Source organism: Melospiza melodia, chromosome 10, assembly GCF_035770615.1.
Source record: "Melospiza melodia melodia isolate bMelMel2 chromosome 10, bMelMel2.pri, whole genome shotgun sequence".
Classification (NCBI taxonomy): domain Eukaryota; kingdom Metazoa; phylum Chordata; class Aves; order Passeriformes; family Passerellidae; genus Melospiza; species Melospiza melodia.
Window position 1 is genome coordinate 8,814,817 of NC_086203.1, and position 142,864 is coordinate 8,957,680.

A 142,864-nucleotide genomic window follows, 5' to 3' on the forward strand; every position below is an offset into this window, starting at 1 on the left:
GCATGATAGGGGATATGGTACACCCACTCAATGCCATGTTCCCTAGCCCAGGTGTTGATAAGGCTGTTCTTGAAATGAGTCCTGTTGTCGGACTTGATCCTCTCAGGGGTGCCATGTCTCCACAGGACTTGCTTTTCAAGGCCCAGGATGGTGTTCCGGGCTGTAGCATGAGACACAGGGTAGGTTTCCAGCCATCCAGTGGTGGCCTCCACCATGGTCAGCACGTAGCGTTTGCCCTGGCGTGTCTGGGGCAGTGCGATGGGATCAATCTGCCAGGCCTCCCCATACTTGTACTTGGACCACCGCCCACCGTACCAGAGAGGCTTCACTCGCTTGGCCTGCTTGATGGCAGCACACGTCTCACAGTCATGGATACCCTGAGAAATACTGTCCATGGTTAGATCCACCCCTCGGTCTCGTGCCCACTTATAGGTGGCATCTCTGCCCTGGTGGCCTGAGGCATCATGGGCCCATCTAGCTAGGAATAACTCTCCCTTATGTTCCCAATATAGGTCTATTTTGGACACCCTATCTTTGCAGCTTGGTCTACCTGCTCATTGTTCTGGTGCTCCTCATTGGCCCTACTCTTGGGTACATGGGCATCTACATGGTGGACTTTCACAGGTAGCCTCCCTACGCTGGTAGCAATGTCTTTCCACTCATCAGCAGCCCAAATTGGTTTCCCTCTATGTTGCCAGTTAGCCTTTTTCCACCTCTCCAGCCATCCCCACGGAGCATTGGCTACCATCCATGAATCAGTGTAGAGGTAGAGCTTTGGCCACTTCTCTCTCTCAGCAATGTCTAGGGCCAGTTGAACAGCTTTGAGTTCAGCAAGTTGGCTTGATCCACCTTCTCCTTCGGTAGCTTGTGCAACCTGTCGTGTGGGGCTCCATACGGCTGCTTTCCACTTCCGGTTCATCCCTACGATGCGACAGGAACCGTCAGTGAAAAGAGCGTAGCGTGTTTCCTCTGGGGGCACTTGGTTATAGGGAGGGGCCTCTTCAGCACGTGTCACTGGTTCTTGCTCCTCTTCATCTGTGACACCAAAATTCTCACCTTCGGGCCAGTTTGTAATTACCTCCAAAATCCCAGGGCAATTCAGTTTACCTCTACGGGCGTGCTGAGTGATAAGAGCAATCCACTTGCTCCATGTAGCACTGGTGGCATGATGAGTGGAAGGAACCTTGCCTTTGAGCATCCACCCCAGCACCGGTAGTCAGGGTGCCAGGAGGAGTTGTGCTTCAGTGTCTATTACTTCTGAGGCAGCCTGAACTCCTTCATAGGCAGCCAAGATTTCTTTCTCTGTGGGAGTGTAGTTGGCTTCAGACCCTCTGTAGCTTTGACTCCAAAATCTCAGTGGTTGACCCCGAGTCTCCTCAGGCACCTTCTGCCAAAGGCTCCAGGACAAGCCATGGTTCCCGGCTGCAGAGTAGAGCATGTTCTTTACCTCTGGTCCTGTTCCGACGGGGCCAAGGGCTACTGCATGGGCAATCTCCTGTTTGATCTGGACAAAGGCTTGTTGCTGCTCAGGGCCCCACTGGAAATTGTTCTTCTTGCGGGTGACCAGGTAAAGAGGGCTCACGATCTGACTGTACTCAGGAATATGCATCCTCCAAAAAGCTATTGCACCCAGGAAAGCTTGTGTCTCTTTCTTATTAGTGGGTGAAGACATTGCTGTGATCTTGTTGATGACATCTGCAGGAATCTGACACCGTCCATCTTGCCACTTAACTCCCAGGAATTGAATCTCACAAGCTGGTCCCTTTACTTTGCTCTTTTTAATGGTGAAACCAGCTCCCAGGAGGATCTGGATGATTTCCTTCCCTTTCTCAAACACTTCTGCAGCTGTGTTCCCCCACACAATGATGTCATCAATATATTGCAGATGTTCTGGAGCCTCTCCCCTTTCTACTGCAGTCTGGATCAGTCCATGGCAGATGGTGGGGCTGTGCTTCCATCCCTGGGGCAGTCGGTTCCAGGTGTACTGCAGGCCCCTCCAGGTGAAGGCAAACTGAGGCCTGCATTCTGCTGCCAGAGGAATGGAGAAAAATGCATTGGCAATGTCTATAGTGGTGTACCACCTTGCTGCCTGGGACTCCAGCTCATACTGGAGCTCTAATATGTCTGGCACGGCAGCACTCAGTGGTGGAGTCACTTCATTCAATGCATGGTAGTCCACAGTCAATCTTCATTCTCCTTCAGATTTTCGCACAAGCCAAATGGAGCTGTTGAAGGGTGAGTGGGTCTTGCTGACCACCCCTTGGCTCTCCAGCTCTCGGATCATCCTATGGATGGGGATCACAGCATCTCGAGTGGTCCTATACTGTCGTCGATGCACTATGGAAGTGGCAATTGAAACTCGTTGCTCTTCTCTCGTCAGGCATCCTAGTGCAGATGGATTCTCAGACAACCCAGGCAAGGTGTTCAATTGCTGGATGCCCTCTGTCTCTACAGCAGCTATTCCAAATGCCCATCTGAGTCCCTCTGGGTCTTTGAAGTACCCACTTCGAAGGTAGTCTATGCCCAAAATACATGGGGCCTCTGGGCCAGGCACAATAGGATGCTTCTTCCACTCATTTCCCGTGAGGCTCACATCAGCCTCCACCAAAGTGAAATCCTGGGATCCCCCTGTCACACCAGCAATAGAAATAGACTCTGTCCCCACATGTCTTGATGGGATTAATGTGCATGGTGCACCAGTATCAACCAAAGCTTTGTACTCCTGTGGTTCCGATGTGCCAGGCCAACGAATCCACACAGACCAGAAAACACGATTTTCTCTGGCCTCTACCTGGCTAGAGGCAGGGCCCCTCTAAGCCTGGTTATCCTTCTTTCCCTGCGCATATGTTTTGGATGTTCCTTTGAGGGGATCAGACATGTCATCATCATCATACCTGGCCGTTCGGCTACGGGCAACTGGAGCTGCTTTCCTTCTGGTGGCTTCCTTCAGTTCACACACCCGTCGTGCCAGAACAGCGGTAGGTTTCCTATGCCACCTTCTCATGTTTTCCCCACAATCACGCAGGTAAAACCACAGCTCAGCTTGTGGGGTGTACCTTCTCTCACCATCTGGGAAACGTCTGCCTTGGATACCAGAACCTCGGATCTGTACTGCTGAAATTTGGAGAAGGTCTTCTTTAATCTCCTCTCTAAGCTTCTTATGATTCTCCTCTATCATATCCTCTAAATTCTGCAGACGTGTTCCTACTGCTGCGATTCTGGCATGTGTCAGGCCATGTAGAGCATCTGCATATGCTCGGAGCTTCCTTGCCATGTCAAGCACAGTCTCATCCCTCTCATCCCTCTTCATGATGGCTAAGGCAGAAGCATATTCATGTGGCCCAAGTCGTACAAGTTTTCGCCACATAGCAGATGTGCATGGTACTAAGTCTGGGTTCCTAGTTGTTACATCATCTGAGAAGATAATCTCTGCCACTGCCATTTCTCTCAGGCGTTGGATCCCTTGCTCTATTGTCTTCCACTGAGTTTGTTGCATATAGAGATCATCTGCACACAGGTATCTTCGTGCAACACTGTCCAAGACCCGTGCCCAGAGGCTGTGTGGATTAGCCCCCCTCATAATTTCTTGGTTGATGACAGGATCCTGTGACAGGGATCCCAAATGCCTGGCTTCAGTGCCAGTGCCCAGAATTGTAGCCTCACCTGCAGCATCCCAGAGACAGACCAGCCAACTAATTATGGATTCATCGGGTCATCGTGTGTAGTCCTTCCGTAAGCCATGAAGGTCCTTCAGGGAATAAGACTCAATATTTGTATCTGATCTTGCACCTGCTGCTTTGACTCCTGATTTTATGTCAGGAGGCATTGAGGTTCCTTCTCCTTCATCATCATCATCATCATCCACTGGTCGATTGGTCTTGTCCATGCATTTCCCACTTCTAGTGCTGGTAGCAACAGCCATGGGTTTAGATGCTGGCTTTGAGCCTGGAGTGTTAGCTGCAGCCTGAGTCACCGGGATAGTTGCTGATTTATCTCCCTGCCCCCTGCCTCTGTCTGCTGCCCGACAGTATCTAGCAGAGTGCGATAAGCATATGCCAGGGCCCAGCTCACTGCAATGACCTTCCTCTCCTTAGGCTCATCCTGGTACTTCTCTTTCAAATATTTGCCCACCTCAGCTGGGTTCTGAATTTGTTCATGGGGAAAATCCCAGACTATAGGGTCAGAGAATTCCTTCAGGATTTGGCCCATATCCTCCCATTTCCCACACCACTTAGGATTTTCCACACGGGGGTTTTATCCTGAGTCAGGGGTCTCATCAGCCTGTCTAGAAATCTCAGCTCTCATTCTAGAGAAGCAGCAGGCTGTATAAAGGAAGGTTACCAGACTGAATACTAGAAAGATGGTTTCTTTAACATTGAGGGGAAACTGAACATCCTTCACTAGTGATGCAACAGATTCATAAGAGAAGAAGGAAAGCAGAGGCTGAAAAACCTCATTCCCTGCTGCTCCTCCTGCAACAAACTGGATGCATAACCATAGCCATGAACCATTCATACCTGGAGCAGAGCCTAGCATGTTTATAAACTTATTGCACATCATTGCCACCAAGCCCAGCAGGATAGCTACTCTGGTCACTGCCCCTCTGATGTAGAAACTACGTATTAGGGACAATACTAAAGCTATTTTTGGGTAAGAAAATAAACCTAGGGACCAGAGAGGTATTAAAATCTCAAAAAACCCTAGGGACGAGAAATGCATGCAAACCTTCATCCCAATAGACATTATGAATTCAAAAAACATGGCTATTAGCTGATTTAAACGAACACAAAGTAATAGCAACCAAAATGCAGTCAAAACAAGGTTTTTCCACTCTCTCTCGAACCCCACATTGGGCGCCAATATTTTGTCCTGGTTTAGGGCAAATTTGTTAAAGAATCTGCAAAGGAAGGCCACTCCAGAAAGCAAAACCCACACGGCCCCTCCCGCCAACCGGTTCGGGAAAAACTTCCTTGGAGAGAAGTGGAAAGAACTTGTTTATTTACCAGACAAAGCACCCCCCAGCACACAAAATGAACAAAACCAGATGACACCGCTGTGAGAAAGATGACAAAATCAGAAAGTCTCTTTTGGGGGTGGTTGCTCGGTTCTCAGTCCCTCTAGCGCTGGGGCAGCTGCTGCAGCCAAATGGTGCAAATCCTCGGTGTTCTCAGATCCCAGTCTGGACCAGGTTCGAGATAGTTCACAGAAACAGGAGAGGAGAAACAGTCCAGGAAGGAATTTGGACTGTTTAGCTAAACTAGCTAATAAGCAGAAGCAAAAGCGAGAGCAGAAGCAAGAGCAGAAAAGAGAGCAAGCAAAGCAACAGGCTGAAAGCAAGAAGCCAAAACAGCCCTAAGTACTGCCCGTCTCTGTGTCCCTGATAAGAGAAACCCAAACAAAACTTCCACTCTTCAGAGCCGGTCTTAAAGGCACAGAACAGATGAATGGGGATACAAGCATCATAACGTCACACCAGGACAGTTTGCTTCTTCAAGAACTGCCTCAGTTCTAGTGCAGAGGCTTCTCTCAGCTTCCTGCCACCCCGCTCCACCCCAAGCCTGTCCTGAGCCCTCTCCTGCAGCTGCTGCGCTGCCATGGAGCTGCTGTAAAACACAGCAGCTCTGCCACACCTGCTCAGCAGGACTGGAGAAGCTTTCTGGCCTTGCTTACATTAGCCTGGTGGCTTCTCTAAACACGGCTTTTGCCTTTGAATGCTTGGTTTTTCCCTGGCACACAAACTGATGCTGCCTTTCTCATGGAGTCTAAACTCCAATGGGCTTTCAGAGCTTTCTGGCCAGCATACGGCCTGGGAAACCACTTAATGCAGCCATTTCATCTTGAAAATGGCCCAGTCTGTGTATCAAAGAAGCTTGTTTAAATGCTGGAGCCCACCAGAGCATCTTTCCAGGGCATATCTTTCTGCCGCGCACCTCTCCCTAGATGACTGCCAAACAGCACCTTTGACAGCTCTTTTCTCCTGAAGCTTAGTGGCACCATTTTATTTGGGGGACAAAAAAAGGGAAATATTCTATGATATCATCATCACCCTCCTCATAAAGACAATGAGCTGCAAATTAATTACATGACATCAACACCTCTCGCTGTGGACTTATTCCTCAGAGTACAGCAGTGGCTTTGCTATTCCTTGAAATTGCAGGTGTGCTACAGTCCTTAAAATCAGGTGGATGCAGATGTGATTTGAAGTCAAGCATGGCTCTGAGAGAGCTTTGGGGATTGGGCCTACACTGGCACTGTTATGTGTCTGGAGTACCCTGTCCCAAGCTATGTGAGAATTAAATAATTTCTCTTGCACACCCTGACCAGAACAACATCATGGCCACAATAAATGCCTTGATTCTCTCACACCAAAATGTTTACATAGGGCTTTTGTTTTCCTCACATTTTCAGTGACACCTGGACAGGCCGTGTCCACACAGTGGCAAGGGATCCATGGCAGCCTCACTGCCCTGCTGCTGCTTTCCTAGGGGAAGGAATGGCAACCTGGCAGCTACTGCTGCAGGAAGGAAGGCAATGCCATACACTGACACAGGCACAGGAGAGAATTGCTGTGCCAGGCTCAGCCCTTGGCAAGGCTGTGTGGCAGCAGCTCTGCCCCAGGACCTGCCCTTGCACAGGCCCAGCAGCAGCCAAAGCTGGAGGCGCCTCTGGAGGCCTTGAGGCCTCTGGAGCTCATTCATGGCCCCGGGAAAAGGGGACTCGTGCACCAATGTCCCTCCTGCTGCAGCTGCTCCGGAGCTGGCCCTGAGTGCCCAGAGGCCCAAGGCACAGGAGCAGCCCCGAGCGGGAGCCCTGGAACGAGCCCAGGGCCAGAGCCAGCCTTGGCTCCCAACTGGTCAGGGGCTCCAGGGTATTCTTGAGGGATGAATGTTCCCAGTGAGGCTGCGGAGTAGGTGTGGCCAGTCCATGGCTGTCCAAAGAACTCTACTGAGAGTTTTGCTGCTGCCCAGAGCTTTCATTGGCCTCCTCATTGCTGGGCCTTGTCCTGGGGGGCCCGCTGGGGCTGCAGCCAGTGCTGGCTCCCACTGAGGCTGCCTGGCCAAGGGAAACCCCAGGGGCACAGGGCAGAGGTAAAGCATGGTGGGGAGGAGAAACAGCAGGCACGAGATTGCCCTTGAAAGGCAGAGGTGCTCTGGGGCCCGCTCCTGGCTAGGGAGCCTGCCCAGAGCCTTGCCCTGCTCGCCGGGGCCTTGAGGGGCAGCTGTGCAGCTGGGCCAAGCTGTGCCAGCAGCTCCAGCCATGCTGGGGACCCTTGCCAGCTCTGGGCCCGGCTGTGTAGGAGGCTCCCTGTGTGCCACTGGCAGCCGGGGCCTCAGCCACCTCCTCTCTTCACAAGAGCGCCTCTGCAGCTTCACAAGACCAGCCAAATAACTCAGCAAGGGAGAACTGGACCTCTCATCTCTCATTTCCGTGCCAGTGTCTGTTGTCCCTGCCATGGCTGCAATACCAGTTTGTTGCTGGGGTCATGCTATTGCCACCACCACCCAGAAAATGACCCTCTGTCCCCCGTGGGGCTGGCTCTGCTCTACAGCCACGCCAGGATGTGCAGCTCTCCAGACAGGGAAGGGCCTGAGTACAGCAATGTCTTTGGGCTTCAGCTCATGTGTCTGTGAGCTACCACCAGCACAGGCTGAGCTGCTTGTCTAGGCACAGCCATGGGTGGGCAGGCAGTGGCCGAGCATGGGGCTCCTGAGACACCATATTTTGGCTTAGTTCTTCATTTTATTAATTAGAAACTTTTAGAAATAGGTAGGGTTTATTTTTTTCCGAATAAAGAAATTGCCAAAATTTTGTCCCCTTTTTCCATAGCAGTTAAGGATTTTTCAAAGTAGTTTTAGAATTCAGAATAGCTTTTAACATTTTTACACTTCTAGAATCAACTGGACTTGTCATCTTGCATCTCTGTGCCATTGTCCACTGTCCCTTCCCCACAGCTGCATTACTAGCTTATTGCTGCGGACATTCTGTTGCCTCCACCACTCAGAACAGGATCCTCTGTCCCCAAAGGTGTTGGCCCTGGTGTCCAGCCAGGCCAGGAGGTGCAGCCCTCCTGCCAGGGAAGGGCCTGAGTCCACCAGCATCTTTGTGCTTCAGCTCAGGTGTCTGTGTGCTACCACCAGCGCTGGCGGAGCTGCTTGTCTGGGCACAGCCAGGGCTGGGCAGACAGCAGCTGGGCACGGGGCTCCTGAGAAAAAGCAACCCCATTTTGTCTTCATTTTACATTTTTACTTAGCAGAAATTGTTCAAAATATTCAGAAGCAGTTTTTGTAGACAAAAATCCCCATATATTTCTTCCCTTTTCCCCACAGGAGTTCAGGATTTTTCAAAATAGTTGTAGAATTCTGAAAAACGTAGAACACTTAAATACTTGCAGAATAAAAAATAAAACTGCATTTAATTGGTAATCTTTACTCTAAGAAGAACTAAGTCATCACAAGGCACCCAGCATACTGGAGAGCCTCTTTTCCCACTGGACATTCTTACCGAGCGACAACAACCAACCTTAAAACCTTTTCCCTGATATTTTCTGGGATTTCTAAGAAGCTCACTTCTCAGGCTTCAGAGGCAAACTTTGAGCACACTGGCAATCTCCTACTGTGCAGGAGGGTCTCTGTGTGCCAGCTGCAACTGGGACCTCAGCATCGTCCTGTCTCAACAGGCGTCCCTCAGCAGCTTCACAGGAGCGGCCAAACGCCTCAGTCTGGGACACCTGTACCAGACATTCCCCATCGCCATGCCCATGCCCGATGCCCCTGTCACAGTTGCTTTCCCGACATGTTGCTGTGCAGATCCTGCCAGCACCCAAACAAGATCCTCTCCCCCTGAAGGCACTGGCCGTGATCTCTGGCCCGTACTGAAGGTGGGCAGAGCTTGGCCCAGCATTTCTGTTGCAATAAAGAGATGGAGCTGCCACCCCAATGTCTGGGTGGCAGCAGCAGCAAAGCCCACGTGGCAGCCGCACTGGCTCAGCTCTGGGCCCAGGAGCAGCCATGGATGCCCGCGGTGTGGGCAGGCAGGAGCCAGGCAGGGGCTGCTGTGACCAGTGGCGGGGTCCCGAGGGCTGGGGGAGCCCATGCTGAGCGTCCCTGGGCTGAGGGCACATTTCCTTCCCCGGCATCATCTGGGCCTAGACTTCCACCAGTGGCAAGCCCAGGAAAAGAGGGAAGCCATCAAGAGCATCTCCATGGACACAGTCTACCCCACAATGTCAGCAGGTGACAAATAAGGTTTTGCTGAGCAGTGGACCTGGGATACAGGAAAACAATCAAGGCATTTTGTTTCTACAGATGGGGGCACACCCTAGGGGTACAGCTGAGGCCATGAGGTCACAGCAGGCTCAGGGGTCAACAGCAGGCTGAGGTCACAGCAGGCTCAGGGGTCACAGCAGGCTGAGGTCACAGCAGGCTCTGAGGTCACAGATGTCCCAGACCCGGTGGTTGCACAGCAGCACAAGGAGCGAGCAGTCAGTCCTTGAGCACAACTGTTGCGGCAGCAGCAGCGGCGGTGGCAGCAGTGGTGCTGACATTGGGACAGCGGCGTCAGGACAGCGGTGGCAGCAAGAGCTGCGGGACTGGCAGAGGGCAAGGCAGCATGGCCCTTGCTCTGCGCCTCTTCCTCCTGCTCCTCCTGGCCGTGGCCCTGCCTGCCAGGGCTGCCCAGGCTGCTCCACTGCAAGCGTGGCAAGCAGGCGAGCCGGCAGCCTGGCTCCCCTTTCCCGGGACAGCGCTCCCTGCTCCCCGGGAAGCGCTGGGGATGGTTTTCCCCAGGCCTTCAGGGAGGGTTTCCTCTAGGAAAGGTAGAGAGCCCCCAGGGCTCTGGGCAGCCCCAGTTTCCTCTCCAGGGATGTGTCCCAGGGCCTGCAAAGAGGGTGCAGAGTAACCAGGAGCCTGCCCAGAGATCCCCAGGCCCCTGTGCAGTTTGGCCTTGTCCATTCACACCTTGATCCCATAGCCTTAACCAACCCCCTTGCAGTGCGCTGCTCCCAAAGGCAGAAGTGGATCCCAGCACACAAAGGAAATGGCTCATGTCTTTGCTCCATTCTAGATTTGGATCACAACTTTGAGGATTTGGAAATCCGAGTGAATGACATTTTGAATGTCTTGGAGAATGCCAGAGGCAAGTTCTGAATTTCCCTTTTTACTGGCAAAATAATCAGTGTCCATGTGGCAAGAGCTCACCCATTGGCTATTTTCGTTAACGTTAAGTCAGGGCTGAAGAATTCTGTAAACCTTGCCCAGGTCCTTTCTAGTGCACTGAAGGATCCCACAGGATCCCTGTCAGTGGGAGGAAGGAGCATTTAGCAGTCCATCCTCCTCCCATGTGCAATGCCGTTGTGTCCTTCCGTGTGCTCTGTGCAGTCACAGAGAAGAGGAGAACGGGCAGGGGCCATGCCCAGGGCTGTGCCCCGGGGCTGAGCCTTGCCTGCAGCCTGAGGATCTCCTACAGTGCCACGGGTGCTGTTCTGTCCTGCCTTTGCAGCTGAACCTGTTGCTGAAGGTGATCTGGCTTCCCAACCCACGTCCAGGACTGAGCCTCTGGGAGATGGTGAGGGTAGGTTAAGGCCTCTCCCCTGGGAGAGCTGCCAGCTCAGAGCCCAAAGCTCGGCCAGGGGGGCATCGCTGCAGGTGCCAGGACAGAGCCATGCATGTGTGTGCCCTCGCCCTGCGCGATCCCCTCACCGCTCCTGCGGCTCAGTGGTGCCCGTGCAGCTGAGCAGAGATGGCAGAAATTTCAGTGGCTGATGTGTTACAGATGTTTCTGCAGGGAGGGCTTTTCCTGTCCCTGTGATGATTCCTACAGAGAAGCCTGGCTCCCATCGCAGGGGTGAGTAGTGTGTCCCTGCTGCCCCCGCAGGCTGAGCCCGGCTTTTGTGGCATCCATTCATGGGAAATGGAATCGTGTTGCTCTAAGGTCCTCCAAGGGGAAAGAACAAAGCTACAGGACAGAAGAAACCGCATGAGCCATCTGAAAACATGAGGGAAATTCTGAAGGAAATGCAGCAGGCAGGACAAGGTGGGTGCATTTCCCTCAGCCTTGTCCTGGGGCTCAGCAGCCGGGGGCTTTGGCTGCACATCTGGACACGCCGTGCCCGGCACAGCAGGAAGGGATCCATGGCAGCCTCGCTGCCCCGCTGCTGCTTCCACGCCCTGCAGGGCTGTTTGCCAGCCTGGCCTGGCTGCAGCTTCTCCCCAGCCTCTGCAGGAAGGCATTGGGCATCAGCTGACAGGCAGACCAAACCGCACCACAGGCATGAGATGCCCTGCAATTTCCCATCTCCAGGCAAATCAGAACGGCCACCTATATGGAGAAGGGAGAGCCCTGTCGTACCCAAAATGTTGAAAGGGATTTCCTGAATCTTAACCATGTCTTTGAGAGGCATTGCCTTCTGAAGATGCCACCTCTCCAGAGGTGAACAGCCCAGTCTGATGCAGCTCTCTCTTTTCTTTTCTCCAGAAGCAGATGGAGAGGCTGTGCGAAAGGAAGCATTTCCTGGAGGAAGCAGTCGCTCATTGGCAGCTCCTTCTGCAGGAAGGGAGGCCATGCCAGGCACAGCCACAGGAGGTAATTGCTGTGCCTCTGGGCCTGAGGCGCTGCTGAGGCTTGAGCTGCCCTCTCTGCTGCTTGGCACTGCGGGCACAGCCTGGACAAGACGGGCACAGCCCAGAGGAATTGTCCCGAGCAGGCTCAGGGCACTCGGGTACTGAGCTGTCCTGCTGGGCTCCCTCCGTGGGAGACACGTCCCGAAACCTGGGAGCGGCTGCACGGGGTGCCCATGGTGGGGAAAGGGCAGAGGGGGAGAGCAAGGCTCCACTGGGTCCTGATAGGGCCTGGCCACGTGCCCCTGTGCTGGGGGATTTGTCCCAGGGGACAGAGGCACGCAGAGATAGAAGAAGGTAGGAAGGGAGGGAGAAGGGGCAGGAGGGTCGGAGGAGGAGAGTGGGATACCTGTGGCACTGCCTGCTGCAATTTTCCCTGGGGATTTAGCAAGAGTTGCAGCTGTGGAAGTGATAGCACTCAGGGCCCTGGGTTGCTTCGGGCACCCCACCATGGATGTTGCACAGGGCATGGAAAGAGGGTGCAGAGTGACCAGGAGCCTGCCCAGAGCTCCCCAGGCCCCTGCGCAGCTTTGGCCATGTCCATTCACGTCTGCCTCCCACAGCCTTACCCGAGCCCCTTGCAGTGCCCAGTTCCCTGGGGCAGAAGGGGATGCCAACACACCCTGAAAAATGTTCTCATCTGTGCTCCCTTCGAGATGACGTTCCTGCAAAGGCTTCTCCATTGGATTGGCTTAATAAAGTTTTGAAGCCTTTGGAGCCTCCTTCAGGTATGTTCTCACTGTCCTACACAGTAATAATTGTTGACAACTTTGCAGCAACCAGGTAAGACAAGCAACTGTGGCTGTTGTGTTACAGATGTGTCTGCAGGGAGGACCTTTCCTGTCCCTTTGCTGATACCTAGACAGAAGTCTGGCTCCCATCACAGGGGTGAGTAGTGTTGTCCCTGCTGACCCCACAGGCTGAGCCCTGCTTCTGTGGCATCCATTCCTAGGAAATGGAACCATTTTCTGTTAAGGTCCTTTGAGAGGGAAGAACAAAGCCCCAGGACACAAGAAACCTTATGAGCCAAACAACATCCTGAAACGAATGGTGACAGAACTGCTCAAAGGAAATGGTGAGAGCATTTCCCTCAGCCTTGTCCTGGGGCTCAGCAGCCAGGGACTTTGGCTGCACATCTGGACACGCCCTGCCCGGAACAGCGGGAAGGCATCCATGGCAGCCTCGCTGCCCCGCTGCTGCTTCCATGCCCTGCAGGGCTGTTTGCCAGCCTGGCCTGGCTGCAGCTTCTCCCCAGCCTCTGCAGGAAGGCATTGGGCATCAGCTGACAGGCAGCCCAAACTCACCAATGATCCCCTGCATTTTCCTGGTCCCCAGGCACATCCTCAGGTGTGGCTGCTTGGGGGAGGGAGGGCCATAGCCAGCCCCATATGCCTGGGGGGATCAGGATTTTCCTGATCCTTATCCATGTCTTGGACAAGTATTGCTTCCTGAAGAGGCCACCACCTGGAGGTGCAATGATTCCATCTGATCCAGCTGTGTCTCTTCCTTTCTCAAGTGATGGATCGAGGGGCTCTGTGGAAGGCGGCATTTCCTGCAGGAAGGGAGGTGATGCCAGGCACAGCCACAGGAGGTAATTGCTGTGCCTCTGGGCCTGAGCCCTGCTGAGGCTTGAGCTGCCCTCTCTGCTGCTTGGCACTGTGGGCACAGCCCGGACAAGACGGGCACAGCCCAGAGGAATTGTCCCGAGCAGGCTCAGGGCACTCGGGTACTGAGCTGTCCTGCTGGGCTCCCTCCGTGGGAGACACGTCCCGAAACCTGGGAGCGGCTGCCCGGGGTGCCCATGGTGGGGAAAGGGCAGAGGGGGAGATCAAGGCTCCGGTGGATTCTGAGAGGCACTGGCCACGTGCCCGTGGGCTTTGTGAGCTGTTCCATGGCCCGGTGGGCTAGCAGGAGGGAGGAATGTAGGTTGAGAGCAACGGCTGTGGCACTGCAGATTTCCCCAAGCATTTAGTGTGGATTTCCCGTGTGGGAGTGAGAGAGCCCCAGGGCCCTGGGCTGCTCCAGCTGCCCCTCCAGGCATGTTGCACAGGACTTGCAAAGAGGGTGGAGAGTGACCAGGAGCCACAGGCTCCCGCAGCCTTACCCACCCCCTTGCAGCGCTCAATTCCCGAAGGGGGAAGGCGATCCCAGCACACCATGGAAATAGTTCTGGAGGATCTGTGCTCCCTTCTCAACTGGCACATGACTTGGATTATTTGGAAATGCTGGTGAATGGTACTTTGAAGACATTGCCAGATCTTGATGGCAAGTTCTCAATGTACCTTTCCTGACAGAATAATCTGTGGCAGTGTGGCAAGATCTCACTCGTGCCATTTCCCTTAAATTTCACTGAAGGTTGATCAGTTCTGAAAACCTTGCCCTGCTCCCTTCTGGAGCCCTGAGTGATCCCACAGGATCACTGTCAGTGCGAGGAAGGGCCATTTATCTGTCCATCTGCCTCCCATGTGCAACGCCAGTGTTTCTTTCTTGGCAGTGTGCAGCCACAGAGGAGAGCAGAGAGGGAACGGGCTGGGCCCAGGGCTGTGCCCCGGGGCTGAGCCTTTCTCAGCTCCTTTGCTGGCCCCAGGGAGCCTGAACTGCTCCTGCTGCCACTGCCAAGCCCTGGCCCTGCCTGGGGCTGTGTTTGGAGCTGCTGGCAGCTCCAGGGAGTCCTTTCTGCCCAGACTGCCCCACAGGGGGCTCCTTCCATCCCAGTGTGGGGCCACTGCAGGCACGAGGTGCCCCTGGCCCTGCTCCTGAGTGGAAGGCAGAGCTGAGGGAGTGCCTGGGAGGGCACCAATCACCCAGGTGCCCTCACTGCCACTCAGGCCTGAAGAAGAATCCTCAGCAGTGCCATTGGAGCTGTTCTGTCCTGCCTTTCTTTGCAGCTGAGCCGGTTGGTAAAGGTGATCTGGCTTCCCAACCCACATTCAGGATTGAGCCTCTGGGAGATGGTGAGGGTAGGTCAAGGCCTTTCCCCTGGGAGAGCTGCCAGCTCAGAGCCCAAAGCTCGGCCAGGGGGGCATTGCTGCAGGTGCCAGGACAGAGGCATGCATGTGTGTGCCCTCGCCCTGCACGGTCCACTCACAACTTGTGCTCAGCACTGGTAGCTGTTTGGAGGAGGGTGGGCCCTGGCCCAGCTGAAAAAGACCAGATGATTTGTTGATTACACCCGATTTTGCATAAGCATGACGTCGTGAACATGCTACCAAAGTAATGGAGAATTGTTCCATCTGATAAGGTGTACTTTTGTGTTTCTCAAGTGATGGGCCAAATGGCAGCACAGAAGGAGGCGATTCCCCAAGGAAGCAGAGGCCGATCGGCAGCCCCTACTGCAGGAAGGAAGGCCAGTCCACACACAGGCAAAGGCACAGGCACAGGAGGTAATTGCTGTGCCAGGCTCAGCCCTTGGAAGGGCTGTGTGGCAGCAGCTCCTCCCCCAGGGCATGCGCTTGCCCGGCCAGGCAGCAGCCAAAGCTGGAGGCGCCTCTGGAGGCCTTGAGGCCTCTGGAACTCGTTCACAGCCCCAGCGAAAGGGGACTCGTGCACCAACATCCCTCCTGCTGCAGCTGCTCCGGAGCTGGCCCTGAGTGCCCAGAGGCCCAAGGCACAGGAGCAGCCCCGAGCGGGAGCCCTGCCGCGAGCCCAGGGCCAGAGCCAGCCTCGGCTCCCGACTGGGCAGGGGCTGCACTGGGTCCTGACAGGGCCTGACTCTGTGCCCTGGCGCTGGGGGAGCTGTCACGGGGCAGGGAGGGCCAGGGCTGGCAGTGGCTGCTCAGGGATGGCTTTGGCCTGTGTCCCTCCAAGCAGCCACTGCCCAAGCAGCTGCGCTGGCCTTGGGCTCTCCTCCCGGCCTGCTGGGCTTTGTTGGGTGGCACAGCCTGTGCCAAGGGGCAGCAAGGTGCCTGCAGGCCCCAGCTCTGGGGGAAACGGAGAACGTCCTGCCCGCATCCACCGTGCTGCCAGCTCAGCAGCGCAGCACAGCACGGGCTGACGCTCCCCATTGCTTCCACAGGTGCAGCTGGAACCACAGCACAAGTTCCAGATTCTCAGCAGGGCATGAGAAAGGCTAGCTTTGAGGAAGCAACCTACTGGATAGTGTTAATAGGATCCCTGCTTTGTTTGGAGCTTTTTGTTTTGTTTTGTTGCATTGGAATCTGCTATGCCTGGATGAGAAAATGGTGAGTGTTTTGTAGCTCTTACCCTCAAACAACTTCTTCTGAAAGTCTACTGCAGACAGGAAACATTCCCAGTGAGGCTGCAGGGGAGGTGTGGCCAGTCCATGATAGTCAAGAGAACTCTGCTGAGGGTTTAGCTGCTGCCCAGAGCTTTCATTGGCCTCCTCATTGCTGGGCCTTGTCCTGGGGGGCCAGCTGGGGCTGCAGCCAGGGCTGGCTCCCACTGAGGCTGCCTGGCCAAGGGAAACCCCAGGGGCACAGGGCAGAGGCAAAGCACGGTGGGGAGGAGAAAGAGCAGGGACGAGATTGCCCTTGAAAGGCAGAGGCGCTCTGGGGCCCGCTCCTGGCCAGGGAGCCTGCCCAGAGCCGTGCCCTGCTCGCCGGGGCCTTGAGGGGCAGCTGTGCAGCTGGGCCAAGCTCTGCCAGCAGCTCCAGCCGTGCTGGGGAGCCTTGCCAGCTCTGGGCCCTGCTGTGCAGGAGGCTCCCTGTGTGCCACTGGCAGCTGGGGCCTCAGCCACCTCCTCTTTCCACGGTTCCACCTCTGAACAAGAATTGTAAGACGGTGGCTGCACGTCACATCCAAAAAGCTGCAGCAGCTCCTCCAACAGTAAGAAGGGCCTGGGCAGCCCTCTCAAGAGTTCTGAGAAGAAGGCTCCAGAACAGTCATCTACAAGGAAACCTCTTATTCTCCTGTAGATCCCACTGCCATATCCTCTCCCCATGTGTATACCCAAGCTACTTTCACGTTTTATTGATCCTCCTCTCTTCTGTCCCAACTTCTTCTATAGACCCCAGGAGCAGCCCAGCACCCTCCAGCCCCTCCTGAAACCAACATGTCCCTTCCTCTGCCCCTGTGCCTCCTGGCCCTGCCCTCTAAACAACACTGAAGTTAACCCTCCTCTCTGCCAGGCTAGGTGATGGCCCATTCTCCTGTTGCACTAAAGGGAAGGTGCCATCATGCCAGTGTTTGGGTGGCAGCAGGAGCAAAGCCCAGCCGGCAGCAGCCCTGGCTGATCTCCATGGCCAGGAGCAGCCATGGATGCACACGGTGTGGGCAGGCAGGAGCCAGGCAGGGGCTGCTGTGACCAGCGGCGGGGTCCCAAGGGCTGGGGGACCCCAGGGGGCAGGCAGCAGCATGGATCTCCTGAGAAAAAGCAACCTCATTTTCTTAGTTTTTCAGTTGTAAAAAATTAGAAATTTGTAGAAATATGTAGAAATGTTTTTTCTGTAGAGAGACATCCCCAAATATTTCTTCCCAGTTTCTATAGTGGTTAAAGATATTTTAAAGTAGTTTTAGAATCCAGAAAAAGTCACCTCATTTTGTCTTCACTTTTCATTTTTGAAAATATTTAGAAATATCTTTTGTAGAGAGAAATCCCCAAATATTTCATTCTTGTTTCCAAAACACATCTGTATTTTTGAAACTAGTTTTAGGGTTCTGGAAAATATATTTTCCCGTTATACAATAAAAAATAAAATTGCATTTCAGTGGTAATCTTGATTCTAGGAAGAAGTAAGTTCCCCTCAGCCAGCCTGCTGCAGAGGTTCATTCCTGCAGGAGCTTTCTACCTCGTCACAACCAACATACATAAAACCTTTTCCCAGATATTTCCTGGGATTTTTGACAAGTTCATGTCTTAGTCTTCCCAGATAAACTTTGAGCAGAGTGGGAAGCTCTTCAAGTTGACATCTTTGTTTGCTTCTGGTGGAACTCCCTCAGTTCTAGAGCAGGGCCTTCTCTCAGCTTCCTGCTGCCCCCGGGCTCTCCTCCCGGCCTGCTGGGCTTTGTTGGGTGGCACAGCCTGTGAGGTTGCTCCCACATGTGACTGAGGGCACTCCTTAAGCAGAAGCTATCCATCCTCTCTGCAAAAACATTCATCACTGAAAGACACTAGGTTCCTTAAAAAATTTGGGGAAAATCTTGGTCATGAAGCTTCTCCACCAAAAGTGGGGCTTTCCAGGTGATATCAGCACACTTTTCAGGGTGGGCTGATGCCTTTCTGTGCAGAGAACTGTCTCCCAACCCACTGGGCCTGAAGGGCATTTACTCTACAACAATGCCAAGATTTTGGCTGCAGCAGGAGGAGAAGCTGTGCTGAGTAAGAAGCTGAATCAGAAGCTTCAGAGTGCTCAGAAATTCCTCACAAATAGGTACCTGTCAGTGGGGATGTGGATCATTCCTCTTGGGTTCTGGTGCAAACTGGGCATTTTGAGTAACATTTGCAGCCTGTACTGGCTCCCTCAGGCCTTACACAGCCCAAGGCAGCAAAAGTAGACTTGGAAAAAAGACTTAATTCCATAAAAGCGGTGTTGGGAAAGCAGGAGATAGCAAAGCACTGCTGAAAGCACGCAGTGTATATGATGTGAAATTATTGTTTAATTGATATACTGCAACATATTGTTCTAATGGTAGGAGGGAAAAGAAATAATGACCAGTTATCTCATTAATAATGTTCATTTTCTCTTCCAGTATTGTCAGCGGGTTGAGTTAATTATTAAGCATGACAGTTGGGCTTTAATATATCAGCTGTAGATTCCAGTCCCAGCAGTCTAGTTTAATAATTGGGTTTCTTTCTCCCTCATTTTGACTAATAGCATACTTATAGCAATTATTAAAATTCATCATAGCACAAAAATAAACCATTTGAAACCTCACCAAAAATGGCAGCACAACTGAGCTCTGCTTAGCATTTAGTGGAGAATTCAGAACAGTTTCTTGGAAAGCAAGGAACAGCTTCTCTGGTAATTCAACAGCCACAGTGTGAACGTGGACACTCCGTGAAAGCCAAGAGTGCGGCAGGTGAGCCAAGGCAGTGTTGAATAGGCTGCTGTCACTAAAGCAGCACATTCAAACTTCACGGGAAATTCCCTCTGAAAATGCAAATTCATTTGTGGTTCTTTAGCTATAGGTAGTTCAGCAAAGCCATGGCAGATTACCAGCACTTGCAGAAAGTTGTTTTAACACTGCATCATCAAACTGTTCTGGAGGCTTCACAGTCTGCCTTGGAATGGCTGTAGGTGCCAAGTGGACACAGCTTCTGCTGTGAGGAACTTAAAATCCTCCTTACTGCTCTTCCAGACTCTTTAAAGACAAGGTTTAACTTCCAGCATGAGCACAGCTCTGCATAAGCTCATTGACTCCAAAACCTATAGGCATCAAGGCACCCAGAAGAAATCCTGCACATTCCCACCATGCCAGAGAGAAATGGGGCTTATTCAAGGACTGACAAATAGGCAAGATTTTGAGGGGTGAGAGTGGAATGAAAATAGAAGACTTGAGAAAAGCCTGGTGTTTATAGTTTCGGGAGAAAGGGCAGCAGGACTGTAAGCTGCGTGCTCACCATCTCCTCCTCCAGGTGCACACAGGGATGGAGCAGCCCCAGTGAGTGGTTTCAGGCATTGAAACCACTGCAGACTTGGAATCAATTCACAAGTGAAAATAAAGACAGAATAACCATAGAATCCCAGACTGGTTTGGGTAGGAAGGGACCTCAAAGTCCCTCCAGTGCCACCCGTGCCATGGCAGGGACACCTCCCACTGTCCCAGGCTGCTCCAAGCCCCAGTGTCCAGCCTGGCCTTGGGCACCGCCAGGGATCCAGGGGCAGCCACAGCTGCTCTGCCCACCCTCACAGGGAGGAATTTCTTCTTAACATCTGACCAAGTACCTGGTTACACAGACACCAGGAACTGTCTCACTCTGCAGCAGGCTGCAGTGAATGTCTGCTGAAATATGACGCACAGAATGCACCACAGGTTCCTCCTGCACGCATTGCCTGCACTCCTCTCAGGACACAGCTCTCAAAACCAGTCCCAGAGTGCTCCTGCTGCCCAGGAGGAGATGAGAAAGGGCTGTGCCCTGGCTACAGCCTTGGCAAGAGCTCAGCAAGAGCCATCGGTGTCACCGCAGCCAGAGAGACAGGACAGGGAGAGAATTTCTATTTGCCCTTTGAAGCTGAGAAGGGACCAGTTTGTGTCTGAACAGCATTCCTTCACACCTCCCCATATTATCTAAAAGTAGGAGACTTAGCAATTAAGCAACCCTCAGATGAATAATTGAGAAAAATTAAAGACTGGAAAGATACCAAAGGCTTCCCTCACCGGACTGCAGAGTGATGCATTGCTTTGGAACTGCAGATAAACCAGGCCACAACCAACCTCATCCTCTGGCCACTATTTAAGAGCCAGGAGGAAAAGACTGGAAGCAAGAAAACACCAGCTTACTACAAGTTTTGCCCTGAAACTCCATTGGCACAGGAGCCCCTGGCTTTCCTGCATGATGCTTCGTGACTCCACGATGCTGTTACAGCCACGCTCAGCTGCTGCACAGCCCATCCATCGTTCACTTGAGCAGCCTGAGCCTGGGAACACCAGAGAGTATTATCAGAGCACAGGGAATGCTGCTCTAACTGTTGGTTTGCAAAGTTATGTGGATAAATGATCATCTGGGGAAAGAAACGTGGTGTATGTATAGTTAATCTACGTAGAATTTGTTGTAAATTAATCATATTGAATATTAAAACTATTCCCTATTCTCACGTTAAAATAACTCCTCAGTATTTTCATCTGATCTTACCAGAAATGATGAAAAGCTGGACTTTGCTGTCCACCTCTCCCATTCTTACCTCTTGCACTGCCAGGAAAGTGCTAAATAGATGAATTGCCAGCTCCCTGCAGCAGAGAGCTGATCTTCTGGGCCCTGTGACACACAGATGAGGCAGTCAACCCACAGAGGTCTTTGGAGGCTAAAATCCTGTGTCTCTGTGGTGCTCACAGCAGCTGGTGCCAGGCAAGAGGTGAGCAGCTGCACAGGTGACCCGAGGGCTGTGGGCAGTTTGAAATCCCACGTATTTTGTTCATGTGCCAAATCTGGGCTCTGTTTCCTGTGCTCACCCCATAAACTCCATAGGTGAACTGACTAAAAATGGCATCACAGAGATCCCTGCAGATCAGCTAAGTGCAGATATCAGGTCAAAGACTGGACTCACTTCCCTTGGAGATCCTTTCCAGCTTTTGTGATGCCTGACTCTATAAACTGAAGCTGGCGTTTTGCTCACACTGCATTTTTGTCACAGCTTCGGAATCAATCCCTTCAGAACATCCGCTGAACAAGTATTGCTCTCCAGGCAGCTTCTCACACAGTAGAGGGATGGGCAATAGAAACCAGAAATTTTTTTTTACAAAGGTGTATTTGTTCTTTTCTAGGACAATTTTGGAATTAAGTGCTGTAGCACAAACATGTTTTTTCAGGGTTACAATAGCCTCTCACCTTTACTGGTTCCACAAAGCAAATTGGGTGCTGAATACCACTCACGCATGAATTAGTGGCCAATTGGCCAAAACTTCTCTTTCTTGTCTCCAGCCCAGCTTTAGCCATGACTCTGCACACTCAGAAATCACAGGGCAATGGAAGATTTGTCCTCTTAACAGCAGTAATGCAAGATGACTGCAGATGAAATTTTACATTCTAATTAATACTTGGTCCCCAGTGAAGCTCCTGAGTGTCCTGGCTGTTCAGAGGTGTCCCAGCTCCCTCAAACACAACTGCACCAGCCAGGACATCTCATTTCATGGCCCACGGCAGCAGAAACGCACTGCTACAAGGCTCTGAGCCAGTGGGCCGCACTACAGAGCAGATAATCTCCAGCAGGGGTTGGAGGAAGAGTTCTGCTTTGAGCTCACCTGAAGATGATCAATAGCTGCACCCACCAAATTTGTTTTGTTGCTGCCCATCAGAACTAAGGAGAAGAATTTCTCAGCACCCTCTGCCAACCATTGCCGTCAGCTATTTGAACTCATGTCCTTGTCCCCTTCCCAGGTCTGCTGTGTGAGGAGCCACCTCCACAGTGCTGCCAGACACCCTGGGGCCACCAGCCCCTCGCTGGAAGGGTTCCAGCCAGGTACTGCCAGCTCTGCACGTGCTGGGGATGTCACCTCCTGCACACACACCTAAATTATTTCAGTGGGTTGTAAGTCAGGTATAAAACTCTCTTTGGGCTAAAACTTGGAATGTCCACATATGCAAACACACTCACACAGCCTGATTTCTGGGAAGGGGAGAGACTGTGCATTACTCCTGAATTCTGCACAGAGGCAGAGGGTATTCTCACGGGGAGAAGCTGCAGAGCACCCACGAGGCCAGTGGGGGAAGGCAGAGATGGCTGGAAATGGGACGGCCACAAACCCACCCATCACTGCCATTCCAGTCTCCTTTCCATCCCCCAGCTCCGGGCAAAGGGGACGGCATCTTGTCTGCTCTTGGGGATGGTTAGCGGAGGGTTACATGTTTTCCCAGCTCTGTCTGAAACTCGGAGGGTACAGGGACACTTCAGAGCCCCCTGCATAGGCTGCTTCAAAGGAAGAGTCCTTGGAAGCTCACCGGCACTAAACCCATCCTTTAAACAAGCTTTGCTTTGCAAGAGTTTGGATGCTCCTTGACTGTTCCTGCAAACTGCAGAGGGAAAACATGTTTGCAGTGCCAGGACTGTCCTGGGATGTTGTGTTGTTTCTGTAGAAGTTGGACTTTTCTGTTCCCCCCATCATGTAATGGCTCTGCCCTGGTTATCTTCTCCTCCCCTTGTGCTGCCAGTTATCCCAACTCATTCCCAGTTGCCTTGGAGACTAATGTACCCTTTCTCAAAGCCCTCCCCGGTGCCCTGTCCGTCACTCGGCGCTCCCACCCTTCTCTCTAGAAACTTCCAGCGAGAGCGTTGAGTGATTGGTTCAGGGACCAGGGCCCCACCCTCAAGTTATCCCCATTGGGGTTCTCCCTAAGTCAATCTTTTGTATCCCCCTCCCCTCTAAAACTCCATTCGCCAGAGGGTCGACTCCTCCCCTGTCTCCCTCCCTGCTTGGAAGCTGTCGCAAGTGTCTCCCTCGTTCCCTGTCCGGCTGTCGGGTGCCCGCAGCTGGACAGCGCTCTCTGCTTTCTGCTGGCTGCAGCCATAAGCCGTGCCACGTCCTAGCGCAAGGTGGGGCTGCTGTCCCAGCACAGGGCGTTTGCCTCAGGCGCTGTCCCGAGCCCCGGAGACCGGGACAGTGCTGCCCTGCTGCTGGCGCTGCTGGATCGCTGGCGGGCCCGTCCGAGAAGGACAGTCCTTGCCCAGCTTGACCGCTTGACTGGGACATGGCCGCTGTTAAAGAGTGTAAATCGCACTGCTCACAGAGGTCCCTCGTGCGGGGCCCTGCGAGCTTGGCACTATCACAGGAAGAAGAAATGTGCCTCTGGAAGCTGCATCCAACAGTGCTTGCAGAGTTAGTGGGAAGAGAGGAGGGATTTTTAGGAAGCATAAAGAAAAGGGGAGCATAGAGACAAAGGGAGCCTCCTGCTGTCTCTTGAAATCTCCCCCAGCCTGAACAAGCTCTTTTTGGGACTGGAGGCTCCCAGAAGCAGAATGGGGCAGTGCCTGCTGTAAACACAGCGTCCTTGTGATGTCTGCAGCTGCAGGTGTTTGTAGACTTGACCTTTTGTGATAAAGAGTAAGGACATTTCCTTCATACTTAGTTTGCAAGTCTTCTAGGAAACACACCAAACTCCAGGCAGTCATTTGCTGCAATGTTTTGTTCCCTGAATAACACAAAACTCCACCTTTATGTCAGCGTTGCTCTGGTTTGCTGGGTCAAAACCCACGTCTGGCCTGAGGGAGATGAGTCATTTGCCCGGGTGCTTCCACTCCTGCTGCAGCCCTGAGACGGTCAAGGTATAGAAAGAAGAGATGTAGGGAAAGAATGATAACAACATCTTATCATGTAATCAGGTGGTAAAAAAGGGGAGTGTGATTGAAAGTAAGGGTATTGTTATTTAATTTCATGCAACTGTATTTAGTGATATTAGTGGTTTGAGCATTGCTGTACATCCTCCCTACTAGAAATTACCTGCTTCCGCCATGTGGCCTCAGAAGAATGTAACAGCTCCATCTTTTCAGGGAGGAGGCAGCACTAGGACCACAGTGATTGTTTCACACAGTAGACCCGAGCACACAGTTTGCTCCAGCTCGGAGCATGGGCTCATCCCAGCCTAAGAAATCCTGAAGCTAAATTATTAGAAATAACATTACCACAGGATATATGATGGCTATCATGAGATAATCATCACACATCTGGATTTTTGAGACACAGAGCATAGTCTGGTGCTTTCCAGTCCCTGATGACATGACCTAATAGCAACACATCCCTGGAGCTGCACTAGTGCAGCACTCTGTGCTGCACGAAGGAGGCACTGCTGGGCTGGGAGAGCACACAATTGGCAGCCCATGGCTGTGATTTACACAAAGCTGTTTGTGTCTTGTAAATAGATTTCTTTTCCTTCAGTGGTAGGGAGCCAGGAGATGCATTGGTCAGCAGCAGAACAGGGAACATCTTGGTGCAGAGGCAGGAGCAGGGGAAGGACAAGCCTTCCAGCACAGGGTACTCACATGGCTTTTGGAATGAAGAGCCGCAGCAAATGTGGAAGGGTAAATAAGGCCAGGAAATCCTTTGCTGTATGAATGAACTCCCTGGTATTTATGATGCAGAGTTTCCAGGGATGTTGCTGTGGAGCTGGGCTCCTGCTGGGCAAATGATTCTTCCCAAACTGAGGTGGGTGCCATGTTACCATTCCCTGGCTCTACCTGTCCCTATCTGGCTGCTCCTCAAAGCTCTGGCCTTAGCCCAATCTTGTGCCTTCTGAGCAGCAAGATTTAAATGGTCCCTATCATTCAAATGACTTGACTTCAAATTGAAATGATTTGCTTATTTTAACAAGGGGTTAAATCAGCTCCCTCTGATCTAATGGTGTTGGTGTCTGGGAACAGTGCAGCCAGGACTGAGATGCTCAGTACAGGCTGCAAAACCTGCTGGGAATGCACGACAGTATTTAGGTTGTTTATGACACTCACCTCCCATTTCCTCATGCGGTTCCTGCACCTGTACTGGGTGGGCAAGGCTGTGCATGCCCTTTGAGCAGAGATGAACTTTTGGGGTCAGCTGCCTGATGGCCAGGAGGTGCCAAACTGCTGGGGTCACTGGTGTCCTCTGCCTGCCCTGCAATTCATGGCCACCATTTCTCTCACCTCTTATTTCTTCTCCCTGGTACCTCTGCCACTACTTCAGCTTCTCAAACCTTTTTTTCTGTTTCTCCTTCCCTCTGGAAGTTGCCAGATTTTCTCTTCTCCTCCCAAGGAAGTGATGTGGGCTCATTTTCCTTCTCCAGTCTTCACACCTGGTTTGTTCCTTGCATGTGCTGGAAGATGCATTGGCAGATGGATGTGGAGAAAACATCAGAGAGTGAACCAAGTCATTTACACCAAGAGAGATTGGATTATGTTATCCCTGGGTTGTTCAGAATCATGGAATCAGAGAATCCTTAAAGTTGGGAAAGACCTTCACAATAATCAATTCCAACCATCAAGCACCACCATCACAATGTTCACCACTAAACCACATGCCAAGTCCTGCATCAACATGTCTTCTGAGCTCTTCCAAGGATGGTGATTCTACCAGTGCCCTGGGTAACGTGTTCCAATGCTTTACAACCTTTTCCAAGAAGAAATGTTCCCTGATTTCCAATCTAAACCTCTCCTGGTGCAAGTTGAGACCTTTTCCTCTTGTCCTGTCCCTGTTCCCATGGGAGCAGAGCCCCACCTGGCTCCACCCTCGTGTCAGGGACTTGTGGAGAGCCACGAGGCTCCCCCTCAGCCTCCTTTCCTCTGGGCTGAAACCTGGAGGAACTCCAACCCACAGTTTGAGTTGATTCAGAGGAACCAACAAATCTGTTTTAGGAACTGTTAAATGATGCTGGCTGCTCTTAGAAGTAAAAAACCAGAAAACAAACGAGATATGCCCAGCAGCTCAGTGTGGTGAGTTGTGCTAGCAAAGAGCCCACTCCAGACTCCAATGGCACAAGCATCAGCACCAGATTCTGCCTGGGATAACCTCTGTGAATCTCTCTCAACTTATGCAGCTGAAATAATACCTGATCCACATGAACCAAATCTTCACAGTGGGTACATTTTTTCCCTGGTGTTTCCAAACAAAAATCAAACATAAACAGTGCGAAATTATTTCATCTTTACTAATGAGTGGCAGCATGAGAACTCAGCAATATGTTAAGAGAAAATCTCACTGGTACACTGAATTACACTTTTCCTGGAGTGAAGCAAGAGCTCTTGTGATTGAAAAACTCCCTTTCCAGACTCAGAGATTGTTTTTATAAAGTATTAAAAAAAAAAAGTATAATGTTCCAAATCTTAGCCAGGAAAGCAGCGGTAATAATTCTACCCTAATGCCTCTGAAACTAAGCTAGACTTAGCCTGAACTTTTTCAATTTGGAGTGTATGTATACACAAGATTGCTAACATATTGCTGCAGTAGATGTGTGCAGTGTGTGCTGCACTGCCCAGCTGCTGGCTCTGTCCCAGCAGAAACTGCAGCTCCATCCCCACGGGCTGCAGGCCCCCACGGGCAGGGCTGGGGCGTGGGGGCTGCTCCCCTGCACGGCCTCCCCTTCACATCCCTGCCAGAGCCATGGGCAGCTGCCTGTGGCCCCCGAGCGCGCTCAGGAACTGACCACTGCTGCTGGAGGCCTGGGTGCTGAGCCCCTGAATCATCTCTCACTCGGACATGCTGACAAACAAAGGAGGAACAGGGCCTCAGTGGCCCAAAGAGCTGCCCACAGAACCAGGAGGACCTGGACGAGTGGGATTGCAGAAGCGGCGCGGGGAGAACATCCAGGCAGGCTGCCAGGGGCTGAGGCTGGGGCAATGGAAAATCTGCAGTAGGAAGGAAACAACACAGCATCTGGTATTTTGAAACACAGCTAGAGTTTTCCTGTGCATTCTGACTAGGAGTCAGCAATGGTAGGCTGTGAAATTCCTAATGCCTATCTGGCCCTTAGGGCTGAGCGGTGGGATGAAGCTCTGGAAGGAGACATGGGAGATATCCTAGAGTGAGCCAGGGTTCCCCATATCAGAGCAGAGCAGTTCATGCCTCAGCAGGGCTCAGGCACAGAGGCACAGCAAATACCTCCTGTGGCTGTTCCTGGCATGGCCTCCCTTCCTGCAGAAGAGGCTGCCAATGAGGCACTGCTTCCTCTGGGAAATGCTTCCTAATGGACAGCCTCTCCATCTGCTTCTGGAGAAAAGAAAAGAGAGAGCTGGATCAGACTGGGCTGTTCCCCAGAAACGCATGCCACAAAAGCAGGGCTTAGCCTGTGGGGTCAGCCGGGACACACTACTCACCCCTGTGATGGGAGCCAGGCTTCTCTGTAGGAATCAGCACAGGGTCGGGAAGAGTCTTCCATGCAGGCACATCTGTAAGACAACAGCCACAGAAACTTCTTTTGCCAGGTTTCTGGCAGGTTGTCAACAATTATTACTGTGTAGGACAGTGAGAACATACCTGCAGGAGGCTCCAGTGGCTTCAAAACTTTATCCAACCAATCTAATGGAGAAGCCTTTGCAGCAACCTCATCTCGAAGGGAGCACAGATGAGAACATTTTTCAGGATGTGTTGGGATCCCCGTCTGCCCCTGGGAAATGGGCACTGCAAGGGGCTCGGGTAAGGCTGTGGGAGGCAGACGTGAATGGACATGGCCAAAGCTGCACAGGGGCCTGGGGAGCTCTGGGCAGGCTCCTGGTCACTCTGCACCCTCTTTCCATGCCCTGTGCAACATCCCTGGTGGGGCGGCTGAAGCAGCTCAGGCCCCTGAGTGCTCTCGCTCCCACAGCTGAAACTCTTGCTAAATCCCTGGGCAAAACTGCAGCAGGCAGTGCCACAGCTATCCCCCTGTCCCCCTCGGCCCCTCCTGCCCTTCCTCCCTCCCTTCCTACCTCCTTCTGTTTCAGCGTGCCTCTGTCCCCTGGGACAAATCCCCCAGCACAGGGGCACGTGGCCAGGCCCTGTCAGGACCCAGTGGAGCCTTGCTCTCCCCCTCTGCCCTTTCCCCACCATGGGCACCCTGTGCAGCCGCTCCCAGGTTTGGGGACGTGTCTCTCACGGAGGGAGCCCAGCAGGACAGCTCAGTACCCGAGTGCCCTGAGCCTGCTCGGGACAATTCCTCTGGGCTGTGCCCGTCTTGTCCGGGCTGTGCCCGCAGTGCCAAGCAGCAGAGAGGGCAGCTCAAGCCTCAGCAGGGCTCAGGCCCAGAGGCACAGCAATTACCTCCTGTGACTGTGCCTGGCATGGCCTCCCTTCCTGCAGAAGAGGCTGCCAATGAGCCACTGCTTCCTCTGGGAAATGCTTCCTTCTGCACAGCCTCTCCATCTGCTTCTGGAGAAAAGAGAGAGCTGGATCAGAGTGGTGTTTTCCCTATTAGAGAGGTGGCATCTTCAGGAGGCATTGCCTTTCAAAGACATGGTTAAGATTCAGTAAATCCCTCTCAACTTGGGTACGGCAGGGCTCTCCCTTCTCTATATAGGTGCCCCTTTTGCCTGGAGATGAGATGGGAAATTGCAGGGCATCTCATGCCTGTGGTGCGGTTTGGTCTGCCTGTCAGCTGATGCCCAATGCCTTCCTGCAGAGGCTGGGGAGAAGCTGCAGCCAGGCCAGGCTGGCAAACAGCCCTGCAGGGCGTGGAAGCAGCAGCGGGGCAGCGAGGCTGCCATGGATCCCTTCCTGATGTTCCGGGCACGGCGTGTCCAGATGTGCAGCCAAAGCCCTCGGCTGCTGAGCCCCAGGACAAGGCTGAGGGAAATGCACCCACCATTCCCTTTGAGCAGTTCTCTCACCATGTGGTTCAGGATGTTGTTTGGCTCATGGGTTTTCTGGTGTCCTGTGGCTTTGTTTTTTCCGCTCAGAGAACCTTAAGAGAAAGTGGTTCCATTTCCGAGGAATGGATGCCACAAAAGCCGGGCTCAGCCTGTGGGTTCAGCCGGGACACACTACTCACCCCAGTGATGGGAGCCAGGCTTCGGTGTAGGAATCAGCACAGGGTCGGGAAAAGTCTTCCATGCAGGCACATCTGTAAGACAACAGCCACAGAAACTTCTTTTACCAGGTTTCTGGCAGGTTGTCAACAATTATTACTGTGTAGGATAGTGAGAACATACCAGAAGGAGGTTCCAAAAGCTTCAAAACTTTATTGAACCAGTCCAATGGAGAAGCCTTTGCAGCAACCTCATCTCGAAGGGAGCACAGATGAGAACATTTTTCAGGATGTGTTGGGATCCCCGTCTGCCCCTGGGAAATGGGCACTGCAAGGGGCTCGGGTAAGGCTGTGGGAGGCAGACGTGAATGGACATGGCCAAAGCTGCACAGGGGCCTGGGGAGCTCTGGGCAGGCTCCTGGTCACTCTGCACCCTCTTTCCATGCCCTGTGCAACATCCCTGGTGGGGCGGCTGAAGCAGCTCAGGCCCCTGGGTGCTCTCGCTCCCACAGCTGAAACTCTTGCTAAATCCCTGGGCAAAACTGCAGCAGGCAGTGCCACAGCTATGCCCCTGTCCCCCTCCGTCCCTGTTGCCCTTCCTAACTCCCTTCCTACCTCCTTCTGTTTCTGCGTGCCTCTGTCCCCTGGGACAAATCCCCCAGCACAGGGGCACGTGGCCAGGCCCTGTCAGGACCCAGTGGAGCCTTGCTCTCCCCCTCTGCCCTTTCCCCACCATGGGCACCCCGTGCAGCCGCTCCCAGGTTTCGGGACGTGTCACCCACGGAGGGAGCCCAGCAGGACAGCTCAGTACCCGAGTGCCCTGAGCCTGCTCGGGACAATTCCTCTGGGCTGTGCCCGTCTTGTCCGGGCTGTGCCCGCAGTGCCAAGCAGCAGAGAGGGCAGCTCAAGCCTCAGCAGGGCTCAGGCCCAGAGGCACAGCAATTACCTCCTGTGGCTGTGCCTGGCGTGGCCTCCCTTCCTGCAGAAGAGGCTGCCAATGAGCCACTGCTTCCTCTGGGAAATGCTTCCTTCTGCACAGCCTCTCCATCTGCTTCTGGAGAAAAGAAAAGAGAGAGCTGGATCAGACTGGGCTTTTCCCCATTAGAGAGGTGGCATCTTCAGGAGGCAATGCCTTTCAAACCCATGGTTAAGATTCAGTAAATCCCTCTCAACTTTTTGGGTACGGCAGAGCTCTCCCATCTCTATATAGATGCCCCTTTTGCCTGGAGATGAGATGGGAAATTGCAGGGCAGCTCATGCCTGTGGTGCGGTTTGGTCTGCCTGTCAGCTGATGCCCAATGCCTTCCTGCAGAGGCTGGGGAGAAGCTGCAGCCAGGCCAGGCTGGCAAACAGCCCTGCAGGGCGTGGAAGCAGCAGCGGGGCAGCGAGGCTGCCATGGATCCCTTCCCGCTGTTCCGGGCACGGCGTGTCCAGATGTGCAGCCAAAGCCCCCGGCTGCTGAGCCCCAGGACAAGGCTGAGGGAAATGCACCCACCATTCCCTTTGAGCAGTTCTCTCACCATGTGGTTCAGGATGTTGTTTGGCTCATGGGTTTTCGGGTGTCCTGTGGCTTTGTTTTTTCCACTCAGAGAACCTTAAGAGAAAGTGGTTCCATTTCCGAGGAATGGATGCCACAAATGCCGGGCTCAGCCTGTGGGTTCAGCCGGGACACACTACTCACCCCAGTGATGGGAGCCAGGCTTCTGTGTAGGAATCATCACAGGGTCGGGAAGAGTCTTCCATGCAGGCACATCTGTAAGACAACAGCCACAGAAACTTCTTTTGCCAGGTTTCTGGCAGGTTGTCAACAATTATTACTGTGTAGGACAGTGAGAACAAACCTGCAGGAGGCTCCAGTGGCTTCAAAACTTTATCCAACCAATCTAATGGAGAAGCCTTTGCAGCAACCTCATCTCGAAGGGAGCACAGATGAGAACATTTTTCAGGATGTGTTGGGATCCCCGTCTGCCCCTGGGAAATGGGCACTGCAAGGGGCTCGGGTAAGGCTGTGGGAGGCAGACGTGAATGGACATGGCCAAAGCTGCACAGGGGCCTGGGGAGCTCTGGGCAGGCTCCTGGTCACTCTGCACCCTCTTTCCATGCCCTGTGCAACATCCCTGGTGGGGCGGCTGAAGCAGCTCAGGCCCCTGGGTGCTCTCACTCCCACAGCTGAAACTCTTGCTAAATCCCTGGGCAAAACTGCAGCAGGCAGTGCCACAGCTATGCCCCTGTCCCCCTCGGTCCCTCCTGCCCTTCCTCCCTCCCTTCCTACCTCCTTCTGTTTCTGCGTGCCTCTGTCCCCTGGGACAAATCCCCCAGCACAGGGGCACGTGGCCAGGCCCTGTCAGGACCCAGTGGAGCCTTGATCTCCCCCTCTGCCCTTTCCCCACCATGGGCACCCCGTGCAGCCGCTCCCAGGTTTGGGGACGTGTCTCCCACGGAGGGAGCCCAGCAGGACAGCTCAGTACCCGAGTGCCCTGAGCCTGCTCAGGACAATTCCTCTGGGCTGTGCCCGTCTTGTCCGGGCTGAGCCCGCAGTGCCAAGCAGCAGAGAGGGCAGCTCAAGCCTCAGCAGGGCCTCAGGCCCAGAGGCACAGCAATTACCTCCTGTGACTGTGCCTGGCATGGCCTCCCTTCCTGCAGAAGATGCTGCCAATGAGCCACTGCTTCCTCTGGGAAATGCTTCCTTCTGCACAGCCTCTCCATCTGCTTCTGGAGAAAAGAGAGAGCTGGATCAGAGTGGACTTTTCCCCATTAGAGATGTGGCATCTTCAGGAGGCAATGCCTTTGAAAGACATGGTTAAGATTCAGTAAATCCCTCTCGACTTGTTGGGTCCGGCAGGGCTCTCCCTTCTCTATATAGGTGCCCCTTTTGCCTGGAGATGAGATGGGAAATTGCAGGGCATCTCATGCCTGTGGTGCGGTTTGGTCTGCCTGTCAGCTGATGCCCAATGCCTTCCTGCAGAGGCTGGGGTGAAGCTGCAGCCAGGCCAGGCTGGCAAACAGCCCTGCAGGGCGTGGAAGCAGCAGCGGGGCAGCGAGGCTGCCATGGATCCCTTCCTGCTGTGCCGGGCACGGCGTGTCCAGATGTGCAGCCAAAGCCCCCGGCTGCTGAGCCCCAGGACAAGGCTGAGGGAATGCACCCACCATTTCCTTTGAGCAGTTCTCTCACCATGCGGTTCAGGATGTTGTTTGGCTCATGAGTTTTCTGGTGTCCTGTGGCTTTGTTTTTTCCGCTCAGAGAACCTTAAGAGAAAGTGGTTCCATTTCCGAGGAATGGATGCCACAAAAGCCGGGCTCAGCCTGTGGGTTCAGCCAGGACACACTACTCACCCCAGTGATGGGAGCCAGGCTTCTGTGTAGGAATCAGCACAGGGTCGGGAAAAGTCTTCCATGCAGGCACATCTGTAAGACAACAGCCACAGAAGGTTCTTTTACCAGGTTTCTGGCAGGTTGTCAACAATTATTACTGTGTAGGACAGTGAGAACAAACCTGCAGGAGGCTCCAGTGGCTTCAAAATTTATCCAACCAATCTAATGGAGAAGCCTTTGCAGCAACCTCATCTCGAAGGGAGCATAGATGAGAACATTTTTCAGGATGTGTTGGGATCCCCGTCTGGCCCTGTGAAATGAGCACTACAGGGGGCTCGGGTAAGGCTGTGGGAGGCAGACGTGAATGGACATGGCCAAAGCTGCACAGGGGCCTGGGGAGCTCTGGGCAGGCTCCTGGTCACTCTGCACCCTCTTTCCATGCCCTGTGCAACATCCCTGGTGGGGCGGCTGAAGCAGCTCAGGCCCCTGGGTTCCCTCGCTCCCACAGCTGAAACTCTTGCTAAATCCCTGGGCAAAACTGCAGCAGGCAGTGCCACAGCTATGCCCCTGCATATCCCTCCCCTCCAATCTATTTTATCCTCACTTGTCGTGAAGATCCCCACTCATTACTGTCTGAGAGAAGAGCCATTAACTCCCTCCAGCCAGGGGTTTTAGTAATACAATAACAACTATTAACAACAAGAACCCGTAATTACCATAACACAGGCAGCAGCCTGGTATTAGGTGTTGATCTTTTTCTCACAGAAAAAAATCAACTGAATTTTTATTTATAACATTCCTCCCTGTTTTTCTTTGATTGAGCTTTAATTTTAAAGCTCGCATCAACTTACAATTTTTTTGTTTTGAATTGACTATAAATTTCTTGTGCACTTTGGTATTCACGATTACCTAACTTTGTTACCTTCCTTGGTTTCTTCAGGTTGGTCTGCACGGGAAATACTATTTTACTGAAACAGATAAATAAGCATATTAAAAAGAGCAATCCTCCAAGTACACACACAGCGAGAAAAACTCCCTTTTCCCATACATCCTTTTTGAAAATCTCCAGGTTTTCCCACCCACTGCGATCAAGTGTAGGAGTTTGTTCTTGATTATTTACCCATGCTAATCTTTTTATTTCGTTTGAAATGTTCCTAATAATTGAATTCTTTGTTTTTAATACTGCCTGGAGCCGGATGACTTTGTTTAACATAGATACTGGGATCTGATCTAGGCTTTTACAATTTTGGATTTTCTCTTTTTCTATTTCACTTTACCTGTTTTGTTTAATTTCTCCTAAATCATTATATATAGGATCTCCCAAACTTGATCCAGTTTCTTTGAGTTATAAGAACTAAATTGGTTTTATCACTCTAGCGATGCAGCTGCCAGACTAGTCTCCTGACAACTTGGTGTGTGCTGTGGTATCAGAGATCAAACCTAGGGGTTTAGGGCTCCCCTGAAATGTGTTCCAAAAGGGGTTTATCTCTTTTTCAGTACACTCATAACATTTATAAAGTTCTTGGTGAGTACACTTGTCTCTTTTTTTTTCAACAGACTCTAATTTGTTTGGATCTCTTGGGATCCACTGGGTAGCTGAATACTCCACTGCTAAATACTTGTTACAAACAATTCTTCTTACCATTTTCACCATTTCCTTTCTTTTTACTAGATCTACTGAGCTTGTTTCAGCAGCATCATATTCAAAACACAACCAGGCTTTCCCTATAGGGCACTCTCCTAAGAGTGGCTGCCTAAAAGTGGCAATATTGTGTACTATCCAATACATTCTCTTATTTTAATGATAAAGGACCAATTAGGAGAGGTTAACACAATTAAGGTTAGAATTGATGTGGACTCTCGACAAGGAGCTCACTTCCTCCTCATAGCGGGGTTGGTAGCACTCACTGCACGGCTCAGCTGGGCTCCCCCAAGCACCACCAGCAATCAGAGCCATCATTACTACCCTTCCCAAGAGTCCGGTATGGGTCATTTTGCACAGCATGCCCACCCGGCCTTGCCTCTTGTGGAATTTTACTGAGAAGAAGCTTCCAAGCTCTTTAGAGTCCCTTCTACCTGCTTTCTCTGTTTAAACCTCTCTTGGTCAGTTCCCTACCAATTTTGGTTTCTCCTAGGTGAGTGCTCTGTAGAGGATTAACCTTGAGTGTTTAGAATTAAATTGGGGAACTTTAACCAGAATTAATAATTCATAGTCTTAAACTCTTTACCAACATAGTTTACATAGAACAGTCTTGAAACATTTTAAGCAACGTTAGAACTCTGATACTAATTTTTTCCCATACAGTTCAGTCTTTTTGACTCTTCCTTCTGAGAGTCAACTTTAAATCACAGTATACTCAGGTCAATTAACTTGGGAAGCAGATGAATCGTTATCCAGTTCCCGGAGGTGAGAGTGGTGTGGACTCTGGCCCAATGCCAGAAGGAAAATGGGGGTGGAGCCCGGTCCAATGCCAGAGGGAGAATGGGGTGGAGTCCGGTCCAATGCCAGAATGCCAGGGGTAAAAAAAACTGGTGTTGAATCCTGGTCCAATGCCACGGGGTGAGAGTGATGTGAGTCCAACCTTTTTCTTTTGGTCTGCACAGTTGAAATACTAATGAAGAGTACCTGAAACAGGCTTTCAAACACAGGCATTAATGGTCTGCAGTGTTATGATTCTATCAAAACTCAGTTTCTCTGTTTAATGTTATTGTTTAATTTCTCTTTTTCCATAGCTTGCATGTTTCTCTCATCAACTTCTGCGTACTCTGTGTTGTGGTGTGCTGTAATGTCCCATTTTGGCCTTCCAGGTAATTTCCCCAAGTGTGCCTATACCTCTCTCCTTTCCCCATTGCCCCCATGCTGAGTGAGTCCTGTCAATCAGGCTTAATATTCCAGCAAGGCGTCCTGGGGTTGGTCAAGTTCAAATGCCCCTCAGGCCTGGGGGTCATTGGCCTATCTGGGTGTCATCTTCCCGAGACCCTGCCCCTCTCACCTGGTTGGTGGCTCACCTGTACCTCCCCTCTCCCTGTCCCTGAGTTTAAAAGGTGAATCAGACCATGCGGCCAGGATTCTGTTGGAGCAGTTGCTCACGTTCAGACCTCTGTAACCATGGAATAAACCTCTGGACATAACCCTCCAGCAGAATCCATCCTTTTTCTCTTCACCATCGCCTGAAGCTCTCCTCCTGAGGTAAACGGGGTTCCTAACAAGCCTGGACTTGTTCAGTGCCCAGCTGCAATCTCCAGCAAGCCAAGGTATCTCTGGGGTGATACACCGCAATTGCTGCCCTTGGCCCAGCAGCGAGGGTCAGACTGGCCCAGGCACAATCTAACGGGTAATATTGGGATCCATATTCCAATACTTGGCACTGCGGGCACAGCCCGGACAAGACGGGCACAGCCCAGAGGAATTGTCCCGAGCAAGCTCAGGGCACTCGGGTACTGAGCTGTCCTGCTGGGCTCCCTCCGTGGGAGACACGTCCCCAAACCTGGGAGCGGCTGCACGGGGTGCCCATGGTGGGGAAAGGGCAGAGGGGGAGAGCAAGGCTCCACTGGGTCCTGACAGGGCCTGGCCATGTGCCATTGAGAGCTGGGCAGTGTCCCAGCAGAAGGAGGGCAGGAGGGACAAATGGAGGCAAGGATAGCTGTGGCTCAGCCTGCTGCAGTTTTCCCAGGGCTTTACTGAGCATTTCCTCTGTGTTGGAGTAAGAGACTCATCTAGCCATGGGCTGTTCCAATCTCCCCTCCAGGGATGTTGCAAAGGGCCTGGAAAGATTGTGGAGAGTGACCAGGAGCCTGCCCAGAGGTCCTCAGGCCCCTGTGAAGTTCGGCCTTGTCCATTCACACTGGCTCCCACGGCCTTACCCCACCCCCTTGCAGTGCCCAATTGCCAGAGGCAGAAGGGGATCCCAGCACAACATGAAAATGGTTCTAATCTGTGCTCCCTTCTAGATTGGGATCATGACTTGCATGATTTGGAAACCCTGCTTGAAAATGGATTGAAATTCCTGGAAGATGCTAGAGGCAAGTTCTCAGTGTGCCTTTCCTGAGAGAATAAGCAGTGTCCATGTGACAAGAGCTCACTGATCTGGGATTTCTCCTTAACATTAACCCGGATTGAAGGATTCTTGTCGTGGGGTGACAGCCTTTATCCCAATACCGTGTGTTGTGTCTGGCAGCTGTGCCTTTTCTCTCTTCCCCCCCCCCCGCCCCCCGGCCGTCTTGCCGCGGCGGGGCGGGGAAGAGAGGTGGGAGTGTGACCGGGCACTTTCGCTTTTGGCTTCTGGCTGCTTGGCTTGGCTTGCCGCCGCTTGCTTGCTCCTTCCTCGGCCCCTAGCTGATAGTTTTTTTGCTGCTTTTGCTTTCTGCACTGTTTTTTTCTTTTCTTTTGTTCCCTCTTTCTTACCCTCCCCTGAAGATACTGGACCGGCTCCGGACCTGACCTGGGACGTCTAGGACGCCCCCTCCCCCGGAGTCAGCGAGAGAAGCTCAGCGCCCTCCACAACACTGCCGGGTTTCTTTTCTTTTCTTGTGTTGGGGAGTGTTCTTTTGTTACTTGTTAATAAATAGGTTTTGTTTTCCACTTTGCTCCTCCGAGGAATTCCTTCCCGAACCCGGTATTTGGGGAGGGGTGGTTGGAGGTTTGTTTTTTGGGGGGCTCCCTTTTGGAGATTTCCCCTAATTTGTCCTAAACCAGGACAGTATATTATTTGGTGCGTTGGCCGGGAAGCGGAAGCCAAAGACAGTGGAAAAAAACCCCTATAACAATAATATTTTGGTTTTGGTTGTTTTGTGGGCATATTGGTAATTCATAATGTCATTTGGGGTGGAAGCTTGCCGGTATTTCTGATCCCTAGGGGTTGTTGAAGTTTTAATACCTTTGTGGTCCCTAGGGTTATTTCCTTACCCAGAAATACTTCTGGTGTTGTCCCTAATAAGTAGCTTTTGTAAGCGGGGGGCACTAACCAGAACAGTCATTGGGCTGGTCTTATGTGTGATGATTTGTCGGAGGTTTATAAAAATGCTGGACTTTGTTTCAGGAACGTATGGATTGTTGTTATGGCTCAGTTTGTGTGGGGAGAAGAAAGGGAAGGGACTTTTCAGCCTTTGTCTTCCTTCTTCTCCTCCAAATTGTTGACATCTCTATTAGAAAATGCTGAATTTCCCCTGAGTTTAAAAGAAACCATCTTTCTGGCATTTAATTTATTAAGCCTTTTCTATACTGTCTGGAGTGTATATAAAATGAAAGCTGAGATTTCTAGAGGGGTTAGAGAGACTCCTGATTTAGGAGTAAAACAAAGCAGGAAAAATCTTGACTGGAATGGGAAATGGGAGGATATGGGCCAGACTTTAAAGGAATTTTCTGATCCTATAGACTGGGACTTTCCATCTGATCAAATTCAGAACCCAGTCGAGGTGGCAAAGTATTTGAGGGAGAAGTGCCATGGTAATACTAAGGAAGAAAGGATTACTGCAGTGAGCTGGGCCTTGGCGTTTGTTTACCGTACTCTGCTAGATACTGTGGAGCAGCAGATAGCAGAAAGGGAACAGGGAGATAAGTTAGTTACTATCCCAGTGACCCAGGCTGCAGCTAACATCCCAGGCTCCAGGCTAGCAGCTGAATCAGACAATAGGCCTCAACCCATGGCTGTTGCAGCTAATACAAGAGGTGGAAAGTGTAAAGGCAAGACCGATCGAAAGGTGGAGGATGATGATGATGATGCGACCGATGGAAAGGTGGAGGATGATGATGATGATGCAGGAGAAGGACCCTCACCAAAATCAGAGGCCACATCAAGGGGCACAGATTCTGGAGCTAATATTGACTCCTTTTCTCTGAAGGACCTCAGAGGCCTAAGAAAGGATTACAGACGACAACCTGACGAATCTATAATTAGTTGGTTAGTCCGCCTTTGGGATGCTGCAGGGGAGGTTACGATTTTGGATGGTACTGAAGCGAGGCATTTGGGATCCCTGTCACATGATCCTGTCATTGATCAAGGTATGATGAGGGGGGCTAACCCTCACAGCCTCTGGGAACGGGTCCTGCATAGTGTAGCACAAAGATACTTATGTGCAGATGATCTCTATATACAACAGACACGGTGGAAGACCACAGAACAGGGGGTCCAATGCCTGAGAGAGATGGCGGGGGCAGAGCTCATTTTCTCAGATGATATAACAACTAGGAATCTGGACCTGGTACCATGCACACCTGTAATGTGGAGGAAACTTGTGCGACTTGGGCCACCTGAATACGCTTCTGCGCTAGCAATAATGAAGCGGGATGATACATATGAGACTGTGCTCGATATGGCAAAGAAGCTTCGAGCGTATGCAGATGCTGTGCATGGCCCAACTCATGCCAGAATTGCAGCAGTGGAAACCCGACTGCAGAAACTGGAGGACAAAATAGAGGAGAATCATAAGAAACTCCGGGAAGAGATTAAGGAGGACCATATTTAAATCTCAGCTGTACAAATTAGAGGCCCTGGTATCCAACGCTGGCGCTCCTTTGATGGGGGGAGAAGGTACATCCCACGGGCTGAGTTATGGGTTTTTCTGCGTGAGTCTGGAGAAGACATGAAGAGATGGGATGGAAAACCCACTGCTGCTTTGGCACAACGGGTGCATGATTTGAAGGCAAGAGGAAGTATCACCAAAAAGAGAGCAGCTCCGGTCACTCGTAGCCAAGATGTTAAGTATGATGATGACGATGACATGTCTGATCCCCTTGAAGGAACTTCTAAGGCATATGCCCAAGGAAAGAAGGACAATCTGGCTTAGAGGGGCCCTGCCTCCAGCCAGGAAGAGGCACGGGAAAACCGGGTTTTTTGGAAGGTGTGGATCAGATGGCCTGGCACATCAGAGCCACAAGACTATGAAGCATTGGTTGACACTGGATCACAGTGTACCTTAATACCATCGGAACACGTGGGGACAGAACCTGTTTCCATTGCTGGAGTGACGGGGGGATCACAACAGTTGACTTTGTTGGAAGCTGAGGTGAGCTTGACTGGGAAGGAGTGGCAGGAACATCCAATTGTGACTGGTCCAGAGGCTCTGTGTATTTTGGGCATAGACTTCCTCCGGAATGGCTATTACAAAGATCCTAAGGGATTCAGGTGGGCCTTTGGAATAGCTGCAGTGGAGATAGAGGGTATTAAACAACTGAATACCTTGTCTGGACTATCAGACAACCCGTCTGCAGTAGGACTCTTGAAGGTAGAGGAGCAACGAGTGCCAATTGCCACCTCAACAGTGCACCGCAGGCAGTACCGGACAAATCGAGATGCCGTGATCCCCATCCACAAGATGATCCGAGAGCTGGAGAGCCAAGGGGTGGTCAGTAAAACCCACTCACCCTTTAACAGCCCTATCTGGCCCGTGCGAAAATCTGACGGAGAATGGAGATTGACTGTGGACTACCGTGCCTTGAATGAAGTGACTCCACCACTGAGTGCGTCTGTACCGGACATACTGGAACTGCAGTACGAGCTGGAGTCCAAGGCAGCCAAGTGGTATGCGACCATCGACATTGCTAACGCGTTTTTCTCCATCCCTCTGGCAGCAGAATGCAGGCCTCAGTTTGCTTTTACATGGAGGGGAGTGCAGTATACCTGGAACCGACTGCCCCAGGGGTGGAAACACAGTCCTACCATCTGTCATGGACTGATCCAGGCTGCACTAGAAGAGGGTGAGGCTCCAGAACATTTACAATATATTGATGATATCATTGTTTGGGGGAACACGGCAATAGAAGTGTTCAAGAAAGGAGAGAAGATCATTCATATTCTCCTGAAAGCCGGATTTGCCATTAAGAAGAGCAAAGTCAAGGGACCTGCTTGAGAAATTCAGTTTTTGGGGGTGAAGTGGCAAGACGGACGGCGTCAGATTCCTGCGGATGTTATTAACAAAATCACTGCTATGTCCCCACCAACTGATAAGAAGGAAACACAAGCTTTCTTAGGTGCTATAGGTTTCTGGAGGATGCACATCCCTGAGTATAGTCAGATTGTGAGACCCCTTTATCTGGTTACCCCCAAGAAGAATGACTTCCATTGGGGCCCTGAGCAGCAGCAATCTTTCGTCCAGATCAAGCAGGGGATCGCTCATGCTGTAGCCCTTGGTCCAGTCAGGACAGGACCAGATGTGAAGAACATGCTCTACTCTGCAGCCGGGAGCCATGGTCTGTCCTGGAGCCTTTGGCAAAAGCTGCCTGGCGAGACCCGAGGCCGACCATTGGGATTTTGGAGTCGGAGCTACAGGGGGTCTGAAGATAACTATACTCCAACAGAAAAGGAAATCTTGGCCGCCTATGAAGGAGTCCAAGCCGCCTCGGAGGTGATTGGTACAGAGGCACAACTCCTTCTGGCACCCCGACTACCGATGCTGGGATGGATGTTCAGAGGAAAGGTTCCCTCTACCCACCATGCCACCAGTGCTGCTTGGAGTAAGTGGATTGCCCTCATTATGCAGCGCGCTCGAATTGGGAAGTTAAATCGCCCTGGGATTCTGGAAATAATTACAAATTGGCCCGAAGGTGAAAGCTTTAGTGTCGCGGATGAGGAACAAAAGCCAGTGACCCGGGTTGAGGAAGTTCCGCCATACCATCAGTTACCAGCAGAAGAAACACCTTATGCTCTATTCACCGATGGTTGTTGTCGCGTCACAGGGATGAAAGGGAGGTGGAAAGCAGCTGTATGGAGTCCCACTCGACGGGTTGCAGAGGCTACTGAAGGAGAGGGTGAATCCAGTCAATTTGCTGAAATCAAAGCTATTTAACTGGCCCTAGGTATTGCAGAGAGAGAGAAGTGGCCAAGGCTCTATTTGTATACCGATTCTTGGATGGTAGCCAACGCTCTATGGGGAAGGCTGAAGAGATGGAAAGAGGCCAGCTGGCAGCGCAGAGGAAAACCAATTTGGGCTGCAGAAGAGTGGAAAGATATCGCTACTCGGTTAGAGAAGTTACCTGTGAAGGTTCGCCATGTAGATGCCCATGTCCCCAGAAGTAGAGCTAATGAAGAGCAGCAAAACAACCAGCAAGTAGATCAGGCTGCAAAGATAGGGGAGTTGAAGATAGATCTTGACTGGGAGCATAAGGGAGAGTTATTCTTAGCACGATGGGCCCATGATGCCTCAGGCCACCAGGGTAGAGATGCCACCTATAAGTGGGCACGAGACCGAGGGGTGGATCTAACCATAGACAGTATCTCTCAGGTTATTCGTGCCTGTGAGACGTGCGCTGCCATTAAGCAGGCCAAGCGGGTGAAGCCCCTCTGGTATGGGGGGCAGTGATCTAAGTACAAATACGGGGAGGCCTGGCAGATTGATTACATCACCCTGCCTCAAACCCGCCAAGGCAAGCGCTATGTACTAACCATGGTAGAAGCCACCACGGGATGGTTGGAAACCTACCCCGTGTCTCATGCTACAGCCCGTAACACTATCTTGGGCCTTGTAAAGCAGGTCCTTTGGAGGCAGGGTACTCCTGAGAGAATTGAGTCGGATAATGGAACTCATTTTAAAAACAATCTTAATAATACTTGGGCTAGGGAACATGGCATCGAGTGGGTATGCCATATCCTCTATCATGCACCCACTGCAGGGAAAGTGGAAAGGTACAATGGATTGTTAAAAACCACCTTAAAAGCATTGGGGGGGGGTCTTTAAAAAACTGGGAGCAGCATTTGGCAAAGGCTACCTGGTTAGTTAACACTCGAGGTTCCACCAACCGAGCGGGTCCTGCTCAGTCTGAGCTCCTTAATATAGTAGATGGGGATAAAGCCCCAGTGGCCCATGTCAGAGGTTTGTTGGGAAAGACAGTATGGTTCAACCCTGCCTCGAGTACAGACAAACCCATCCGTGGGATTGTCTTTGCTCAAGGACCAGGTTATACATGGTGGATAATGCAGAAAGATGGAACAACACGGAGTGTACCTCAGGGAGACCTGATTGTGGGATGAGACTCATATATGAATGTCATTGTTTGTTGAATGTGAGACAGAAGGAAACCGTAAGTGTCAAAGGTCTGAGCAAGTAAGATGAGAGGAATGCGTAAATGTCAAAGGTGTGAGTAAGTGAAATGAAAGTTTTTTTTATTGTATGTTCACGATATGGGATAAGGGATGGAGTGTCGTGGGGTGACAGCCTTTATCCCAATATCGTGTGTTGTGTCTGGCAGCTGTGCCTTTTCTCTCTTCCCCCAACAAGGGGCGGCAAGGTGCCTGCAGGCCCCAGCTCTGGGGGAAACGGAGAACGTCCTGCCCGCATCCATCATGCTGCCAGCTCAGCAGTTCGGCACAGCACGGGCTGATGCTCCCCATTGCTCCCACAGGTGCAGCTGGAACCACAGCACATGTTCCAGATTCCCAGAAGGGCATCAGAAAGGCTAGCTTTGAGGAAACAACCTACTGGATAGTGTTAATAGGAGCCCTGCTTTTTTGGAGCTTATTGTTTTGTTTTGTTGCATTGGAATCTGCTATGCCTGGATGAGAATATGGTGAATGTTTTATAGCACTTCCCCTCAAACAGCTTCTTTTGAAAGTCTACTGAAGACAGGAGACATTCCCAGTGAGGTTGCAGTGGAGTTCTGGGCAGTCCATGATTGTCCAAAGTACCCTTCTGAGGGTTGTGTTGCTGCCCAGAGCTTTCATTGGCCTCCTCATTGCTGGGCATTCTCCTGGGGGGCCAGCTGGGGCTGCAGCCAGTGCTGGCTCCCACTGAGGCTGCCTGGCCAAGGGAAACCCCAGGGGCACAGGGCAGAGGCAAAGCACGGTGGGGAGGAGAAAGAGCAGGGACGAGATTGCCCTTGAAAGGCAGAGGCGCTCTGGGGCCCGCTCCTGGCCAGGGAGCCTGCCCAGAGCCGTGCCCTGCTCGCCGGGGCCTTGAGGGACAGCTGTGCAGCTGGGCCAAGCTGTGCCAGCAGCTCCAGCCGTGCTGGGGAGCCTTGCCAGCTCTGGGCCCTGCTGTGCAGGAGGCTCCCTGTGTGCCACTGGCAGCTGGGGCCTCAGCCACCTCCTCTTTCCACAGTTCCACCTCTGGACAGGAGTTGAAAGGCGGAAACTGCTCTTCACACCCAAACATCTTGAGCAGCATCTCTATTAGTTAGAAGGGCCTGGGCAGCCCTCTCCAGAGCTCTGAGAAGAGGACACCGGAGCAGTGATTATGTGGAAACCTCCTCCTCATCTATAGATCCCACTGCCACCTCCTCTCCCCATGCGTATCCCCAAGCTGCCTTTATCTCTTTTTTGATCTCCATCTTTCCCATCCCAGCCCATTCCTGATTTCTTCTATTGACCCCAGGAGAAGCCCAGCACCCTCCAGCCCCTCCTGAGACCAACATGTCCTTTCCTCTGCCCCGGAGGCCCCTGACCCTGCCCTCTCAACTGAAGTTAACCCTGCTCTCTGCCAGGCTAGATGATGGCCCTTTCTCTTGTTGCACTAAAGGGAAGGTGCCATCACGCCAGTGTTTGGTTGGCAGCAGCAGCAAAGCCCAGCTGGCAGCAGCACTGGCTGAGCTCCATGGCCAGGAGCAGGCGTGGATGCCCATGGTGTGGGCAGGCAGGAGCCAGGCAGGGGCTGCTGTGACCAGTGGCGGGGTCCCGAGGGCTGGGAAAGCCCAGGGGGCAGGCAGCAGCATGGGGCTCCTGAGAAAAAGCAACCCCATTTTCGTAGTTTTTCAGTTTTAGAAACTAGAAATTTGTAGAAATATTTCAAAATAGTTTTTCTGTAGAGAGACAACCCCAAATATTTCTTCCAAACTACTATACTAGTTCAAGATTTTTCTAGGTAATTTTAGAATCCTGAAAAATTGACCCCATTTTGTCTTCACTTTTGATTTTTAGAAATCTTTAGAAATATTTTTTGTAGACAGAAATCCCCAAATGTTTCTTCCCCATTACCGGAATACGTTCATGTTTTTGAAAGTAGTTATACATTCTGGAAAATTGTTTCCCCTTATACAATAAAAAGTAAAGTTGCGTTTCAGTGATAAACTTTCTTTAATGAAGAAGTAAGACCCCCTCAGCCAGCCAGCCTGCTGCATAGGCTCTTTTCCCGCAGGAGCTTTGTACCTAGTCACAACCAACATACGTAAAACCTTTTCCCAGATATTTCCTAGGATTTTTTACAAGCTCATGTCTTAGTCTTCTCAGACAAACTGTGAACACAGTTGGAATCTCTGCAAGTTACAATCTTTGTTTGCTTCTGGTGGAACTCCCTGACTTCTAGAGCAGGGCCTTCTCTCAGCTTCCTGCTGCCCCCGGGCTCTCCTCCCGGCCTGCTGGGCTTTGTTGGGTGGCACAGCCTGTGCCAAGGGGCGGCAAGGTGCCTGCAGGCCCCAGCTCTGGGGGAAACAGAGAACGTCCTGCCCACATCCACCGTGCTGCCACCTCAGCAGTGCAGCACAGCATGGGCTGGCACTCCCCATTGCTCCCACAGGTGCAGCCAGCCCCACCACACGCGTTCCTCATTCCCAGAAGGGAACTGGTTTCTGTCAGGGAACACGCTGTTGGCAAGAGTTAATGGCAAGCCTGGCTTTTCTCTGGCATGCAGGTGATGGGGGAACCCCTGTAAGGCTGGCAGATGACCGGGTTCCATCATGAGGCACACGCGCTGGAGAGGGGGTGTTGTTCATGTTGAGTTTTGCAGTAAGACGTGCGGGGCTTTGGGTCCTTTGGAAGTGGTGTGTGTGGCTGGGGTTCCTTGTGAGCTTCTATGGGGATTTGGGATCTTTTCTACGTTGTTCAAGTGCCTGGAGACATCTGTAAGTCTGGCAGGGGCTTGACTTCCTCGCGATGACCGTGGCGGTTTAGTGCTTGCTGTCAAGGCCTGGAGAGGAGCTGAGTCCTTGCTAAGGTGGGCAGGAGGCTGGGTTATTTTGTGAGGCACACATGGCTGTCTTGGGGTCTCTACATTGGCGTTCATGGATTCCTTGTGAGGCACACAGGGATATTTTCGGGTTCCTGCTGAGGGGTGCAGAGATCCCTCATGAGGCACAAGGGAGTAATTATGGTCTCTACTGAGGCTTGCAGGAGTCCCTCATGAGGTCTGCAGCGGCGTTTTTCAGTCTTCTCAGCGCAGCAAAGGCCACTCTCGGTCGACACTGACACTGTGCGAAGTCAGCAGGAAGCTTCCTGCTAAGCCTCGGGCCCAGCCTGCGGGCCCGGCGGGCGGGCGGAGCCCATCCTTGGGGGCCGTGCAGGGCCTCTGGAGCCGCCGTGCCCCTGTCGGGCCAGCCCCAGCCCCGGCGGGGAAGGGCCACAGCCCCGGGCTCGGCTGGGGCTGCAGGACAGCGCCACAGGCACAACAAGAGCCTTGTTATGCCCTGGCCCCGTGCTGCAGCCCAAGGCATTTACAGTCACGGCCATGCCCTGGGCAATAGGAGGCTGCCTGGAGATACATGGCAGAGGTAAAGCACGATGGGGAGGAGAAAGAGCAGGGACGAGATTGCCCTTGAAAGGCAGAGGCACTCTGGGGCCCGCTCCTGGCCAGGGAGCCTGCCCAGAGCCGTGCCCTGCTCGCCGGGGCCTTGAGGGGCAGCTGTGCAGCTGGGCCAAGCTGTGCCAGCAGCTCCAGCCGTGCTGGGAAGCCTTGCCAGCTCTGGGCCCTGCTGTGCAGGAGGCTCCCTGTGTGCCCCTGGCAGCCGGGGCCTCAGCCACCTCCTCTCTCCACAGGAGCACCTCTGCAGCTTCACAAGACCGGCCAAATAACTCAGCAAGGGAGAATTGGACCTGTCATCTCTCGTCTCCGTGCCATTGTCTGTTGTCCCTTCCACGGCTGCATTACCATCTTATTGCCTGGGACATGCTGTTGCCACCACCACACAGAACAGGACCCTCTGTCCCCAGTGGGGCTGGCTCTGCTCTACAGCCAGGCCAGGATGTGCAGCTCTCCAGACAGGGAAGGGCCTGAGTCTAGCAACACCTTTGGGCTTCAGCTCAGGTGTTTGTGTGGTACCACCTCTGTCAAAAATTGGTTAGATACTGTTGTAAAATACTTACTAATATACTGTTAAAATGTTTAGTTATTATGTTGTAAAAGAGGTTAAAAGGGTAGTTATTAAGAAATACAGTACTCATTTTATTATGCCTAAGGAAAGCACACCTTTCCAAGCACAAACGAGCCAGCCTGGACGGAACTGTAATGGCCAATATATGCCTTAGCCTTTATGCAGATGAAGCATCCCAACAGAAATCAATTGAAAGGAGCAAAAAACTGTATAAAAGTGTGCATCCAAGTCAGTGAGACATTGCTGCTCCACCTGAAACAGCGGAAAAATCCCTGCTGGAAAGGAAGAAGATCCAGCGCCGGCTCTGCAGCAGCCTCGCTCGTCGGGAAGCTCCTGCTCTACCCCTGAACTCTCTATGCCTAAGGCCTTATATTAAAAACTGAAATCAATTGTTTAATTCCAGGAGTGTGTTCCTGGAACACACCTGGGGTCTTTGCCGGGATATGACCTCGCCCAACTGAGACTGGAGGATGGGACGGCCACCTGTCCCCCCCAGATCCACAGAGGGACCTTGCGTTGGTATGCAGGGAAAAGGCCTGAGGCACGTGAGGCGCAGGAGCGAGATGCTAGCTGGTTGAGTATCACCCATCTACAGGCAGGGGGAAGAGCCAGGGGGACAGCAGGGGCGAATGTGTGCAGAGTGCTTGAGAGGGGGCAGGCAGCTCAGCACCTTGGGACCCGGAGTGGGTGAGGACCTCCTATTAGCACAGTTCCGATTTTCTGCAAGGAGATAGGCTGGGAATGGAGGGAAGCAAAAGAGGGAAGAACAGGTGAGGTGCCCCTCCTGCCCACCCCCTCCTTGTTCCTTAAGTCAGGTACCTGGGCAGGCCGGTTTAAAGCCTGGCAAGCCATTGTTTCTGGGCATGTAGGGAGCTGTGGTAAGAGAAAGTGAATCACACACGAATCAGCCTCACCAGGTGAATGGTGAATGCATTAGCACCGGAGGCGCCCAGATTCAGGGTCCTTCCAAAGGCCCAGTGGTACTGGAGCCCGGAGAGGCTGACCCCAAGGCAAGGGTGGGGGCTATAGTGTCGTAGGACATGTATAGCTCCGTGGCTGCAAGAGGTGGTCGTGTGGCCCATTCCCTTAAGGGTACGGGGGGTGGGAAATCCAGCTTGAGCAAGGTGCGGAGGTCCAAACCCCTGACTCTGAGGCTATGTCTAGGGAAGAGGGACAGCTAAACCTCAGGGGAGGCAGAAGGGGTCAGGGTGGGGCTCTACACGGACCAGTGATTCTCTGGCAACAGGGGTCCGCTTCGTGTAAGTCTAAGAGGTTTGCTAACGTTTCCTTTCCTCTGTCCATTAAAAGAAAATTTATGGAGGTGCTGAACCTAGGTCAGTGGGGAAACTTCGGGTGTCAGTACTCAAGGCTCTGAAGAGTTGGAAAAAAAGTACCTACATAGTCTGAGTGGGTGAGGCACCAAGAGCCAAAAATTTGGCTAAGCACAAGTAGAGAAGTATGAATGAACAGGCCTGAGGGTGTGAATGAATGTGTGTGTGTGTGAAAAAGAGTAAGTGCTCCTTAGATAAGACCGCCAGATAAGAGTGCCCAGAGGCGCCAAAATCAATTGTTAAGGCTGAGGAGACCTATTGCATAAACAGAAAGAGATTAAAAGGAGCTAATTTAAATTCAGAGAAGGAGAACTTCTCTCTCTTAAGTTAAGAAAAGAGTAAGACTGAACTTTTAAAAAAGAGTCGATAACATTAAGCAGTTTTATTTAGCGGCCTGAAAACGTAGAGTAACTGAAAGTCACCATGGCTCAGAGCCACAGAAGAAGAGGAGAGCAACCAAAGAAAAAGAATAAGAATATTCCTCCTGGTAGCCCCCTTGATGATATACTGGATGACTGGAATAAGTGTGAATAAATTAAAAAGTTAGATCAAGTGAGGATGATTTATTATTGTGTGGAATATTGGCCAAAAACGAAATTACAACAAAAATCTCTAAAGTGGCCCTGGTTTGGAAGTAGAGGTAAGTGGTTATGTAATTTATTATAGCAGCAAATATGTAACCAAGAAAACCCTAATTCAGAAGGAGTATGTTACTTGCTGGGTCAAATTCTTAGAAGGAGATTCTAAGGCATACAAAGTAAAAAAATATAAAGAGCAGAAATCAGAGGAAAAGGATAAAGAAAATGAGGGAGTTATTCAAAGGAGATGGGATCCCCTTGATTATGTAGCCCCACCAGCTCTCCCTCCAAACTATCAAGCCACTCCCCCCCCACTTAACACCCAGCCTCCTGCTTCTCAAAGTCAACCTTTACCCCCTCCAATGATCTCCACCTCTATCTCCTCAGGGAATCTCCATGTCATTTTTACCCACTCCAACAACCCCACTGCCCCATATATATCCACTCCTTGATGCTTTTCCCTTGCTGCCCCCTACACCCACTAATCTGCAGCTTGCTCAACCTGTAAGTCACAATATAGGACCTTTCCCTGAGAAAAAACCTCTGGATATATCCTCCAATCTAACAAATGAACCCTCCCCAAATGATAACAAACAATTAGTGAGCCAATCAAATGACCCTTTAGATACTCGCCCTTAGTGTCATACCAGATCAAAAAGTGGTGTAAGGGCAGAGGTAAATCCAAAGAGGCTGTTTCCCCTGAGGGAAGTTCCATTAGAAGGGGGGTAGGAGGAATAGGCTTTGTAAATGCACCTCTGACAGCTTCTGAAGTAAGAACATTTCAAAAGGATCTGGGCAGCCTGGTAGAAGATCCAGTTGGGACAGCACAGCAAATAGATCAGTTCCTGGGTCCCAATACATATACCTGGGGGGAGCTGCATTCTATTATGAATATCCTCTTCTCCCCAGAGGAGATACGCCTCATAAGGTCACAGCAGGAATAATGATCTGGGAGAAGGAAAATCGTATGAGACCCCCAGGTGAACAAAAACTCCCTGTAGAAGACACAAATTGGAATCCCAACCAGGAAGAGGGCCGGAGAAACATGCACCAGGATGTTATAAGAGGCATAAAAGAACCTGTACCCAAAAGCAGCAATACCAAGTTGGCATTTGATGGGAGTCAGGAAAAGGATGAGTCCCCAGGGGCATGGCTAAATTGCTTAAAATGAAATTTTCACTTACATTCCATCATTGATCCTGATGGACCAGAGGGCCAAGTAATATTAAAAGTACAGTTTGTTACCAAAGCTTGGCCTGACATTAGACAGAAATTAGAAAAATTCCAAGACTGGCAAGAAAAGGGAATTCATGATCTGGGAAGCTCTGAAAATTTATTTAAGGAGAGATAGGAGAACAACAGAAGAAAAGCAAAAATCATGGTGGCAGTAGCAAGAGAAAGCATAGGAGTGGGAAGAGGGGAGCCAAAAGGGGGAGCAGAAAATAAAGGGAAGCTGACTAAATGGAAAAAAACACCATTAGATGATGTGTATTGCTATTACTGTGGCGAAAAAGGGAACGTTAAGCGTTCCTGTAAAAAATTACAAATAGATGAAGCAATTGAGAAAGAACAGGACTCCCTAGAGAAGATTTTGAGAGGAGATGATGATTAGGGGTGTCAGGGGCTCTACGCTTCGGGGGATGAGATCGCACACCAGATAGAGCCCCTGGTAAACTTAGACATTGGCCCCAGAGTGAAGAATATGAGTTTTTAGTGGACATAGGTGCTGATCGACCCGATGTGATGAAGCTCCCCAGAGGGGCTCAGCTAACCAAAAGGATCTGCCAAGTGCAGGGAGCAAAAGGGGAACCACTTGGAGCCCAGGTTATAGAGAGCAGAATTAAATAAGGCAATTCAAAGGAATGCAGAGCTGATTTCCTTTACATCCAAAAACTAGATTGTAACTTATTGGAGTGGGACCTGCAAGTAAAGATGGGAATTGGAGTAGTGCCAAAGGAGGGGAGGATGGTACCCCAAATAATGGTATTAACTGAACAGGATATAGGAGAGCTTAACCCAACAGTCTGGACGGAAGCAGGAGGGCAAGGGTTGTTAAATATCCCACCAATTGAGATAGAAATGTAGTCAGGAATTCCCCCTGTTTGGATAAAACAATATCTCATCTCCCCTGAAGGCCAGAGAGGACTAACACCTGTGATGCAGGGACTCGTGGAAGAAGGCATACTAGAACCAGGCCTGTCACCACATAATGCACCAATCCTAGTGTCAAGAAGGCTGATGGAACCTATCGATTGGTGGAGGATTTGAGGGAAATAAACAAATGAACTATTTCCAGGTATCTGATAGTATCAAACACATATACTCTTCTCAGTCAAATTCCACAAGAACGTGCATGGTTCTCAGTAATAGATTTGAAAGATGCCTTCTGGACCTGTCCGTTAGAGGTGGGGAGCAGGAATTGGTTTGCCTTCAAATGGGAAGAGCCAGACTGCAAACGTAAACAAGAACTTAGGTGGACTTGTCCCCCACAGGGATTCACAGAGTCCCCTAACCTATTTGGACGAGCCTTAGAGGATCTTATAAAATCCTTTGTAGCTGGGGAAGAAATACAAATTCTACAATATGTGGATGACGTCCTAATATCAGGCAAAGATCAAGAACAACTCCAACGGGCCAGCATAAGTTTACTAAATTTTCTGGGAGAAAAAGGATTACAAGTATCAAAGAAAAAACTCCAATTTGTGCAAGAAGAGGTAAAGTAACTGGAGCATCTAATTGGAAAAGGGTACAAAAAGCTCAGTCCTGAAAGAGTTGTGAGGATCCTGTCAATTCCACCACCCAAGACTGAAAGAGATGTAAGAAAGGTATTAGGTCTAATGGATTGATCAGTATACTCAAAACTGTAACATTTTAATTAATTAATATTAATAAATATTTAACAATTGTATATTAATATTAATACATCAATGCAATATTTAATTTATATTTTTATTAATATTATTGTATTGAAACTATATATCATATAATTATTATATAATTATTATTAATTTTGAAACATTAATAAACACAGAACCTGTAGGCTGGACGCTGGAGGATACCAAACGGTTCCAAGACTTAAAGGCTCGATTGATGAAAGCCCCAGTTTTGAGTCTGCCTACTTTAAGAAAACCATTTATCTGTTTGTTAATGTTAATGCAAGGATAGCATATGGAGTAATAACCCAAGACTGCGGGGATGCAGGAAACCGGTGGCTTAGCGGTCAAAATTATTGGATCCGGTTGCAAGAAGGTGGCCAGCCTGTATTCAAGCTGTGGCAGCCACAGCTACCTTATTAAAAGACACTCAAAAGCTTACATTCAGTGGGAGGATTTGAGTACACACACCCCACAACCTGAGGACAAGGTTAAGCCAAAAAGCTCCTGAGTGGCAAACAGACAGCCGAATCCTGAGGCATGAAACAACCCTGATAAATATCTTGATTCTAGAGATTCTCACCTCAAAATGTTTAAATCCTGCTTAATTCTTAACCAGGGAATCAATGGGAAATTGAGAGCATAATTGCGTAGAGCAAATTGAGATACAAACAAAAGTAAGAGAAGACCTAGAGGAAGACCCCTTACCATATGGAAGGGTCCTGTATATTGATGGATCCTCTTGAATTGTAATGGGGAAAAGGGCATCAGGATATGCCATTATTGAAGCAGGGGAAATCAAAGAAAAAGGGAAATTACCCTTGAATTGGTCTGTACAAAGTTGCAAGGTATATGCCCAAAAGAGAGATTTAGATTTATTAGTAGAAGATATTGGGGCAGTCTACACGGATTCTCGATATGCCTTTGGGATAGCTCATACTTTTGGAAAAATCTGCCAAGAAAGGAATACCTTAACTCAAAGGGAAAAATCTGGCACATGAAAGTCTGATCAGGAAAGTACTCGAATCCCTCAGAGGACCAAAAGAAACTGACATAGTCCATATTAAAGGCCACCAAAAAGGGGATTCCCCTGAAATCCAAGGAAACAAATTAGCAGACCTGGCGGCCAAAGAAGCAGCCTTAGAAATGGGGGACCCAGTCATAGTCCTAAGGGTAAAAGAAGACCAGGGAAAAATAAGGGAAGAGGGGGTACCAATTTTCAAGACAAGGAGCTAAAAGAAATAGAGAAAATGGGAGGGGTAAAAACAGAGGATGGAAAGTGGTTGACCCCAGATGGATGACAAATATTCCACCAAATAATAACCAGGAAAGTGATGGAAGAGATACATCAATTAACTCACTAGGGAACACAAGGAATATGTGATTATTTCCTGAAATATTACATAGGGATGAGAATATATGAAATAGCCAGATCCATCACAGGAGAATCTCTAACCTGCCAAAAAGTCAACAAAAAGGCAATGCAAAAAACCACTCTGGGACGGAGGCAGTTAGCCATAAGACCTTTCTGGAGCATTCAGATTGATTTTACTGAATTAACTCCAGCCCAAGGGTATAAACACCTATTGGTCATAGTTGACCACTTAACCCACTGGGTTGAAACGCTCCCCATGAGAAGGGAGACAGCCCAACCTGTGACAAAAGTTCTCTTGGAAGAAATTATTCTGAGATATGGATATTACTTTGGACTGTGGCCCCCACTATACCTCCAGTATTCTGCAACAAGTCATAAGGGCCCTGGGAATAAAGTGGGACTTGCACACCCCTTGGCACCCTCAGAGTTCTGGGAGGGTCGAGAGGGTGAATCAAACATTAAAGAATATCTTAACAAAATTGGTCTTAGAAACCAAATGGAATTGAGTCAAAAGGGCTATATTACCAATAAGAACAAGACCCAGAACAGATCTAGGGGTCTCTCCTTATGAAATGTTGTTTGGGCTGCCTTTCTTGCTAACCCCATACAGTACTGGGGAACATCTAGAGAGGGGGACAGCAATGCAAAAATATATAGAAACAGTAACAACAACAACCCAAAAAGGGCTACCTTCCCCAAACTTCTGAACTGTGAAATACATGCTATTAACCTGGGAGACTGGGAGTTCATTAAATCATGGAAAAGGCCTCCACTAACTGCTCACTTTGAAGGCCCCTTCCAGGTGCTGCTTACAACAAACCAACACTGCAGTAAGAACAAAGGAGCGGGGCTGGACTCATGCAAGTCGAGTGAAGGGTCCAGTACCATCCCCAGCTGAGGCAAGCAAATGGACTATAGCCAGCAGAGACCATAAAGACTTTAAACTGGTCCTGAGGGAAACACCAAAAGAAACACAACCCCAAACACAACTCCCCATGGGAAACATCTATGTTGTTATCCGTATATCCATAAGTCTATTAATATTTGTTATGGGTATAGTATAAGTTCAAGTTTTGTTCAGCAAAGAATTGACAATCAAAATAACATCTCAGCTTCCAGTACTGTTCCATAGAGCACTCTCCTTGCAACCCTAATTGGGACCAAATTGAGCGAAGCGAGTCGGTACGGTAAGGGTCATGGCAGAATGTCACCAGAAGAAGGGAAAACCAGAAGGAGGAGGCAAGACTGGATGGGGAACTCCCTCCGGGAAATCCTCTCTCAGGACTGAGAAAACCCCTGTGGATCAAGAGGTGAAGAGGCCAGCCCATACCAGACTCCCATTTGCAGCAATGCTGTGGAGGAAACACTTGTGAGAAGTGTTACTATCCCTTGTATAATGGAGAAACAGTAAGCATATTAATCAGAGTACACACAAACATGAATCCAAAGTGTATCCATCACTCCATCACTACAGTTCACAACCTGTAAAGAAGATAATAAAATATATTGGCTGGCTAAAATTATTGCAAACCCAAGCCAGAGGATGTCAGGAGAGTGCCCTGTGAAAGAAAGGTGGGTATGTTTTGAACAAGAAAGTGAAACCAACCTAGAGGACACATTCAAAGAGAAAGAAGTGAAACTGAAAACACAAAGGGATAGAGAGGGACGAATACACGGAAAGAATCTATCAATACGGTGGAAAAGATTATGAAAGAACTTAATTTGACTGATTGTTGGGTGTGCAGGGGGCACACTTAAGGGAAATTCGGCCATGGGACAGTATCAGGTTAGATTGCCTAGATATTTTTAACTGGATTACATCAAGAAAAAGCATGGTAGTACCCAAAAGAAGGGAAGGAGAGTGGAAGCTTAAATCATCAATAATAGGGGAAGAGTGTTTATCAAGAAAAGGGAAAATGTATACTATAGAAGTAGGAGAAAAGCCATGTAAAAAATATCTAGCAGCAAATGACACACATACCAGGTGAATCCCAGAAACCCCCCATTCATATTGGTCAATAGAAAAAACCGAAAGTAGATGTGTATACAGTGAAAAAGAAAAAAATGTTTGAATGCTTAGGAGATTATAGTAACCCATTCTGGGCAATAGAAACCCTATCCAAATATTGGAAACGTATAACAAGTTGAGATTCTAATTTCTGGGAGGCACCTAAAAATTTATTTTGGAACTGTGGTACCCATGGCATATGTGAAGATTCCGGGAGGATGGACTGGGAGTTGCACAATTGGAGCAATGAAACCATCCTTTTTCTTACTGCCTAAGGATGTGAAATCAAACTTGGGAGTTCCAGTTTATGATGATCTGGCCAGAAAGAAAAAGAATTTAATTGTCAGAACCCAAAATTGCAACAATGAAATTTGGACCCCACAAAAGATTATCGGTACTTATGGGCCAGCTACCTGGGCCCAAGATGGATCCTGGGGGTACAGAAGCCCTGTATATGTGCTCAATCAAATCATCTGTTTACAAGCAGTACTTTCAAGTCAAATCAAACAACTCTGACCATTGATCTCTTAAACCAGCAGCAAAAACAAACACGATCAGTAATTTGCCAGATCCGATTGGCAGTGGACTACCTCCTTGCAGAGGAAAAAGGGATCTGTGGGAAATTTAATACTGCAGAATGCTGCCTAGAGATCGATGACTACAGTCATGTAATTAAAACCATTACTCAAAATATTAGAAAACTAACCTATGCTGGAGCACAAAAATGGACTCCATTGTTTGGGGACTCTGACTGGTGGGAGAACTTGTTCACCTGGAACGGTAAATGGTAGAAGAAATTGGTCTTCTTTGTGGTGTGTGCACTAGCAAGTGTAATATTTCTACCATGTGCAATTCCACGTCTAGTTGGGATAGTAACCAGCCTTGTCCAAAGCAGGATCATGTTGCAAGGTAACGGTAACGTAGAAGGGGGAAATGGCAAAAAAGGAATGTTAATAAAAGAACAGAGCAATTAGAATGCCAGAGATATTCTTAAACAGTATGAGAAACTGAGAAATGTAGAAGTTGAAAGTTTAAAGGTTGATGCAGGCTGGAAGCCTGATCAAATAGAGGGGGAAATGGTCAAAAATAGGTTAGAAACGGTTGTAAAGTAGTTGATAATTGTTAAGCATGTACTATTAAAAGCTTTGATTATTATATTGCAAAACAGTTTAAAAGGGTAGTTATGAGAAATACAGTATTCAACATAAGTATTTCACGTAACTAAAGTTCACCCCCACCCCAAGCACAACTGAGCCACACTAGACAGAACCATAAGGGACAATCAAGCACCTTAACCTTCACGCAAATGAAGGATCCCAACACAAATCAATCCAAAGGAATGAAATACAGCATAAAAAAAGCAGGCATCTGAGTCGGTGAAACTCTGCCACTCAACCTGGAACAGCGGGAACATCTCTGCTCAAGAAAGGAAGAAAATCCAGAGCCACCTCAGCAGCATCCTCACTGGTTGGGAACCCTCCTGCTCCAAAACAGGGCCCTCTAAGCTTTAGGCCTTATAATAAAAACTGAAATCACTTTTGTTACAGGACTTTGTTCCCATTTATAAAACTGAACAGCAATGTCAGCAGGCGAAAAAAAAAGAGGTTCTGCTGAACAATGGCCCTATGAGGAAGCAAAATATTTACAATCAGGGCAGCCTATTTGTACAGATGGGGGCATGCTCTGGAGTACAGCTGAGGCCATGAGGTCACAGCAGGCTCAGGGGTCACAGCAGGCTGAGGTCACAGCAGGCTGAGGTCACAGCAGGCTGAGGTCACAGCAGGCTCAGGGGTCACAGCAGGCTCAGGGGTCACAGCAGGCTGAGGTCACAGCAGGCTCAGGGGTCACAGCAGGCTGAGGTCACAGTTGGCTCTGAGGTCACAGATGTCCCAGACCCGGTGGTTGCACAGCAGCACAAGGAGCGAGCAGTCAGTGCTTGAGCACAACTGTTGCGGCAGCAGCAGCGGCAGTGGCAGCAGTGGTGCTGACATTGGGACAGCGGTGTCAGGACAACGGTGGCAGCAAGAGCTGCGGGACTGGCAGAGGGCAAGGCAGCATGGCCCTTGCTCTGCGCCTCTTCCTCCTGCTCCTCCTGGCCGTGGCCCTGCCTGCCAGGGCTGCCCAGGCTGCTCCGCTGCAAGCGTGGGGAGCAGGTGAGCCGACAGCCTGGCTCCCCTTTCCCGGGACAGCGCTCCCTGCTCCCCGGGAAGCACTGGGGATGGTTTTCCCCAGGCCTTGAGGGAGGGTTTCCTCTGGGGGAGGGAGAGAGCCCTCACGGGCCCTGGGCAGCCCCAGTTTCCTCTCCAGGGATGTGTCACAGGGCCTGCAAAGAGGAGGGAGAGTGCCCAGGACCAGCCCAGAGCTTCCCAGGCTGCAGGACATTCACATCTGTCTTCCATGGTCTTACCTGACCCACAAGTAGTAGCCAGTTCCCTAAGAGAGAAGGAGATCCCAGCACACCATGGAAACGGTTCTGATCTCTGCTTCCCTCTAGATCTGGATCGTGACATCAGTTATTTGCAAGTTCTGGTGAATGACACTTTAAAGAACTTGGATAATACTGGAGGCAAGTTCTCAATTGGCCTTCTATTGGGAGAATAACCCTATGTGTCCATGTGGCAAGAGCTCACTCATCTACCATATTCAATCAGTCAGCGGTGAAGAATTCTGAAAACATTTCCCAACTGCCTTCTAGAGCCCTGAGTGATCCCACAGGATCGCTTTCAGTCAGAGGAAGGAGCATTTAGATGTCCCTCCTCCTCCCATGTGCAATGCCACTGTGTCCTTCTGTGTGCTCTGTGCAGCCACAGAGAAGAGCAGAGAGGGAAGGGGCTGGGCCAAGGGTTGTGCCCCGGGGCTGAGCCTTGCCACAGGCTGAGGATCTCCTACAGTGCCATGGGACCTGTTCTGTCCTGCCTTTCTTTGCAGCTGAACCTGTTGCTGAAGGTGATCTGGCTTCCCCACCCATGTCCAGGACTGAGCCTCTGGGAGATGGTGAGGGTAGGTCAAGGCCTTTCCCCTGGGAGAGCTGCCAGCTCAGAGCCCAAAGCTCGGCCAGGGGAGCATCGCTGCAGGTGCCAGGACAGAGCCATGCACGTGTGTGCCCTCGCCCTGCGCGATCCCCTCACTGCTCCTGCGGCTCAGTGGTGCCCGTGCAGCTGAGCAGAGATGGCAGAAGCTTCTGTGGCTGTTGAGTTACAGGGGAGTCTGCAGGGAGAACTTCTCCAGCTTCCTTGCTTGTTACTGCACACAAGCCCAGCTTCCATCGCAGAGGTGAGGAGTGTGTCCCTGCTGACCCCAGAGGCTGAGCCCTGCTTTTTGGGCATCCATTCATGGGAAATTGAAACATTTCTCTTAAGGTCCCCTGAGAATGAACAACAAACCTAGAGGAGACAGTAAGTCATTGGAGGCATCCAAACACATGGACAAGATGTCGAGTGATCTGGAGAGACGCCGTGGTGGGTGCATTTCCCTCAGCCTTGTCCTGGGGCTCAGCAGCCTGAGGCTTTGGCTGCACAGCAGGAAGGGATCCATGGCAGCCTCACTACCCCACTGCTGCTTCCACGCCCTGCAGGGCTGTTTGCCAGCCTGGCCTGGCTGCAGCTTCTCCCCAGCCTCTGCACGAAAGCATTGGGCATCAGCTGACAGAAAGCCGAACAGCACCATGGGCCATGCACACCCTGAGATCCCCTGCAATTTCCCAGTGTCTATCTAGGCTGATCGCTATGGGCGGGTGTTTTGATGAAAGTAGGCCCTGGCCTGCCCAGCAAGTTTATGTTTTTTCAAGCATTACCTCCTGAGTATTCCAACTTTCCAGTGGGGAACAGCCCTACCTGATCCAGCTATCCCTTTTCCTTTCTGCAGAAATGGATGGAGAAGCTCTAGAGAAGGAAGCATTTCCCAGTGGAAGCAGGGGCTCATTGGCAGCCTCTTCTGCTGAAAGGGAGGCGATGCCAGGCACAGCCACAGGAGGTAATTGCTGTGCCTCTGGGCCTGAGCCCTGCTGAGGCTTGAGCTGCCCTCTCTGCTGCTTGGCACTGCGGGCACAGCCCGGACAAGACGGGCACAGCCCAGAGGAATTGTCCTGAGCAGGCTCAGGGCACTCGGGTACTGAGCTGTCCTGCTGGGCTCCCTCCGTGGGAGACACGTCCCGAAACCTGGGAGCGGCTGCACGGGGTGCCCACGGTGGGGAAAGGGCAGAGTGGGAGAGCAGAGCTCCACTGGGTCCTGACAGGGCCTGGACATGTGCCCGTGGGCTTTGGGAGCTGTTCCATGGCCCGGTGGGCTAGCAGGAGGGAGAGATGGAGGTTGAGAGCGACAGCTGTGGCACTGCAGATTTCCCCAAGCATTTAGTGAGGATTTCCCGTGTGGGAGTGAGAGAGCCCCAGGGCCCTGGGCTGCTCCAGCTGCCCCTCCAGGCGTGTTGCACAGGACCTGCAAAGAGGGTGGAGAGTGACCAGGAGCCACAGGCTCCCGCAGCCTTACCCACCCCCTTGCAGTGCTCAATTCCCGAAGGGGGAAGGCGATCCCAGCACACCATGGAAATAGTTCTGTGGGATCTGTGCTCCCTTCTCAACTGGCACGTGACTTGGATTATTTGGAAATGCTGGTGAATGGTACATTGAAGACATTGCTAGATCTTGATGGCAAGTTCTCAATGTACCTTTCCTGACAGAATAATCTGTGGCAGTGTGGCAAGATCTCACTTGTGCCATTTCCCTTAAATTTCACCGAAGGTTGATCAGTTCTGAAAACCTTGCCCTGCCCCTTTCTGGAGGCCAGAGTGATCCCATAGGATCACTGTCAGCGCAAGGAAGGAGCATTTATCTGTCCATCTGCCTCCCATGTGCAATGCCAGTGTGTCTTTCTGTGTGCTCTGTGCAGCCACAGAGAAGAGCAGAGAGGGAAGGGGCTGGGCCCAGGGCTGTGCCCCGGGGCTGAGCCTTTATCAGCTCCTTTGCCGGCCCCAGGGAGCCTGAGCTACTCCTGCTGCCACTGCCAAGCCCTGGCCCTGCCTGGGGCTGTGTTTGGAGCTGCAGCAGCTCCAGGGAGTCCTTTCTGCCCAGACTGCCCCCCATGGGGCTCCTCCTATCACAGTGTGGGGCCACTGCAGGCACGAGGTGCCCCTGGCCCTGTTCCTGAGTGGAAGGCAGAGCCGAGGGAGTGCCTTGGAGGGCACCAGTAAACCAGGTGCCCTTACGGACACTTGGGCCTGAAGGAGAATCTTCAGCAGTGCCATTGGAGCTGTTCTGTCCTGCCTTTCTTTGCAGCTGAGCCTGTTGGTAAAGGTGATCTGGCTTCCCAACCCACATTCAGGATTGAGCCTCTGGGAGATGGTGAGGGTAGGTCAAGGCCTTTCCCCTGGGAGAGCTGCCAGCTCAGAGCCCAAAGCTCGGCCAGGGGGGCATCGCTGCAGGTGCCAGGACAGAGCCATGCACGTGTGTGCCCTCGCCCTGCGCGATCCCCTCGGTGCTCCTGCGGCTCAGTGGTGCCCGTGCCGCTGAGTAGAGATGGCAGAAGCTTCTGTGGCTGTTGAGTTACAGGGGTGTCTGCAGGGAGGACTTTCCCAGGCCCTTTGGTGGATTTTGCACGAAAGCCCAGCTTCCATCGCAGGGGTGAGTACTGTGTCCCTACTGACCCCACAGGCTGAGCCCTGCTTTTGTGGCATCCATTCATGGGAAATGGAACCGTGTTGCTCCAAGGTCCTCCGAGGGGAAAGTACAAAGCTACAGGACAGAAGAAACCTCATGAGCCATCTGAAAAAATGAGGCAAATACTGGTGGAAATGCTTCAGGCAGGACAAGGTGGGTGAATTTCCCTCAGCCTTGTCCTGGGGTTTAGCAGCCGGGGGCTTTGGCTGCACATCTGGACACGCCGTGCCCGGCACAGCAGGGAAGGGATCCATGGCAGCCTCGCTGCCCCGCTGCTGCTTCCACGCCCTGCAGGGCTGTTTGCCAGCCTGCCCTGGCTGCAGCTTCTCCCCAGCCTCTGCAGGAAGGCATTGGCCATCAGCTGACAGGCAGACCAAACTGCAGCAAGGGCATGAGATGCCCTGCAATTTCCTGGTCTCAAGGAGGATCAGGAGGGGTGGTGCTTTTGACAAGAGAGAATCCTGTCACAACACCAATAGCCCGGGCCTTATCCTGATCCTTATCCATGTCTTGGACAAGTATTGCCTCCTGAAGAGGCCACCTCCCGGATGTGCAATGATTCCATCTGATCCCGCTCTGCCTCTTTCTTTCTCAAGAGATGGACAGAAAGGCTCTGTGGAAGGCTGCATTTCCTGAAGGAAGGGAGGCAATCCCAGGCATGGGCTCAGCCACAGGAGGTAATTGCTGTGCTGGGCTCAACCTTCAGTGAGGCTGTGTGCCAGAAGCTCTTCCCACAGGGCCTGAGCTTTGTGAGAGGTTCTGACTTTTCCTTCATCTGTCTGAGCTGCCCCAGCAGAGAGAGACAAGAAGGGATAGTTGTGGCACTGCCTGCTGCAGATTACCCCAGGGATCTAGGAAGGGTTTCCTCTGTGGGAGCAGAAAAATAACCATGGGCCCTGGGCAGGTCAAGCCACCTTTCCAGGGATGTGTCACAGGGCCTGAAAAGAGGGTGGAGGTTGACCAGGAGCCAGGCCAGAGCTCCCCAGGCCCCTGAGCAGTTTGGCCTTGTCCATTTACATTTGGCCTCACGGCTTTACCCGAGACCCCCTTGCAGAGCCCATTTCCCTAAGGCAGAGAGAGACAGCAGCAGGCCATGGAAATGGTTCTGATCTCTGCTTCCCTCTACACTGGGACCTTGACATGGTTTATCTGGGAGCCCTTGCACATGACAGTTTGAAGACCTTTGGAAATGCTGGAGGCAAGTTCTCAATGTACCTTTCCTGACAACATTTGCAGAGACCAGGTGGCAAGAGCTCACAGATGTGCCCTTTCCCTTCAGACCATCTCAAGGTTGACGGATTCAGGAAAATTTGCCCTGCTCCTTTCTGGAGCCCTGAGGGATCCCACAGGACTGCTGTCAGTGGGATGAAGGAGCATTTAGCTGTCCATCCTCCTCCCATGTGCAGTGCCAGTGCACTGTGTGTGCACTGGCCACAAAATCCTTCTGTGTGTTCTGTGCAGCCACAGAGAAGAGCACAGAGGGAAGGGGCTGGGCCCAGAGCTGTGCCCCATGGCTGAGCCTTGCCTGCATCCTGAGGATCTCCTACAGTGCCACGGGAACTGTTCTGTCCTGCCTTTCCTTGCAGCTGAACCTGTTGGTCAAGGTGGTCTGGCTTCCCAACCCACGTTCAGGATTGTGCCTCTGGGTGATGGTGAGGGTAGGTCAAGGCCTTTCCCCTGGGAGAACTGCCAGCTCAGAGCCCAAAGCTCGGCCAGGGGGGCATCGCTGCAGGTGCCAGGGCATAGCCATGCATCCATGCATGTGTGTGCCCTCGCCCGGCATGAGCAGAAGTCCCTCGCGGCTTCTGCTCAGGCCTGACAGCTGTTTGGAGGTGGGAGGGCCCTGGCCCAGCCCCAAAATCCCAGATGTTTTCCTGATCCTTATCCTTTACTTTGAAAAGCATTGCCACCTGAAGATGCCACCTCCATGAATAGTGGATGGTTCCATCTGATCCAGCTGTGCCTCTTCCTTCCTCAAGTGATGGACAAAACGTCGTTGCTGCACGAGGCCCAACCCGGAGGAAGCAGAGACCCATTGCCAGTCCCTGCTGCAGCAAAGGAGGAGATGCCGGACACGGGCACCCGTACAGAAGGTAATTGCTGTGCCAGGCTCAGCCCTTGGCAGGGCTGTGTGGCAGCAGCTCTTCCCTCAGGGCATGCCCTTTGCTGGGCCCAGCAGCAGCCAAAGCTGGAGGCGCCTCTGGAGGCTTGGAGGACTCTGGAGCTCATTCACAGCCCCAGGGAAAGGGGACTCATGCACCACCATCCCTCCCACTGCAGCTGCTCCGGAGCTGGCCCTGAGTGCCCAGAGGCCCAAGGCACAGGAGCAGCCCCGAGCGGGAGCCCTGCCGCGAGCCCAGGGCCAGAGCCAGCCTTGGCTCCCGACTGGGCAGGGGCTGCACTGGGTCCTGACAGGGCCTGACTCTGTGCCCTGGCGCTGGGGGAGCTGTCACGGGGCAGGGAGGGCCAGGGCTGGCAGTGGCTGCTCAGGGATGGCTTTGGCCCGTGTCCCTCCAAGCAGCGACTGCCCAAGCAGCTGCGCTGCCCCCAGGCTCTCCTCCCGGCCTGCTGGGCTTTGTTGGGTGGCACAGCCTGTGCCAAGGGGCGGCAAGGTGCCTGCAGGCCCCAGCTCTGGGGGAAACGGAGAACGTCCTGCCGCATCCACCGTGCTGCCAGCTCAGCAGTGCAGCACAGCACGGGCTGACGCTCCCCATTGCTCCCACAGGTGCAGCTGGAACCACAGCACATGTTCCTGATTCCCAGAACGGCACTGGAAGGGGTGTCTGTAAGGGAACAGACTGCTGGCTAGGGTTAATCGCAGGCCTGCTTTCTTTGGAGCTTATCATCATCTTATGCTGTGTTGGAGTCTGGTGTTACTGGAAGAGAAAACAGTGAGTGTTTTCATCATTTTTCCCTGAAAGAGCTTCTTTTGAAAGCCTAATGTAGAAAGTAAACCTTCTTGGAGAGGCTGCAGTGGAGTTGTGGCCTTTCCATGATTGTCCAAATATCTCTGCTGAGGGTTCTGCTGCTGCCCAGAGCTTTCATTGGCCTCCTCATTGCTGGATCTTCTCCTGGCCGGCCTGCTGGGGCCGCAGGCAGTGCTGGCTCCCACTGAGGCTGCCTGGCCAAGAGGAGCCCCAGGGGCACAGGGCAGAGGCAAAGTACGGTAGGGAGGAGAAAGAGCAGGGACGAGATTGCCCTTGAAAGGCAGAGGCGCTCTGGGGCCCGCTCCTGGCCAGGGAGCCTGCCCAGAGCCGTGCCCTGCTCGCAGGGGCCTTGAGGGACAGCTGTGCAGCTGGGCCAAGCTGTGCCAGCAGCTCCAGCCGTGCTGGGGAGCCTTGCCAGCTCTGGGCCCTGCTGTGCAGGAGGCTCCCTGTGTGCCACTGGCAGCTGGAGCCTCAGCCACCTCCTCTCTCCACAGGAGCACCTTTGCAGCTTCACAAGACCGGCCAAGTAACTCAGGCAGGGAGAGCTGGACCTGTCTTCAGGCATGCCCATGCCATTGCTACACGTGTGTGCCAGCACTGCATTATCAGCTTATTGCTGTGGACGTTCGGCCACCACCCAGAACAGGAGCCTCTGTCCCTAAACGTGCTGGCTCTGGTGTGAGGCCAGGACCGAAGATGGGCCCCTCCTGGCAGGGAAGGGCTTGAGCAACACCTCTGGGCTTCAGCTCTGGTCTCTGGGTGGTAGCACCAGCACTGGCTGATCTGAGTGTCTGGGCACAGCCAGAGCTGGGCAGGCAGCCCCTGGGCATGGGGCTCCTGAGGCACCACGTTTTGGCTTTGTTTTTCATTTTCAGAAATCAGAAATTTTTAGGAATATTTAGAATTTTTTTCTTTTTAGAAAGAGATTCCACCTAAATTCTCCCCTTTTTCCATAGACGTTTAGGATTATTCAGAGTAGTTGTGGAATTCAGGAAAACTTAGAACATTTTACACTTCTAGAATAAAAAACAGAATTGCATTTGATTGGTAATCTTTATTCTAGGAAGAACTAAGCCAACCCATGACAACTAGTATACTGGAGAGGCTCTTTTCCCACTGCAGATTTGTACCTAGCCACAAAAACGAACGTAAAGCCTTTTCCCTGATATTTCCTGGGATTTCTGACAAGCTCACTTCTCAGCCTTCACAGGCAAACTTTGAGCACAGCGGGAATCTCTTCAAGGCACCATCTTTGTTTGCTTCTTCAAGAACTGCCTCAGTTCTAGTGCAGAGGCTTCTCTCAGCTTTGTGCCACCCCACTCCGCCCCAAGCCTGTCCTGAGCCCTCTCCTGCAGCTGCTGCGCTGCCATGGAGCTGCTGTAAAACACAGCAGCTCTGCCACACCTGCTCAGCAGGACTGGAGAAGCTTTCTGGCCTTGCTTACATTACCCTGGTGGCTTACACAGCTTGAGCTTCTGAATGCCGGGTTTCACCCGGCACACAAACTGATGCTGCCTTTCTCATGGAGGCTACACTCCAACGGGCTTTCAAAGCTTTCTGGCCAGCATACAGCCTAGGAAACCACTTAATGCAGCCATTTCGTCTTGAAAATGGCCCAGTCTGTGTATCAAAGAAGCTTGTTTAAATGCTGGAGCCCACCAGCGCATCTTTCCAGGGCATATCTTTCTGCTGCACACCTCTCCCCAAATGACTGCCAAACAGCACATGTGACAGTTCTTTTCTCCAGAAGCTTAGTGGCACCTCTTTATTTGGGGAGAAAAAAAAGAGAAATGTTCTATGATATTATCATTATCATCCTCATCAAGACAATGAGCTGCAAATTAATTAAATTACATCAACACCTCTTGCTGTGGACTTATTCCTCAGAGTGCAGCACTGGCTTTACTATGCCTTTAAACTGCAGATGTGCTACAGCCCTTAAAATCAGGTGGATGCAGATGTGATTTGAATCAAGCATGGCTCTGAGAGAGCTTTAGGGATTGGGCCTACACTGGCACTGTTATGTGTCTGGATAACCTGCCCCAAGCTCTGTGAGAATGAAATTATTTCTGTTGCACATCCTGACCAGAACAACATCATGGCCACAATAAATGCCTTGATTCTCTGACACCAAAATGTTTACATAGGGCTTTTGTTTTCCCCACACTTTCAGTGACACCTGGAAAGGCCCGGCCCACACAGTGGCAAGGGATCCATGGCAGCCACATTGCCCCACTGCTGCTTTCCTAGGGGAAGGAATGGCACCCTGGCAGCTACTGCTGCAGGAAGGAAGGCAATGCCATACACTGACACAGGCACAGGAGAGAATACCTGTGCCGGGCACAGACCACGGCAGGGCTGTGTGGCAGCAACTCCTCCCCAGGGCCTGACCTTGCACAGGCCCAGCAGCAGCCAAAGCTGGAGGCGCCTCTGGAGGCTTGGAGGCCTCTGGAGCTCATTCATGGCCCCGGGGAAAAGGGACTCATGCACCAATGTCCCTCCCTTTGCAGCTGCTCCGGAGCTGGCCCTGAGTGCCCAGAGGCCCAAGGCACAGGAGCAGCCCCAAGCGGGAGCCCTGGAACGAGCCCAGGGCCAGAGCCAGCCTTAGCCCCCAACTGGGCAGGGGCTCCAGGGTGTTCTTGAGGGATGAATGTTCCCAGTGAGGCTGCGGTGTGGGTGTGGCCAGTCCATGATTGTCCAAAGAACTCTGCTGAGGGTTTTGCTGCTGCCCAGAGCTTTCATTGGCCTCCTCATTGCTGGGCCTTGTCCTGGGGGGCCCGCTGGGGCTGCAGCCAGTGCTGGCTCCCACTGAGGCTGCCTGGCCAAGGCAAACCCCAGGGGCACAGGGCAGAGGCAAAGCACGGTGGGGAGGAGAAAGAGCAGGGACAAGATTGCCCTTGAAAGGCAGAGGCGCTCTGGGGCCCGCTCCTGGCCAGGGAGCCTGCCCAGAGCCGTGCCCTGCTCGCAGGGGCCTTGAGGGACAGCTGTGCAGCTGGGCCAAGCTGTGCCAGCAGCTCCAGCCGTGCTGGGGAGCCTTGCCAGCTCTGGGCCCTGCTGTGCAGGAGGCTCCCTGTGTGCCACTGGCAGCTGGGGCCTCAGCCACCTCCTCTCTTCACAAGAGCGCCTCTGCAGCTTCACAAGACCAGCCAAATAACTCAGCAAGGGAGAACTGGACCTCTCATCTCTCATTTCCGTGCCAGTGTCCGTTGTCCCTGCCATGGCTGCAATACCAGTTTGTTGCTGGGGACATGCTGTAGCCACCACCACCCAGAACAGGACCCTCTGTCCCCAGTGGGGCTGGCTCTGCTCTACAGCCAGGCCAGGATGTGCAGCTCTCCAGACAGGGAAGGGCCTGAGTACAGCAACGTCTTTGGGCTTCAGCTCATGTGTCTGTGAGCTACCACCAGCACAGGCTGAGCTGCTTGTCTAGGCACAGCCATGGGTGGGCAGGCAGTGGCCGAGCATGGGGCTCCTGAGACACCATATTTTGGCTTAGTTCTTCATTTTATTAATTAGAAACTTTTAGAAATAGGTAGGGTTTATTTTTTTCCAAATAAAGAATTCGCCAAAAATTTGTCCCCTATTTCCATAGTAGTTAAGGATTTTTCAAAGTAGTTTTAGAATTCAGAATAGCTTTTAACATTTTTACACTTCTAGAATCAACTGGACTTGTCATCTTGCATCTCCGTGCCATTGTCCATTGTCCCTTCCCCACAGCTGCATTACTAGCTTATTGCTGCGGACATCCTGTTGCCTCCACCACTCAGAACAGGATCCTCTGTCCCCAAAGGTGTTGGCCCTGGTGTCCAGCCAGGCCAGGAGGTGCAACCCTCCTGCCAGGGAAGGGCCTGAGTCCACCAGCATCTTTGTGCTTCAGCTCAGGTGTCTGTGTGCTACCACCAGCACTGGCGGAGCTGCTTGTCTGGGCACAGCCAGGGCTGGTCAGGCAGCAGCTGGGCATGGGGCTCCTGAGAAAAAGCAACCCCATTTTGTCTTCATTTTACATTTTTACTTAGCAGAAATTGTTCAAAATATTCAGAAGCAGTTTTTTTAGACAAAAATCCCCATATATTTCTTCCCTTTTCCCCACAGGAGTTCAGGATTTTTCAAAATAGTTGTAGAATTCTGAAAAACGTAGAACACTTAAATACTTGCAAAATAAAAAATAAAACTGCATTTAATTGGTAATCTTTACTCTAAGAAGAACTAAGTCATCACAAGGCACCCAGCATACTGGAGAGCCTCTTTTCCCACTGGACATTCTTACCGAGTGACAACGACCAACCTTAAAACCTTTTCCCTGATATTTTCTGGGATTTCTGAGAAGCCCACCTCTCAGTCTTCAGAGGCAAACTTTGAGCACACTGGGAATCTCCTGCTGTGCAGGAGGGTCTCTGTGTGCCAGCTGCAACTGGGACCTCAGCATCGTCCTGTCTCAACAGGTGTCCGTCTGCAGCTTCACAGGAGCGGCCAAACGCCTCAGTCTGGGACACCTGTACCAGACATTCCCCATCGCCATGCCCATGCCCGATGCCCCTGTCACAGTTGCTTTCCCAACTTGTTGCTGTGCAGATCCTGCCAGCACCCAAACAAGGTCCTCTCCCCCTGAAGGCACTGGCCGTGATCTCTGGCCCGTACTGAAGGTGGGCAGAGCTTGGCCCAGCATTTCTGTTGCAATAAAGAGATGGAGCTGCCACCCCAATGTCCGGGTGGCAGCAGCAGCAAAGCCCACGTGGCAGCCGCACTGGCTCAGCTCTGGGCCCAGGAGCAGCCATGGATGCCCACGGTGTGGGCAGGCAGGAGCCAGGCAGGGGCTGCTGTGACCAGTGGCGGGGTCCCGAGGGCTGGGGGAGCCCATGCTGAGCGTCCCTGGGCTGAGGGCACATTTCCTTCCCCGGCATCATCTGGGCCTAGACTTCCACCAGTGGCAAGCCCAGGAAAAGAGGGAAGCCATCAAGAGCATCTCCATGGACACAGTCTACCCCACAATGTCAGCAGGTGAAAAATAAGATTTTGCTGAGCAGTGGACCTGGGATACAGGAAAACAATCAAGGCATTTTGTTTCTACAGATGGGGGCACACCCTAGGGGTACAGCTGAGGCCATGAGGTCACAGCAGGCTCAGGGGTCACAGCAGGCTGAGGTCACAGCAGGATGAGGTCACAGCAGGCTCAGGGGTCACAGCAGGCTGAGGTCACAGCAGGCTCATGGGTCACAGCAGGCTGAGGTCACAGTTGGCTCTGAGGTCACAGATGTCCCAGACCCGGTGGTTGCACAGCAGCACAAGGAGCGAGCAGTCAGTGCTTGAGCACAACTGTTGCGGCAGCAGCAGCGGCGGTGGCAGCAGTGGTGCTGACATTGGGACAGTGGTGTCAGGACAGTGGTGGCAGCAAGAGCTGCGGGACTGGCAGAGGGCAAGGCAGCATGGCCCTTGCTCTGCGCCTCTTCCTCCTGCTCCTCCTGGCCGTGGCCCTGCCTGCCAGGGCTGCCCAGGCTGCTCCACTGCAAGCGTGGCAAGCAGGTGAGCCGGCAGCCTGGCTCCCCTTTCCCGGGACAGCGCTCTCTGCTCCCCGGGAAGCGCTGGGGATGGTTTTCCCCAGGCCTTGAGGGAGGGTTTCCTCTGGGAAAGGTAGAGAGCCCCCAGGGCTCTGGGCAGCCCCAGGTTCCTCTCCAGGGATGTGTCCCAGGGCCTGCAAAGAGGGTGCAGAGTTACCAGGAGCCTGCCCAGAGCTTCCCAGGCCCCTGTGCAGTTTGGCCTTGTCCATTCACACCTTGCTCCCATAGCCTTAACCAACCCCCTTGCAGTGCGCTGCTCCCAAAGGCAGAAGTGGATCCCAGCACACAAAGGAAATGGCTCATGTCTTTGCTCCATTCTAGATTTGGATCACAACTTGGAGGATTTGGAAATCCGGGTGAATGACATTTTGAATGTCTTGGAGAATGCCAGAGGCAAGTTCTGAATTTCCCTTTTTACTGGCAAAATAATCGGTGTCCATGTGGCAAGAGCTCACCCATTGGCTATTTTCGTTAACGTTAAGTCAGGGCTGAAGAATTCTGTAAACCTTGCCCAGGTCCTTTCTAGTGCACTGAAGGATCCCACAGGATCGCTGTCAGTGGGAGGAAGGAGCATTTAGCAGTCCATCCTCCTCCCATGTGCAATGCCGTTGTGTCCTTCCGTGTGCTCTGTGCAGTCACAGAGAAGAGGAGAACGGGCAGGGGCCAGGTCCAGGGCTATGCCCCGGGGCTGAGCCTTGCCTGCAGCCTGAGGATCTCCTACAGTGCCACGGGTGCTGTTCTGTCCTGCCTTTGCAGCTGAACCTGTTGCTGAAGGTGATCTGGCTTCCCAACCCACGTTCAGGATTGAGCCTCTGGGAGATGATGAGGGTAGGTTAAGGCCTTTCCCCTGGGAGAGCTGCCAGCTCAGAGCCCAAAGCTCGGCCAGGGGGGCATCGCTGCAGGTGCCAGGACAGAGCCATGCATGTGTGTGTCCTTGCCTTCCGCGATCCCCTCACCGCTCCTGCGGCTCAGTGGTGCCCGTGCAGCTGAGCAGAGATGGCAGAAATTTCAGTGGCTGATGTGTTACAGATGTGTCTGCAGGGAGGGCTTTTCCAGTCCCTGTGATGATTCCTACAGAGAAGCCTGGCTCCCATCGCAGGGGTGAGTAGTGTGTCCCTGCTGCCCCCGCAGGCTGAGCGCGGCTTTTGTGGCATCCATTCATGGGAAATGGAATGGTGTTGCTCTAAGGTCCTCCAAGGGGAAAGAACAAAGCTACAGGACAGAAGAAACCCCATGAGCCATCTGCAAACATAAGGGAAATTGTGAAGGAAATGCAGCAGGCAGGACAAGGTGGGTGCATTTCCCTCAGCCTTGTCCTGAGGCTCAGCAGCCGGGGGCTTTGGCTGCACATCTGGACACGCCGTGCCTGGCACAGCAGGAAGGGATCCATGGCAGCCTCGCTGCCCTGCTGCTGCTTCCACGCCCTGCAGGGCTGTTTGCCAGCCTGGCCTGCAGCAGCTTCTCCCCAGCCTCTGCAGGAAGGCATTGGGCATCAGCTGACAGGCAGACCAAACCACACCACAGGCATGAGATGCCCTGCAATTTCCAATCTACAGGCAAATCAGAACGGGCACCTATATGGAGAAGGGAGAACCCTGTTGTACAGAAAATGTTGAAAGGGATTTCCTGAATCTTAACCATGTCTTTGAGAGGCATTGCCTCCTGAAGATGCCACCTCTCCAGAGGTGAACAGCCCAGTCTGATGCAGCTCTCTCTTTTCTTTTCTCCAGAAGCAGATGGAGAGGCTGTGCGAAAGGAAGCATTTCCTGGAGGAAGCAGTGGCTCATTGGCAGCTCCTTCTGCAGGAAGGGAGGCCATGCCAGGCACAGCCACAGGAGGTAATTGCTGTGCCTCTGGGCCTGAGCCCTGCTGAGGCTTGAGCTGCCCTCTCTGCTGCTTGGCACTGCGGGCACAGCCCGGACAAGACGGGCACAGCCCAGAGGAATTGTCCCGAGCAGGCTCAGGGCACTCGGGTACTGAGCTGTCCTGCTGGGCTCCCTCCGTGGGAGACACGTCCCCAAACCTGGGAGGGGCTGCACAGGGTGCCCATGGTGGGGAAAGGGCAGAGGGGGAGAGCAAGGCTCCACTGGGTCCTGACAGGGCCTGGCCATGTGCCCCTGTGCTGGGGGATTTGTCCCAGGGGACAGAGGCACGCAGAAACAGAAGGAGGTAGGAAGGGAGGGAGGAAGGGCAGGAGGGACCGAGGGGGACAGGGGGATAGCTGTGACACTGCCTGCTGCAGTTTTGCCCAGGGATTTAGCAAGAGTTGCAGCTGTGGGAGCGAGAGCACTCAGGGGCCTGAGCTGCTTCAGCCGCCCCACCAGGGATGTTGCACAGGGCATGGAAAGAGGGTGCAGAGTGACCAGGAGCCTGCCCAGAGCTCCCCAGGCCCCTGTGCAGCTTTGGCCATGTCCATTCACGTCTGCCTCCCACAGCCTTACCCGAGCCCCTTGCAGTGCCCATTTCCCAGGGACAGACGGGGATGCCAACACATCCTGAAAAATGTTCTCATCTGTGCTCCCTTCGAGATGAGGTTGCTGCAAAGGCTTCTCCATTAGATTGGCTGAATAAAGTTTTGAAGCCACTGGAGCCTTCTGCAGGGCTGTTCTCACGGTCCTACACAGTAATAATTGTTGACAACCTGCCAGAAACCTGGTAAAAGAAGCTTCTGTGGCTGTTGTCTTACAGATGTGCCTGCATGGAAGACTTTTCCCGACTCTGTGCTGATTCCTACACAGAAGCCTGGCTCCCATCACTGGGGTGAGTAGTGTTGTCCCTGCTGACCCCACAGGCTGAGCCCTGCTTCTGTGGCATCCATTCCTAGGAAATGGAACCACTTTCTGTTAAGGTCCTTTGAGAGGGAAGAACAAAGCCCCAGGACACAACCAACCTTATGAGCCAAACAACATCCTGAAACGAATGGTGACAGAACTGCTCAAAGGAAATGGTGAGAGCATTTCCCTCAGCCTTGTCAAGGGGCTCAGCAGCCGGGGGCTTTGGCTGCACATCTGGACACACCGTGCCCGGAACAGCGGGAAGGCATCCATGGCAGCCTCGCTGCCCTGCTGCTGCTTCCATGCCCTGCAGGGCTGTTTGCCAGCCTAGCCTGGCTGCAGCTTCCCCTGAGCCTCTGCAGGAAGGCATTGGGCATCAGCTGACAGGCAGCCCAAACTCACCAATGATCCCCTGCATTTTCCTGGTCCCCAGGCATATCCTCAGGTGTGGCTGCTTGGGGGAGGGAGGGCCATAGCCAGCCCCATATGCCTGGGGGGATCAGGATTTTCTTGATCCTTATCCATGTCTTGGGAAAGTATTGCTTCCTGAAGAGGCCACCACCTGGAGGTGCAATGATTCCATCTGATCCAGCTGTGTCTCTTCCTTTCTCAAGGGATGGATCGAGGGGCTCTGTGGAAGGCGGCATTTCCTGCACGAAGGGAGGTGATGCCAGGCACAGCCACAGGAGGTAATTGCTGTGCCTCTGGGCCTGAGCCCTGCTGAGGCTTGAGCTGCCCTCTATGCTGCCTGGCACTGCGGGCACAGCCCGGACAAGATGGGCACAGCCCAGAGGAATTGTCCCAAGCAGGCTCAGGGCACTCGGGTACTGAGCTGTCCTGCTGGGCTCCCTCCGTGGGAGACACGTCCCCAAACCTGGGAGCGGCTGCACGGGGTGCCCACGGTGGGGAAAGGGCAGAGGGGGAGATAAAGGCTCCACTGGGTCCTGAGAGGCACTGGCCACGTGCCCGTGGGCTTTGGGAGCTGTTCCATGGCCCGGTGGGCTAGCAGGAGGGAGGAATGGAGGTTGAGAGCGTCAGCTGTGGCACTGCAGATTTCCCCAAGCATTTAGTGAGGATTTCCCGTGTGGGAGTGAGAGAGCCCCAGGGCCCTGGGCTGCTCCAGCTGCCCCTCCAGGCATGTTGCACAGGACCTGCAAAGAGGGTGGAGAGTGACCAGGAGCCACAGGCTCCCGCAGCCTTACCCACCCCCTTGCAGTGCTCAATTCCCGAAGGGGGAAGGCGATCCCAGCACACCATGGAAATGGTTCTGGAGGATCTGTGCTCCCTTCTCAACTGGCACGTGACTTGGATTATTTGGAAATGCTGGTGAATGGTACTTTGAAGACATTGCCAGATCTTGATGGCAAGTTCTCAATGTACCTTTCCTGACAGAATAATCTGTGGCAGTGTGGCAAGATCTCACTCGTGCCATTTCCCTTAAATTTCACTGAAGGTTGATAAGTTCTGAAAACCTTGCCCTGCTCCCTTCTGGAGCCCTGAGTGATCCCACAGGATCACTGTCAGTGTGAGGAAGGGCCATTTATCTGTCCATCTGCCTCCCATGTGCAACGCCAATGTTTCTTTCTTGGCAGTGTGCAGCCACAGAGGAGAGCAGAGAGGGAACGGGCTGGGCCCAGGGCTGTTCTTCGGGGCTGAGCCTTTCTCAGCTCCTTTGTTGGCCCCAGGGAGCCTGAACTGCTCCTGCTGCCACTGCCAAGCCCTGGCCCTGCCTGGGGCTGTGTTTGGAGCTGCTGGCAGCTCCAGGGAGTCCTTTCTGCCCAGACTGCCCCACAGGGGGCTCCTTCCATCCCAGTGTGGGGCCACTGCAGGCACGAGGTGCCCCTGGCCCTGTTCCTGAGTGGAAGGCAGAGCTGAGGGAGTGCCTGGGAGGGCACCAATCACCCAGGTGCCCTCACTGCCACTCAGGCCTGAAGAAGAATCCTCAGCAGTGCCATTGGAGCTGTTCTGTCCTGCCTTTCTTTGCAGCTGAGCCGGTTGGTAAAGGTGATCTGGCTTCCCAACCCACATTCAGGATTGAGCCTCTGGGAGATGGTGAGGGTAGGTCAAGGCCTTTCCCCTGGGAGAGCTGCCAGCTCAGAGCCCAAAGCTCGGCCAGGGGGGCATTGCTGCAGGTGCCAGGACAGAGGCATGCATGTGTGCGGCCTCGCCCTGCATGGTCCACTCACAACTTGTGCTCAGCACTGGTAGCTGTTTGGAGGAGGGTGGGCCCTGGCCCAGCTGAAAAAGACCAGATGATTTGTTGATTACACCCGATTTTGCATAAGCATGACGTCGTGAACATGCTACCAAAGTAATGGACAATTGTTCCAGCTGATAAGGTGTACTTTTTTGTTTCTCAAGTGATGGGCCAAATGGCAGCACAGAAGGAGGTGGTTCCCCAAGGAAGCAGAGGCCGATCGGCAGCCCCTACTGCAGGAAGGAAGGCCAATCCACACACAGGCACAGGCACAGGCACAGGCACAGGCACAGGCACAGGCACAGGCACAGGCACAGGAGGTAATTGCTGTGCCAGGCTCAGCCCTTGGAAGGGCTGTGTGGCAGCAGCTCCTCCCGCAGGGCATGCGCTTGCCCGGCCAGGCAGCAGCCAAAGCTGGAGGCGCCTCTGGAGGCCTTGAGGCCTCTGGAGCTCGTTCACAGCCCCAGGGAAAGGGGACTCGTGCACCAACGTCCCTCCTGCTGCAGCTGCTCCAGAGCTGGCCCTGAGTGCCCAGAGGCCCAAGGCACAGGAGCAGTCCCAAGCAGGAGGCCTGGCACGAGCCCAGGGCCAGAGCCAGCCTCGGCTCCCGACTGGGCAGGGGCTGCACTGGGTCCTGACAGGGCCTGACTCTGTGCCCTGGCGCTGGGGGAGCTGTCACGGGGCAGGGAGGGCCAGGGCTGGCAGTGGCTGCTCAGGGATGGCTTTGGCCCGTGTCCCTCCAAGCAGCCACTGCCCAAGCAGCTGCGCTGCCCCCGGGCTCTCCTCCCGGCCTGCTGGGCTTTGTTGGGTGGCACAGCCTGTGCCAAGGGGCGGCAAGGTGCCTGCAGGCCCCAGCTCTGGGGGAAACGGAGAACGTCCTGCCCGCCTCCACCATGCTGCCAGCTCAGCAGCACAGCACAGCACGGGCTGACGCTCCCCATTGCTCCCACAGGTGCAGCTGGAACCACAGCACAAGTTCCAGATTCTCAGAAGGGCATGAGAAAGGCTAGCTTTGAGGAAGCAACCTACTGTATAGTGTTAATAGGAGCCCTGCTTTGTTTGGAGCTTATTGTTTTGTTTTGTTGCATTGGAATCTGCTATGCCTGGATGAGAAATTGGTGAGTGTTTTGTAGCACTTCCCCTCAAACAGCTTCTTTTGGAAGTCTACTGCAGACAGGAAACATTCCCAGTGAGGCTGCAGGGGAGGTGTGGCCAGTCCATGATAGTCAAAAGAACTCTGCTGAGGGTTCTGCTGCTGCCCAGAGCTTTCATTGGCCTCCTCATTGCTGGGCCTTGTCCTGGGGGGCCCGCTGGGGCTGCAGCCAGTGCTGGCTCCCACTGAGGCTGCCTGGCCAAGGGAAACCCCAGGGGCACAGGGCAGAGGCAAAGCAGGGTGGGGAGGAGAAAGAGCAGGGACGAGATTGCCCTTGAAAGGCAGAGGCGCTCTGGGGCCCGCTCCTGGCCAGGGAGCCTGCCCAGAGCCGTGCCCTGCTCGCCGGGGCCTTGAGGGGCAGCTGTGCAGCTGGGCCAAGCTGTGCCAGCAGCTCCAGCCGTGCTGGGGAGCCTTGCCAGCTCTGGGCCCTGCTGTGCAGGAGGCTCCCTGTGTGCCACTGACAGCCGGGGCCTCAGCCACCTCCTCTTCCACAGTTCCACCTCTGGACAAGAATTGTAAGACGGTGGCTGCACGTCACATCCAAAAAGCTGCAGCAGCTCCTCCAACAGTAAGAAGGGCCTGGGCAGCCCTCTCAAGAGTTCTGAGACGAAGGCTCCAGAACAGTCATCTACAAGGAAACCTCTTATTCTCCTGTAGATCCCACTGCCACATCCTCTCCCCATGTGTACACCCAAGCTACTTTCATGTCTATTGATCCTCCTCTCTTCTGTCCCAACTTCTTCTACAGACCCCAGGAGCAGCCCAGCACCCTCCAGCCCCTCCTGAAACCAACATGTCCCTTCCTCTGCCCCTGAGCCTCCTGGCCCTGCCCTCTAAACAACACTGAAGTTAACCCTGCTCTCTGCCAGGCTAAGTGATGGCCCATTCTCCTGTTGCACTAAAGGGAAGGTGCCATCATGCCAGTGTTTGGGTGGCAGCAGCAGCAAAGCCCAGCCGGCAGCAGCCCTGGCTGAGCTCCATGGCCAGGAGCAGCCATGGATGCACACGGTGTGGGCAGGCAGGAGCCAGGCAGGGGCTGCTGTGACCAGCGGCGGGGTCGCGAGGGCTGGGGGACCCCAGGGGGCAGGCAGCAGCATGGATCTCCTGAGAAAAAGCAACCCCATTTTCTTAGTTTTTCAGTTTTAGAAATTAGAAATTTGTAGAAATATGTAGAAATGTTTTTTCTGTAGAGAGACATCCCCAAATATTTCTTCCCAGTTTCTATAGTGGTTAAAGATATTTTAAAGTAGTTTTAGAATCCAGAAAAAGTCACCTCATTTTGTCTTCACTTTTCATTTTTGGAAATATTTAGAAATATCTTTTGTAGAGAGAAATCCCCAAATATTTCATTCTTGTTTCCAAAACACATCTGTATTTTTGAAACTAGTTTTAGGGTTCTGGAAAATATATTTTCCCGTTATACAATAAAAAATAAAATTGCATTTCAGTGGTAATCTTGATTCTAGGAAGAAGTAAGTCCCCCTCAGCCAGCCTGCTGCAGAGGTTCATTCCTGCAGGAGCTTTCTACCTCGTCACAACCAACATACATAAAACCTTTTCCCAGATATTTCCTTGGATTTTTGACAAGTTCATGTCTTAGTCTTCCCAGACAAACTTTGAGCAGAGTGGGAAGCTCTTCAAGTTGACATCTTTGTTTGCTTCTGGTGGAACTCCCTCAGTTCTAGAGCAGGGCCTTCTCTCAGCTGCCTGCTGCCCCCGGGCTCTCCTCCCGGCCTGCTGGGCTTTGTTGGGTGGCACAGCCTGTGAGGTTGCTCCCACATGTGACTGAGGGCACTCCTTAAGCAGAAGCTATCCATCCTCTCTGCAAAAACATTCATCACTGAAAGACACCAGGTTTCTTAAAAAATTTGGGGAAAATCTTGGTCATGAAGCTTCTCCACCAAAAGTGGGGCTTTCCAGGTGATATCAGCACACTTTTCAGGGTGGGCTGATGCCTTTCTGTGCAGAGAACTGTCTCCCAACCCACTGGGCCTGAAGGGCATTTACTCTACAACAATGCCAAGATTTTGGCTGCAGCAGGAGGAGAAGCTGTGCTGAGTGAGAAGCTGAATCAGAAGCTTCAGAGTGCTCAGAAATTCCTCACAAATAGGTACCTGTCAGTGGGGATGTGGATCATTCCTCTTGGGTTCTGGTGCAAACTGGGCATTTTGAGTAACATTTGCAGCCTGTACTGGCTCCCTCAGGCCTTACACAGCCCAAGGCAGCAAAAGTAGACTTGGAAAAAAGACTTAATTCCATAAAAGCGGTGTTGGGAAAGCAGGAGATAGCAAAGCACTGCTGAAAGCACGCAGTGTATGTGATGTGAAATTATTGTTTAATTGATATACTGCAACATATTGTTCTAATGGTAGGAGGGAAAAGAAATAATGACCAGTTATCTCATTAATAATGTTCATTTTCTCTTCCAGTATTGTCAGCGGGTTGAGTTAATTATTAAGCATGACAGTTGGGCTTTAATATATCAGCTGTAGATTCCAGTCCCAGCAGTCTAGTTTAATAATTGGGTTTCTTTCTCCCTCATTTTGACTAATAGCATACTTACAGCAATTATTAAAATTCATCATAGCACAAAAATAAACCATTTGAAACCTCACCAAAAATGGCAGCACAACTGAGCTCTGCTTAGCATTTAGCGGAGAATTCAGAACAGTTTATTGGAAAGCAAGGAACAGCTTCTCTGGTAATTCAACAGCCACAGTGTGAACGTGGACACTCCGTGAAAGCCAAGAGTGCTGCAGGTGAGCCAAGGCAGTGTTGAATAGGCTGCTGTCACTAAAGCAGCGCATTCAAACTTCACGGGAAATTCCCTCTGAAAATGCAAATTCATTTGTGGTTCTTTAGCTATAGGTAGTTCAGCCAAGCCATGGCAGTTTACCAGCACTTGCAGAAAGTTGTTTTAACACTGCATCATCAAACTGTTCTGGAGACTTCACAGTCTGCCTTGGAATGGCTGTAGGTGCCAAGTGGACACAGCTTCTGCTGTGAGGAACTTAAAAACCTCCTTACTGCTCTTCCAGACTCTTTAAAGACAAGGTTTAACTTCCAGCATGAGCACAGCTCTGCATAAGCTCATTGACTCCAAAACCTATAGGCATCAAGGCACCCAGAAGAAATCCTGCACATTCCCACCATGCCAGAGAGAAATGGGGCTTATTCAAGGACTGACAAATAGGCAAGATTTTGAGGGGTGAGAGTGGAATGAAAATAGAAGACTTGAGAAAAGCCTGGTGTTTATAGTTTCGGGAGAAAGGGCAGCAGGACTGTAAGCTGCGTGCTCACCATCTCCTCCTCCAGGTGCACACAGGGATGGAGCAGCCCCAGTGAGTGGTTTCAGGCATTGAAACCACTGCAGACTTGGAATCAATTCACAAGTGAAAATAAAGACAGAATAACCATAGAATCCCAGACTGGTTTGGGTAGGAAGGGACCTCAAAGTCCCTCCAGTGCCACCCGTGCCATGGCAGGGACACCTCCCACTGTCCCAGGCTGCTCCAAGCCCCAGTGTCCAGCCTGGCCTTGGGCACCGCCAGGGATCCAGGGGCAGCCACAGCTGCTCTGCCCACCCTCACAGGGAGGAATTTCTTCTTAACATCTGACCAAGTACCTGGTTACACAGACACCAGGAACTGTCTCACTCTGCAGCAGGCTGCAGTGAATGTCTGCTGAAATATGACGCACAGAATGCACCACAGGTTCCTCCTGCACGCATTGCCTGCACTCCTCTCAGGACACAGCTCTCAAAACCAGTCCCAGAGTGCTCCTGCTGCCCAGGAGGAGATGGGAAAGGGCTGTGCCCTGGCTACAGCCTTGGCAAGAGCTCAGCAAGAGACATCGGTGTCACCGCAGCCAGAGAGACAGGACAGGGAGAGAATTTCTATTTGCCCTTTGAAGCTGAGAAGGGACCAGTTTGTGTCTGAACAGCATTCCTTCACACCTCCCCATATTATCTAAAAGTAGGAGACTTAGCAATTAAGCAACCCTCAGATGAATAATTGAGAAAAATTAAAGACTGGAAAGATACCAAAGGCTTACCTCACCGGACTGCAGAGTGATGCATTGCTTTGGAACTGCAGATAAACCAGGCCACAACCAGCCTCATCCTCTGGCCACTATTTAAGAGCCAGGAGGAAAAGACTGGAAGCAAGAAAACACCAGCTTACTACAAGTTTTGCCCTGAAACTCCATTGGCATAGGAGCCCCTGGCTTTCCTGCATGATGCTTCGTGACTCCACGATGCTTTTACAGCCACGCTCAGCTGCTGCACAGCCCATCCATCGTTCACTTGAGCAGCCTGAGCCTGGGAACACCAGAGAGTATTATCAGAGCACAGGGAATGCTGCTCTAACTGTTGGCTTGCAAAGTTATGTGGATAAATGATCATCTGGGGAAAGAAACGTGGTGTATGTATAGTTAATCTACGTAGAATTTGTTGTAAATTAATCATATTAAATATTAAAACTATTCCCTATTCTCACGTTAAAATAACTCCTCAGTATTTTCATCTGATCTTACCAGAAATGATGAAAAGCTGGACTTTGCTGTCCACCACTCCCATTCTTACCTCCTGCACTGCCAGGAAAGTGCTAAATAGATGAATTGCCAGCTCCCTGCAGCAGAGAGCTGATCTTCTGGGCCCTGTGACACACAGATGAGGCAGTCAAACCACAGAGGTCTTTGGAGGCTAAAATCCTGTGTCTCTGGGGTGCTCACAGCAGCTGGTCCCAGGCAAGAGGTGAGCAGCTGCACAGGTGACCCGAGGGCTGTGGGCAGTTTGAAATCCCACGTATTTTGTTCATGTGCCAAATCTGGGCTCTGTTTCCTGTGCTCACCCCATAAACTCCATAGGTGAACTGACTAAAAATGGCATCACAGAGATCCCTGCAGATCAGCTAAGTGCAGATATCAGGTCAAAGACTGGACTCTCCACTTACCTTGGAGATCCTTTCCAGCTTTTGCGATGCCTGACTCTATAAACTGAAGCTGGCGTTTTGCTCACACTGCATTTTTGTCACAGCTTCGGAATCAATCCCTTCAGAACATCCCTTCAGAACATCCGTATTGCTCTCCAGGCAGCTTCTCACACAGTAGAGGGATAAGCAATAGAAACCAGAATTTCTTTTTTTTACAAAGCTGTATTTGTTCTTTTCTAGGACAATTTTGGAATTAAGTGCTGTAGCACAAACATGTTTTTTCAGGATTACAATAGCCTCTCACCTTTACTGGTTCCGCAAAGCAAATTGGGTGCTGAATACCACTCACGCATGAATTAGTGGCCAATTGGCCAAAACTTCTCTTTCTTGTCTCCAGCCCAGCTTTAGCCATGACTCTGCACACTCAGAAATCACAGGGCAATGGAAGATTTGTCCTCTTAACAGCAGTAATGCAAGATGACTGCAGATGAAATTTTACATTCTAATTAATACTTGGTCCCCAGTGATGCTCCTGAGTGTCCTGGCTGTTCAGAGGTGTCCCAGCTCCCTCAAACACAACTGCACCAGCCAGGACATCTCATTTCATGGCCCACGGCAGCAGAAACGCACTGCTACAAGGCTCTGAGCCAGTGGGCCGCACTACAGAGCAGATAATCTCCAGCAAGGGTTGGAGGAAGAGTTCTGCTTTGAGCTCACCTGAAGATGATCAATAGCTGCACCCACCAAATTTGTTTTGTTGCTGCCCATCAGAACTAAGGAGAAGAATTTCTCAGCACCCTCTGCCAACCATTGCCGTCAGCTATTTGAACTCATGTCCTTGTCCCTTTCCCAGGTCTGCTGTGTGAGGAGCCACCTCCACAGTGCTGCCAGACACCCTGGGGCCACCAGCCCCTCGCTGGAAGGGTTCCAGCCAGGTACTGCCAGCTCTGCGTGTGCTGGGGATGTCACCTCCTGCACACACACCTAAATTATTTCAGTGGGTTGTAAGTCAGGTATAAAACTCTCTTTGGGCTAAAACTTGGCATGTCCACATATGCAAACACACTCACACAGCCTGATTTCTGGGAAGGGGAGAGACTGTGCATTACTCCTGAATTCTGCACAGAGGCAGAGGGTATTCTCACGGGGAGAAGCTGCAGAGCACCCACGAGGCCAGTGGGGGAAGGCAGAGATGGCTGGAAATGGGACGGCCACAAACCCACCCATCACTGCCATTCCAGCCTCCTTTCCATCCCCCAGCTCCGGGCAAGGGGGAGGGCATCTTGTCTGCTCTTGGGGATGGTTAGCGGAGGGTTACATGTTTTCCCAGCTCTGTCTGAAACTCGGAGGCTACAGGGACACTTCAGAGCCCCCTGCATAGGCTGCTTCAAAGGAAGAGTCCTTGGAAGCTCACCGGCACTAAACCCATCCTTTAAACAAGCTTTGCTTTGCAAGAGTTTGGATGCTCCTTGACTGTTCCTGCAAACTGCAGAGGGAAAACATGTTTGCAGTGCCAGGACTGTCCTGGGATGTTGTGTTGTTTCTGTAGAAGTTGGACTTTTCTGTTCCCCCCATCATGTAATGGCTCTGCCCTGGTTATCTTCTTCTTCCCTGGTGCTGCCAGTTATCCCAACTCCTTCCCAGCTGCCTTGGAGACTAATGTACCCTTTCTCAAATCCCTCCCCGGTGCCCTGTCCGTCACTCGGCGCTCCCACCCTTCTCTCTAGAAACTTCCAGTGGAAGCGTTGAGTGATTGGTTCAGGGACCAGGGCCCCACCCTCAAGTTATCCCCATTGGGGTTCTCCCTAAGTCAATCTTTTGTATCCCCCTCCCCTCTAAAACTCCATTCGCCAGAGGGTCGACTCCTCCCCTGTCTCCCTCCCTGCTTGGAAGCTGTCGCAAGTGTCTCCCTCGTTCCCTGTCCGGCTGTCGGGTGCCCGCAGCTGGACAGCGCTCTCTGCTTTCTGCTGGCTGCAGCCATAAGCCGTGCCACGTCCTAGCGCCAGGTGGGGCTGCTGTCACAGCACAGGGCGTTTGCCTCAGGCGCTGTCCCGAGCCCCGGAGACCGGGACAGTGCTGCCCTGCTGCTGGCGCTGCTGGATCGCTGGCGGGGCCGTCCGAGAAGGACAGTCCTTGCCCAGCTTGACCGCTTGACCGGGACATGGCCGCTGTTAAAGAGTGTAAATCGCACTGCTCACAGAGGTCCCTCGTGCGGGGCCCTGCGAGCTTGGCACTATCACAGCAAGAAGAAATGTGCCTCTGGAAGCTGCATCCAACAGTGCTTGCAGAGTTAGTGGGAAGAGAGGAGGGATTTTTAGGAAGCATAAAGAAAAGGGGAGCATAGAGACAAAGGGAGTCTCCTGCTGTCTCTTGAAATCTCCCCCAGCCTGAACAAGCTCTCTTTGGGACTGGAGGCTCCCAGAAGGAGAATGGGGCAGTGCCTGCTGTAAACACAGCATCCTTGTGATGTCTGCAGCTGCAGGTGTTTGTAGAGTTGACCTTTTGTGATAAACAATAAAGACATTTCCTTCATACTTAGTTTGCAAGTCTTCTAGGAAACACACCAAACTCCAGGCAGTCATTTGCTGCAATGTTTTGTTCCCTGAATAACACAAAACTCCACCTTTATGTCAGTGTTGCTCTGGTTTGCTGGGTCAAAACCCACGTATGGCCTGAGGGAGATGAGTCATTTGCCCGGGTGCTTCCACTCCTGCTGCAGCCCTGAGATGGTCAAGGTATAGAAAGCAGAAATCTAGGGAAAGAATGATAACTACATCTTATCATGTAATCAGGTGGTAAAAAAGGGGAGTGTGATTGAAAGTAAGGGTATTGTTATTTAATTTCATGCAACTGTATTTAGTGATATTAGTGGTTTGAGCATTGCTGTACATCCTTCCTACTAGAAATTACCTGCTTCCGCCATGTGGCCTCAGAAGAATGTAACAGCTCCATCTTTTCAGGGAGGAGGCAGCACTAGGACCACAGTGATTGTTTCACACAGAAGACCTGAGCACACAGTTTGCTCCAGCTCAGAGCATGGGCTCATTCCAGCCTAAGAACTCCTGAAGGCTAAATTATTAGAAATAGCATTACCACAGGATGTATGATGGCTATCATGAGATAATCATCACACATCTGGATTTTTGAGACACAGAGCATAGTCTGGTGCCTTCCAGTCCCTGGTGACATGACCTAATAGCAACACATCCCTGGAGCTGCACTAGTGCAGCACTCTGTGCTGCACGAAGGAGGCACTGCTGGGCTGGGAGAGCACACAATTGGCAGCCCATGGCTGTGATTTACACAAAGCTGTTTGTGTCTTGTAAATAGATTTCTTTTCCTTCAGTGGTAGGGAGCCAGGAGATGCATTGGTCAGCAGCAGAACAGGGAACAAATTGGTGCAGAGCCAGGAGCAGGGGAAGGACAAGCCTTTCAGCCCAGAGTACTCACATGGCTTTTGAAATGAAGAGCTGCAGCAAATGTGGAAGGGTAAATAAGGCCAGGAAATCTTTTGCTGTATGAATGAACTCCCTGGTATTTATGATGCAGAGTTTCCAGGGATGTTGCTGTGGAGCTGGGCTCCTGCTGGGCAAATGATTCTTCCCAAACTGAGGTGGGTGCCATGTTATCATTCCCTGGCTCTGCCTGTCCCTATCTGGCTGCTCCTCAAAGCTCTGGCTTCAGCCCAATCTTGTGCCTTCTGAGCAGCAAGATTTAAATGGTCCCTATCATTCAAATGACTTGACTTCAAATTGAAATGATTTGCTTATTTTAACAAGGGGTTAAATCAGCTCTCTCTGATCTAATGGTGTTGGTGTCTGGGAACAGTGCAGCCAGGACTGAGATGCTCAGTACAGGCTGCAAAACCTGCTGGGAATGCACGACAGTATTTAGGTTGTTTATGACACTCACCTCCCATTTCCTCATGCGGTTCCTGCACCTGTACTGGGTGGGCAAGGCTGTGCATGCCCTTTGAGCAGAAATGAACTTCTGGGGTCAGCTGCCTAATGGCCAGGAGGTGCCAAACTGCTGGGGTCACTGGTGTCCTCTGCCTGCCCTGCAATTCATGGCCACCATTTCTCTCACCTCTTATTTCTTCTCCCTGGTATCTCTGCCACTACTTCAGCTTCTCAAACCTTTTTTTCTGTTTCTCCTTCCCTCTGGAAGTTGCCAGATTTTCTCTTCTCCTCCCAAGGAAGTGATGTGGGCTCATTTTCCTTCTCCAGTCTTCACACCTGGTTTGTTCCTTGCATGTGCTGGAAGATGCATTGGCAGATGGATGTGGAGAAAACATCAGAGAGTGAACCAAGTCATTTACACCAAGAGAGATTGGATTATGTTATCCCTGGGTTGTTCAGAATCATGGAATCAGAGAATCCTTAAAGTTGGGAAAGACCTTCACAATAATCAATTCCAACCATCAAGCACCACCATCACAATGTTCACCACTAAACCACATCCCAATTCCTGCATCAACATGTCTTCTGAGCTCTTCCAAGGATGGTGATTCTACCAGTGCCCTGGGCAACGTGTTCCAATGCTTTACAACCTTTTCCAAGAAGAAATGTTCCCTGATTTCCAATCTAAACCTCTCCTGGTGCAAGTGGAGACCTTTTCCTCTTGTCCTGTCCCTGTTCCCATGGGAGCAGAGCCCCACCTGGCTCCACCCTCGTGTCAGGGACTTGTGGAGAGCCACGAGGCTCCCCCTCAGCCTCCTTTCCTCTGGGCTGAAACCTGGAGGAACTCAAACTCACAGTTTGAGTTGATTCAGAGGAACCAACAAATCTGTTTAAGGAACTATTAAATGATGCTGGCTGCTCTTAGAAGTAAAAAACCAGAAAACAAACGAGATATGCCCAGCAGCTCAGTGTGGTGAGTTGTGCTAGCAAAGAGCCCACTCCAGACTCCAATGGCACAAGCATCAGCACCAGATTCTGCCTGGGATAACCTCTGTGAATCTCTCTCAACTTATGCAGCTGAAATAATACCTGATCCACATGAAACAAATCTTCACAGTGTGTACATTTTTTCCCTGCTGTTTCCAAGCAAAAATCAAACACAAACAGTGAGAAATTATTTCATCTTTACTAATGAGTGGCAGCATGAGAACTCAGCAATGTGTTAAGAGAAAATCTCGCTGGTACACTGAATTACACTTTTCCTGGAGTGAAGCAAGAGCCCTTGTGATTGAAAAACTCCCTTTCCAGACTCAGAGATTGTTTTTATAAAGTATTAAAAAAAAAGTATAATGTTCCAAATCTTAGCCAGGAAAACAGCAGTAATAATTCTACCCTAATGCCTCTGAAACTAAGCTAGACTTAGCCTGAACTTTTTCAATTTGGAGTGTATGTATACACAAGATTGCTAACATATTGCTGCAGTAGATGTGTGCAGTGTGTGTTGCACTGCCCAGCTGCTGGCTCTGTCCCAGCAGAAACTGCAGCTCCATCCCCATGGGCTGCAGGCCCCCACGGGCAGGGCTGGGGCGTGGGGGCTGCTCCCCTGCACGGCCTCCCCTTCACATCCCTGCCAGAGCCATGGGCAGCTGCCTGTGGCCCCCGAGCGCGCTCAGGAACTGACCACTGCTGCTGGAGGCCTGGGTGCTGAGCCCCTGAATCATCTCTCACTCGGACATGCTGACAAACAAAGGAGGAACAGGGCCTCAGTGGCCCAAAGAGCTGCCCACAGAACCAGGAGGACCTGGACGAGTGGGATTGCAGAAGCGGCGCGGGGAGAACATCCAGGCAGGCTGCCAGGGGCTGAGGCTGGGGCAATGGAAAATCTGCAGTGGGAAGGAAACAACACAGCGTGTGGTATTTATAAACGCAGCTAGAGTTTTCCTGTGCATTCTGACTAGGAGTCAGCAATGGTACGTTGTCAAATTCTTAATACCTGTCTGACCCTTAGGGCTGAGCTGTGGGATGACGCTCTGGAAGGAGACATGGGAGATATCCTAGAGTGAGCCAGGGTTCCCCATATAAGAGCAGAGCAGTTCACGCCTCAGCAGGGCTCAGGCCCAGAGGCACAGCAATTACCTCCTGTGGCTGTGCCTGGCATGGCCACCCTTCCTGCAGAAGAGGCTGCCAATGAGCCACTGCTTCCTCTGGGAAATGCTTCCTAATGGACAGCCTCTCCATCTGCTTCTGAAGAAAAGAGAGAGCTGGATCAGACTGGGCTGTTCCCCAGTAACGGATGCCACAAATGCCGGGCTCAGCCTGTGGGTTCAGCCGGGACACACTACTCACCCCAGTGATGGGAGCCAGGCTTCTGTGTAGGAATCAGCACAGAGTCGGGAAAAGTCTTCCATGCAGGCACATCTGTAAGACAACAGCCACAGAAGCTTCTTTTACCAGGTTTCTGGCAGGTTGTCAACAATTATTACTGTGTAGGACCGTGAGAACAGCCCTGCAGAAGGCTCCAGTGGCTTCAAAACTTTATTCAGCCAATCTAATGGAGAAGCCTTTGCAGCAACCTCATCTCGAAGGGAGCACAGATGAGAACATTTTTCAGGATGTGTTGGCATCCCCGTCTGTCCCTGGGAAATGGGCACTGCAAGGGGCTCGGGTAAGGCTGTGGGAGGCAGACGTGAATGGACATGGCCAAAGCTGCACAGGGGCCTGGGGAGCTCTGGGCAGGCTCCTGGTCACTCTGCACCCTCTTTCCATGCCCTGTGCAACATCCCTGGTGGGGCGGCTGAAGCAGCTCAGGCCCCTGAGTGCTCTCGCTCCCACAGCTGCAACTCTTGCTAAATCCCTGGGCAAAACTGCAGCAGGCAGTGCCACAGCTATCCCCCTGTCCCCCTCGGTCCCTCCTGCCCTTCCTCCCTCCCTTCCTACCTCCTTCTGTTTCTGCGTGCCTCTGTCCCCTGGGACAAATCCCCCAGCACAGGGGCACATGGCCAGGCCCTGTCAGGACCCAGTGGAGCCTTGCTCTCCCCCTCTGCCCTTTCCCCACCATGGGCACCCTGTGCAGCCCCTCCCAGGTTTGGGGACGTGTCTCCCACGGAGGGAGCCCAGCAGGACAGCTCAGTACCCGAGTGCCCTGAGCCTGCTCGGGACAATTCCTCTGGGCTGTGCCCGTCTTGTCCGGGCTGTGCCCGCAGTGCCAAGCAGCAGAGAGGGCAGCTCAAGCCTCAGCAGTGCTCAGGCCCAGAGGCACAGCAATTACCTCCTGTGGCTGTGCCTGGCATGGCCTCCCTTCCTGCAGAAGAGGCTGCCAATGAGCCACTGCTTCCTCTGGGAAATGCTTCCTTCTGCACAGCCTCTCCATCTGCTTCTGGAGAAAAGAGAGAGCTGGATCAGACTGGGCTTTTCCCCATTAGAGAGGTGGCATCTTCAGGAGGCAATGCCTTTCAAAGACATGGTTAAGATTCAGTAAATCCCTCTCGACTTGTTGGGTCCGGCAGGGCTCTCCCTTCTCTATATAGGTGCCCCTTTTGCCTGGAGTTGAGATGGGAAATTGCAGGGCATCTCATGCCTGTGGTGCGGTTTGGTCTGCCTGTCAGCTGATGCCCAATGCCTTCCTGCAGAGGCTGGGGAGAAGCTGCAGCCAGGCCAGGCTGGCAAACAGCCCTGCAGGGCGTGGAAGCAGCAGCGGGGCAGCAAGGCTGCCATGGATCCCTATCTGCTGTGCCGGGCACGGCGTATCCAGATGTGCAGCCACAGCCCCCGGCTGCTGAGCCCCAGGACAAGGCTGAGGGAATGCACTCACCATTCCCTTTGAGCAGTTCTGTCACCATGCGGTTCGGGATGTTGTTTGGCTCATGGGTTTTCTGGTGTCCTGTGGCTTTTTTTTTTCCACTCAGAGAACCTTAAGAGAAAGTGGTTCCATTTCCGAGGAATGGATGCCACAAAAGCCGGGCTCAGCCTGTGGGTTCAGCCGGGACACACTACTCACCCCAGTGATGGGAGCCAGGCTTCTGTGTAGGAATCAGCACAGGGTCGGGAAGAGGCTTCCATGCAGGCACATCTGTAAGACAACAGCCACAGAAGGTTCTTTTACCAGGTTTCTGGCAGGTTGTCAACAATTATTACTGTGTAGGACCGTGAGAACAGCCCTGCAGAAGGCTCCAGTGGCTTCAAAACTTTATTCAGCCAATCTAATGGAGAAGCCTTTGCAGCAACCTCATCTCGAAGGGAGCACAGATGAGAACATTTTTCAGGATGTGTTGGCATCCCCGTCTGCCCCTGGGAAATGGGCACTGCAAGGGGCTCGGGTAAGGCTGTGGGAGGCAGACGTGAATGGACATGGCCAAAGCTGCACAGGGGCCTGGGGAGCTCTGGGCAGGCTCCTGGTCACTCTGCACCCTCTTTCCATGCCCTGTGTAACATCCCTGGTGGGGCGGCTGAAGCAGCTCAGGCCCCTGGGTGCTCTCGCTCCCACAGCTGCAACTCTTGCTAAATCCCTGGGCAAAACTGCAGCAGGCAGTGCCACAGCTATGCCCCTGCATATCCCTCCCCTCCAATCTATTTTATCCTCACTTGTCGTGAAGATCCCCACTCATTACTGTCTGAGAGAAGAGCCATTAACTCCCCCCAGCCAGGGGTTTTAGTAATACAATAACAACTATTAACAACAAGAACCTGTAATTACCATAACACAGGCAGCAGCCTGGTATTAGGTGTTGATCTTTTTCTCACAGAAAAAAATCAACTGAATTTTTATTTATAACATTCCTCCCTGTTTTTCTTTGATTGAGCTTTAATTTTAAAGCTCGCATCAACTTACAATTTTTTTGTTTTGAATTGACTATAAATTTCTTGTGCACTTTGGTATTCACGATTACCTAACTTTGTTACCTTCCTTGGTTTCTTCAGATTGGTCTGCACGGGAAATATTATTTTACTGAAACAGATAAATAAGCATATTAAAAAGAGCAATCCTCCAAGTACACACACAGTGAGAAAAACTCCCTTTTCCCATACATCCTTTTTGAAAATCTCCAGGTTTTCCCACCCACTGCGATCAAGTGTAGGAGTTTGTTCTTGATTATTTACCCATGCTAATCTTTTTATTTCGTTTGAAATGTTCCTAATAATTGAATTCTTTATTTTTAATACTGCCTGGAGCCGGATGACTTTGTTTAACATAGATACTGGGATCTGATCTAGGCTTTTACAATTTTGGATTTTCTCTTTTTCTATTTCACTTTACCTGTTTTGTTTAATTTCTCCTAAATCATTATATATAGGATCTCCCAAACTTGATCCAGTTTCTTTGAGTTATAAGAACTAAATTGGTTTTATCACTCTAGCAATGCAGCTGCCAGACTAGTCTCCTGACAACTTGGTGTGTGCTGTGGTATCAGAGATCAAACCTAGGGGTTTAGGGCTCCCCTGAAATGTGTTCCAAAAGGGGTTTATCTCTTTTTCAGTACACTCATAACATTTATAAAGTTCTTGGTGAGTACACTTGTCTCTTTTTTTTTCAACAGACTCTAATTTGTTTGGATCTCTTGGGATCCACTGGGTAGCTGAATACTCCACTGCTAAATACTTGTTACAAACAATTCTTCTTACCATTTTCACCATTTCCTTTCTTTTTACTAGATCTACTGAGCTTGTTTCAGCAGCATCATATTCAAAACACAACCAGGCTTTCCCTATAGGGCACTCTCCTAAGAGTGGCTGCCTAAAAGTGGCAATATTGTGTACTATCCAATACATTCTCTTATTTTAATGATAAAGGACCAATTAGGAGAGGTTAACACAATTAAGGTTAGAATTGATGTGGACTCTCGACAAGGAGCTCACTTCCTCCTCATAGCGGGGTTGGTAGCACTCACTGCACGGCTCAGCTGGGCTCCCCCAAGCACCACCAGCAATCAGAGCCATCATTACTACCCTTCCCAAGAGTCCGGTATGGGTCATTTTGCACAGCATGCCCACCCGGCCTTGCCTCTTGTGGAATTTTACTGAGAAGAAGCTTCCAAGCTCTTTAGAGTCCCTTCTACCTGCTTTCTCTGTTTAAACCTCTCTTGGTCAGTTCCCTACCAATTTTGGTTTCTCCTAGGTGAGTGCTCTGTAGAGGATTAACCTTGAGTGTTTAGAATTAAATTGGGGAACTTTAACCAGAATTAATAATTCATAGTCTTAAACTCTTTACCAACATAGTTTACATAGAACAGTCTTGAAACATTTTAAGCAACGTTAGAACTCTGATACTAATTTTTTCCCATACAGTTCAGTCTTTTTGACTCTTCCTTCTGAGAGTCAACTTTAAATCACAGTATACTCAGGTCAATTAACTTGGGAAGCAGATGAATCGTTATCCAGTTCCCGGAGGTGAGAGTGGTGTGGACTCTGGCCCAATGCCAGAAGGAAAATGGGGGTGGAGCCCGGTCCAATGCCAGAGGGAGAATGGGGTGGAGTCCGGTCCAATGCCAGAATGCCAGGGGTAAAAAAAACTGGTGTTGAATCCTGGTCCAATGCCACGGGGTGAGAGTGATGTGAGTCCAACCTTTTTCTTTTGGTCTGCACAGTTGAAATACTAATGAAGAGTACCTGAAACAGGCTTTCAAACACAGGCATTAATGGTCTGCAGTGTTATGATTCTATCAAAACTCAGTTTCTCTGTTTAATGTTATTGTTTAATTTCTCTTTTTCCATAGCTTGCATGTTTCTCTCATCAACTTCTGCGTACTCTGTGTTGTGGTGTGCTGTAATGTCCCATTTTGGCCTTCCAGGTCACTTTCCCAGGTGTGCCTATACTTTCTCCCTTCCCCCTTACCCCCATGCTGAGTGAGTCCTGTAACTCAGACTTAACGTTCCAGCAAGGCGTCGTGTGGTTGGTCAAGTTTAAAGGATGCCCCTATGCCCAGAGGTCATTGGCCTGTCTGGGTGTCATCTTCCCCTGAGATCCTGCCCCTCTCACCTGGTTGGTGGCTCACCTGTACCTCCCCTCCCCCTGTCCTTGAGCTTAAAAAGGTGATCAGAGCATGCTGTCCGTATTCTGTTGGAGCAGTTGCTCACATTCAGACCTCTGTAACCGTGGAATAAACCTCTGGACATTAAACCCTCCAGCAGAATCCATCTCCTTTTTCTCTTCACCATCGCCTGAAGCTCTCCTCCTGAGGTAAACGGGGTCCTAACAAGCCTGGACTTGTTCAGTGCCCAGCTGCAACCACCAGCAAGCCAAGGTATCTCTGGGGTGACACACCGCAGTTGCTGCCTTTGGCGCAGCAGCGAGGGTCAGACTGGCCCAGGCACAATCTAACGGGTAATATTGGGATCCATATTCCAATACTTGGCACTGCGGGCACAGCCCGGACAAGACGGGCACAGCCCAGAGGAATTGTCCCGAGCAAGCTCAGGGCACTCGGGTACTGAGCTGTCCTGCTGGGCTCCCTCCGTGGGAGACACGTCCCGAAACCTGGGAGCGGCTGCACGGGGTGCCCATGGTGGGGAAAGGGCAGAGGAGGAGAGCAAGGCTCCACTGGGTCCTGACAGGGCCTGGCCATGTGCCATTGAGAGCTGGGCAGTGTCCCAGCAGAAGGAGGGCAGGAGGGACAAATGGAGGCAAGGATAGCTGTGGCTCAGCCTGCTGCAGTTTTCCCAGGGCTTTACTGAGCATTTCCTCTGTGTTGGAGTAAGAGACTCATCTAGCCATGGGCTGTTCCAATCTCCCCTCCAGGGATGTTGCAAAGGGCCTGGAAAGATTGTGGAGAGTGACCAGGAGCCTGCCCAGAGGTCCTCAGGCCCCTGTGAAGTTCGGCCTTGTCCATTCACACTGGCTCCCACGGCCTTACCCCACCCCCTTGCAGTGCCCAATTGCCAGAGGCAGAAGGGGATCCCAGCACAACATGAAAATGGTTCTAATCTGTGCTCCCTTCTAGATTGGGATCATGACTTGCATGATTTGGAAACCCTGCTTGAAAATGGATATAAATTCCTGGAAGATGCTAGAGGCAAGTTCTCAGTGTGCCTTTCCTGAGAGAATAAGCAGTGTCCATGTGACAAGAGCTCACTGATCTGGGATTTCTCCTTAACATTAACCCGGATTGAAGGATTCTTGTCGTGGGGTGACAGCCTTTATCCCAATACTGTGTGTTGTGTCTGGCAGCTGTGCCTTTTCTCTCTTCCCCCCCCCCCGCCCCCCGGCCGTATTGCCGCAGCGGGGCGGGGAAGAGAGGAGGGAGTGTGACTGGGCACTTTCGCTTTTGGCTTCTGGCTGCTTGGCTTGGCTTGCCGCTGCTTGCTTGCTCCTTCCTCGGCCCCTAGCTGATAGTTTTTTTGCTGCTTTTGCTTTCTGCACTGTTTTTTTCTTTTCTTTTGTTCCCTCTTTCTTACCCTCCCCTGAAGATACTGGACCGGCTCCGGACCTGACCTGGGACGTCTAGGACGGCCCCCCACCCCGGAGTCAGCGAGAGAAGCTCAGCGCCCTCCACAACACTGCCGGGTTTCTTTTCTTTTCTTGTGTTGGGGAGTGTTCTTTTGTTACTTGTTAATAAATAGGTTTTGTTTTCCACTTTGCTCCTCCGAGGAATTCCTTCCCGAACCCGGTATTGGGGGAGGGGTGGTTGGAGGTTTGTTTTTTGGGGGGCTCCCTTTTGGAGATTTCCCCTAATTTGTCCTAAACCAGGACAGTATATTATTTGGTGCGTTGGCCGGGAAGCGGAAGCCAACGACAGTGGAAAAAAACCCCTATAACAATAATATTTTGGTTTTGGTTGTTTTGTGGGCATATTGGTAATTCATAATGTCATTTGGGGTGGAAGCTTGCCGGTATTTCTGGTCCCTAGGGGTTGTTGAAGTTTTAATACCTTTGTGGTCCCTAGGGTTATTTCCTTACCCAGAAATACTTCTGGTGTTGTCCCTAATAAGTAGCTTTTGTAAGCGGGGGGCACTAACCAGAATAGTCATTGGGCTGGTCTTATGTGTGATGATTTGTCGGAGGTTTATAAAAATGCTGGACTTTGTTTCAGGAACGTATGGATTGTTGTTATGGCTCAGTTTGTGTGGGGAGAAGAAAGGGAAGGGACTTTTCAGCCTTTGTCTTCCTTCTTCTCCTCCAAATTGTTGACATCTGTATTAGAAAATACTGAATTTCCCCTGAGTTTAAAAGAAACCATCTTTCTGGCATTTAATTTATTAAGCCTTTTCTATACTGTCTGGAGTGTATATAAAATGAAAGCTGAGATTTCTAGAGGGGTTAGAGAGACTCCTGATTTAGGAGTAAAACAAAGCAGGAAAAATCTTGACTGGAATGGGAAATGGGAGGATATGGGCCAGACTTTAAAGGAATTTTCTGATCCTATAGACTGGGACTTTCCATCTGATCAAATTCAGAACCCAGTCGAGGTGGCAAAGTATTTGAGGGAGAAGTGCCATGGTAATACTAAGGAAGAAAGGATTACTGCAGTGAGCTGGGCCTTGGCGTTTGTTTACCGTACTCTGCTAGATACTGTGGAGCAGCAGATAGCAGAAAGGGAACAGGGAGATAAGTTAGTTACTATCCCAGTGACCCAGGCTGCAGCTAACATCCCAGGCTCCAGGCTAGCAGCTGAATCAGACAATAGGCCTCAACCCATGGCTGTTGCAGCTAATACAAGAGGTGGAAAGTGTAAAGGCAAGACCGATCGAAAGGTGGAGGATGATGATGATGATGCGACCGATGGAAAGGTGGAGGATGATGATGATGATGCAGGAGAAGGACCCTCACCAAAATCAGAGGCCACATCAAGGGGCACAGATTCTGGAGCTAATATTGACTCCTTTTCTCTGAAGGACCTCAGAGGCCTAAGAAAGGATTACAGACGACAACCTGACAAATCTATAATTAGTTGGTTAGTCCGCCTTTGGGATGCTGCAGGGGAGGTTACGATTTTAGATGGTACTGAAGCGAGGCATTTGGGATCCCTGTCACATGATCCTGTCATTGATCAAGGTATGATGAGGGGGGCTAACCCTCACAGCCTCTGGAAACGGGTCCTGGGTAGTGTAGCACAAAGATACTTATGTGCAGATGATCTCTATATACAACAGACACGGTGGAAGACCACAGAACAGGGGGTCCAATGCCTGAGAGAGATGGCGGGGGCAGAGCTCATTTTCTCAGATGATATAACAACTAGGAATCCGGACCTGGTACCATGCACACCTGTAATGTGGAGGAAACTTGTGCAACTTGGGCCACCTGAATACGCTTCTGCGCTAGCAATAATGAAGCGGGATGATACATATGAGACTGTGCTCGATATGGCAAAGAAGCTTCGAGCGTATGCAGATGCTGTGCATGGCCCAACTCATGCCAGAATTGCAGCAGTGGAAACCCGACTGCAGAAACTGGAGGACAAAATAGAGGAGAATCATAAGAAACTCCGGGAAGAGATTAAGGAGGACCATATTTAAATCTCAGCTGTACAAATTAGAGGCCCTGGTATCCAACGCTGGCGCTCCTTTGATGGGGGGAGAAGGTACATCCCACGGGCTGAGTTATGGGTTTTTCTGCGTGAGTCTGGAGAAGACATGAAGAGATGGGATGGAAAACCCACCGCTGCTTTGGCACAACGGGTGCATGATTTGAAGGCAAGAGGAAGTATCACCAAAAAGAGAGCAGCTCCGGTCGCTTGTAGCCAAGATGTTAAGTATGATGATGACGATGACATGTCTGATCCCCTTGAAGGAACTTCTAAGGCATATGCCCAAGGAAAGAAGGACAATCTGGCTTAGAGGGGCCCTGCCTCCAGCCAGGAAGAGGCACGGGAAAACCGGGTTTTTTGGAAGGTGTGGATCAGATGGCCTGGCACATCAGAGCCACAAGACTATGAAGCATTGGTTGACACTGGATCACAGTGTACCTTAATACCATCGGAACACGTGGGGACAGAACCTGTTTCCATTGCTGGAGTGACGGGGGGATCACAACAGTTGACTTTGTTGGAAGCTGAGGTGAGCTTGACTGGGAAGGAGTGGCAGGAACATCCGATTGTGACTGGTCCAGAGGCTCTGTGTATTTTGGGCATAGACTTCCTCCGGAATGGCTATTACAAAGATCCTAAGGGATTCAGGTGGGCTTTTGGAATAGCTGCAGTGGAGATAGAGGGTATTAAACAACTGAATACCTTGTCTGGACTATCAGACAACCCGTCTGCAGTAGGACTCTTGAAGGTAGAGGAGCAACGGGTGCCAATTGCCACCTCAACAGTGCACCGCAGGCAGTAGCGGACAAATCGAGATGCCGTGATCCCCATCCACAAGATGATCCGAGAGCTGGAGAGCCAAGGGGTGGTCAGTAAAACCCACTCACCCTTTAACAGCCCTATCTGGCCCGTGCGAAAATCTGACGGAGAATGGAGATTGACTGTGGACTACCGTGCCTTGAATGAAGTGACTCCACCACTGAGTGCATCTGTACTGGACATACTGGAACTGCAGTACGAGCTGGAGTCCAAGGCAGCCAAGTGGTATGCGACCATCGACATTGCTAACGCGTTTTTCTCCATCCCTCTGGCAGCAGAATGCAGGCCTCAGTTTGCTTTTACATGGAGGGGAGTGAAGTATACCTGGAACCGACTGCCCCAGGGGTGGAAACACAGTCCTACCATCTGTCATGGACTGATCCAGGCTGCACTAGAAGAGGGTGAGGCTCCAGAACATTTACAATATATTGATGATATCATTGTTTGGGGGAACATGGCAATAGAAGTGTTCAAGAAAGGAGAGAAGATCATTCATATTCTCCTGAAAGCCGGATTTGCCATTAAGAAGAGCAAAGTCAAGGGACCTGCTTGAGAAATTCAGTTTTTGGGGGTGAAGTGGCAAGACGGACAGCGTCAGATTCCTGCGGATGTTATTAACAAAATCACTGCTATGTCCCCACCAACTGATAAGAAGGAAACACAAGCTTTCTTAGGTGCTATAGGTTTCTGGAGGATGCACATCCCTGAGTATAGTCAGATTGTGAGACCCCTTTATCTGGTTACCCGCAAGAAGAATGACTTCCATTGGGGCCCTGAGCAGCAGCAATCTTTCGTCCAGATCAAGCAGGAGATCGCTCATGCTGTAGCCCTTGGTCCAGTCAGGACAGGACCAGATGTGAAGAACATGCTCTACTCTGCAGCCGGGAGCCATGGTCTGTCCTGGAGCCTTTGGCAAAAGCTGCCTGGCGAGACCCGAGGCCGACCATTGGGATTTTGGAGTCGGAGCTACAGGGGGTCTGAAGATAACTATACTCCAACAGAAAAGGAAATCTTGGCCGCCTATGAAGGAGTCCAAGCCGCCTCGGAGGTGATTGGTACAGAGGCACAACTCCTTCTGGCACCCCGACTACCGATGCTGGGATGGATGTTCAGAGGAAAGGTTCCCTCTACCCACCATGCCACCAGTGCTACTTGGAGTAAGTGGATTGCCCTCATTATGCAGCGCGCTCGAATTGGGAAGTTAAATCGCCCTGGGATTCTGGAAATAATTACAAATTGGCCCGAAGGTGAAAGCTTTAGTGCCGGGGATGAGGAACAAGAGCCAGTGACCCGGGTTGAGGAAGTTCCGCCATACCATCAGTTACCAGCAGAAGAAACACCTTATGCTCTATTCACCGATGGTTCTTGTCGCGTCATAGGGATGAAACGGAGGTGGAAAGCAGCTGTATGGAGTCCCACTCGACGGGTTGCAGAGGCTACTGAAAGAGAGGGTGAATCTAGTCAATTTGCTGAAATCAAAGCTATTCAACTGGCCCTAGGTATTGCAGAGAGAGAGAAGTGGCCAAGGCTCTATTTGTATACCGATTCTTGGATGGTAGCCAACGCTCTATGGGGAAGGCTGAAGAGATGGAAAGAGGCCAGCTGGCAGCGCAGAGGAAAACCAATTTGGGCTGCGGAAGAGTGGAAAGATAGCGCTACTCGGTTAGAGAAGTTACCTGTGAAGGTTCGCCATGTAGATGCCCATGTCCCCAGAAGTAGAGCTAATGAAGAGCAGCAAAACAACCAGCAAGTAGATCAGGCTGCAAAGATAGGGGAGTTGAAGATAGATCTCAACTGGGAGCATAAGGGAGAGTTATTCTTAGCACGATGGGCCCATGATGCCTCAGGCCACCAGGGTAGAGATGCCACCTATAAGTGGGCACGAGACCGAGGGGTGGATCTAACCATAGACAGTATCTCTCAGGTTATTCGTGACTGTGAGACGTGCGCTGCCATTATGCAGGCCAAGCGGGTGAAGCCTCTCTGGTATGGGGGGCGGTGATCTAAGTACAAATACGGGGAGGCCTGGCAGATTGATTACATCACCCTGCCTCAAACCCGCCAAGGCAAGCGCTATGTACTAACCATGGTAGAAGCCACCACGGGATGGTTGGAAACCTACCCTGTGTCTCATGCTACAGCCCGTAACACTATCTTGGGCCTTGAAAAGCAGGTCCTTTGGAGGCAGGGTACTCCTGAGAGAATTGAGTCGGATAATGGAACTCATTTTAAAAACAATCTTAATAATACTTGGGCTAGGGAACATGGCATCGAGTGGGTATGCCATATCCCCTATCATGCACCAGCTGCAGGGAAAGTGGAAAGGTACAATGGATTGTTAAAAACCACCTTAAAAGCATTGGGTGGGGGTCTTTAAAAAACTGGGAGCAGCATTTGGCAAAGGCTACCTGGTTAGTTAACACTCGAGGTTCCACCAACCGAGCGGGTCCTGCTCAGTCTGAGCTCCTTAATATAGTAGATGGGGATAAAGCCCCAGTGGGCCATGTCAGAGGTTTGTTGGGAAAGACAGTATGGATCAACCCTGCCTGGAGTACAGACAAACCCATCCGTGGGATTGTCTTTGCTCAAGGACCAGGTTATACATGGTGGATAATGCAGGAAGATGGAACAACACGGAGTGTACCTCAGGGAGACCTGATTGTGGGATGAGACTCATATATGAATGTCATTGTTTGTTGAATGTGAGACAGAAGGAAACTGTAAGTGTTAAAGGTCTGAGCAAGTAAGATGAGAGGAATGCGTAAGTGTCAAAGGTGTAAGTAAGTGAAATGAAAGTTTTTTTATTGTATGTTCACGATACGGGATAAGGGGTGGAGTGTCGTGGGGTGACAGCCTTTATCCCAATATCGTGTGTTGTGTCTGGCAGCTGTGCCTTTTCTCTCTTCCCTCCCCCCCCCCCCGCCCCCCTGGCCGTCTTGCCATGGCGGGGAGGGAGTGTGACCGGGCACTTTCGCTTTTGGCTTCTGGCTGCTTGGCTTGGCTTGCTGCTGCTTGCTTGCTCCTGCCTCGCTGCCTCGGCCCCTACCTGATAGTTTTTTTGCTGCTTTTGCTTTCTGCGCTGTTTTTTTCTTTTCTTTTGTTCCCTCTTTCTTACCCTCCCCTGAAGATACCGGACCAGCTCCGGACCTGACCTGAGACATCCAGGACCGCCCCCCCCCGGAGTCTGCGAGAGAAGCTCAGCGCCCTCCACAACACTGCCGGGTTTCTTTTCTTTTCTTGTGTTGGGGAGTGTTCTTTTGTTACTTGTTAATAAATAGGTTTTGTTTTCCACTTTGCTCCTCCGAGGAATTCCTTCCCAAACCCGGTATTGGGGGAGGGGTGGTTGGAGGTTTGTTTTTTGGGGGGCTCCCTTTTGGAGATTTCCCCTAATTTGTCCTAAACCAGGACAATTCTGAAAACCTTGCCCTGCTCCTTCTGGAGCCCTGAGTGATCCCACAGGATTGCTGTTGTGGTGTGCTGTATTGTCCCATTTTGGCCTTCCAGGTCACTTTCCCAGGTGTGCCTATACTTTCTCCCTTCCCCCTTACCCCCATGCTGAGTGAGTCCTGTAACTCAGACTTAACGTTCCAGCAAGGCGTCGTGTGGTTGGTCAAGTTTAAAGGATGCCCCTATGCCCAGAGGTCATTGGCCTGTCTGGGTGTCATCTTCCCCTGAGATCCTGCCCCTCTCACCTGGTTGGTGGCTCACCTGTACCTCCCCTCCCCCTGTCCTTGAGCTTAAAAAGGTGATCAGAGCATGCTGTCCGTATTCTGTTGGAGCAGTTGCTCACATTCAGACCTCTGTAACCGTGGAATAAACCTCTGGACATTAAACCCTCCAGCAGAATCCATCTCCTTTTTCTCTTCACCATCGCCTGAAGCTCTCCTCCTGAGGTAAACGGGGTCCTAACAAGCCAGGACTTGTTCAGTGCCCAGCTGCAACCACCAGCAAGCCAAGGTATCTCTGGGGTGACACACCGCAGTTGCTGCCTTTGGCGCAGCAGCGAGGGTCAGACTGGCCCAGGCACAATCTAACTGGTAATATTGGGAGCCATTTTTTTCCAATAGATTGCTGTCAGTGGGAGAAAGGAGCATTTAGCTGTCCATCCTCCTCCTGTGTGCAATGCCGCTGTGTCCTTCCGTGTGCTTTGTGCAGCAGCAGAGAAGAGCAGAGCGGTTAGGGGCCGGGCCCAGGGCTGTGCCCCGGGGCTGAGCCTTGCCTGCAGCCTGAGGATCTCCTACAGTGCCACGGGAGCTGTTCTGTCCTGCCTTTCTTTGCAGCTGAACCTGTTGGTAAAGGTGATCTGGCTTCCCAGCCCACATTCAGGATTGAGCCTCTGGGAGATGGTGAGGGTAGGTCAAGGCCTTTCCCCTGGGAGAGCTGCCAGCTCAGAGCCCAATGCTCGGCCAGGGGGGCATCGCTGCAGGTGCCAGGACAGAGCCATGCACGTGTGTGCCCTCGCCCTGCGCCACACCTGTGGCTCAGTGGTGCCCGTGCATCTGAGCAGAGATGGCAGAAGCTTCTGTGGCTGTTGAGTTACAGGGGTGTCTGCTGAGAGGATATCTCCAGTACCAGGTTTGGATGTTTGGCACCAACCCACCTCCCATCGCAGGGGTGAGTAGTGTGTCCCTGCTGACCCCACAGGCTGAGCCCTGCTTTTGGGGCATCCAGTCATGGGAAACGGAACTACTCTCTCTTAAGGTCGGCCAAAAGGAACGTCTCAAGATACTGGAGCCAAAAAGTCTCTTAACTCAAATGAATTCCTGAGACAAACACAGAAGGAAGCACAGGCTGGACAAGGTGGGTGCATTTCCCTCAGCCTTGTCCTGGGGCTCAGCAGCCGGGGGCTTTGGCTGCACATCTGGACACACTGTGCCCGGCACAGCGGGAAGGGATCCAAGGCAGCCTCGCTGCCCCGCTGCTGCTTCCACGCCCTGCAGGGCTGTTTGCCAGCCTGGCCTGCCTGCAGCTTCTCCCCAGCCTCTGCAGGAAGGCATTTGGTATTAGCTGACAGGAAGCTCTAAGTGCACCATGGGCCTGTACTCCCCTGCAACTTGCCAGTCTCTGAGCAGATTCGGAGGCACAGCTTTTTGGAGGTGGGAGTGTTCATGCCCAGCCCCAACAGCATGGGCATTTTCCACTGACTTTTTCAAGCATTGCTTCCTGAGGATTCCACCTCCCCAATGGGGAATGTTGCCATCTGATCCAGCTGTGTCTCTTTCTTTTTAAAGTGATGGACCGAAATTCTGTGCAGAAGGAGGCCAAACCCAGAGAAAGCAGTGAGCCAGTGTTACGCCCTGCAGGAACAAATGTGACGCCAAGCACAGGTGAAAGCAAAGAAGGTAATTCTTGTACCAGTCTCAGCCAGGCTCAGCCCTTGGTGGGGCTGTGTGGCAGCAGCTCCTCACCCAGTGCCTGCCCTTGCACAGGCCCAGCAGCACCCAAAGCTGGAGGTGCCTCTGGAGGCCTTGAGGGCTCGTTCACAGCCCCAGGGAAAGGGGACCCGTGCACCAACGTCCCTCCTGCTGCAGCTGCTCCGGAGCTGGCCCTGAGTGCCCAGAGGCCCAAGGCACAGGAGCAGCCCCGAGCGGGAGCCCTGCCGCGAGCCCAGGGCCAGAGCCAGCCTCGGCTCCCGACTGGGCAGGGGCTGCACTGGGTCCTGACAGGGCCTGACTCTGTGCCCTGGGGCTGGGGGAGCTGTCACGCGACAGGGAATGCCAGGGCTGGCAGCGGCTGCTCAGGGATGGCTTTGGCCCGTGTCCCTCCAAGCAACGACTGCCCAAGCAGCTGCGCTGCCCCAGGGCTCTTCTCTCGGCTTTGTTGGGTGGAACAGCCTGTGCCAAGGGGCGGCAAGGTGCCTGCAGGCCCTAGCTCTGGGGGAAAAGGAGAACGTCCTGCCCGCATCGATCATGCTGCCAGCTCAGCAGTTTGGCACAGCACGGGATAATGCTCCCCATTGCTCCCACAGGTGCAGCAGGAACCACAGCACAAGTTCCAGATTCTCAGAAGGGCATGAGAAAGGCTAGCTTTGAGGAAACAACCTACTGGATAGGGTTAATAGGAGCCCTGCTTTTTGGAGCTTATTGTTTGGTTTTGCTGCATTGGAAACTGCTATGCCTGGATGAGAAATTGGTGAGTGTTTTGTAGCACTTCCCCTCAAAGAGCTTCTTTTGAAAGTCTACTGCAGACAGGAAACATTCCCAGTGAGGTTGCAGTGGAATTCTGGGCAGTCCATGATTGTCCAAATATCTCTGCTGAGGGTTCTGCTGCTGCCCAGAGCTTTCATTGGCCTCCTCATTGCTGAGCCTTGTCCTGGGGGGCCCGCTGGGGCTGCAGCCAGTGCTGGCTCCCACTGAGGCTGCCTGGCCAAGGCAAACCCCAGGGGCACAGGGCAGAGGCAAAGCACGGTGGGGAGGAGAAAGAGCAGGGACGAGATTGCCCTTGAAAGGCAGAGGCGCTCTGGGGCCCGCTCCTGGCCAGGGAGCCTGCCCAGAGCCGTGCCCTGCTCGCCGGGGCCTTGAGGGGCAGCTGTGCAGCTGGGCCAAGCTGTGCCAGCAGCTCCAGCCGTGCTGGGGAGCCTTGCCAGCTCTGGGCCCTGCTGTGCAGGAGGCTCCCTGTGTGCCACTGGCAGCTGGGGCCTCAGCCACCTCCTCTCTTCACAAGAGCGCCTCTGCAGCTTCACAAGACCAGCCAAATAACTCAGCCAGGGAGAATTGGACCTGTCATCTCTCATCTCCGTGCCATTGTCTGTTGTCCCTTCCACGGCTGCATTACCATCCTATTGCCTGGGACATGCTGTTCCCACCACCACGCAGACCAGGACCCTCTGTCCCCAGTGGGGCTGGCTCTGCTCTACAGCCAGGCCAGGATGTGCAGCTCTCCAGACAGGGAAGGGCCTGAGTCTAGCGACACCTTTGGGCTTCAGCTCAGGTGTTTGTGGGGTACCACCTCTGTCAAAAATTGGTTAGATACTGTTGTAAAATACTTACTAATATACTGTTAAAATGTTTGGTTATTATGTTGTAAAAGAGGTTAAAAGGGTAGTTATTAAGAAATACAGTACTCACTCTATTACGCCTAAGGAAAGCACACCCTTCCAAGCACAAATGAGCCAGCCTGGACGGAACTGTAATGACCACTCAATGCCTTAGCCTTTATGCAGATGAAGCATCCCAACAGAAATCAATTGAAAGGAGCGAAAAACTGTATAAAAGTGTGCATCCAAGTCAGTGAGACATTGCTGCTCCACCTGAAACAGCGGAAACATCCCTGCTGGAAAGGAAGAAGATCCAGCGCCGGCTCTGCAGCAACCTCGCTCGTCGGGAAGCTCCTGCTCTACCCCTGAACTCTCTATGCCTAAGGCCTTATATTAAAAACTGAAATCAATTGTTTAATTCCAGGAGTGTGTTCCTGGAACACACCTGGGGTCTTTGCCGGGATATGACCTCGCCCAACTGAGACTGGAGGATGGGACGGCCACCTGTCCCCCCCAGATTCACAGAGGGACCTTGCGTTGGTATGCAGGGAAAAGGCCTGAGGCACGTGAGGCGCAGGAGCGAGATGCTAGCCGGTTGAGTATCACCCATCTACAGGCAGGGGGAAGAGCCAGGGGGACAGCAGGGGCGAATGTGTGCAGAGTGCTTGAGAGGGGGCAGGCAGCTCAGCACCTTGCGACCCGGAGTGGGTGAGGACCTCCTATTAGCACAGTTCCGATTTTCTGCAAGGAGATAGGCTGGGAATGGGGGGAAGCGAAAGAGGGAAGAACAGGTGAGGTGCTCCTCCTGCCCACCCCTCCTTGTTCCTTAAGTCAGGTACCTGGGCAGGCCGGTTTAAAGCCTGGCAAGCCATTGTTTCTGGGCATGTAGGGAGCTGTGGTAAGAGAAAGTGAATCACACACGAATCAGCCTCACAGCACCGGAGGCGCCCAGATTCAGGGTCCTTCCAAAGGCCCAGTGGTACTGGAGCCCGGAGAGGCTGACCCCAAGGCAAGGGTGGGGGCTATAGTGTCGTAGGACATGTATAGCTCCGTGGCTGCAAGAGGTGGTCGTGTGGCCCATTCCCTTAAGGGTACGGGGGGTGGGAAATCCAGCTTGAGCAAGGTGCGGAGGTCCAAACCCCTGACTCTGAGGCTATGTCTAGGGAAGAGGGACAGCTAAACCTCAGGGGAGGCAGAAGGGGTCAGGGTGGGGCTCTACACGGACCAGTGATTCTCTGGCAACAGGGGTCCGCTTCGTGTAAGTCTAAGAGGTTTGCTAACGTTTCCTTTCCTCTGTCCATTAAAAGAAAATTTATGGAGGTGCTGAACCTAGGTCAGTGGGGAAACTTCGGGTGTCAGTACTCAAGGCTCTGAAGAGTTGGAAAAAAAGTACCTACATAGTCTGAGTGGGTGAGGCACCAAGAGCCAAAAATTTGGCTAAGCACAAGTAGAGAAGTATGAATGAACAGGCCTGAGGGTGTGAATGAATGTGTGTGTGTGTGAAAAAGAGTAAGTGCTCCTTAGATAAGACCGCCAGATAAGAGTGCCCAGAGGCGCCAAAATCAATTGTTAAGGCTGAGGAGACCTATTGCATAAACAGAAAGAGATTAAAAGGAGCTAATTTAAATTCAGAGAAGGAGAACTTCTCTCTCTTAAGTTAAGAAAAGAGTAAGACTGAACTTTTAAAAAAGAGTCGATAACATTAAGCAGTTTTATTTAGCGGCCTGAAAACGTAGAGTAACTGAAAGTCACCATGGCTCAGGGCCACAGAAGAAGAGGAGAGCAACCAAAGAAAAAGAATAAGAATATTCCTCCTGGTAGCCCCCTTGATGATATACTGGATGACTGGAATAAGTGTGAATAAATTAAAAAGTTAGATCAAGTGAGGATGATTTATTATTGTGTGGAATATTGGCCAAAAACGAAATTACAACAAAAATCTCTAAAGTGGCCCTGGTTTGGAAGTAGAGGTATGTGGTTATGTAATTTATTATAGCAGCAAATATGTAACCAAGAAAACCCTAATTCAGAAGGAGTATGTTACTTGCTGGGTCAAATTCTTAGAAGGAGATTCTAAGGCATACAAAGTAAAAAAATATAAAGAGCAGAAATCAGAGGAAAAGGATAAAGAAAATGAGGGAGTTATTCAAAGGAGGTGGGATCCCCTTGATTATGTAGCCCCACCAGCTCTCCCTCCAAACTATCAAGCCACTCCCCCCCCACTTAACACCCAGCCTCCTGCTTCTCAAAGTCAACCTTTACCCCCTCCAATGATCTCCACCTCTATCTCCTCAGGGAATCTCCATGTCATTTTTATCCACTCCAACAACCCCACTGCCCCATATATATCCACTCCTTGATGCTTTTCCCTTGCTGCCCCCTACACCCACTAATCTGCAGCTTGCTCAACCTGTAAGTCACAATATAGGACCTTTCCCTGAGAAAAAACCTCTGGATATATCCTCCAATCTAACAAATGAACCCTCCCCAAATGATAACAAACAATTAGTGAGCCAATCAAATGACCCTTTAGATACTCGCCCTTAGTGTCATACCAGATCAAAAAGTGGTGTAAGGGCAGAGGTAAATCCAAAGAGGCTGTTTCCCCTGAGGGAAGTTCCATTAGAAGGGGGGTAGGAGGAATAGGCTTTGTAAATGCACCTCTGACAGCTTGTGAAGTAAGAACATTTCAAAAGGATCTGGGCAGCCTGGTAGAAGATCCAGTTGGGACAGCACAGCAAATAGATCAGTTCCTGGGTCCCAATACATATACCTGGGGGGAGCTGCATTCTATTATGAACATCCTCTTCTCCCCAGAGGAGATACGCCTCATAAGGTCACAGCAGGAATAATGATCTGGGAGAAGGAAAATCGTATGAGACCCCCAGGTGAACAAAAACTCCCTGTAGAAGACACAAATTGGAATCCCAACCAGGAAGAGGGCCGGAGAAACATGCACCAGGATGTTATAAGAGGCATAAAAGAACCTGTACCCAAAAGCAGCAATACAAAGTTGGCATTTGATGGGAGTCAGGAAAAGGATGAGTCCCCAGGGGCATGGCTAAATTGCTTAAAATGAAATTTTCACTTACATACCATCATTGATCCTGATGGACCAGAGGGCCAAGTAATATTAAAAGTACAGTTTGTTACCAAAGCTTGGCCTGACATTAGACAGAAATTAGAAAAATTCCAAGACTGGCAAGAAAAGGGAATTCATGATCTGGGAAGCTCTGAAAATTTATTTAAGGAGAGATAGGAGAACAACAGAAGAAAAGCAAAAATCATGGTGGCAGTAGCAAGAGAAAGCATAGGAGTGGGAAGAGGGGAGACATAAGGGGGAGCAGAAAATAAAGGGAAGCTGACTAAATGGAAAAAAAACACCATTAGATGATGTGTATTGCTATTACTGTGGCGAAAAAGGGAACGTTAAGCGTTCCTGTAAAAAATTACAAATAGATGAAGCAATTGAGAAAGAACAGGACTCCCTAGAGAAGATTTTGAGAGGAGATGATGATTAGGGGTGTCAGGGGCTCTACGCTTCGGGGGATGAGATCGCACACCAGATAGAGCCCCTGGTAAACTTAGACATTGGCCCCAGAGTGAAGAATATGAGTTTTTAGTGGACATAGGTGCTGATCGACCCTATGTGATGAAGCTCCCCAGAGGGGCTCAGCTAACCAAAAGGATCTGCCAAGTGCAGGGAGCAAAAGGGGAACCACTTGGAGCCCAGGTTATAGAGAGCAGAATTAAATAAGGCAATTCAAAGGAATGCAGAGCTGATTTCCTTTACATCCAAAAACTAGATTGTAACTTATTGGAGTGGGACCTGCAAGTAAAGATGGGAATTGGAGTAGTGCCAAAGGAGGGGAGGATGGTACCCCAAATAATGGTATTAACTGAACAGGATATAGGAGAGCTTAACCCAACAGTCTGGACGGAAGCAGGAGGGCAAGGGTTGTTAAATATCCCACCAATTGAGATAGAAATGTAGTCAGGAATTCCCCGTGTTTGGATAAAACAATATCTCATCTCCCCTGAAGGCCAGAGAGGACTAACAGCTGTGATGCAGGGACTCGTGGAAGAAGGCATACTAGAACCAGGCCTGTCACCACATAATGCACCAATCCTAGTGTCAAGAAGGCTGATGGAACCTATCGATTGGTGGAGGATTTGAGGGAAATAAACAAATGAACTATTTCCAGGTATCTGATAGTATCAAACACATATACTCTTCTCAGTCAAATTCCACAAGAACGTGCATGGTTCTCAGTAATAGATTTGAAAGATGCCTTCTGGACCTGTCCGTTAGAGGTGGGGAGCAGGAATTGGTTTGCCTTCAAATGGGAAGAGCCAGACTGCAAACGTAAACAAGAACTTAGGTGGACTTGTCCCCCACAGGGATTCACAGAGTCCCCTAACCTATTTGGACGAGCCTTAGAGGATCTTATAAAATCCTTTGTAGCTGGGGAAGAAATACAAATTCTACAATATGTGGATGACGTCCTAATATCAGGCAAAGATCAAGAACAACTCCAACAGGCCAGCATAAGTTTACTAAATTTTCTGGGAGAAAAAGGATTACAAGTATCAAAGAAAAAACTCCAATTTGTGCAAGAAGAGGTAAAGTAACTGGAGCATCTAATTGGAAAAGGGTACAAAAAGCTCAGTCCTGAAAGAGTTGTGAGGATCCTGTCAATTCCACCACCCAAGACTGAAAGAGATGTAAGAAAGGTATTAGGTCTAATGGATTGATCAGTATACTCAAAACTGTAACATTTTAATTAATTAATATTAATAAATATTTAACGATTGTATATTAATATTAATACATCAATGCAATATTTAATTTATATTTTTATTAATATTATTGTATTGAAACTATATATCATATAATTATTATATAATTATTATTAATTTTGAAACATTAATAAACACAGAACCTGTAGGCTGGACGCTGGAGGATACCAAACGGTTCCAAGACTTAAAGGCTCGATTGATGAAAGCCCCAGTTTTGAGTCTGCCTACTTTAAGGAAACCATTTATCTGTTTGTTAATGTTAATGCAAGGATAGCATATGGAGTAATAACCCAAGACTGCGGGGATGCAGGAAACCGGTGGCTTAGCGGTCAAAATTATTGGATCCGGTTGCAAGAAGGTGGCCAGCCTGTATTCAAGCTGTGGCAGCCACAGCTACCTTATTAAAAGACACTCAAAAGCTTACATTCAGTGGGAGGATTTGAGTACACACACCCCACAACCTGAGGACAACGTTAAGCCAAAAAGCTCCTGAGTGGCAAACAGACAGCCGAATCCTGAGGCATGAAACAACCCTGATAAATATCTTGATTCTAGAGATTCTCACCTCAAAATGTTTAAATCCTGCTTAATTCTTAACCAGGGAATCAATGGGAAATTGAGAGCATAATTGCGTAGAGCAAATTGAGATACAAACAAAAGTAAGAGAAGACCTAGAGGAAGACCCCTTACCATATGGAAGGGTCCTGTATATTGATGGATCCTCTTGAATTGTAATGGGGAAAAGGGCATCAGGATATGCCATTATTGAAGCAGGGGAAATCAAAGTAAAAAGGAAATTACCCTTGAATTGGTCTGTACAAAGTTGCAAGGTATATGCCCGAAAGAGAGATTTAGATTTATTAGTAGAAGATATTGGGGCAATCTACACGGATTCTCGATATGCCTTTGGGATAGCTCATACTTTTGGAAAAATCTGCCAAGAAAGGAATACCTTAACTCAAAGGGAAAAATCTGGCACATGAAAGTCTGATCAGGAAAGTACTCGAATCCCTCAGAGGACCAAAAGAAACTGACATAGTCCATATTAAAGGCCACCAAAAAGGGGATTCCCCTGAAATCCAAGGAAACAAATTAGCAGACCTGGCGGCCAAAGAAGCAGCCTTAGAAATGGGGGACCCAGTCATAGTCCTAAGGGTAAAAGAAGACCAGGGAAAAATAAGGGAAGAGGGGGTACCAATTTTCAAGACAAGGAGCTAAAAGAAATAGAGAAAATGGGAGGGGTAAAAACAGAGGATGGAAAGTGGTTGACCCCAGATGGATGACAAACATTCCACCAAATAATAACCAGGAAAGTGATGGAAGAGATACATCAATTAACTCACTAGGGAACACAAGGAATATGTGATTATTTCCTGAAATATTACATAGGGATGAGAATATATGAAATAGCCAGATCCATCACAGGAGAATCTCTAACCTGCCAAAAAGTCAACAAAAAGGCAATGCAAAAAACCACTCTGGGACGGAGGCAGTTAGCCATAAGACCTTTCTGGAGCATTCAGATTGATTTTACTGAATTAACTCCAGCCCAAGGGTATAAACACCTATTGGTCATAGTTGACCACTTAACCCACTGGGTTGAAACGCTCCCCATGAGAAGGGAGACAGCCCAACCTGTGACAAAAGTTCTCTTGGAAGAAATTATTCTGAGATATGGATATTACTTTGGACTGTGGCCCCCACTATACCTCCAGTATTCTGCAACAAGTCATAAGGGCCCTGGGAATAAAGTGGGACTTGCACACCCCTTGGCACCCTCAGAGTTCTGGGAGGGTCGAGAGGGTGAATCAAACATTAAAGAATATCTTAACAAAATTGGTCTTAGAAACCAAATGGAATTGAGTCAAAAGGGCTATATTACCAATAAGAACAAGACCCAGAACAGATCTAGGGGTCTCTCCCTATGAAATGTTGTTTGGGCTGCCTTTCTTGCTAACCCCATACAGTACTGGGGAACATCTAGAGAGGGGGACAGCAATGCAAAAATATATAGAAACAGTAACAACAACAACCCAAAAAGGGCTACCTTCCCCAAACTTCTGAACTGTGAAATACATGCTATTAACCTGGGAGACTGGGAGTTGATTAAATCATGGAAAAGGCCTCCACTAACTGCTCACTTTGAAGGCCCCTTCCAGGTGCTGCTTACAACAAACCAACACTGCAGTAAGAACAAAGGAGCGGGGCTGGACTCATGCAAGTCGAGTGAAGGGTCCAGTACCATCCCCAGCTGAGGCAAGCAAATGGACTATAGCCAGCAGAGACCATAAAGACTTTAAACTGGTCCTGAGGGAAACACCAAAAGAAACACAACCCCAAACACAACTCCCCATGGGAAACATCTATGTTGTTATCCGTATATCCATAAGTCTATTAATATTTATTAATGGTATAGTATAAGTTCAAGTTTTGTTCAGCTAAGAATTGACAATCAAAATAACATCTCAGCTTCCAGTACTGTTCCATAGAGCACTCTCCTTGCAACCCTAATTGGGACCAAATTGAGCAAAGCGATTCGGTACGATAAGGGTCATGGCAGAATGTCACCAGAAGAAGGGAAAACCAGAAAGGGGAGGCAAGACTGGATGGGGAACTCCCTCCGGGAAATCCTCTCTCAGCACTGAGAAAACCCCTGTGGATCAAGAGATGAAGAGGCCAGCTCATACCAGACTCCCATTTGTAGAAATGCTGTGGAGGAAACACTTGTGAGAAGTGTTACTATCCCTTGTATAATGGAGAAACAGTAAGCATATTAATCAGAGTACACACAAACATGAATCCAAAGTGTATCCATCACTCCATCACTACAGTTCACAACCTGTAAAGAAGATAATAAAATATATTGGCTGGCTAAAATTATTGCAAACCCAAGCCAGAGGATGTCAGGAGAGTGCCCTGTGAAAGAAAGATGGGTATGTTTTGAACAAGAAAGTGAAACCAACCTAGAGGACACATTCAAAGAGAAAGAAGTGAAACTGAAAACACAAAGGGATAGAGAGGGACGAATACACGGAAAGAATCTTTTTATTGATACGGTGGAAAAGATTATGAAAGAACTTAATTTGACTGATTGTTGGGTGTGCAGGGGGCACACTTAAGGGAAATTCGGCCATGGGACAGTATCAGGTTAGATTGCCTAGACATTTTTAACTGGATTACATCAAGAAAAAGCATGGTAGTACCCAAAAGAAGGGAAGGAGAGTGGAAGCTTAAATCATCAATAATAGGGGAAGAGTGTTTATCAAGAAAAGGGAAAATGTATACTATAGAAGTAGGAGAAAAGCCATGTAAAAAATATCTAGCAGCAAATGACACACATACCAGGTGAATCCCAGAAACCCCCCATTCATATTGGTCAATAGAAAAAACCGAAAGTAGATGTGTATACAGTGAAAAAGAAAAAATGTTTGAATGCTTAGGAGATTATAGTAACCCATTCTGGGCAATAGAAACCCTATCCAAATATTGGAACCATATAACGAGTTGAGATTCTAATTTCTGGGAGGCACCTAAAAATTTATTTTGGAACTGTGGTACCCATGGCATATGTGAAGATTCCGGGAGGATGGACTGGGAGTTGCACAATTGGAGCAATGAAACCATCCTTTTTCTTACTGCCTAAGGATGTGAAATCAAACTTGGGAGTTCCAGTTTATGATGATCTGGCCAGAAAGAAAAAGAATTCAATTGTCAGAACCCAAAATTGCAACAATGAAATTTGGACTCCACAAAAGATTATCGGTACTTATGGGCCAGCTACCTGGGCCCAAGATGGATCCTGGGGGTACAGAAGCCCTGTATATGTGCTCAATCAAATCATCTGTTTACAAGCAGTACTTTCAAGTCAAATCAAACAACTCTGACCATTGATCTCTTAAACCAGCAGCAAAAACAAACACGATCAGTAATTTGCCAGATCCGATTGGCAGTGGACTACCTCCTTGCAGAGGAAAAAGGGATCTGTGGGAAATTTAATACTGCAGAATGCTGCCTAGAGATCGATGACTACAGTCATGTAATTAAAACCATTACTCAAAATATTAGAAAACTAACCTATGCTGGAGCACAAAAATGGACTCCATTGTTTGGGGACTCTGACTGGTGGGAGAACTTGTTCACCTGGAACGGTAAATGGTAGAAGAAATTGGTCTTCTTTGTGGTGTGTGCACTAGCAAGTGTAATATTTCTACCATGTGCAATTCCATGTCTAGTTGGGATAGTAACCAGCCTTGTCCAAAGCAGGATCATGTTGCAAGGTAACAGTAACGTAGAAGGGGGAAATGGCAAAAAAGGAATGTTAATAAAAGAACAGAGCAATCAGAATGCCAGAGATATTCTTAAACAGTATGAGAAACTGAGAAATGTAGAAGTTGAATTTTAAAAGGTTGATGCAGGCTGGAAGCCTGATCAAATAGAGGGGGAAATGGTCAAAAATAGGTTAGAAATGGTTGTAAAGTAGTTGATATTTGTTAAGCATGTACTATTAAAAGCTTTGATTATTATATTGCAAAACAGTTTAAAAGGGTAGTTATGAGAAATACGGTATTCAACATAAGTATTTCACGTAACTAAAGTTCACCCCCACCCCAAGCACAACTGAGCCACACTAGACAGAACCATAAGGGACAATCAAGCACCTTAACCTTCACGCAAATGAAGGATCCCAACACAAATCAATCCAAAGGAATAAAATGGAGCATAAAAAGCGGGCATCTGAGTCGGTGAAACTCTGCCACTCAACCTGGAACAGCGGGAACATCGCTGCTCAAGAAAGGAAGAAAATCCAGAGCCACCGCAGCAGCATCCTCACTGGTTGGGAACCCTCCTGCTCCACAACAGGGCCCTCTAAGCTTTAGGCCTTATAATAAAAACTGAAATCACTTTTGTTACAGGATTTTGTTCCCATTTATAAAACTGAACAGCAATGTCAGCAGGCGAAAACAAAAAGGTTCTGCTGAACAATGGCCCTATGAGGAAGCAAAATATTTACAATCAGGGCAGCCTATTTGTAAAGATGGGGGTGTGCTCTGGAGTACAGCTGAGGCCATGAGGTCACAGCAGGCTCAGGGGTCACAGCAGGCTCAGGGGTCACAGCAGGCTGAGGTCACAGCAGGCTGAGGTCACAGCAGGCTGAGGTCACAGCACGCTCAGGGGTCACAGCAGGCTGAGGTCACAGCAGGCTCTGAGGTCACAGATGTCCCAGACCCAGTGGTTGCACAGCAGCACAAGGAGCGAGCAGTCAGTGCTTGAGCACAACTGTTGCGGCAGCAGCAGCGGCGGTGGCAGCAGTGGTGCTGACATTGGGACAGCGGTGTCAGGACAGCGGTGGCAGCAAGAGCTGCGGGACTGGCAGAGGGCAAGGCAGCATGGCCCTTGCTCTGCGCCTCTTCCTCCTGCTCCTCCTGGCCGTGGCCCTGCCTGCCAGGGCTGCCCAGGCTGCTCCACTGCAAGCGTGGGGAGCAGGTGAGCCAGCAGCCTGGCTCCCCTTTCCCGGGACAGCGCTCCCTGCTCCCCGGGAAGCGCTGGGGATGGTTTTCCCCAGGCCTTTAGGGAGGGTTTCCTCTGGGGAGGGAGAGAGCCCCCACGGGCCCTGGGCAGCCCCAGTTTCCTCTCCAGGGATGTGTCACAGGGCCTGCAAAGAGGAGGGAGAGTGTCCAGGACCAGCCCAGAGCTTCCCAGGCTGCAGGACATTCACATCTGTCTTCCATGGTCTTACCTGACCCACAAGTAGTAGCCAGTTCCCTAAGAGAGAAGGAGATCCCAGCACACCATGGAAACGGTTCTGATCTCTGCTTCCCTCTAGATCTGGATCGTGACATCAGTTATTTGCAACTTCTGGTGAATGACACTTTAAAGAACTTGGATAATACTGGAGGCAAGTTCTCAATTTCCCTTTCTATTGGGAGAATATTGTGTCCATGTGGCAAGAGCTCACTCATCTGCCATATTCAATCAGTCAGCGGTGAAGAATTCTGAAAACATTTCCCAACTGCCTTCTGGAGCCCTGAGTGATCCCACAGGATTGCTTTCAGTCAGAGGAAGGAGCATTTAGCTGTCCCTCCTCCTCCCATGTGCAATGCCACTGTGTCCTTCTGTGTGCTCTGTGCAGCCACAGAGAAGAGCAGAGAGGGCAGGGGCCAGGCCCAGGGCTGTGCCCCAGGGCTGAGCCTTGCCTGCAGCCTGAGGATCTACAGTGCCACGGGAGCTGTTCTGTCCTGCCTTTCTTTGCAGCTGAACCTGTTGGTGAAGGTGGTGCAGCTTCCCAACCCACATCCGGGATTGAGCCTCTGGGAGATGGTGAGGGTAGGTCAAGGCCTTTCCCCTGGGAGAGCTGCCAGCTCAGAGCCCAAAGCTCGGCCAGGGGGGCATCGCTGCAGGTGCCAGCACAGAGCCATGCACGTGTGTGCCCTCGCCCTGCGCGATCCCCTCACTGCTCCTGCAGCTCAGTGGTGCCCGTGCAGCTGAGCAGAGATGGCAGAAGCTTCTGTGGCTGTTGAGTTACAGGGGTGTCTGCAGGGAGGACTTCTCCAGCTTCCTTGCTTGTTACTGCACACAAGCCCAGCTTCCATCGCAGAGGTGAGTAGTGTGTCCCTGCTGGACCCCACAGGCTGAGCCCTGCTTTTTGGGCATCCATTCATGGGAAATTGAAACATTTCTCTTAAGGTCCCCTGAGAATGAATAACAAACCTAGAGGAGACCGTAAGTCATTGGAGGCATCCAAACACATGGACAAGATGCCGAGTGATCTGGAGAGACGCCGTGGTGGGTGCATTCCCTCAGCCTTGTCCTGGGGCTCAGCAGCCGGGGGCTTTGGCTGCACATCTGGACACACCGTGCCTGGCACAGCAGGAAGGGATCCATGGCAGCCTCGCTGCCCCGCTGCTGTTCCACGCCCTGCAGGGCTGTTTGCCAGCCTGGCCTGGCTGCAGCTTCTCCCCAGCCTCTGCACGAAAGAACTGGGCATCAGCTGACAGAAAGCTGAACAGCACCATGGGCCATGGACACCCTGAGATCCCCTGCAATTTCCCAGTGTCTATCTAGGCTGATCGCTATGGGCGGGTGTTTTGATGAAAGTAGGCCCTGGCCTGCCCAGCAAGTTTATATTTTTCTCAAGCATTACCTCCTGAGGATTCCACCTTTCCAGTGGGGAACAGCCCTACCTGATCCAGCTATCCCTTTTCCTTTCTGCAGAAATGGATGGAGAAGCTCTAGAGAAGGAAGCATTTCCCAGTGGAAGCAGGGGCTCATTGGCAGCCTCTTCTGCTGAAAGGGAGGCGATGCCAGGCACACTCAGAAGAGGTAATTGCTGTGCCTCTGGGCCTGAGCCCTGCTGAGGCTTGAGCTGCCCTCTATGCTGCTTGGCACTGCGGGCACAGCCTGGACAAGACGGGCACAGCCCAGAGGAATTGTCCCAAGCTGGCTCAGGGCACTCGGGTACTGAGCTGTCCTGCTGGGCTCCCTCCGTGGGAGACACGTCCCAAAACCTGGGAGCGGCTGCACGGGGTGCCCACGGTGGGGAAAGGGCAGAGGGGGAGAGCAAGGCTCCACTGGGTCCTGACAGGGCCTGGCCATGTGCCCGTGGGCTTTGGGAGCTGTTTCATGGGAAGGTGGGCTAGCAGGAAGGAGAGATGGAGGTTGAGAGCGGCAGCTGTGGCACTGCAGATTTCCCCAAGCATTTAGTGAGGATTTCCCGTGTGGGAGTGAGAGAGCCCCAGGGCCCTGGGCTGCTCCAGCTGCCCCTCCAGGCATGTTGCACAGGACCTGCAAAGAGGGTGGAGAGTGACCAGGAGCCACAGGCTCCCGCAGCCTTACCCACCCCCTTGCAGTGCTCAATTCCCCAAGGCAGAAGGGGATCCCAGCACACCATGGAAATTGTTCTGTGGGATCTGTGCTCCCTTCTCAACTGGCACGTGACTTGGATTATTTGGAAATGCTGGTGAATGGTACTTTGAAGACATTGCCAGACCTTGATGGCAAGTTCTGAATGTAGCTTTCCTGACAGAATAATCTGTGGCAGTGTGGCAAGATCTCACTTGTGCCATTTCCCTTAAATTTCACTGAAGGTTGATCAGTTCTGAAAACCTTGCCCTGCCCCTTTCTGGAGCCCAGAGTGATCCCATAGGATCACTGTCAGTGCAAGGAAGGAGCATTTATCTGTCCATCTGTCTCACATGTGCAATGCCAGTGTGTCCTTCTGTGTGTTCTGTGCAGCCACAGATGAGAGCAGAGAGGGAAGGGGCTGGGCCCAGGGCTGTGCCCCGGGGCTGAGCCTTTCTCAGCTCCTTTGCTGGCCCCAGGGAGCCTGAACTGCTCCTGCTGCCACTGCCAAGCCCTGGCCCTGCCTGGGGCTGGGTTTAGAGTTGCTGGCAGCTCCAGGGAGTCCTTTCTGCCCAGACTGCCCCACAGGGGGCTCCTCCTATCCCAGTGTGGGGCCACTGCAGGCACGAGGTGCCCCTGGCCCTGCTCCTGAGTGGAAGGCAGAGCTGAGGGAGTGCCTTGGAGGCCACCAGTCAACCAGGTGCCCTCACGGACACTTGGGCCTGAAGGAGAATCTTCAGCAGTGCCATTGGAGCTGTTCTGTCCTGCCTTTCTTTGCAGCTGAGCCTGTTGGTGAAGGTGATCTGGCTTCCCAACCCACGTTCAGGATTGAGCCTCTGGGAGATGGTGAGGGTAGGTCAAGGCCTCTCCCCTGGGAGAGCTGCCAGCTCAGAGCCCAAAGCTCGGCCAGGGGGGCATCGCTGCAGGTGCCAGGACAGAGCCATGCACATGTGTGCCCTCGCCCTGCGCGATCCCCTCACTGCTCCTGCGGCTCAGTGGTGCCCGTGCAGCTGAGCAGAGATGGCAGAAGCTTCTGTGGCTGTTGAGTTACAGGGGTGTCTGCAGAGAGGACTTTCCCAGGCCCTTTGGTGGATTTTGCACGAAAGCCCAGCTTCCATCGCAGGGGTGAGTACTGTGTCCCTACTGACCCCACAGGCTGAACCCTGCTTTTGTGGCATCCTTTCATGGGAAATGGAACCATGTTGCTCCAAGGTCCTCCAAGGGGAAAGTACAAAGCTACAGGACAGAAGAAACCCCATGAGCCATCTGAAAAAATGAGGCAAATATTGGTGGAAATGCTTCAGGCAGGACAAGGTGAGTGCATTCCCTCAGCCTTGTCCTGGGGCTCAGCAGCCGGGGGCTTTGGCTGCACATCTGGACACGCCGTGCCCGGCACAGCAGAAAGGGATCCATGGCAGCCTCGCTGCCCCGCTGCTGCTTCCACGCCCTGCAGGGCTGTTGGCCAGCCTGGCCTGGCTGCAGCTTCTCCCCAGCCTCTGCACGAAGGTATTGGGCAGCAGCTGACAGGCAGTCAAAACTGCAGCAAGGGCATGAGATGTCCTGCAATTTCCTGGTCTCGAGGAGGATCAGGAGGGGTGGTGGTTTTGACAAGAGAGAACCCTGTCACAACCCCAATAGCCAGGGCCTTATCCTGATCCTTATCCATGTCTTGGACAAGTATTGCCTCCTGAAGAGGCCACCTCCCAGATGTGCAATGATTCCATCTGATCCAGCTCTGCCTCTTTCTTTCTCAAGAGATGGACAGAGAGGCTCTGTGGAAGGCTGCATTTCCTGAAGGAAGGGAGGCAATCCCAGGCATGGGCTCAGCCACAGGAGGTAATTGCTGTGCTGGGCTCAACCCTCAGTGAGGCTGTGTGCCAGAAGCTCTTCCCACAGGGCCTGAGCTTTGTGAGAGGTTCTGACTTTTCCTTCATCTGTCTGAGCTGCCCCAGCAGAGAGAGGCAAGAAGGGATAGTTGTGGCACTGCCTGCTGCAGTTTACCCCAGGGATTTAGGGAGGGTTTCCTCTGTGGGTGCAGGAGAATAACCAGGGGCCCTGGGCGGGTCATGCCACCTTTCCAGGGATGTGTCACAGGGCCTGAAAAGAGGGTGGAGGGTGACCAGGAGCCAGGCCAGAGCTCCCCAGGCCCCTGAGCAGTTTGGCCTTGTCCATTTACATTTGGCCTCACGGCTTTACCCGAGACCCCCTTGCAGAGCCTAATCCCTAAGGCCGAGAGAGACAGCAGCAGGCCATGGAAATGGTTCTAATGTCTGCTTTCCTCTAGACTGGGAACTTGACATGGTTTATCTGGGAGCCCTGGCACATGACAGTTTGAAGACCTTGGGAAATGCTGGAGGCAAGTTCTCAATGTACCCTTCCTGACAACATCTGCAGAGACCAGGTGGCAAGAGCTCACAGATGTGCCCTTTCCCTTCAGACCATCTCAAGGTTGATGGATTCCGGAAAATTTGCCCTGCTCCTTTCTGGAGCCCTGAGGGATCCCACAGGACTGCTGTCAGTGGGATGAAGGAGCATTTAGCTGTCCATCCTCCTCCCATGTGCAATGCCACTGTGTTCTTCCGTGTGCTCTGTGCAGCCACAGAGAAGAGCAGAGAGGGAAGGGGCTGGGCCCAGAGCTGTGCCCTATGGCTGAGCCTTGCCTGCAGCCTGAGGATCTCCTACAGTGCCACGGGAACTGTTCTGTCCTGCCTTTCTTTGCAGCTGAACCTGTTGGTGAAGGTGATTTGGCTTCCCAACCCACGTTCAGGATTGAGCCTCTGGGAGATGGTGAGGGTAGGTCAAGGCCTTTCCCCTGGGAGAGCTGCCAGCTCAGAGCCCAAAGCTCGGCCAGGGGGGCATCGCTGCAGTGCCAGGACATAGCCATGCATCCATGCATGTGTGTGCCCTCACCCGGCATGAGCAGAAGTCCCTCGCGGCTTCTGCTCAGGCCTGACAGCTGTTTGGAGGTGGGAGGGCCCTGTCCCAGCCCCAAAATCCCAGATGTTTTCCTGATCCTTATCCTTTACTTTGAAAAGCATTGCCACCTGAAGATGCCACCTCCATGAATAGTGGATGGTTCCATCTGATCCAGCTGTGTGTGCCTCTTCCTTCCTCAAGTGATGGACAAAACGTCGTTGCTGCAGGAGGTCCAACCCGGAGGAAGCAGAGACCCATTGCCAGTCCCTGCTGCAGCAAAGGAGGAGATGCCAGACACAGGCACCCGTACAGAAGGTAATTGCTGTGCCAGGCTCAGCCCTTGGTGGGGCTGTGTGGCAGCAGCTCTTCCCTCAGGGCATGCCCTTTGCTGGGCCCAGCAGCAGCCAAAGCTGGAGGCGCCTCTGGAGGCTTGGAAGACTCTGGAGCTCGTTCACAGCCCCAGGGAAAGGGGACTCATGCACCAACGTCCCTCCCACTGCAGCTGCTCCGGAGCTGGCCCTGAGTGCCCAGAGGCCCAAGGCACATGAGCAGCCCCGAGCGGGAGCCCTGGAACGAGCCCAGGGCCAGAGCCAGCCTTGGCTCCCGACTGGGCAGGGGCTGCACTGGGTCCTGACAGGGCCTGACTGTGTGCCCTGGGGCTGGGGGAGCTGTCACGGGGCAGGGAGGGCCAGGGCTGGCAGTGGCTGCTCAGGGATGGGTTTGGCCCGTGTCCCTCCAAGCAGCGACTGCCCAAGCAGCTGCGCTGGCCCCGGGCTCTCCTCCCAGCCTGCTGGGCTTTGTTGGGTGGCACAGCCTGTGCCAAGGGGCAGCCTGTGCCTGCAGGCCCCAGCTCTGGGGGAAATGGAGAACGTCCTGCCCGCATCCACCGTGATGCCAGCTCAGCAGTGCAGCACAGCACAGCACGGGCTCACGCTCCCCATTGCTCCCACAGGTGCAGCTGGAACCACAGCACATGTTCCTGATTCCCAGAACGGCACTGGAAGGGGTGTCTGTAAGGGAACACGCTCCTGGCTAGGGTTAATCGCAGGCCTGCTTTCTTTGGAGCTTATCATCATCTTATGCTGTGTTGGAGTCTGGTGTTACTGGAAGAGAAAACAGTGAGTGTTTTCATCATTTTTCCCTTAAAGAGCTTCTTTTGAAAGCCTAATGTAGAAAGAAAACCTTCCTGGAGAGGCTGCAGTGGAGTTGTGGCCTTTCCATGATTGTGAAATATCTCTGCTGAGGGTTCTGCTGCTGCCCAGAGCTTTCATTGGCCTCCTCATTGCTGGACCTTCTCCTGGTGGGCCTGCTGGGGCCGCAGGCAGTGCTGGCTCCCACTGAGGCTGCCTGGCCTAGAGAAACCCCAGGGGCACAGGGCAGAGGCAAAGCACGGTGGGGAGCAGAAAGAGCAGGGACGAGATTGCCCTTGAAAGGCAGAGGCGCTCTGGGGCCCGCTCCTGGCCAGGGAGCCTGCCCAGAGCCGTGCCCTGCTCGCCAGGGCCTTGAGGGGCAGCTGTGCAGCTGGGCCAAGCTGTGCCAGCAGCTCCAGCCGTGCTGGGGAGCCTTGCCAGCTCTGGGCCCTGCTGTGCAGGAGGCTCCCTGTGTGCCACTGGCAGCTGGGGCCTCAGCCACCTCCTCTCTCCACAGGAGCACCTTTGCAGCTTCACAAGACCGGCCAAGTAACTCAGGCAGGGAGAGCTGGACCTGTCTTCAGGCATGCCCATGCCATTGCTACACGTGTGTGCCACCACTGCATTATCAGCTTATTGCTGTGGACGTTCGGCCACCACCCAGAACAGGAGCCTCTGTCCCTAAACGTGCTGGCTCTGGTGTGCGGCCAGGACCGAAGGTGGGCCCCTCCTGCCAGGGAAGGGCTTGAGCAACACCTCTGGGCTTCAGCTCTGGTCTCTGGGTGGTAGCACCAGCCCTGGCTGATCTTTGTGTCTGGGCACAGCCAGAGCTGGGCAGGCAGCCCCTGGGCATGGGGCTCCTGAGGCACCACGTTTTGGCTTTTGTTTTTCATTTTCAGAAATCAGAAATTTTTAGGAATATTTAGAATTTTTTTCTTTTTAGAAAGAGATTCCACCTAAATTCTCCCCTTCTTCCATAGACGTTTAGGATTATTCAGAGTAGTTGTGGAATTCAGGAAAACTTCGAACATTTTACACTTCTAGAATAAAAAACAGAATTGCATTTGATTGGTAATCTTTATTCTAGGAAGAACTAAGCCAACCCATGACAACTAGTATACTGGAGAGGCTCTTTTCCCCTGCAGATTTGTACCTAGCCACAAAAACGAACATAAAGCGTTTTCCCTGATATTTCCCGGGATTTCTGACAAGCTCACCTCTCAGCCTTCACAGGCAAACTTTGAGCACAGCGGGAATCTCTTCAAGGCACCATCTTTGTTTGCTTCTTCAAGAACTGCCTCAGTTCTAGTGCAGAGGCTTCTCTCAGCTTTGTGCCACCCCGCTCCACCCCAAGCCTGTCCTGAGCCCTCTCCTGCAGCTGCTGCACTGCCATGGAGGTGCTGTAAAACATAGCAGCTCTGCCACACCTGCTCAGCAGGACTGGAGAAGCTTTCTGGCCTTGCTTACATTAGCCTGGTGGCTTCTCTAAACACAGCTTGAGCTTTTGAATGCTGGGTTTCACCTGGCACAAAAACTGATGCTGCCTTTCTCATGGAGGCTAAACTCCAACGGGCTTTCAAAGCTTTCTGGCCAGCATACGGCCTGGGAAACCACTTAATGCAGCCATTTCGTCTTGAAAATGGCCCAGTCTGTGTATCAAAGAAGCTTGTTTAAATGCTGGAGCCCACCAGCGCATCTTTCCAGGGCATATCTTTCTGCTGCACACCTCTCCCCAGATGACTGCCAAACAGCACCTTTGACAGTTCTTTTCTCCAGAAGCTTAGTGGCACCACTTTATTTGGGGAGAAAAAAAAGAGAAATGTTCTATGATATTATCATTATCATCCTCATCAAGACAATGAGCTGCAAATTAATTAAATTACATCAACAACTCTTGCTGTGGACTTATTCCTCAGAGTGCAGCACTGGCTTTACTATGCCTTGAAACTGCAGATGTGCTACAGCCCTTAAAATCAGGTGGATGCAGATGTGATTTGAATCAAGCATGGCTCTGAGAGAGCTTTAGGGATTGGGCCTACACTGGCACTGTTATTTGTCTGGAGAACTCTGCCCCAAGCTATGTGAGAATGAAATTATTTCTGTTGCACATCCTGACCAGAACAACATCATGGCCACAATAAATGCCTTGATTCTCTGACACCAAAATGTTTACATAGGCTTTTGTTTTCCCCACACTTTCAGTGACACCTGGAAAGGCCCGGCCCACACAGTGGCAAGGGATCCATGGCAGCCTCACTGCCCTGCTGCTGCTTTCCTAGGGGAAGGAATGGCACCCTGGCAGCTACTGCTGCAGGAAGGAAGGCAATGCCATACACTGACACAGGCACAGGAGGGAATTGCTGTGCCGGGCACAGACCTCGGCAGGGCTGTGTGGCAGCAGCTCCTCCCCAGGGCCTGACCTTGCACAGGCCCAGCAGCAGCCAAAGCTGGAGGCGCCTGTGGAGGCTTGGAGGCCTCTGGAGCTCGTTCACGGCCCCGGGGAAAAGGGACTCATGCACCAATGTCCCTCCCTTTGCAGCTGCTCCGGAGCTGGCCCTGAGTGCCCAGAGGCCCAAGGCACAGGAGCAGCCCCTAGCGGGAGCCCTGTGGCGAGCCCAGGGCCACAGGCAGCCTTGGCTCCCGACTGGGCAGGGGCTCCAGGGTGTTGTTGAGGGATGAATGTTCCCAGCGAGGTTGCAGAGGAGTTGTGGCCTGTCCGTGATTGTCCAAAGAACTCTGCTGAGGTTTCTGCTGCTGCCCAGAGCTTTCATTGGCCTCTTAAGTGCCCAGGCCTTGTCCTGGCCAGGGAGCCTGCCCAGAGCCGTGCCCTGCTCGCCCGGGCCTTGAGGAACAGCTGTGCAGCTGGGCCAAGCTGTGCCAGCAGCCCCAGCCGTGCTGGGGAGCCTTGCCAGCTCTGGGCCCTGCTGTGCAGGAGGCTCCCTGTGTGCCCCTGGCAGCTGGGGCCTCAGCCACCTCATCTTTCCACAGTTCCACCTCTGGATAGGAGTTGATAGGTGGCAACTGCACTTCCCACCCAAACATGTTGAGCAGCTCCTCCAGTAGTAAGAAGGGCCTGGGCAGCCCTCTCAAGAGCTCTGAGAAGAGGACCCCGGAGCAGTGATTTATGAGGAAACCTCCTCCTCATCTGTAGATCCCACTGCCACATCCTCTCCCCATGCATATCCCCAAGCTACCTTTATCTCTTTCTATATCTTCCTGTTTCCTGTCTCAGCCTATTCCCAAGTTCTTCTATAGACCCCAGGAGCAGCCCAGCACCCTCCAGCCCCTCTTGAGACCAACATGTCCCTTCCTCTGCCCCTGAGCCCCGTGGCCCTGCCCTCTAAACAACACTGAAGTTAACCCTGCTCTCTGCCAGGCTAAGTGATGGCACTTTCTCTTGTTGCACTAAAGGGAAGGTGCTGTCACGCCAGTGCTTGGGTGACAGCAGCAGCAAAGCCCAGCCGGCAGCAGCACTGGCTGAGCTCCATGGCCAGGAGCAGGCGTGGATGCCCACGGTGTGGGCAGGCAGGAGCCAGGCAGGGGCTGCTGTGACCAGTGGCGGGGTCCCGAGGGCTGGGGGAGCCCAGGGGTCAGGCAGCAGCATGGGGCTCCTGAGAAAAAACAACCCCATTTTGTCTTAGTTTTTCAGTTTTAGAAATTAGAAATTTGTAGAAATATTTCAAAATATTTTTTGTAGACATACATCCCCAAATATTTCTTCCCAATTACTATAGTTGTTCAAGATTTTTCTAGGTAGTTTTAGAATCCAGAAAATGTGACCTCATTTTGTCTTAGTTTGTCATTTTTAGAAATATTTAAAAATATTTTTGTAGAGAGAAATCCCCAAATGTTTCTTCCCCATTACCAGAATACATTTATATTTGTGAAAATAGTTATACATTCTGGAAAATTATTTCCCCTATATAATAAAAAATAAAATTGCATTTCAGTGGTAATCTTTATTCCAGGAAGAAGTAAGACTCCTCAGCCAGCCAGCCTGCTGCACAGGCTCTTTTCCCGCAGGAGCTTTGTACCTAGTCACAACCAACATACATAAAAGCTTTTCCCAGATACTTCCTGGGATTTTTGACAAGCTCACGTCTTAATCTTCTCAGACAAACTTTGAGCACACTTGGAATTTCTACAAGTTACCATCTTTGTTTGCTTCTGGTGGAACTCCCTCAGTTCTAGAGCAGGGCCTTCTCTCAGCTTTCTGCTGCTCCCAGGCTCTCCTCCCAGCCTGCTGGGCTTTGTTGGGTGGCACAGCCTGTGCCAAGGGGCGGCAAGGTGCCTGCAGGCCCCAGCTCTGGGGGAAATGGAGAACGTCCTGCCCACATCCACCGTGCTGCCAGCTCAGCAGTGCAGCACAGCACGGGCTGACACTCCCCATTGCTCACACAGGTGCAGCTGGACCCACCACACGCGTTCCCCATTCCCAGAAGGGAATTGGTTTCGGTCAGGGAACATGCTGCTGGCTAGGGTTAATCGCAAGCCTGGCTTTTCTCTGGCATGCAGTTAATGGGGGGACCTCTGTAAGCCTGGCAGATGACCGGGGTCCGTCATGAGGCACACGAGTGGGAAGGTGGTCTTGTGCGTGTTGGGTTTTGCAGTAAGACTTGCAGGGCTTTGGGTCCTTTGGAAGTGGTGCATGTGGCTGGGGTTCCTCATGAGCTTCTATGGGGATTTGGGATCTTTTCTATCGTGTACAGGGGACTGGAGACATCTGTAAGGCTGGCAGGGGCTTGACTTCCTCGTGATGACCATGGTGGTTTAGTGCTTGCCATCAAGGCCTGGAGAGGAGCTGAGTCCTTGCTAAAGTTGGCAGGAGGCTGGGTTCTTTTGTGAGGCACACAAGGTTGTCTTGGGGTCTCTGCATTGATGTGAACGGATTCCTTGTGAGGCACACAGGGATATTTTTTGGTCCCTGCTGAGGGGTGCAGAGATCCCTCATGAGGCACAAAGGACTATTGATCGCTACTGACACTTGCAGGAGTCTCTTATGAGGTGTGCAGTGGTGTTTTTCAGTCTTGTCAGTGCAGCAAAGGCCACTCTCGGACGACGATATGCAAAGTCAGCAGGAAGCTTCCTGCAACGCCTTGGCCTGGCCTGCAGGCCCAGCGGGCGGGTGAAGCCATCCTTGGGGGCCGGACGGGGCTTCTGGAGCCGCTGCGCCCCTGTCGGGCCAGCCCGGGCCCAGGCAGGGAAGGGCCACAGCCCCGGGCTCAGCTGGGGCTGCCGGACAGCACTGCAGGCAAAACGGGAGGCTCACTATGCCCTGGCCTTGTGCTGCAGCCCAAGGCATTTACAGCCATGGCCGTGCCCATGGGCACAGGAGGCACCAGGGGCTACAGGGCAGAGGAAAAGCACGGTGGGGAGGAGAAACAGCAGGGACGAGATTGCCCTTGAAAGGCAGAGGCGCTCTGGGGCCTGCCCCTGGCCAGGGAGCCTGCCCAGAGCCGTGCCCTGCTCGCCGGGGCCTTGAGGGACAGCTGTGCAGCTGGGCCAAGCTGTGCCAGCAGCCCCAGCCATGCTGGGGAGCCTTGCCAGCTCTGGGCCCGGCTGTGCAGGAGGCTCCCTGTGTGCCACTGGCAGCTGGGGCCTCATCCACTTTCTCTTTTCACAGAAGCGCCTCTGCAGATTCACAAGACCAGCCAAATAACTCAGCCAGGGAGAACTGGACCTGTCATCTCCCAAGTCTGTGCCAGTGTCTGTTGTCCCTTTTACAGCTGCATTACCATCTTATATGCTGGGACATGCTGTTGCCACCACCACCTAGAACAGGACCCTCTGTCCCCAAAGGTGCTGCCCCTGGTGTCCTGCCAGGCCAGGAGGTGCAGCCCTTCTGGCAGGGAAGGGCCTTACTCCACCACCATCTCTGGGCTGCAGCTCATGTGTCTGTGTGCTACCACCAGCGCTGGCGGAGCTGCTTGTCTGGGCAAAGCCAGGGCTGGGCAGGCAGCAGCCAGACTTGGGGCTCCTGAGAAAAAGAGACCCCATTTTGTATGCATTTTACATTTTTACACGGCAGACATTGTTCAAAACATTCACAAACAATTTTTGTAGAAAAAAATCCCCATATATTCTTCCCTTTTCCCAAAGGAGTTCAGGATTTTTCAAAGTAGTTGTAGAATTCCGAAAAATGTGGAATGCTTTTACACTTGCAGAATAAAAAATAAAACTGTATTTATTTGGTAATCTTTACTCTAAGAAGAACTAAGTCATCACAAGGCACCCAGCACACTGCAGAGGCTCTTTTCCCACTGGACATTTTTACTTAGTGGCAACAACCAACTTAAAACCTTTTTAGGTATTTTCTGGGATTTCTGAGAGGCTCAACTCTCAGACTTCAGACGTAAACTTTGAGGACAGGGTGAATATCCTCCTGTGCAGGGGGTTCTCTGTGTGCCAGCTGCAACTGGGACCTCAGCATCGTCCTGCCTCAACAGGCGTCCCTCTGCAGCTTCACAGGAATGGCCAAACGCCTCAGTCTGGGACACCTGTACCAGACATTCCCCATCGCCATGCCCATGCCCGATGCCCCTGTCACAGCTGCATTACCAGCTTATTGCTGTGCAGATGCTGCCACCACCCAAACAAGGTCCTCTCCCCCTGAAGGCACTGGCCCTGATCTTTGCTTCCTACTGAAGGTGGGCAGAGCTTGGCCAGCATTTCTGTTGCAATAAAGAGATAGAGCTGTAACCCCAATGTCCAGGTGGCAGCAGCAGCATGTCCACCTGGCAGTCGCACTGGCTCAGCAACGTGCCCAGAAGCAGCCGTGGATGCCCACGGTGTGGGCAGGCAGGAGCCAGGCAGGGGCTGCTGTGACCAGCGGTGGGGCCCCGAGGGCTGGGGGAGCCCATGCTGAGCGTCCCTGGGCTGAGGGCACATTTCCTTCCCTGGCAACATCTGGGCCTGCACCTCCTCCAGTGGCAAGCCCAAGAAAAGAGGGAAGCCATCAGGATCATCACCAGGGACACAGTCTAACCCACAATTTCAGCAGGTGACAAATAATGTTTTGCTGAGCAGTGGACCTGTGATACAGGAAAACAATCAAGGCATTTTGTTTCTACAGATGGGGGCACACTCTGGGGGTACAGCTGAGGCAATGATGTCATAGCAGGCTCAGGGGTGACAGCAGGCTGAGGTCACAGCAGGCTCAGGGGTCACAGCAGGCTGAGGTCACAGCAGGCTCTGAGGTCACAGATGTCCCAGACCCGGTGGTTGCACAGCAGCACAGGGAGCGAGCACTCAGTCCTTGAGCACAACTGTTGCAGCAGCAGCAGCGGCGGTGGCAGCAGTGGTGCTGACATTGGGACAGCGGTGTCAGGACAGCGGTGGCAGCAAGAGCTGCGGGACTGGCAGAGGGCAAGGCAGCATGGCCCTTGCTCTGCGCCTCTTCCTCCTGCTCCTCCTGGCCGTGGCCCTGCCTGCCAGGGCTGCCCAGGCTGCTCCACTGCAAGCGCGGCGAGCAGGTGAGCCGGTAGCCTGGCTCCCCTTTCCCGGGACAGCGCTCCCTGCTCCCCGGGAAGCGCTGGGGATGGTTTTCCCCAGGCCTTCAGGGAGGGTTTCCTCTGGGGAGAGAGAGAGCCCCCACGGACCCTGGGCAGCCCCTGTTTCCTCTCCGGGTATGTTTCACAGGGCCTGCAAAGATGGGGGAGAGTGATCAGGAGCCTGCCCAGAGCTCCCCAGGCCCCTGTGCAGTTTGGCCTTGTCCATTCACACCTGGCTCCCACAGCCTTACCCAACCCCCTTGCAGTGCCCAATTTGCAGAGGCAGAAGGAGATCCCAGCACATCACAGAAATGGTTCTGATCTCTGCTTCCCTCCAGATTGGAATCGCAACTTGCATTATCTAGATGCCGTGTTGGATGAGAGCTTGAAAATATTGGAGGATGCTAGAGGTAAGTTCTCCGTGTGCCTTTCCTAAGAGAATAATCTTATGTGTCTATGTGGCAAGAGCTCAATCATGAGCCATTTCCCTTAACATAATCTCATGGTTGAATAAATCTGGAATTCTTGACCTTCTCCTTCTGGAGCCCTGAGGGATCCCACAGGATCACTGTCAGTCGAAGGAAGGAGCATTTAGCTATCCATCCTCCTCCCATGTGCAATGCCACTGTGTCCTTCCGTGTGCTTTGTGCAGCCACAGAGAAGAGCAGAGAGGGAAGGGGCCAGGCCCAGGGCTGTGCCCGGGAGCTGAGCCTTGCCTGCAGCCTGAGGATCTCCTACAGTGCCATGAGAGCTGTTCTGTCCTGCCTTTCTTTGCAGCTGAACCTGGTGGTGAAGGTGATTTGGTTTCCCAAACCACATTCAGGATTGAGCCTCTGGGAGATGGTGAGGGTAGGTTAAGGCCTTTCCCCTGGGATAGCTGCCAGCTCAGAGCCCAAAGCTCGGCCAGGGGGGCATCGCTGCAGGTGCCAGGACAGAGCCATGCATGTGTGTGCCCTCGCCCTGCACGGCCCACTCACAACTCCTGCGGCTCTGTGGTGCCCGTGCAGCTGAGCAGAGATGGCAGAAGCTTCTGTGGCTGTTGAGTTACAGGGGTGTCTGCAGGGAGGACATTCCCAGGTCATTTGGTGGATGTTGCACACAAGCCCAAACGCAGGAGTGAGTGGTGTGTCCCTGCTAACCCCACAGGCTGAGCCCTGCTTTTGTGGCATCCATTCATGGGAAATTGAAGTATTTTGGTTTATTGAAGGTTCTCTGATAGGTAAGAACGAAGCTATAGGACACAAAAATCCCCATGAGCCATCCAAGCACATGGGGCAAATGCTGAAGGAAATGAAGCAGGCAGGACCAGGTGGGTGCATTTCCCTCAGCCTTGTCCTGGGGCTCAGCAGCCGGGGGCTTTGGCTGCACATCTGGACACGCCGTGCCCGGCACAGCGGGAAGGGATCCATGGCAGCCTCGCTGCCCTGCTGCTGCTTCCACGCCCTGCAGGGCTGTTTGCCAGCCTGGCCTGGCTGCAGCTTCTCCCCAGCCTCTGCAGGATTGAATGTGGCATCAGCTGACAGGCAGCCCAAACTGAACAATGGGCATGAGATGCCCTGCAATTTCCCATATCCAGGCAAAGCAGAAGGGGCAGGTGTTTGGAGAACAGAGGTCCCTGCGTTACCCAAAAAGTTGATAGGGATTTCCTGATTCTTAACCATGTCAGTGACAAGCATTGTCTCCTGAAGAGGCCATCTTTCCAATGGGGAACAGCCCAATCTGATCCAGCTCTCTCTTTTCTTTTCTCCAGAAGCTGATGGAGAGGCTGTGCAGAAGGCTCAGGTTCCCAGAGGAAGCAGGGGCTCATTGACAGCCTCTGCTGCAGGAAGGGAGGCCATGCCAGGCACAGCCACAGGAGGTAATTGCTGTGCCTCTGGGCCTGAGCCCTGCTGAGGCTTGAGCTGCCCTCTCTGCTGCTTGGCACTGCAGGCACAGCCCGGACAAGATGGGCACAGCCCAGAGGAATTGTCCCGAGCAGGCTCAGGGCACTCGGGTACTGAGCTGTCCTGCCGGGCTCCCTCCGTGGGAGACACATCCCCAAACCTGGGAGCGGCTGCACGGGGTGCCCATGGTGGGGAAAGGGCAGAGGGGGAGAGCAAGGCTCCACTGGGTCCTGAGAGGGCCTGGCCTGGTGTCATAAGCTTGGGCAAGGTGTCCCAGCAGAAAGATGGAGAGAGGGGGGGCAGGAGGGAAGGAGGTAAGAATTGTTCTGGCACTACATGCTGCCATTTTCCCCAAGGCTTAAGGAAAGTTTCCCGCTGTGGCAGGGAGAGTGTCCCAGGGCCGCTGGGCGACTCCTGCTGCCCCTCCAGAAATGTTACACAGGGCCTGCAAGGATTGCGGAGCATGACCAGGAGCCAGCCCAGAGCCTCCCAGGCCCATTTGCAGCTTTGGCCACGTCCATTGACATCCAGCTTCCACAGGCTTGCCCAAAACCCTTGCAGTACCCAGATTCCAAAGCCAAAATTAGATCCCTGCACCTCACAGAAACAGTTCTGTTTTCTGTTCCCTTCTAGTCTTGCATTGTAACACGGATTCCCTGCTTATCCTTCTGGATGACAGTTTGAAGACCTTGGCACATGCTGGAGCCAAGATCTCAAAGTTCCATTTCAATTAGAGGATAATCAGTGTCAGTGAGGCAAAACCTAATGCATGTCCCACTGTCATTAAGAGTAGAAAGGTTGTTGAATTCTAGAAGCCTGGCCCTGCCCCCTTCTGGAGCCCTGAGTGATCCCACAGGATTGCTGTCAGTGAGAAGAATGGGCATTTAGCTGTCCATCCTCCTCCCATGTGCAATGCCACTGTGTCCTTCCGCGTGCTCTGTGCAGCCACAGAGGAGAGCAGAGAGGGAAGGGGCTGGGCTCAGGGCTGAGCCTTTCTCAGCTCCTTTGCCGGCCCCAGGTAGCCTGAGCTGCTCCTGCTGCCACTGCCAAGACCTGGCCCTGCCTGGGGCTGTGTTTGGAGCTGCTGGCAGCTCCAGGGAGTCCTTTCTGCCCAGACTGCCCCGCAAGGGGCTCCTTCCATCCCAGTGTGGGGCCACTGCAGGCACGAGGTGCCCCTGGCCCTGCTCCTGAGTGGAAGACAGAGCCGAGGGAGTGCCTTGGAGGGCACCAGTCAACCAGGTGCCCTCACGGACATTGGGCCTGAAGGAGAATCTTCAGCAGTGCCAATGGAGCTGTTCTGTCCTGCCTTTCTTTGCAGCTGAACCTGTTGGTGAAGGCGATCTGGCTTCCCAACCCACATTCAAGATTGAGCCTCTGGGAGATGGTGAGGGTAGGTCAAGGCCTTTCCCCTGGGAGAGCTGCCAGCTCAGAGCCCAAAGCTTGGCCGGGGGGGCATCGCTGCAGGTGCCAGGACAGAGCCATGCACGTGTGTGCCCTCGCCCTGCGTGATCCCCTCACTGCTCCTGCGGCTCAGTGGTGCCCGTGCAGCTGAGCAGAGATGGCAGAAGCTTCTGTGGCTGTTGAGTTACAGGGGTGTCTGCAGGGAGGACATTCCCAGGCCCTTTGGTGGATTTTTCACGAAAGCCCAGCTTCCATCGCAGGGGTGAGTAGTGTTTCCCCTCTGACCCCACAGGCTGAGACCTGCTTTTGTGGCATCCATTCATGGGAAATGGAATCATGTTTCTCCAAGGTCCTCCGAGGGGAAAGTACAAAGCTACAGGACAGAAGAAACCCCATGAGCCCTCTGAGCACATGAGGCAAATGCTGATGGACATGCAGCAGGCAGGACAAGGTGAGTGCATTTCCCTCAGCCTTGTCCTGGGGCTCAGCAGCCGGGGGCTTTGGCTGCTCATCTGGACACGCCAAGCCCAGCACAGCAGGAAGGGATCCATGGCAGCCTCGCTGCCCCGCTGCTGCTTCCACGCCCTGCAGGGCTGTTTGCCAGCCTGGCCTGGCTGCAGCTTCTCCCCAGCCTCTGCACGAAGGCATTGGGCAGCAGCTGACAGGCAGTCAAAACTGCAGCAAGGGCATGAGATGTCCTGCAATTTCCTGGTCTCGAGGAGGATCAGGAGGGGTGGTGCTTGTGCCCTGTCACAACACCAATAGCCCGGGCCTTATCCTGATCCTTATCCATGCCTTGGACAAGTATTGCCTCCTGAAGAGGCCACCTCCCAGATGTGCAATGATTCCATCTGATCCAGCTCTGCCTCTTTCTTTCTCAAGAGATGGACAGAGAGGCTCTGTGGAAGGCTGCATTTCCTGAAGGAAGGGAGGCAATCCCAGGCATGGGCTCAGCCACAGGAGGTAATTGCTGTGCTGGGCTCAACCCTCAGTGAGGCTGTGTGCCAGAAGCTCTTCCCACAGGGCCTGAGCTTTGTGAGAGGTTCTGACTTTTCCTTCATCTGTCTGAGCTGCCCCAGCAGAGAGAGGCAAGAAGGGATAGTTGTGGCACTGCCTGCTGCAGTTTACCCCAGGGATTTAGGGAGGGTTTCCTCTGTGGGAGCAGAAGAATAACCATGGGCCCTGGGCAGGTCAAGCCACCTTTCCAGGGATGTGTCACAGGGCCTGAAAAGAGGGTGGAGGGTGACCAGGAGCCAGGCCAGAGCTCCCCAGGCCCCTGAGCAGTTTGGCCTCGTCCATTTACATTTGGCCTCACGGCTTTACCCGAGACCCCCTTGCAGAGCCTAATCCCTAAGGCAGAGAGAGACAGCAGCAGGCCATGGAAATGGTTCTAATGTCTGCTTTCCTCTAGACTGGGACCTTGACATGGTTTATCTGGGAGCCCTGGCACATGACAGTTTGAAGACCTTTGGAAATGCTGGAGGCAAGTTCTCAATGTACCTTTCCTGACAACATTTGCAGAGACCAGGTGGCAAGAGCTCACGGATGTGCCCTTTCCCTTCAGACCATCTCAAGGTTGATGGATTCAGGAAAATTTGCCCAGCTCCTTTCTGGAGCCCTGAGGGATCCCACAGGATTTCTGTCAGTGGGAGGAAGGAGCATTTAGCTGTCCATCCTCCTCCCATGTGCAGTGCCAGTGCACTGTGTGTGCACTGGCCACAAAATCCTTCTATGTGTTCTGTGCAGCCACAGAGAAGAGCAGAGAGGGAAGGGGCTGGGCCCAGGGCTGTGCCCAAGGGCTGAGCCTTGCCACAGCCTGAGGATCTCCTACAGTGCCACGGGAGCTGTTCTGTTCTGCCTTTCTTTGCAGCTGAACCTGTTGGTGAAGGTGATTTGGCTTCCCAACTTACATCCATGACTGAGCCTCTGGGAGATGGTGAGGGTAGGTTAAGGCCTTTCCCCTGGGAGAGCTGCCAGCTCAGAGCCCAAAGCTCGGCCAGGGGGGCATCGCTGCAGGTGCCAGGACAGAGCCATGCATGTGTGTGCCCTCACCCTGCGCGATCCCCTCACACCTTCTACTCAGGCCTGGCAGCTATTTGGAGGTGGGAGGGGCCTGGCCCAGCCCAAAATTCCCAGATGTTTTCCTGATCCTAATCCATAATTTGGAAAGCATTACCACCTGAAGATGCCACCTCCATGAATAGTGGATAATCCCATCTGATCCGGCTGTGCCTCTTCCTTTCTCAAGTGTTCGACACACCGTCTGTGCAGCAGGAGGCCCATCCCGGAGGAAGCAGAGACCCATTGCCAGTCTCTACCTCAGGAAATGAGGAGATGCCAGACACGGGCACCCGTACAGAAGGTAATTGCTGTGCCAGGCTCAGCCCTTGGCAGGGCTGTGTGGCAGCAGCTCTTCCCCAGGGCCTGCCCTTCCATGACCTGGCAGCAGCCAAATCTGGAGGTGCCTCTGGATGCTGGGAGGCCTCTGGAGCTCATTCACAGCCCCGGGTAAAGGGGACTCATGCACCAACGTCCCTCCCACTGCAGCTGCTCCGGAGCTGGCCCTGAGTGCCCAGAGGCCCAAGGCACAGGAGCAGCCCCGAGCGGGAGCCCTGCCGCGAGCCCAGGACCAGAGCCAGCCTTGGCTCCCAACTGGACAGGGGCTGCACTGGGTCCTGACAGGGCCTGACTCTGTGCCCTGGCGCTGGGGGAGCTGTCACGGGACAGGGAGGGCCAGGGCTGGCAGTGGCTGCTCAGGGATGGCTTTGGCCCGTGTCCCTCCAAGCAGCCACTGCCCAAGCAGCTGCACTGCCCCTGGGCTCTCCTCCCGGCCTGCTGGGCTTTGTTGGGTGGCACAGCCTGTGCCAAGGGGCGGCAAGGTGCCTGCAGGCCCCAGCTCTGGGGGAAACAGAGAACGTCCTGCCCGCATCCACCGTGCTGCCAGCTCAGCAGCGCAGCACAGCACGGGCTGACGCTCCCCATTGCTTCCACAGGTGCAGCTGGAACCACAGCACATGTTCCTGATTCCCAGAAGGGCCTTGGAAGGCGTGTCTGTAAGGGAACAAGCTCCTGGCTAGGGTTAATGGCAGGCCTACTTGTTTTGGCGCTTATCATCATCTTATGCTGTGTTGGAGTCTGCTGTTACTGGAAGAGAAAACAGTGAGTACTTTAATCATTTTTCCCTTAAAGAGCTTCTTTTGAAAGCGTAATGTAGACAGGAAACTTTCCTGGAGTGGAGTTGTGGCCTTTCCATGATTGTCTAAAAAACTCTGCTGAGGGTTCTGCTGCTGCCCAGAGCTTTCGTTGGCCTCCTCATTGCTGGGCCTTGTCCTGGGGGACCCACTGGGGCTGCAGCCAGTGCTGGCTCCCACTGAGGCTGCCTGGCCAAGGCAAACCCCAGGGGCACAGGGCAGAGGCAAAGCACGGTGGGGAGGAGAAAGAGCAGGGACGAGATTGCCCTTGAAAGGCAGAGGCGCTCTGGGGCCCGCTCCTGGCCAGGGAGCCTGCCCAGAGCCGTGCCCTGCTTGCCGGGGCCTGTGCAGCTGTTCCAAGCTGTGCCAGCAGCTCCAGCCATGCTGGGGAGCCTTGCCAGCCCTGGGCCCTGCTGTGCAGGAGGCTCCCTGTGTGCCCCTGGCAGCTGGGGCATCAGCCACCTCCTCTCTCCACAGGAGCACCTTTGCAGATTCACAAGACTGGCCAAGTTACTCAGGCAGGAGGAACTGGACCTGTCGTCAGCTATCTCCAAGCCTTTGCTACACGAGTTTGCCACCGCTGCATTATGACCCTATTGCTGTGGATGCTCAGCCACCACCCAGTGCAGGAGCCTCTGTCCCCTGAATTCCTTGCCCTGGTGTCTAGCCAGGACTAGAGGTGGGCCCCTCCTGCCAGGGAAGGGCTTGAGCAACACCTCTGGGCTTCAGCTCTGGTCTCTGGGTGGTAGCACCAGCACTGGCTCGTCTGAGTGTCTGGGCACAGCCAGAGCTGGGCAGGCAGCCCCTGGGCATGGGGCTCCTGGGGCACCACATTTTGGATTTGTTTTTCATTTTCATTTTTTAAAATATTCAGAATTTTTTTTTTTTTGTATTTTTAGAAAGAAATCCCCAAAATTTTCTTCCCTTTTTCCATAGACATTTAGGATTATTCAGAGTAGTTGTAGAATTCAGGAAAACTTAGAACATTTTACACTTCTAGAATAAAAAACAGAATTGCATTTGATTGGTAATCTTTATTCTAGGAAGAACTAAGCCAACCCATGACAACTAGTATACTGGAGAGGCTCTTTTCCCACTGCAGATTTGTACCTAGCCACAAAAACGAACGTAAAACCTTTTCCCTGATATTTCCCGGGATTTCTGACAAGCTCACCTCTCAGCCTTCACAGGCAAACTTTGAGCACAGCGGGAATCTCTTCAAGGCACCATCTTTGTTTGCTTCTTCAAGAACTGCCTCAGTTCTAGTGCAGAGGCTTCTCTCAGCTTTGTGCCGCCCTGCTCTGCCCCAAGCCTGTCCTGAGCCCTCTCCTGCAGCTGCTGCGCTGCCATGGAGCTGCTGTAAAACACAGCAGCTCTGCCACACCCACTCAGCAGGACTGGAGAAGCTTTCTGGCCTTGCTTACCTTAGCCTGGTGGCTTCTCTAAACACAGCTTGAGCTTTTGAATGCTAGGTTTCACCTGGCACAAAACCTGATGCTGCCTTTCTCATGGAGGCTAAACTCCAACGGGCTTTCAAAGCTTTCTGCCCAGAATACAGCCTAGGAAACCACTTAATGCAGCCATTTCATCTTGAAAATGGCCCAGTCTGTGTATCAAAGAAGCTTGTTTAAATGCTGGAGCCCACCAGAGCATCCTTCCAGGGCATATCTTTCTGCCCCGCACCTCTCCCTAGATGACTGCCAAACAGCACCTTTGACAGCTCTTTTCTCCAGAAGCTTAGTGGCACCACTTTATTTGGTGGAGAACATAGGAAAGTGTTCTATGATATCATCATCATCATCCTCATCAAGACAATGAGCTGCAAATTGGAATGACCTGCAAATTAGTTAAATTACATCAACAACTCTTACTGTGGACTTAAGTCTCAGATTGCAGCACAGGCTTTACTATGCCTTGAAACTGCAGATGTGCTACAGTCCTTAAAATCAGGTTGATGCAGACATAATTTGGAGTCAAGCACAGCAGAAATCAAGAATAGGTGCGTGGATAATTTTCTGTGGTGTGCAAATACAGATGGTGCTGCAGCATTATTTGAGACTCAAGGCAGGAGACTTTCCCACGGCCCCTTCACGGCATCCTTCTCCCAGAGAGCAGCCCCAGCTCAGTGCTGCTGTTCCAGAAACACAAATACTGGGAATGCAGCCTAGCATGAAAGGGGAAACAAATGTCAGCTCCTCAGTGCTCCATCCCTCTGCCTTTACATCCTTACATATTACTTTTTATTTAAAACACTCAAAGTTTACTTTTTTTTTTTTTTACTTGGATGTAAAAGAAGAAAACTCAGTGTGATCCCTGGGGTGGAGAGGGGGAAAGCAACGGTGTTGTCCCTACAAAGAACAAACAAGATGCTTCTGCTGATGATTGTGGAATGTGAGTGGCTGGGACATTCAGATTTCCTCCCAGAGTTTCATGTTCCTCATTCAGACAGAGTCAACCTATTTCTTCAATAAAAAGCAAACCCTGGCTCTCTGATAAAAACCTCCTTTCAGTTGTGGCCAAGGTAAATGCAGGCATGGAACAGAAAATAGTGTTGGAGTTCAACTCAGCTGTATGGCCAAATAACCTGAAAGCAAAGCTCCCACAGTTACTGCACTTGGAAATATCTCTGTTAACTTAGAAATGAATAACGAAAATCATCTCCTTTCCTTAAAGGATAGTTATATTATTGTGTAATAAGAGGCAGATGTCAAAAAGATTTCAAAGACTTGGTAAAAAAAAAAAAAAAATCTTTGGGAAACTGCACTGCTCTCCCTGACTACCAGAGCTGCTCCAGCTCCCCCTAGTAAACATGTTGTCACTTTGTTTTAATTTGGGAGCACAGTCCCTGGGAGCTCCGGCATGTCCTGAGCAGGGAATCTCTTCCCAGCAGCAGGGAATTTCCTGGAGTGCAACGGGCAGCAAAGGGCCAGCTCTTCTAAGGGGGAATGGCCGGCCAGGTGTGAAGGGAAACTCATCCCAAGGAATAAAGCATGAGGCACAGCCAAGGACATGGGGCAGCGCCATCATGTGTAGGCTCTGGGCAGCCCCAGCTCTGCTCGTCCTCATCCTGCAGGGACACAAGCCAGGAGAATCCCACAGAGAGCCAAGAGTGGGATCCTCAGCAGATGTGGCACGGCAGCCTTGCTTGGGCTTCAAGGAATGTCCACTTTACACTGCTGAGCAGCCAGCTCATTTCTTAAAGTGTTTAAGCCACAGCAATGAGTTCAAGGTTCATGTGCAATTTTATTAGAGCAAAGACTTGCAGACAACTGTTTATCTGGTGTCTGGCCTAAGTGCTGTGATAAATAGGCATGATTTGTCCTGATAAAAATTGAAACAGTAATCAATATTGATACAGTAATTAATAATTGAGAATAATAAAACAGGTAATTGTTAAAAGTTGTAATGCCAAAGAGGAGAGGGAAAGGAGGGGCTCCACCCACCCCCCCCACTTCCCAGCAGATGTTTTCAAGGACCACAGGAAAGAAGCTGGAGATACAGTTGCTAAAAATGATCAAGAACATGGTTGGGTCCAAGAAAATGCTAATTATAAGGGACTTATTGCTTTGATATGTAGATGCAGTGATACGTTAGCGTTGGCTTACATTGTACTGGCTTGGTGCACATGTGTAACCCAAAGGTGAATTAAAGGACAACAAAGAAGACTACAGGGCCTTCATCAGTGACGACCCCCAAACACTTGTGCGACCACCAAACCGAGTAGTGGCACATGCGTGATAAAGGTGGTGAGGAGGGCGGAGACAGAAAAGTGACCAACCAAAAATGGGAGGAGATGGTATTGACACATGGCATATAAGGGGTGACTTTTACTTGGCAAGCTTGTACGTGAAGTGGCAAGGGTCATTGAACCCTGCCCTCCATACCCCGCGGTTGTTTTTGCTTATGTGCTATTATTTGAACCAAATTATCCCTTGTTTATATATTTTCTAAACTATTTAATTAAAATTGTTACTACTTTTAATATTGTTTGGCCTTTTTATGGTGGGATAAGTGGGCAAACATAACAGTGCTGATAAAGACTTGGCTGAAGTTTATATAATCTGCCATTAATAAATGCAATTTACTACAGTCTCAGGCAAAGACATGACCACTGCTGGCTCCATTAATGGTGCACTCAGCACAGGCCAGGAATTTGGTCTGCACAGAGACAAGACTTAATTCATTTCTTGTCCCTAAGTGCCTGGGATTTAGGTCAGGCCCAAGGCAAAAGATGGTGTAAATCTAAAGGCTCCATGTCAGAACTGTCAGGCTTTGCTAATATGAGCTCAGTTACTTTATTACAACCCAATAGTACACTTTATAATCCCAGCACCACGTCTAAAGCAAACTCTGGCTGCACTAACCATGCTCCAGCCCAGTGACAAGCCCTGAACATGACAAGATGTATGGCTGAGCTTCACTCTGCTCACCAGGAGTAGCTCGGAGGTGCAGCAGGACAGAGCCCAGAGCTCATAAACACCTTCACAGGACTGGAGTCATCGAGATCAGACACCCACAAAAACTCTCACACCGGGCAGTCCAGGAGCCTGTCTGCTCCCCCCTTGCCCAAAGCCCAGCTCAGGGCCAGCCCCAGCCCCAGATGGGGGAGGTCTGTGGTGAGTACCCCACTGCAAATTCTGCTAGGACAAACATCTGCCAGCTACAAAAAAGAAACATACAGGAATAAATTTGGTTTCAATTGATGTCTGATCACAACAGAATTAATAAGGAAACCAGTTTATTTGGCAAATTCTGGCATATTTAAAACCAGCATAATATAAAGGTGAGGCCCCTGCACAGGTTGCCCAGAGCAGCTGTGGCTGCCCCTGGATCCCTGGCAGTGCCCAAGGCCAGGCTGGATGGGGCTTGGAGCAGCCTGGGACAGTGGAAGGTGGAAGGGATGGGACTGGATGGGCTTTAAGGTCCCTTCCAAACCCAAACCATTCTGAGATTCTGTTAATCTATAATGCATTGCCTACAATAGATTTTAAATTTACATTTACAATTAAGGCAATGTGCACAAACCTGATCCTTATGGAAGCTCTGCATATGAAATAAACTCTATATTTAAAGGTACATACACTTTATAGATCCAGTTCCTCTGAAAAATTCCATAGCCCTATCTGAAAGCCAAGGGACATTTCTTTTCAAGATCTGCGATGAATGAGATCCAGACCTGGGACTGTTTCATAAAGCATCATCCATGCCAAAATCCTCATCCAAATAAAAATTCCAAGAACAATTATGAGGATTCCAAGTATTAAATACCTAGTTCTGCTTCATTTAAAGCAAAAGACAAATTTATAAATGCATGGATAAAGCACTTAAAAAGTATATGTCAAAAGATATTAAAAGGCAGACACCTAAAATAATTTTTAAAATATGACTCAATTAGCGATTTTTGGTTTATCTTTTCAGCATCCAAACAATGCCACTGTGATTTATTGCTAAAGGATCCCAATGCATTTACTCATCTTAACCTGGAATTTAATCGTTAGAGTTTAAACTCTCTGGAACCTGACCTCCCCTGGGCCAGCTCCAGCTGTTCCCTGGGTGCTGTCCCTGTCCCAGGGAGCAGAGGTTGGAGCTGCCCCTCGGGAGGGGCTGCAGCCTCTGAAGCTGTGACCTCAATCTTCCCTTCTCCAGCTGAGCAAACCAAGTGCCCTCAGCTGTTCCTTGTGTGCCTTCCCATCCAGACTCTCCACCAGCTGCCGCTCAGCTCTGAATTTTGCAGGGTCTCCCAGGGGTGCTCTGCTGCCCTTGAGGTGCTGAGCAAGGAGCTCAGGTGCTCACTGTTACCTGGGGCAGGGCAGCACAGCTGCCTTTGGGCACCAATTCAGCTCAAAGCAGAACCTGAGCATATGGCAGCACTGTCACAGTGACAGGGCAAAATACAAATATCCATCTTATCCAAGATGCGGTTAAGGCAACCCCCATCATTTGCATTTCACACTTGCAGTGATTCATTGCCCCAGCAACAACGAGGCACTGTCCTGCAGTGGTTACAGCTCTGGCATGGAGTGAGCAGCTCCCCAGGCACCCCCTGCACAGCCCTGGGCCGCTCAGGGCAGGTGTGCTCCAGGAAGCCACTGAGGTGCTCAACATGCACTAAAATAAGCCAAATATTTTCAGAAATTTGGGTCCCAGTCAGCACATTCTGACGTCCCACTTGCAAGGTTAGAACCTTTTCTTTCTTTAAGAAGCCATGAAGACACAGAGACACCTCCCAGTGTCAACCCAGTGCTGCTGTGGGAACAGGCATGGACAAGTCCTCACCACATGGAGAATCTGCTGGGAGGCCCAGAATATGGAATATTCTAACTCTGCCCCCCAGGATTCTCTTGAAATAAAAGAACATCAAGCCACTCACTGTGAAGACTGCTGGAATCAGCCCAAATTGAACACATCTAGAATAAGTGGGGTCTAGGGGATCCAGCACATCATAAACTTTGCCCTCAGCTTCTTTGACAGGGGTTGAGGGGGATTTTGTTTCCCTAATCATCACAAATACTGAGTACACTGGTACTCCATGGAACATTAGTGCCCTTTTTTACTATAAAACTACTGTATTATCAATGTCTTTGGGTAGGTAAACAAAGGAAGAGCTTTTTGGTTTCATGTGCAAATCACACTGTTCTTTCAGCTGAAAATGAGGCATTAAACAATTTATTGGACTATCTCTGAACAACTTAATCAAAAGTGCCAAAGCCAAGAAAGGTCTGGGTGAGACTTCAGCCCTGCTGTCAGCCAGTTTCAGACCAGAGCACAGGGGCCTGCAGGTCTTACCTTGGGTAACGTGAACATTTCTGTATTTTCCCCACAAAACTGACAGTCCATAAGACCAGCTGGACACAATTCTCCCAAAGGTTTGCAGTACTGAACTGAGACATGAGTGAGTCCCAGACAGCATGGTCACCACAATATGACCAGCTCAGGGATTTTTGGGATCTCCTGTCCTGTCCACAATGTTTTGATTTATGCCAAGTACACTTCTGAAAGTACAGCTCATTTCTGCTTCAGCCCAGATTTAAGTGACTGGATCCTGGACATACTATCCCAGGTTAAGTTGATTAAAAATACTGTAATTAATAGAATTAGACTAGATAAATATTCAGTGTAACTAAATTAATCTCACCCAAAGCATGTAACACACAGTAAAACGGAAGCATCTAACACAAATGCTGTCTGAAATCAGAAGGGATGGAAATTGTTTTAATTAGACCTCTATAGCTAGAGAATGGCATCCAGTACACATAACAAAAACTCTCAGCTCATGGCAAAATTGGTGGCTTTCCAAGCAATAAGGATTGTGATACATGGAGACATGTTACTAGGAAACTTGATTAAATGCTAGGGTTGAGAGAAAATGTTTTGACCTAGTGGGAGTCCTGGAATTTCTCAGAGTATTGCCTATTTGGAGCTGCATTTCAGCCAAAAGCAGCAGGCCAGCCTTCAACGTTAAATGGTTCTCCAGAGCACTTACAGCCTCTACAGTGGAGACAGAAAACCTAATCACTTTTAATTGAGCCACATCAGACTTCCAAATTCAACATGCATTCAAGAGACATTTACTCCAATTACAGCATAAACCCACTAGGCCCTTCTGCATAAGCAAGGAACTCAGCAAGGACAGACTGGAGGGCTTAACTGTGACCACGCACACAATGTCAGCACTTCATCTGACAGCATTCCCATGGAGAGGCTCAGGGCACTGCATTTCCCACTCCGAGGTTTGCAACCCCACCAAAGCAGCTGGAATTCCCATCAGCTGCTTGTAAACACTGGTGATCTTTCCCACTGCCATGTTTTTTCACTCTTCCCTGCCGGGAGAGCCTGATGATGGTGAGATTGCCACAGGACCAGAGAGGAGATTTCCTGGAAACAAGCCTGGCCACACAATTATGTTTCATAATGAAATGGACCAAGAAAGGGCTCATGAAAGGATTTACACAGTAGCTTACCACTTGTTACACTAAGCACTTGTGGCTTGTTCATTGCAGACCACTTAATCTGTTGTAAATGCAATACAATTTTAAACAACTTCATTTTAATACCACATCTCTTACAACATTACTGTACCTGTTCAATAAACCTGCACTCTGTTATGAGGTGGTGCTGATCCAGGACTGCACATTCCTAACAGGATCATCCTTAGAAACTTCTGCCTGCTCCTGTCATAGCCCACAGAAGGACATTTCTGACTCTCAGCACACAGATCACCCCACAGAGCTGAGGAATAAGGAGCACTTTGGTGGGAGCAGGTTTTAAGTGGATCATTGGAAATTGAACATCTGCTTCAACATGATATAACTGACTCTCCCTAATTCAAAATCAAACCGGACAAACCAGGAGGAAACCTGTCTGAAACCAGTCCTGCTGACTCCTGGCAGCCACTGGCAGCAGGCCTCTTCCCTCTGGGCCAACACTGTTTGCAGTGCTGCAGATGGTGATCCTGAGCAGAGCCACTGACTGCTCCACAAGCTCCAACTGTGAGCAGCTCACTGGCCACAAATTCCCTTTGCATCCCCCTCACACTTTTAACATCCCAAGCAGCACCCAAAGACCTTTCTTGCCTCAGGCTTAAGAGATATAAAGGCAGCAGTGATAATTATTGCTTTAGCTGTATTTATTTCAAGCCTGATTGCACCCAGGGATGATTCTGCACTATTCTCCTTGTCCTGTCAAAGGCTCTTCCCAGATATTTCTATGTTTAGTGCAACACAGAGAGCTCAAGATGCATTTCATGGTAACAAGAACCAAAATGGCCTTTTCCTGCCACGTTTCTGTGTGATGTGAGGTTGGAAAGATGTATTTATTACATGCTGAACCTCATGCACTTCAAGGCTGGACAGGGCTTGGAGCACCATGGGACAATGGAAGGTGTCCCTACCCATGGCACTGAGCTTTCAGGTCCTTCCAACCCAAACCCTTCTAGGATTCTGCAATTCCAAACAGTGTCAAACAGCTCAAAAGCAGAAACACTGATAATACTGCCCCTCACTTCTCTGTTGAAGGAAAAGATGTGGATTTGTCCAAGACTGAGTCATGCTTACAACTGGTCTGACAGTGCAGCGACCACAAACCCAATTCAGAGTCTGATAATTTTTTTGTGAATTTTCCAAACACTTCTATCTCTTATTCCAGGCCTGTTTCAAAAAGCCTTTCTGAAGAGGAAAAGTGCAATCCTCCTCTTAGTGACTAATGGAACCATGTCCTATAGGTAGCAGGTGGCTTTAAGACACCCAACTTTGCCCTCAGCTTCTTTGACAGGAGTTGAGAGGGAATTTGTTTCCCTGATCATCGTGTTATGAACAAAAAATTTTGCCAATTTTTTCTGTGAGAAAAAGGTTACCACTGTTGCTGCTGGGCTGCTGCTTGTGTTATGGTAATTACGGGTTGTTGTTGTTAATAGTTGTTTTTGTATCAGTAAAAGCCCTGGCTGGGGTGAGTCAATGGCCCTTCTCTGAGACAGTGAAGGGTGGAGACCTCCCGAACAGTGAGGAGAAGAGACTTTGGAGGGGAGGGATATGCAAAATACTCCAAGGACCAGCATGCTGTGTGGAACCCCTGCTCCAAACATAGTGAGAAACCCCAAAAACAACGAGCCACCTAAGAGTTGAAAGATTGGAGTGATGTCTGGACGAGAGGAGCGGAGTGCTGGGCCTGCAGAGATGCGGAACACCTTTGGAGTTTCTCTCACCCTGAGCAAGGAGTCGTCCCCGGCGCCCAGGGCCAGCTAAGACAGCCAGCAAAAGTAACATCGGAAGGGATCACGAGGCCCTAAAGGCTCCCACGAGGACCTGATCCCCAGCTCTGCCCCTAGTGGACAAAGCTGCGCTTATCCTCCTCCTCTGAGTTGTCCTGGGAGAGATGATGGGAAGATGTAGACCTGTTGAGCTGCCCAATCCTGGGCTGATCACTTATAATAAAGGCGTTAAAAAGGAGAAGAAGTCTCCTGGCCCTGTTTATTTCAGCTGGGGCACTCGTCCTGGATAGCCACGCCAAGAGAGGACTCAGGACTGGCCATCTTGGACCTCCAGGACAGCTGGCTACCAGGACTAGAGGGATCGGCTCAGGACCAGCGACGCAGAGGAGCACCGGAGCACCGGACTGGTGGGAAATCTGGTGACGGGAGTGGGAGACGTGCACATGTGTGTGTGAGTGAGACGAGGGCCAGCAGCCGGACCTTTGAAGTGAAAGGGACCCCACAATACCGCGTTTTCGGCCTTTCATGAGAAAACCGGCCGGGAACAGGGGAAAGCAAGTGGAATTAGTGTGAGTGAGTCGGTTCCTAAGGGGGAAAAAAAAGGGGCCCCCCCTCTCTGGGCATGCAGAGGGAATAGTTGTATGAGTGGCACGCACCCAAAGTAAGTCCTGACAGAGGGAAGTCAGGCAGATTGTAAGTCCTGACAAAGGATTCGGGTAGATTTTTAAGTCCTGAGAACGATTAGGGTAGATTTCAAGTCCCGAGAAGGATTCGGGTAAGCTCAAGCCCTGCAGGCAAAGTAAGTCCTGACAAAGGAGTCAGGCACAAACCCCAGCGAAGGAGGCTGCGGTTTGCTTTTAAGTCCTGATATGGTGAAACCTAAAAATCGGCAGGTTAGGCAAACTAAAAATCAGGCAGTTTTTTTTCCTGACTGAGGAAGTCAGGCACAAACCGGATTCTTGGCCGAGGTTTCGTGTGTTCAAGTCCTGATAGATGTAAGACCTGACATTGTAAAGTTGGGCAATCAAGAGATCAGGCAGTTGTTT